This window comes from Vanessa cardui, chromosome 29 (genome assembly GCF_905220365.1).
Source record: "Vanessa cardui chromosome 29, ilVanCard2.1, whole genome shotgun sequence".
Taxonomy (NCBI): domain Eukaryota; kingdom Metazoa; phylum Arthropoda; class Insecta; order Lepidoptera; family Nymphalidae; genus Vanessa; species Vanessa cardui.
In genome coordinates, this window is record NC_061151.1 from 6,321,916 (window position 1) to 6,466,094 (window position 144,179).

Genomic DNA, 144,179 nt, shown 5'->3' on the forward strand with positions numbered 1-144,179 from the left:
AGTTAGCAATGTCATTTTGACATACATTTTGGCGCGCAAAAATCTTTTGACAATAAATTGCAATAATATATTAAATTTTAAGATTCGTTTAAGGCGGGAATTCGAAACATACACCCAAACGAGTTCCAGTATAACTAATATAATTATTAAATTAATATAATTTATACTTACATCTTAAGATATCTCGAGAACTTGGAACAAAGATAATTAAAACAATTTTTTAATATTATTACGATGTTTAGTTGGCCGAGCTCGTCCAACCACAGATAAAAAAACACGTATTTTAAAATTTCACATCCTTGTCAATATTCTCGAGACATCTTAATAATAAAAAAATATATATAAATTACATTAATTGTAATAAAATATTTATACTTATATATGACTTGCAAATTAAGTGTATACATGTGAAATTCCCGCCTTATATATTAATAATAAGTGCGTTAAGCGAACCATTCTGCCATTCGACGTTAGTCATTAGTTCCAAGATAGAAAACGACGAGCAATATATTATCATCATCCCATTGAGGCATATCAGTAAACACATAAAAAATCCAGTGCAATCTGAGGGATCAGCTGTTAGCGAAACTGGTTTAAACCGGTTCGATTTGGTGTATACTGTATTTAAATCATTGTAACCGGTTAAAATCGGTTTAATTTGGATTGTGTTTTGTTTGGATATAAGCAAATAGATTATCTGTCGTTGCGACTCGCTTTCTGATGTGTGTATGTACGTTATAGACACGAATATTAACTGACTCAGTTTCACTTATGTCATATATATAAACACATTACGAGGCCGTGACGTGGCACATAATATATTGTTATATACTGGCGGAGACTTAAGTCTACTCCTTGGTCATAAGGAACAGGTCTCACTAAACTTGTCGAGAAGTCTTCGATAGCGAAACTGGATTAGTTAATAAAATAATGTAAATAACTCCAACACCTACCATAGGATAAATTTTGTGCTTGCATTGCAAAAACGTCCCGCAAACGGTCTGCCGTCATCCATTTACAGTTAATTTAGGTTAGTTAAGATATTAAATAAATCGTTAATTATGATCTGCAGTAAATATTTAATGAAGTTAATTTAAAAAAAAAAACTTATAATGTTATGGAATATAAAAAGTGTAAAAGAGATACAAACACGAGCTCAGCTGTCCGCTTTAGTCCAAGCGAGATGAATCCAGTTCAATCCGGTTTTTACTTTTTAAACTACGTTGCAAACAGTTGTGATGAACATATATTATATTTATGATAGAAAACGGGTTAATTTTAAACATAGACAATACAGAGTTCCACAGACTAAACAACGATATACCCTAAATGAGACAATGAATATTAATATATAAAATACAAATTCACATAACATAAAACAAATATTGAGATGTGACTTTGTTTTGAGGACTGATTTTTTCCTACGAAATACGATTTTTAATATTAACCAATGGGCGATCACAGATTAATTAAGACGAAAAAAAAAAACAATGAAACGAAAAAGTCAGTCCTATATTATTTTTATCCAAGAATTTTTATGGAATACAAACATATTCTCTCCATATTACAAAATTCAATGGATCTTTTTTTTATTTAGTATAGCAACCCCGTTATCGATTTAAAAAAAAGCAATATTTGTCTCTTTTTCTTTAAATAAAAAGCTTCAATTCTAGTGTTATATTTCTTAATATTTACAGATGCGTGATTAAAATATAAATTCATATAGTATTATCATGGTCAGTGTTGCCAGGCTTTGTAACGTCAGAATCAATACTTGACGAATTCAAGAAATCCTCGACGTTGACTGTACAAAGTTGCATCGAAAATAACACAACATATTCTATTAATAACGAGATAAATCTAAAAATCGTTTGTACTTGGGATTTTCTTTTAATTTTATAACCCAATAGATATACTTTACTAGATAAAAATCTTCATTAATTTCTTTCCTATCAAAAAATCCAACGTCGAAGATTCAAAACCTGACAACACGTAGACGGTGTTACCATCTTAAAATAATAAAAGCTTTTCAGTATTGCCATTCTTTGCTAAACTAATATCAGAATGACGTATCAATAACAGAGCGGAAAATAAGCAATTTTTTCTTTTAATAATTAAAGATTTATAATTTTCGAACAATCTCACCAAAATAAAAACATACAGTTTAATTACATACATTACATTTACAAAATTGCTTACATTCGACTCCTAAGACATACATACACCTAATATAATTAGTAATTACACATTGAATATACAATTGATAGAAATTACCTACTTTATCGGTTTACAAAAAAAAAATATTTATTTTCAATCTTTTTTACACATCAAGAAATTTATACTTTTCGTTTGTCATTCAATAATTATGTAAAATTTCTCGTTTCCTTAACAAAAACAAACCGCGAAATCTAGTCAACGTAAAGAGATAATCTTTGATTCCACAATAGCAGTCATCCGATATTGAACTTTAAAATCAATCGCATAGAGTACAAATCAGCACGTACCTAATATCTACAATTTATACAAGACCGTAAGAAGAATGTCGCTAAAATAATTCATTTATACAAATATATAACTGGCGGAGCGGGTCGGTCGGCCGAGCGCGTACAGTCGCCGACGCCTCGCGAGCGCTGCGCTTGACACTGTGAGTGCAGCGCGACGCGACTCGGCTCGCATCGGCGACAGTCGCACAGCCGATCGCAGCCGAACGGAGCGCGCCGTCCCAAACCATCGATATTCATTTCTCATGCGAATATGATCTTTGCACAAACGCAATAACGTGTAATATCATATGACCTAATATATTCGTCAATTCGACGCGTCGCTTTACACACTCGCTGTCTCGGGTCGAGCTGACGCGAGAGTCTACAGCGACGGATAGCGTCGAGTGGCGCGATAGGGAGCTGTCTCTATTGGTTGTGTGAATCTAAGTCGTGTCGCACTACAATTCCCTATAGAATAAGAAATAAATTCAACTCCCGTCAGTCCAACAGTCAACTCCAGCACTCGACCGACCCGCCCAGCCCCGTGGCGCGTAACACACCCCGGGCGAACATCAACACAAATGCTGGACCAGCTGCCCGCAGACGTCCGTCTTCGTCAGCTCGAAGTCCGCCGCCTTACCTCGCTGCAAGATCTCTATCGTCGACCTGGACTCCAGCTGCTTGATGTGATGCAGGACCTTCGCTTCGGGGAGGGGTTGTATGGGCTTCGCGACGATGAGGGTCGTGTTCTTGAGCGCCCTCGCGAGGCTCTTGAGGAACTTGTACCACTGCCTCTCGTTGGCGGTCGCTTCGGGCGTGTTCACGAGGACGATGGCGCGCTCCATCAGCGCGCAGACGCAGCTCAGGGTCAGCTGGAAGTCAAATAATACGTTTGAAATTGCTGTTTTAGTGATAAGGTCGCCTCTTGTCCATCTTTATTAATCGTATCTAAATGATTAATTTATTGGTTTATAAGATTTAATTTTGATTTAAAACATAATTCGAGATAATTTATCAAGATGATCAAGGTTAACAAATCAACTCCATATTTACTAATATTATAAATTCAAAATTGAGTCTGTATATAGCAAGTATATGTTTGTTAAATTTTACGTTTTATAATTAAACGTTTTATATTAAATATCATAGAAATTTGCATAAACGTTTTCAAGTCACGTGACAGATTAAAAAAAAAAACAGATTAAAAAAGCATTGCATTTTTATTTATGGACACTTTATTTTTTGCATTGTCAAATAGCCTATAAAAAATAATGAAAATCTGTATGGACATTGTCAAGGACACATAAGGCATAACTAACAAATGACATTAGTTATATATAATTCTTGAATATCATATAGGAAACGTTAGATCATCGGGCAAACTTACAGAAGTAGTCAACACGTGGGGGGTCCTCGCCGGGTCCAAGGCTTCGGAGAGGAAGCTGCATGATTCTATAACCGCAGACCAGCCTGATGTGCTCTGAATGTAGCTGTGGATGATAATGGTCTATATTTTATGTCAATATCCTTTGAAACACTTATGGAAGTACTGTTTCTACTGCACTGGCTCAGCAAACACAGTGAGGCTACGTATTGCGAGCGGGTCGGGTGCGTACCGGCGGTAGTGGTGCGCGAGCGCGGCCAGGCCGCCGTCGTCGCGGCGCGCGGCGGGCGCCAGCGCGCGCAGCACGCGCGCCCACAGCGGCCGCAGCCGGCGGCGCCTGCAACGCCGACGCGCCCGACGGTAAGCACTGTCCTCCGCGGTGTCGAGTGGCGCGTCGGCTGTGCGCCGGCTTACATGGGTACGCCACTCCCCCCGAGTCGCTGTAGAAAGACATTCATTACTTTTCAATGCTGTCTCGTGATGGCGTTTGTGGTACCATCGTTACTTCTCATTACACAACAGCTGCTTTAGCTACTTACATTGGGGTCAGAGTCAGGTACGTTATGTTGTCCAATATTTATTATTACATTATTCAAAATACTATACTATGTGTGTTATATCTTGTTAATCATAATTATTATCAATATCATTTACTTTATTTATTTATTTTATATTTGTGTGTATCTTATTCGTGTATGTATATATAGTTGTTATGTATGTATGTATATTTATTGTGTATTTATATTGCTTTGTTGTGATTTATTTTGCACTAGCCCGTTGAGTTTACAAGCTTCTTGCTTTAGGGTCGTCTGGTAGAGATCACTGTTCAGTGATAAGACCGCCCTTTGCACGCTTTGTATGTTAGTGTTAAGTTTGCTTCTTGCTGTATCTGTGTGATTTTCTTTGATTGTATTATGTGTGCAATAAAGTTATTTATTATTATTATTATTAAAATACTCTAATATTCCACTCAACTTTGTTCGCTTTATGTTAAATCCTCAGTTTCGATAAGAGCCAAAAACTAAACACCATTGTGACCATACTTACGATTCAAGCTCAAAGTTGTTTAGTTGTCTTTATATCTGTTACAAAAGTAATTTCTGAATTCGAATATTAAAACCAGCTCATTTTATACCGAGCTAGGCCATCTCTTGAGCTGAGATGGTCTGATGGCCCAGTGGTTGGAACGCGTGCGTCTTAACCGATGATTTCTGGTTCAAGCCCACGCAAGCACCACTATACTATATGTATGTGCTTAATCTGCTCGCCTATGGAACTCTCTTCCAGACAATATTATCCACAATAATGTTACAATAAGATCGTTTAAAGTCAGAGTTAAGCAAGCTATTATAACGTTGTATCGTTCCCTGATTCGTAGTGTTTTCGAATATGCATCACCAGTTTGGAGTCCAAGTTACAAAATTTATAAAAGTCGCATTGAAAAAATTCAACAGGGTTTTACAAGATTTTTAGCATGTAAAGACAGGCGCTGTCCATATCGAGCAGACTATGTGACACGTTTAAAATACTTTAAGCTAGATACATTGGAGAAACGACGGTCTCTGAACGATTTAATGTTTTTACACAAGCTCATTCACAACTCCATAGACTCTCCAAGGCTACTTTCTCAAATAAATTTATATGTTCCGAAAACCATTCCTCGGTATCCAATTAAAAGCACCTTCGCCATTCCTAGATATCGCACAAATGTTGGAAAATTTTCGCCATTAATTCGTTGTATGAGATCCTACAATTAACTTGACTCCCATGTCATCGACATATACGAACTAAGTAGTGATAGTTTTAAGAAAAATTTAAATACTGTTTTAGTTAGTAATTAATATTTAAAAATATTAGTGTTATTGGTAAGTCAAATAATTATAATATCCTTTTTGTTATCAAAGATTGTTTGTTATCCTATTGTATTGATATTTTTTTTTGTTTAAAGTTTATTCTCACAGATTTTATTAAATGTTTGAGTGTAGTGTTTAGTCACCTTTGTTAACATGTAAGTTGTAAAATGTGAAATCTAAATACCTGTAATGGTGTATCACACTGTACAAGTTTTCTTTTGTTGTTTTCCTAAATATGATTTGTGAATATGCCGATGGTATTTCTAAAGCAATAAATAAATAAATAAACACTTTCTTTCCACTTAAGTTTAATTTATTTTATATGTATGTATACATATATATATATTTTTTGTATCTATATAAGTTGAATGTATTTATTTGTATTTAGTGTGTAATATATTCATTTATCGTTAAGTCTATTTCAATATTATAATATAAAATAATTGATATTGTACCTACACCGTAAATATGTATTACAAATAATCTCCACTAGATTCAGGGTTTCTGGAAGAGATCTCTTGTTAGAGATAAGTTATCCCTTTGTACACATTTTTCATTTACATAATTTTCTGTATACTATGTTGGTACATAAATAAATAAATAATTCAAGTCGTGCTCGGCAGTGAAGGAAAACATCATGACGAAACCTGCATGTGTGTAATTTCATCAAATTCTGCCACATGTGCATTCCACTAACCAGCTTTGGAACAGCGAGGTGGAATATGTTCCATACCCTTTCCTTAATGGAAGAGGAGTCCTTAGCCTGGAAATGGGAAATTTACAGGCTGTTACTACATTTTACACTGAAACTTTCTACCTTTTGATAAATCATGAGCTCTCTATCCTAAAGCATCCTGTTCTGACAGGTTTTCAAATATTCACTTCAATCAGGGTACCAGGCGCAATAAAACACATATATACTATAAACAAATTGCATTTTAATTATTTTACTGATAAAAAAAAAAACTAAAAACTACCAATAGATAGTAAAAAAATTAACTCCACCAGCGATTAAACGAAACACGTTTTAAAAATAAATGTTGTGATAACAAATGATCGTATAACTAACAATTTACAATGCCAACAACTTATCTGCAGCGAAAACTGAGACGCCATCTTGAAATGTCACTCCGTCAAGCACTTGTCTTTCGTATTTATAGTTTAAATTATTTATTTTGGCAACAATTTCAAATGTTATGCATTGTTCATAGCAACACTAAATTCGATCCAGATAAGTTTCTTGGCTTCTAACTGAATTGGCAGTTGATTTTATAAACTTCAACGTTTGAAGATTTCCGCGCGTTAAGTTAGCAATGTCATTTTGACATACATTTTGGCGCGCAAAAATCTTCTGACAATAAATTGCAATAATATATTAAATTTTAAGATTCGTTTAAGACGGGAATTCGAAACATACACCCAAACGAGTTCCAGTATTACTAATATAATTATTAAATTAATATAATTTATACTTACATCTTAAGATATCTCGAGAACTTGGAACAAAGATAATTAAAACAATTTTTTAATATTATTATGACGTTTAGTTGGGCGAGCTTGTCCAACCACAGATATAAAAGACACGTATTTTAAAATTTGACATCCTCGTCAATATTCTCGAGACATCATAATAATAAAAAATGTATATAAATTACATTAATTGTAATAAAATATTTATACTTTATATAGACTTGGAAATTAAGTGTATACATGTGAAATTCCCGCCTTATATATTAATAATAAGTGCGTTAAGCGGACAATCCTGCCATTCGACGTTAGTCATTAGTTCCGAGATAGAAAACGACGAGCAATATATTATCATCATCCCATTGAGGCATATCAGTAAACACATAAAAAATCCAGTGCTATGAGGGATCAGCTGTTAGCGAAATTGGTTTGAACCGGTTCGATTTGGTATAAGCTAAATACAAATCATTGTAACCGGTTAAAATCGGTTTAATTTGGATCGTTTTTTGTTTGGATATAAGCAAATAGATTATCTGTCGTTGCGACACGCTCTCTGATGTGTGTATGTACGTTATAGACACGAATATTAACTGACTCAGTTTCACTTATGTCATATATATAAACACATTACGAGGCCGTGACGTGGCACATAATATATTGTTATATACTGGCGGAGACTTAAGTCTACTCCTTGGTCATAAGGAACAGGTCTCACTAAACTTGTCGAGAAGTCTTTGATAGTGAAACTGGATTAGTTAATAAAATAATATAAACAACGCCAATACCTACTAAAGGATAGAATTTTGTGCTTGCATTGCAAAAAAGCCCGCAAAAGGTCTGACGTCATTCATTTACAGTTAATTTAGGTTAGTTAAGATATTAAATAAATCTGCAGTAAATATTTAATGAAGTTAATTTAAAAAAAAAGACTTATAATGTTACGGAATATAAAAAATGTGTAAAAGACATACAAACACGAGCTCAGCTGCTGTCCGCTACAGTCCAAGCGAGATGAATCCAGTTCAAGCCGGTTATTACTTTTTAAACTACGTTGCAAACAGTTGTGATGAACATATATTATATTTATGATAGAAAACGGGTTAATTTTAAACATAGACAATACAGAGTTCCACAGACTAAACAACGATATACCCTAAATGAGACAATGAATATTAATATATAAAATACAAATTCACATAACATAAAACAAATATTGAGATGTGACTTTGTTTTGAGGACTGATTTTTTCCTACGAAATACGATTTTTAATATTAACCAATGGGCGATCACAGATTAATTAAGACGAAAAAAAAACAACAATGAAACGAAAAAGTCAGTCCTATATTATTTTTATCCAAGAATTTTTATGGAATACAAACATATTCTCTCCATATTACAAAATTCAATGGATCTTTTTTTTTATTTAGTATAGCAACCCCGTTATCGATTTAAAAAAAAGCAATATTTGTCTCTTTTTCTTTAAATAAAAAGCTTCAATTCTAGTGTTATATTTCTTAATATTTACAGATGCGTGATTAAAATATAAATTCATATAGTATTATCAATGTCAGTGTTGCCAGGCTTTGTAACGTCAGAATCAATACTTGACGAATTCAAGAAATCCTCGACGTTGACTGTACAAAGTTGCATCGAAAATAACACAACATATTCTATTAATAACGAGATAAATCTAAGAATCGTTTGTACTTGGGATTTTCTTTTTAATTTTATAACCCAATAGATATACTTTACTAGATAAAAATCTTCATTAATTTCTTTCCTATCAAAAAAAATCCAACGTCGAAGATTCAAAACCTGACAACACACAGACGGTGTTACCATCTTAAAATAATAAAAGCTTTTCAGTATTGCCATTCTTTGCTAAACTAATATCAGAATGACGTATCAATAACAGAGCGGAAAATAAGCAATTTTTTTTGTTTAATAATTAAAGATTTACAATTTCCGAACAATCTCACCAAAATAAAAACATACAGTTTAATTACATACATTACATTTACAAAATTGCTTACATTCGACTCCTAAGACATACATACACCTAATATAATTAGTAATTACACATTGAATATACAATTGATAGAAATTACCTACTTTATCGGTTTACAAAAAAAAAAAAAATTACAATTTATTTTTAATCTTTTTTACACATCAAGAAATTTATACTTTTCGTTTCTCATTCAATAATTATGTAAAATTTCTCAACAGCGAAATCTAGTCAACGTAAAGAGATAATCTTTGATTCCACAATAGCAGTCATCCGATATTGAACTTTAAAATCAATCGCATAGAGTACAAATCAGCACGTACCTAATATCTACAATTTATACAAGACCGTAAGAAGAATATCGCTAAAATAATTCATTTATACAAATATATAACTGGCGGAGCGGGTCGGTCGGCCGAGCGCGTACAGTCGCCGACGCCTCGCGAGCGCTGCGCTTGACACTGTGAGTGCAGCGCGACGCGACTCGGCTCGCATCGGCGACAGTCGCACAGCCGATCGCAGCCGAACGGAGCGCGCCGTCCCAAACCATCGATATTCATTTCTCATGCGAATATGATCTTTACACAAACGCAATAACTCGTAATATCGTATGACCTAATATATTCGTCAATTCGACGCGTCGCTTTACACGCGCTCGCTGTCTCGGGTCGAGCTGACGCGAGAGTCTACAGCGACGGATAGCGTCGAGTGGCGCGATAGGGAGCTGTCTCTATTGGTTGTGTGAATCTAAGTCGTGTCGCACTACAATTCCCTATAGAATAAGAAATAAATTCAACTCCCGTCAGTCCAACAGTCAACTCCAGCACTCGACCGACCCGCCCAGCCCCGTGGCGCGTAACACACCCCGGGCGAACATCAACACAAATGCTGGACCAGCTGCCCGCAGACGTCCGTCTTCGTCAGCTCGAAGTCCGCCGCCTTACCTCGCTGCAAGATCTCTATCGTCGACCTGGACTCCAGCTGCTTGATGTGATGCAGGACCTTCGCTTCGGGGAGGGGTTGTATGGGCTTCGCGACGATGAGGGTCGTGTTCTTGAGCGCCCTCGCGAGGCTCTTGAGGAACTTGTACCACTGCCTCTCGTTGGCGGTCGCTTCGGGCGTGTTCACGAGGACGATGGCGCGCTCCATCAGCGCGCAGACGCAGCTTAGGGTCAGCTGGAAGTCAAATAATATGTTTGGAATTGCTGTTTTAGTGATAAGGTCGCCTCTTGTCCATCTTTATTAATCGTATCTGAATGATTAATTTAATTTATATTTATCAAGATGATCAAGGTCAACAAATCCACTCCATATTTACTAATATTATAAATTCAAAATTGAGTCTGTATATAGGAAATATATGTTTGTTAACTTTTACGTTTTATATTAAATATCATAGAAATCTGCATAAACGTTTTCAAGTCACGTGACAAATTAAAATAAAACAGATTAAAAAAGCATTGCATTTTTATTTATGTGTACTTTATTTTTCGCGTTGTCAAATAGGCTATTAAAAATAATAAAAATCTGCATAGACATTGTCAAGGACACATAAGGCATAAGTAACAGATGACATTAGTTATATATAATTCTTGAATATATCAGCATTAGACGGGATAGAGATCTACAACTGGACAATGTCATATAGGGAATGTTAGATCATCGGGCAAACTTACAGAAGTAGTCAACACATGGGGGGTCCTCGCCGGGTCCAAGGCTTCGGAGAGGAAGCTGCATGACTCTATAACCGCAGACCAGCCTGATGTGCTCTGAATGTAGCTGTGGACGATAATGGTCTATATATTATGTCAATATCACTTGAAACACTTATGGAAGTACTGTTTCTACTGCACTGGCTCAGCAAACACAGTGAGGCTACGTATTGCGAGCGGGTCGGGTGCGTACCGGCGGTAGTGGTGCGCGAGCGCGGCCAGGCCGCCGTCGTCGCGGCGCGCGGCGGGCGCCAGCGCGCGCAGCACGCGCGCCCACAGCGGCCGCAGCCGGCGGCGCCTGCAACGCCGACGCGCCCGACGGTAAGCACTGTCCTCCGCGGTGTCGAGTGGCGCGTCGGCTGTGCGCCGGCTTACATGGGTACGCCACTCCCCCCGAGTCGCTGTAGAAAGACATTCATTACTTTTCAATGCTGTCTCGTGATGGCGTTTGGGGTACCATCATTACTTCTCATTACACAACAGGTGCTTTAGCTACTTACATTGCGGTCAGAGTCAGGTATGTTATGTTGTCCAATATTTATTATTACATTATAGAAAATACTTTCATATTCCACTCAACTTTCGACGGGTCCCAAGAACAAAATCTTATGGAAAAATAAGACAAAATCGACTTTATTGTTAATTATTAACCTGTATAACATTACACACACACACACACATTTACACGGTAGTGTGTTTGATTGTTTGGTTTGATTGAATGATCAAAAAACCTTCGAAATTTATTCATCAAACGAAATTATTCATAAACATAGTTTTACAAAACTTTAAGCCATCACACTGTAAAGTAGGAATTTCGCAGATACGATTTTGTTCTTGGGACCCGTCGCTTTGTTCGCTTTATGTTAAATCCTTAGTTTCGATAAGAACTAAAAACTAAACACCATTATGACCGTTTTACAATCAAAGCGGCTTTTTCGCGAATCATTAATGAATACCACAGATTACACGGATACACTAGAGCTAATTAAGGATTACAATGTAGAGCCTCGTTACTTCAAGCTCAAAGTTGTTTAGTTGTCTTTATATCTGTTACAAAAGTAATGTCTGAATTCGAATATTAAAACCAACTCATTTTATACCGAGCTAGGCCATCTCTTGAGCTGAGATGGTCTGATGGCCCAGTGGTTAGAACGCGTGCATCTTAACCGATGATTTCGGGTTCAAGCCAACGCAAGCACCAGTATACTATATGTATGTGCTTAATCCGCTCGCCTATAGAACTCTCTTCCAGACAATATTTTCCACAATAATGTTACAATAAGACCGTTTAAAATCAGAGTTAAGCAAGCTATTATAACGTTGTATCGTTCCCTGATTCGTAGTGTTTTAGAATATGCATCACCAGTTTGGAGTCCAAGTTACAAAATTTATAAAAGTCGCATTGAAAAAATTCAACAGGGTTTTACAAGATTTTTAGCATGTAAAGACAGGCGCTGTCCATATCGAGCAGACTATGTGACACGTTTAAATACTTTAAGCTAGATACATTGGAGAAACGACGGTCTCTGAACGATTTAATGTTTTTACACAAGCTCATTCACAACTCCATAGACTCTCCAAGGCTACTTTCTCAAATAAATTTATATGTTCCGAAAACCATTCCTCGGTATCCAATTAAAAGCACCTTCGCCATTCCTAGATATCGCACAAATGTTGGAAAATTTTCGACATTAATTCGTTGTATGAGATCCTACAATGAACTCGACTCCCATGTCATCGACATATACGAACTAAATAGTGATAGTTTTAAGAAAAATTTAAATACTGTTTTAGTTAGTAATTAATATTTAATATTTAAAAATATTAGTGTTATTGGTAAGTCAAATAATTATAATATCCTTTTTGTTATCAAAGATTGTTTGTTATCCTATTGTATTGATATTTTTTTTTTGTTTAAAGTTTATTCTCACAGATTTTATTTAATGTTTGAGTGTAGTGTTTAGTTACCTTTGTTAACATGTAAGTTGTAAAATGTAAAATGTAAATACCAGTAATGGTGTATCACACTGTACAAGTTTTCTTTTGTTGTTTTTCCTAAATATGATTTGTGAATATGCCGATGGTATTTCTAAAGCAATAAATAAATAAATAAACACTTTCTTTCCACTTAAGTTTAATTTATTTGATATGTATGTATACATATATATATTTTTTTTGTATCTATATAAGTTGAATGTATTTATTTGTATTTAGTGTGTAATATATTCATTTATCGTTAAGTCTATTTCAATTTTATAATATAAAATAATTGATATTGTACCTACATCATAAATATGTATTACAAATAATCTCCACTAGATTCAGGGTTTCTGGAAGAGATCTCTTGTTAGAGATAAGTTATCCCTTTGTACACATTTTTCATTAACATAATTTTCTGTATACTCAGTTGGTACATAAATAAATAAATAATTCATGTCGTGCGTCGTGTACATCATGACGAAACCTGCATGTGTGTAATTTCATCGAAATTCTGCTATAATATAAATATAAATAATGTATTCCACTAACCAGCTTTGGAACAGCGAGGTGGAATATGTTCCATACCCTTTCCTTAATGGAAGAGGAGTCCTTAGCCTATAAATGGGAAATTTACAGGCTGTTACTACATTTTACACTGACACTTTCTAACATTTGATAAATCATGAGCTCTCTATCCTAAAGCAATGTGTTCTGACAGGTTTTCAAATATTCACTTCAATCAGGGTATCAGACGCAATAAAACACATATATACTATAAACAAATTGCATTTTAATTATTTTACTGATAAAAAAAAACTAAAAACTACCAATAGATAGTAAAAAAATTAACTCCACCAGCGATTAAACGAAACACGTTTTAAAAATAAATGTTGTGATAACAAATGATCGTATAACTAACAATTTACAATGCCAACAACTTATCTGCAGCGAAAATTGAGACGCCATCTTGAAATGCCACTCCGTCAAGCACTTGTCTTTCGTATTTATAGTTTAAATTATTTATTTTGGCAACAATTTCAAATGTTATGCATTGTTCATAGCAACACTAAATTCGATCCAGATAAGTTTCTTGGCTTCTAACTGAATTGGCAGTTGATCTTATAAACTTCAACGTTTAAGATTTCCGCGCGTTAAGTTAGCAATGTCATTTTGACATACATTTTGGCGCGCAAAAATCTTTTGACAATAAATTGCAATAATATATTAAACTTTAAGATTCGTTTAAGACGGGAATTCGAAACATACACCCAAACGAGTTCCAGTATTATTAATATAATTATTAAATTAATATAATTTATACTTACATCTTAAGATATCTCGAGAATTTGGACCAAAGATAATTAAAACAATTTTTTAACATTATTATGACGTTTAGTTGGGCGAGCTCGTCCAACCACAGATAAATAAGACACGTATCTTAAAATTTGACATCCTTGTCAATATTCTCGAGATATCTTAATAATAAAAAAAATATATAAATTACATTAATTGTAATAAAATATTTATACTTATATATAATTGCAAATTTAAATTATACATGTGAAATTCCCGCCTTATATATTAATAATAAGTGCGTTAAGCGAACAAATCTGCCATTCGACGTTAGTCATTAGTTCCGAGATAGAAAACGACGAGCAATATATTATCATCATCCCATTGAGGCATATCAGTAAACACATAAAAAATCCAGTGCAATCTGAGGGATCAGCTGTTAGCGAAACTGGTTTGAACCGGTTCGATTTGGTATAAACTGCATATAAATCATTGTAACCGCTTAAAGTCGGTCTAATTTTGATCGTTTTTTGTTTGGATATAAGCAAATAGATTATATATATAGATCTGTCGTTGCGACACGCTTTCTGATGTGTGTATGTACGTTATAGACACGAATATTAACTGACTCAGTTTCACTTATGTCATATATATAAACACATTACGCTCCCGTGACGTGGCACATAATATACTGTTATATACTGGCGGAGACTTGAAGTCTACTCCTTGGTCATAGGGAACAGGTCTCACTAAACTTGTCGAGAAGTCTTCGATAGTGAAACTGGTTTAGTTAATAGGATAAATGTTGTGCTTGCATTGCAAAAAAGCCCCGCAAAAGGTCTGACGTCATTAATTTACAGTTAATTTAGGTTAGTTAAGATATTAAATAAATCTGCAGTAAATATTTAATGAAGTTAATTTAAAAAAAATGACTTATAATGTTATGGAATATAAAAAATGTGTAAAAGACATACAAACACGAGCTCAGCTGTCCGCGTTAGTCCGAGCGAGATGAATCCAGTTCAATCCGGTTTTTACTTTTTAAACTACGTTGCAAACAGTTGAGATGAACATATATTATATTTATGATAGAAAACGGGTTAATTTTAAACATAGACAATACAGAGTTCCACAGATTAAACAACGATATACCCTAAATGAGACAATGAATATTAATATATAAAATACAAATTCACATAACATAAAACAAATATTGAGATGTGACTTTGTTTTGAGGACTGATTTTTTCCTACGAAATACGATTTTTAATATTAACCAATGGGCGATCACAGATTAATTAAGACGAAAAAAAAAACAATGAAACGAAAAAGTCAGTCCTATATTATTTTTATCCAAGAATTTTTATGGAATACAAACATATTCTCTCCATATTACAAAATTCAATGGATCTTTTTTTTATTTAGTATAGCAACCCCGTTATCGATTTAAAAAAAAAAGCAATATTTGTCTCTTTTTCTTTAAATAAAAAGCTTCAATTCTAATGTTATATTTCTTAATATTTACAGATGCGTGATTAAAATATAAATTCATATAGTATTATCATGGTCAGTGTTGCCAGGCTTTGTAACGTCAGAATCAATACTTGACGAATTCAAGAAATCCTCGACGTTGACTGTACAAAGTTGCATCGAAAATAACACAACATATTCTATTAATAACGAGATAAATCTAAAAATCGTTTGTACTTGGGATTTTCTTTTTAATTTTATAACCCAATAGATATACTTTACTAGATAAAAATCTTCATTAATTTTTTTCCTATCAAAATAATCCAACGTCGAAGATCCAAAACCTGACAACACACAGACGGTGTTACCATCTTAAAATAATAAAAGCTTTTCAGTATTGCCATTCTTTGCTAAACTAATATCAGAATGACGTATCAATAACAGAGCGGAAAATAAGCAATTTTTTTTGTTTAATAATTAAAGATTTACAATTTTCGAACAATCTCACCAAAATAAAAACATACAGTTTAATTACATACATTACATTTACAAAATTGCTTACATTCGACTCCTAAGACATACATACACCTAATATAATTAGTAATTACACATTGAATATACAATTGATAGAAATTACCTACTTTATCGGTTTACAAAAAAAAAATCTTTTTTACACATCAAGAAATTTATACTTTTCGTTTCTCATTCAATAATTATGTCAAATTTCTCGTTTCCTTACCAAAAAAACAAACAGCGAAATCTAGTCAACGTAAAGAGATAATCTTTGATTCCACAATAGCAGTCATCCGATATTGAACTTTAAAATCAATCGCATAGAGTACAAATCAGCACGTACCTAATATCTACAATTTATACAAGACCGTAAGAAGAGTATCGCTAAAATAATTCATTTATACAAATATATAACTGGCGGAGCGGGTCGGTCGGCCGAGCGCGTACAGTCGCCGACGCCTCGCGAGCGCTGCGCTTGACACTGTGAGTGCAGCGCGACGCGACTCGGCTCGCATCGGCGACAGTCGCACAGCCGATCGCAGCCGAACTGAGCGCGCCGTCCCAAACCATCGATACTCATTTCTCATGCGAATATGATCTTTGCACAAACGCAATAACTAATATATTCGTCAATTCGACGCGTCGCTTTACACGCACTCGCTGTCTCGGGTCGAGCTGACGCGAGAGTCTATAGCGACGAATAGCGTCGAGTGGCGCGATAGGGAGCTGTCTCTATTGGTTGTGTGAATCTAAGTCGTGTCGCACTACAATTCCCTATAGAATAAGAAATAAATTCAACTCCCGTCAGTCCAACAGTCAACTCAGGCACTCGACCGTGCGCGCGTAACACACCCCGGGCAAACATCAACACAAATGCTGGACCAGCTGCCCGCAGACGTCCGTCTTCGTCAGCTCGAAGTCCGCCGCCTTACCTCGCTGCAAGATCTCTATCGTCGACCTGGATTCCAGCTGCTTGATGTGATGCAGGACCTTCGCTTCGGGGAGGGGTTGTATGGGCTTCGCGACGATGAGGGTCGTGTTCTTGAGCGCCCTCGCGAGGCTCTTGAGGAACTTGTACCACTGCCTCTCGTTGGCGGTCGCTTCGGGCGTGTTCACGAGCACGATGGCGCGCTCCATCAGTGCGCAGACGCAGCTCAGGGTCAGCTGGAAGTAAAAAAATACAAAATAATTCGAGATAATTGATACATTTGTGTAAAAGATCAAGGTCAAGAAATCAACGCCATCCTTACTAATACAGAATGGAGTATGTATTTGCTTGCAGACTATTTGACTGGTTTTTAAAATCCATTTTATATAGAGAGGTTGAGGAACTCAATTAAAGTGGATTTTTATAATTCTAGTACACATTTGCTGAAAAATATCATATTAAAATTCAATATTTAAATAGCGCGCGAAAACGGTACTTTGACAATATGGCTCCGCAATGGGATCGGTGATGTCATTTGCCGCTATTGTAATCTGTGGCACATATGATCCACATACAGTAGGCAAACTTGGTTAACGAGCAAGTGACGTCATCATAAACAGGAGCATTTTCTGTCACGCGACAAATTAAAAATTACACACACACACATTATTTTTCGCATTGTCAAATAGCCTATTAAAAATAATAAAAATCTGCATGGACATTGTCAAGGACACATAAGGCATAAGTAACAGATGACATTAGATATATATAATTCTTGAATATCGTATAGGAAATGTTAGATCATCGGGCAAACTTACAGAAGTAGTCAACACGTGAGGGGTCCTCGCCGGGTCCAAGGCTTCGGAGAGGAAGCTGCATGACTCTATAACCGCAGACCAGCCTGATGTGCTCTGAATGTAGCTGTGGACGATAATGGTCTATATTTTATGTCAATATCATTAAAAACACTTATGGAAGTACTGTTTCTACTGCACTGGCTCAGCAAACACAGTGAGGCTACGTATTGCGAGCGGGTCGGGTGCGTACCGGCGGTAGTGGTGCGCGAGCGCGGCCAGGCCGCCGTCGTCGCGGCGCGCGGCGGGCGCCAGCGCGCGCAGCACGCGCGCCCACAGCGGCCGCAGCCGGCGGCGCCTGCAACGCCGACGCGCCCGACGGTAAGCACTGTCCTCCGCGGTGTCGAGTGGCGCGTCGGCTGTGCGCCGGCTTACATGGGTACGCCACTCCCCCCGAGTCGCTGTAGAAAGACATTCATTACTTTTCAATGCTGTCTCGTGATGGCGTTTGTGGTACCATCGTTACTTCTCATTACACAACAGCTGCTTTAGCTACTTACATTGGGGTCAGAGTCAGGTACGTTATGTTGTCCAATATTTATTATTACATTATTCAAAATACTATACTATGTGTGTTATATCTTGTTAATCATAATTATTATCAATATCATTTACTTTATTTATTTATTTTATATTTGTGTGTATCTTATTCTTGTATGTATATATAGTTGTTATGTATGTATGTATATTTATTGTGTATTTATATTGCTTTGTTGTGATTTATTTTGCACTAGCCCGTTGAGTTTACAAGCTTCTTGCTTTAGGGTCGTCTGGTAGAGATCACTGTTCAGTGATAAGACCGCCCTTTGCACGCTTTGTATGTTAGTGTTAAGTTTGCTTCTTGCTGTATCTGTGTGATTTTCTTTGATTGTATTATGTGTGCAATAAAGTTATTTATTATTATTATTATTAAAATACTCTAATATTCCACTCAACTTTGTTCGCTTTATGTTAAATCCTCAGTTTCGATAAGAGCCAAAAACTAAACACCATTGTGACCATACTTACGATTCAAGCTCAAAGTTGTTTAGTTGTCTTTATATCTGTTACAAAAGTAATTTCTGAATTCGAATATTAAAACCAGCTCATTTTATACCGAGCTAGGCCATCTCTTGAGCTGAGATGGTCTGATGGCCCAGTGGTTGGAACGCGTGCGTCTTAACCGATGATTTCTGGTTCAAGCCCACGCAAGCACCACTATACTATATGTATGTGCTTAATCTGCTCGCCTATGGAACTCTCTTCCAGACAATATTATCCACAATAATGTTACAATAAGATCGTTTAAAGTCAGAGTTAAGCAAGCTATTATAACGTTGTATCGTTCCCTGATTCGTAGTGTTTTCGAATATGCATCACCAGTTTGGAGTCCAAGTTACAAAATTTATAAAAGTCGCATTGAAAAAATTCAACAGGGTTTTACAAGATTTTTAGCATGTAAAGACAGGCGCTGTCCATATCGAGCAGACTATGTGACACGTTTAAAATACTTTAAGCTAGATACATTGGAGAAACGACGGTCTCTGAACGATTTAATGTTTTTACACAAGCTCATTCACAACTCCATAGACTCTCCAAGGCTACTTTCTCAAATAAATTTATATGTTCCGAAAACCATTCCTCGGTATCCAATTAAAAGCACCTTCGCCATTCCTAGATATCGCACAAATGTTGGAAAATTTTCGCCATTAATTCGTTGTATGAGATCCTACAATTAACTTGACTCCCATGTCATCGACATATACGAACTAAGTAGTGATAGTTTTAAGAAAAATTTAAATACTGTTTTAGTTAGTAATTAATATTTAAAAATATTAGTGTTATTGGTAAGTCAAATAATTATAATATCCTTTTTGTTATCAAAGATTGTTTGTTATCCTATTGTATTGATATTTTTTTTTGTTTAAAGTTTATTCTCACAGATTTTATTAAATGTTTGAGTGTAGTGTTTAGTCACCTTTGTTAACATGTAAGTTGTAAAATGTGAAATCTAAATACCTGTAATGGTGTATCACACTGTACAAGTTTTCTTTTGTTGTTTTCCTAAATATGATTTGTGAATATGCCGATGGTATTTCTAAAGCAATAAATAAATAAATAAACACTTTCTTTCCACTTAAGTTTAATTTATTTTATATGTATGTATACATATATATATATTTTTGTATCTATATAAGTTGAATGTATTTATTTGTATTTAGTGTGTAATATATTCATTTATCGTTAAGTCTATTTCAATATTATAATATAAAATAATTGATATTGTACCTACACCGTAAATATGTATTACAAATAATCTCCACTAGATTCAGGGTTTCTGGAAGAGATCTCTTGTTAGAGATAAGTTATCCCTTTGTACACATTTTTCATTTACATAATTTTCTGTATACTATGTTGGTACATAAATAAATAAATAATTCAAGTCGTGCTCGGCAGTGAAGGAAAACATCATGACGAAACCTGCATGTGTGTAATTTCATCAAATTCTGCCACATGTGCATTCCACTAACCAGCTTTGGAACAGCGAGGTGGAATATGTTCCATACCCTTTCCTTAATGGAAGAGGAGTCCTTAGCCTGGAAATGGGAAATTTACAGGCTGTTACTACATTTTACACTGAAACTTTCTACCTTTTGATAAATCATGAGCTCTCTATCCTAAAGCATCCTGTTCTGACAGGTTTTCAAATATTCACTTCAATCAGGGTACCAGGCGCAATAAAACACATATATACTATAAACAAATTGCATTTTAATTATTTTACTGATAAAAAAAAAAACTAAAAACTACCAATAGATAGTAAAAAAATTAACTCCACCAGCGATTAAACGAAACACGTTTTAAAAATAAATGTTGTGATAACAAATGATCGTATAACTAACAATTTACAATGCCAACAACTTATCTGCAGCGAAAACTGAGACGCCATCTTGAAATGTCACTCCGTCAAGCACTTGTCTTTCGTATTTATAGTTTAAATTATTTATTTTGGCAACAATTTCAAATGTTATGCATTGTTCATAGCAACACTAAATTCGATCCAGATAAGTTTCTTGGCTTCTAACTGAATTGGCAGTTGATTTTATAAACTTCAACGTTTGAAGATTTCCGCGCGTTAAGTTAGCAATGTCATTTTGACATACATTTTGGCGCGCAAAAATCTTCTGACAATAAATTGCAATAATATATTAAATTTTAAGATTCGTTTAAGACGGGAATTCGAAACATACACCCAAACGAGTTCCAGTATTACTAATATAATTATTAAATTAATATAATTTATACTTACATCTTAAGATATCTCGAGAACTTGGAACAAAGATAATTAAAACAATTTTTTAATATTATTATGACGTTTAGTTGGGCGAGCTTGTCCAACCACAGATATAAAAGACACGTATTTTAAAATTTGACATCCTCGTCAATATTCTCGAGACATCTTAATAATAAAAAATGTATATAAATTACATTAATTGTAATAAAATATTTATACTTTATATAGACTTGGAAATTAAGTGTATACATGTGAAATTCCCGCCTTATATATTAATAATAAGTGCGTTAAGCGGACAATCCTGCCATTCGACGTTAGTCATTAGTTCCGAGATAGAAAACGACGAGCAATATATTATCATCATCCCATTGAGGCATATCAGTAAACACATAAAAAATCCAGTGCTATGAGGGATCAGCTGTTAGCGAAATTGGTTTGAACCGGTTCGATTTGGTATAAGCTAAATACAAATCATTGTAACCGGTTAAAATCGGTTTAATTTGGATCGTTTTTTGTTTGGATATAAGCAAATAGATTATCTGTCGTTGCGACACGCTCTCTGATGTGTGTATGTACGTTATAGACACGAATATTAACTGACTCAGTTTCACTTATGTCATATATATAAACACATTACGAGGCCGTGACGTGGCACATAATATATTGTTATATACTGGCGGAGACTTAAGTCTACTCCTTGGTCATAAGGAACAGGTCTCACTAAACTTGTCGAGAAGTCTTTGATAGTGAAACTGGATTAGTTAATAAAATAATATAAACAACGCCAATACCTACTAAAGGATAGAATTTTGTGCTTGCATTGCAAAAAAGCCCGCAAAAGGTCTGACGTCATTCATTTACAGTTAATTTAGGTTAGTTAAGATATTAAATAAATCTGCAGTAAATATTTAATGAAGTTAATTTAAAAAAAAAGACTTATAATGTTACGGAATATAAAAAATGTGTAAAAGACATACAAACACGAGCTCAGCTGCTGTCCGCTACAGTCCAAGCGAGATGAATCCAGTTCAAGCCGGTTATTACTTTTTAAACTACGTTGCAAACAGTTGTGATGAACATATATTATATTTATGATAGAAAACGGGTTAATTTTAAACATAGACAATACAGAGTTCCACAGACTAAACAACGATATACCCTAAATGAGACAATGAATATTAATATATAAAATACAAATTCACATAACATAAAACAAATATTGAGATGTGACTTTGTTTTGAGGACTGATTTTTTCCTACGAAATACGATTTTTAATATTAACCAATGGGCGATCACAGATTAATTAAGACGAAAATAAAACAATAATGAAACGAAAAAGTCAGTCCTATATTATTTTTATCCAAGAATTTTTATGGAATACAAACATATTCTCTCCATATTACAAAATTCAATGGATCTTTTTTTTTATTTAGTATAGCAACCCCGTTATCGATTTAAAAAAAAAGCAATATTTGTCTCTTTTTCTTTAAATAAAAAGCTTCAATTCTAGTGTTATATTTCTTAATATTTACAGATGCGTGATTAAAATATAAATTCATATAGTATTATCATGGTCAGTGTTGACAGGCTTTGTAACGTCAGAATCAATACTTGACGAATTCAAGAAATCCTCGACGTTGACTGTACAAAGTTGCATCGAAAATAACACAACATATTCTATTAATAACGAGATAAATCTAAAAATCGTTTGTACTTGGGATTTTCTTTTTAATTTTATAACCCAATAGATATACTTTACTAGATAAAAATCTTCATTAATTTCTTTCCTATCAAAATAATCCAACGTCGAAGATTCAAAACCTGACAACACACAGACGGTGTAACCATCTTAAAATAATAAAAGCTTTTCAGTTTTGCCATTCTTTGCTAAACTAATATCAGAATGACGTATCAATAACAGAGCGGAAAATAAGCAATTTTTTTTTTTATTAATTAAAGATTTACAATTTTCGAACAATCTCACCAAAATAAAAACATACAGTTTAATTACATACATTACATTTACAAAATTGCTTACATTCGACTCCTAAGACATACATACACCTAATATAATTAGTAATTACACATTGAATATACAATTGATAGAAATTACCTACTTTATCGGTTTACAAAAAAAAAAAAATTACAATTTATTTTTAATCTTTTTTACACATCAAGAAATTTATACTTTTCGTTTCTCATTCAATAATTATGTAAAATTTCTCAACAGCGAAATCTAGTCAACGTAAAGAGATAATCTTTGATTCCACAATAGCAGTCATCCGATATTGAACTTTAAAATCAATCGCATAGAGTACAAATCAGCACGTACCTAATATCTACAATTTATACAAGACCGTAAGAAGAATATCGCTAAAATAATTCATTTATACAAATATATAACTGGCGGAGCGGGTCGGTCGGCCGAGCGCGTACAGTCGCCGACGCCTCGCGAGCGCTGCGCTTGACACTGTGAGTGCAGCGCGACGCGACTCGGCTCGCATCGGCGACAGTCGCACAGCCGATCGCAGCCGAACGGAGCGCGCCGTCCCAAACCATCGATATTCATTTCTCATGCGAATATGATCTTTACACAAACGCAATAACTCGTAATATCGTATGACCTAATATATTCGTCAATTCGACGCGTCGCTTTACACGCGCTCGCTGTCTCGGGTCGAGCTGACGCGAGAGTCTACAGCGACGGATAGCGTCGAGTGGCGCGATAGGGAGCTGTCTCTATTGGTTGTGTGAATCTAAGTCGTGTCGCACTACAATTCCCTATAGAATAAGAAATAAATTCAACTCCCGTCAGTCCAACAGTCAACTCCAGCACTCGACCGACCCGCCCAGCCCCGTGGCGCGTAACACACCCCGGGCGAACATCAACACAAATGCTGGACCAGCTGCCCGCAGACGTCCGTCTTCGTCAGCTCGAAGTCCGCCGCCTTACCTCGCTGCAAGATCTCTATCGTCGACCTGGACTCCAGCTGCTTGATGTGATGCAGGACCTTCGCTTCGGGGAGGGGTTGTATGGGCTTCGCGACGATGAGGGTCGTGTTCTTGAGCGCCCTCGCGAGGCTCTTGAGGAACTTGTACCACTGCCTCTCGTTGGCGGTCGCTTCGGGCGTGTTCACGAGGACGATGGCGCGCTCCATCAGCGCGCAGACGCAGCTTAGGGTCAGCTGGAAGTCAAATAATATGTTTGGAATTGCTGTTTTAGTGATAAGGTCGCCTCTTGTCCATCTTTATTAATCGTATCTGAATGATTAATTTAATTTATATTTATCAAGATGATCAAGGTCAACAAATCCACTCCATATTTACTAATATTATAAATTCAAAATTGAGTCTGTATATAGGAAATATATGTTTGTTAACTTTTACGTTTTATATTAAATATCATAGAAATCTGCATAAACGTTTTCAAGTCACGTGACAAATTAAAATAAAACAGATTAAAAAAGCATTGCATTTTTATTTATGTGTACTTTATTTTTCGCGTTGTCAAATAGGCTATTAAAAATAATAAAAATCTGCATAGACATTGTCAAGGACACATAAGGCATAAGTAACAGATGACATTAGTTATATATAATTCTTGAATATATCAGCATTAGACGGGATAGAGATCTACAACTGGACAATGTCATATAGGGAATGTTAGATCATCGGGCAAACTTACAGAAGTAGTCAACACATGGGGGGTCCTCGCCGGGTCCAAGGCTTCGGAGAGGAAGCTGCATGACTCTATAACCGCAGACCAGCCTGATGTGCTCTGAATGTAGCTGTGGACGATAATGGTCTATATATTATGTCAATATCACTTGAAACACTTATGGAAGTACTGTTTCTACTGCACTGGCTCAGCAAACACAGTGAGGCTACGTATTGCGAGCGGGTCGGGTGCGTACCGGCGGTAGTGGTGCGCGAGCGCGGCCAGGCCGCCGTCGTCGCGGCGCGCGGCGGGCGCCAGCGCGCGCAGCACGCGCGCCCACAGCGGCCGCAGCCGGCGGCGCCTGCAACGCCGACGCGCCCGACGGTAAGCACTGTCCTCCGCGGTGTCGAGTGGCGCGTCGGCTGTGCGCCGGCTTACATGGGTACGCCACTCCCCCCGAGTCGCTGTAGAAAGACATTCATTACTTTTCAATGCTGTCTCGTGATGGCGTTTGGGGTACCATCATTACTTCTCATTACACAACAGGTGCTTTAGCTACTTACATTGCGGTCAGAGTCAGGTATGTTATGTTGTCCAATATTTATTATTACATTATAGAAAATACTTTCATATTCCACTCAACTTTCGACGGGTCCCAAGAACAAAATCTTATGGAAAAATAAGACAAAATCGACTTTATTGTTAATTATTAACCTGTATAACATTACACACACACACACACATTTACACGGTAGTGTGTTTGATTGTTTGGTTTGATTGAATGATCAAAAAACCTTCGAAATTTATTCATCAAACGAAATTATTCATAAACATAGTTTTACAAAACTTTAAGCCATCACACTGTAAAGTAGGAATTTCGCAGATACGATTTTGTTCTTGGGACCCGTCGCTTTGTTCGCTTTATGTTAAATCCTTAGTTTCGATAAGAACTAAAAACTAAACACCATTATGACCGTTTTACAATCAAAGCGGCTTTTTCGCGAATCATTAATGAATACCACAGATTACACGGATACACTAGAGCTAATTAAGGATTACAATGTAGAGCCTCGTTACTTCAAGCTCAAAGTTGTTTAGTTGTCTTTATATCTGTTACAAAAGTAATGTCTGAATTCGAATATTAAAACCAACTCATTTTATACCGAGCTAGGCCATCTCTTGAGCTGAGATGGTCTGATGGCCCAGTGGTTAGAACGCGTGCATCTTAACCGATGATTTCGGGTTCAAGCCAACGCAAGCACCAGTATACTATATGTATGTGCTTAATCCGCTCGCCTATAGAACTCTCTTCCAGACAATATTTTCCACAATAATGTTACAATAAGACCGTTTAAAATCAGAGTTAAGCAAGCTATTATAACGTTGTATCGTTCCCTGATTCGTAGTGTTTTAGAATATGCATCACCAGTTTGGAGTCCAAGTTACAAAATTTATAAAAGTCGCATTGAAAAAATTCAACAGGGTTTTACAAGATTTTTAGCATGTAAAGACAGGCGCTGTCCATATCGAGCAGACTATGTGACACGTTTAAATACTTTAAGCTAGATACATTGGAGAAACGACGGTCTCTGAACGATTTAATGTTTTTACACAAGCTCATTCACAACTCCATAGACTCTCCAAGGCTACTTTCTCAAATAAATTTATATGTTCCGAAAACCATTCCTCGGTATCCAATTAAAAGCACCTTCGCCATTCCTAGATATCGCACAAATGTTGGAAAATTTTCGACATTAATTCGTTGTATGAGATCCTACAATGAACTCGACTCCCATGTCATCGACATATACGAACTAAGTAGTGATAGTTTTAAGAAAAATTTAAATACTGTTTTAGTTAGTAATTAATATTTAATATTTAAAAATATTAGTGTTATTGGTAAGTCAAATAATTATAATATCCTTTTTGTTATCAAAGATTGTTTGTTATCCTATTGTATTGATATTTTTTTTTTGTTTAAAGTTTATTCTCACAGATTTTATTTAATGTTTGAGTGTAGTGTTTAGTTACCTTTGTTAACATGTAAGTTGTAAAATGTAAAATGTAAATACCAGTAATGGTGTATCACACTGTACAAGTTTTCTTTTGTTGTTTTTCCTAAATATGATTTGTGAATATGCCGATGGTATTTCTAAAGCAATAAATAAATAAATAAACACTTTCTTTCCACTTAAGTTTAATTTATTTGATATGTATGTATACATATATATATTTTTTTTGTATCTATATAAGTTGAATGTATTTATTTGTATTTAGTGTGTAATATATTCATTTATCGTTAAGTCTATTTCAATTTTATAATATAAAATAATTGATATTGTACCTACATCATAAATATGTATTACAAATAATCTCCACTAGATTCAGGGTTTCTGGAAGAGATCTCTTGTTAGAGATAAGTTATCCCTTTGTACACATTTTTCATTAACATAATTTTCTGTATACTCAGTTGGTACATAAATAAATAAATAATTCATGTCGTGCGTCGTGTACATCATGACGAAACCTGCATGTGTGTAATTTCATCGAAATTCTGCTATAATATAAATATAAATAATGTATTCCACTAACCAGCTTTGGAACAGCGAGGTGGAATATGTTCCATACCCTTTCCTTAATGGAAGAGGAGTCCTTAGCCTATAAATGGGAAATTTACAGGCTGTTACTACATTTTACACTGACACTTTCTAACATTTGATAAATCATGAGCTCTCTATCCTAAAGCAATGTGTTCTGACAGGTTTTCAAATATTCACTTCAATCAGGGTATCAGACGCAATAAAACACATATATACTATAAACAAATTGCATTTTAATTATTTTACTGATAAAAAAAAACTAAAAACTACCAATAGATAGTAAAAAAATTAACTCCACCAGCGATTAAACGAAACACGTTTTAAAAATAAATGTTGTGATAACAAATGATCGTATAACTAACAATTTACAATGCCAACAACTTATCTGCAGCGAAAATTGAGACGCCATCTTGAAATGCCACTCCGTCAAGCACTTGTCTTTCGTATTTATAGTTTAAATTATTTATTTTGGCAACAATTTCAAATGTTATGCATTGTTCATAGCAACACTAAATTCGATCCAGATAAGTTTCTTGGCTTCTAACTGAATTGGCAGTTGATCTTATAAACTTCAACGTTTAAGATTTCCGCGCGTTAAGTTAGCAATGTCATTTTGACATACATTTTGGCGCGCAAAAATCTTTTGACAATAAATTGCAATAATATATTAAACTTTAAGATTCGTTTAAGACGGGAATTCGAAACATACACCCAAACGAGTTCCAGTATTATTAATATAATTATTAAATTAATATAATTTATACTTACATCTTAAGATATCTCGAGAATTTGGACCAAAGATAATTAAAACAATTTTTTAACATTATTATGACGTTTAGTTGGGCGAGCTCGTCCAACCACAGATAAATAAGACACGTATCTTAAAATTTGACATCCTTGTCAATATTCTCGAGATATCTTAATAATAAAAAAAATATATAAATTACATTAATTGTAATAAAATATTTATACTTATATATAATTGCAAATTTAAATTATACATGTGAAATTCCCGCCTTATATATTAATAATAAGTGCGTTAAGCGAACAAATCTGCCATTCGACGTTAGTCATTAGTTCCGAGATAGAAAACGACGAGCAATATATTATCATCATCCCATTGAGGCATATCAGTAAACACATAAAAAATCCAGTGCAATCTGAGGGATCAGCTGTTAGCGAAACTGGTTTGAACCGGTTCGATTTGGTATAAACTGCATATAAATCATTGTAACCGCTTAAAGTCGGTCTAATTTTGATCGTTTTTTGTTTGGATATAAGCAAATAGATTATATATATAGATCTGTCGTTGCGACACGCTTTCTGATGTGTGTATGTACGTTATAGACACGAATATTAACTGACTCAGTTTCACTTATGTCATATATATAAACACATTACGAGGCCGTGACGTGGCACATAATATATTGTTATATACTGGCGGAGACTTAAAGTCTACTCCTTGGTCATAAGGAACAGGTCTCACTAAACTTGTCGAGAAGTCTTTGATAGTGAAACTGGATTAGTTAATAAAATAATATAAACAACGCCAATACCTACTAAAGGATAGAATTTTGTGCTTGCATTGCAAAAACGTCTCGCAAAAGGTCTGACGTCATTCATTTACAGCTAATTTAGGTTAGTTAATATATTAAATAAATCGTTAATTATGATCTGCAGTAAATATTTAATGAAGTTAATTTAAAAAAAATGACTTATAATGTTATGGAATATAAAAAATGTGTAAAAGACATACAAACACGAGCTCAGCTGTCCGCTTTAGTCCAAGCGAGATGAATCCAGTTCAATCCGGTTTTTACTTGTTAAACTACGTTGCAAACAGTTGAGATGAACATATATTATATTTATGATAGGAAACGGGTTAATTTTAAACATAGACAATACAGAGTTCCACAGATTAAACAACGATATACCCTAAATGAGACAATGAATATTAATATATAAAATACAAATTCACATAACATAAAACAAATATTGAGATGTGACTTTGTTTTGAGGACTGATTTTTTCCTACGAAATACGATTTTTAATATTAACCAATGGGCGATCACAGATTAATTAAGACGAAAAAAAAACAACAATGAAACGAAAAAGTCAGTCCTATATTATTTTTATCCAAGAATTTTTATGGAATACAAACATATTCTCTCCATATTACAAAATTCAATGGATCTTTTTTTTTATTTAGTATAGCAACCCCGTTATCGATTTAAAAAAAAGCAATATTTGTCTCTTTTTCTTTAAATAAAAAGCTTCAATTCTAGTGTTATATTTCTTAATATTTACAGATGCGTGATTAAAATATAAATTCATATAGTATTATCAATGTCAGTGTTGCCAGGCTTTGTAACGTCAGAATCAATACTTGACGAATTCAAGAAATCCTCGACGTTGACTGTACAAAGTTGCATCGAAAATAACACAACATATTCTATTAATAACGAGATAAATCTAAGAATCGTTTGTACTTGGGATTTTCTTTTTAATTTTATAACCCAATAGATATACTTTACTAGATAAAAATCTTCATTAATTTCTTTCCTATCAAAAAAAATCCAACGTCGAAGATTCAAAACCTGACAACACACAGACGGTGTTACCATCTTAAAATAATAAAAGCTTTTCAGTATTGCCATTCTTTGCTAAACTAATATCAGAATGACGTATCAATAACAGAGCGGAAAATAAGCAATTTTTTTTGTTTAATAATTAAAGATTTACAATTTCCGAACAATCTCACCAAAATAAAAACATACAGTTTAATTACATACATTACATTTACAAAATTGCTTACATTCGACTCCTAAGACATACATACACCTAATATAATTAGTAATTACACATTGAATATACAATTGATAGAAATTACCTACTTTATCGGTTTACAAAAAAAAAAAAAATTACAATTTATTTTTAATCTTTTTTACACATCAAGAAATTTATACTTTTCGTTTCTCATTCAATAATTATGTAAAATTTCTCAACAGCGAAATCTAGTCAACGTAAAGAGATAATCTTTGATTCCACAATAGCAGTCATCCGATATTGAACTTTAAAATCAATCGCATAGAGTACAAATCAGCACGTACCTAATATCTACAATTTATACAAGACCGTAAGAAGAATATCGCTAGAATAATTCATTTATACAAATATATAACTGGCGGAGCGGGTCGGTCGGCCGAGCGCGTACAGTCGCCGACGCCTCGCGAGCGCTGCGCTTGACACTGTGAGTGCAGCGCGACGCGACTCGGCTCGCATCGGCGACAGTCGCACAGCCGATCGCAGCCGAACTGAGCGCGCCGTCCCAAACCATCGACATTCATTTCTCATGCGAATATGATCTTTACACAAACGCAATAACTCGTAATATCGTATGACCTAATATATTCGTCAATTCGACGCGTCGCTTTACACGCGCTCGCTGTCTCGGGTCGAGCTGACGCGAGAGTCTATAGCGACGAATGGCGTCGAGTGGCGCGATAGGGAGCTGTCTCTATTGGTTGTGTGAATCTAAGTCGTGTCGCACTACAATTCCCTATAGAATAAGAAATTAGTCCAACAGTCAACTCCAGCACTCGACCAACCCGACCCGCCCGTGCGCGCGTAACACGCCCTGGGCAAACATCAACACAAATGCTGGACCAGCTGCCCGCAGACGTCCGTCTTCGTCAGCTCGAAGTCCGCCGCCTTACCTCGCTGCAAGATCTCTATCGTCGACCTGGACTCCAGCTGCTTGATGTGATGCAGGACCTTCGCTTCGGGGAGGGGTTGTATGGGCTTCGCGACGATGAGGGTCGTGTTCTTGAGCGCCCTCGCGAGGCTCTTGAGGAACTTGTACCACTGCCTCTCGTTGGCGGTCGCTTCGGGCGTGTTCACGAGGACGATGGCGCGCTCCATCAGCGCGCAGACGCAGCTCAGGGTCAGCTGGAAGTCAAATAATATGTTTGAAAGTGCTGTTTTAGTGATAAGGTCGCCTCTTGTCCATCTTTATTAATCGTATCTAAATGATTAATTTATTGGTTTATAATAATGAGTACTTAAGATTTAATTTGGAGTTAAAACATAATTCGAGATAATTTATATTTATCAAGATGATCAAGGTCAACAAATCAACTCCATCTTTACTATCATTACAAATTCAAAATTGAGTCTGTATATAGCAAATATGTTTGTTAACTTTTACGTTTTATATTAAACAATTAAACATCATAGAAATCTGCATAGACGTTTTCAAGTCACGTGACAGATTAAAAAAAAAACAGATTATAAAAGCATTGCATTTTTAGTTATGGACACTTTATTTTTTGCATTGTCAAATAGCCTATTAAAAATAATAAAAATCTGCATGGACATTGTCAAGGACACATAAGGCATAAGTAACAGATGACATTAGATATATATAATTCTTGAATATCATATAGGAAATGTTAGATCAGCGGGCAAACTTACAGAAGTAGTCAACACATGGGGGGTCCTCGCTGGGTCCAGGGCTTCGGAGAGGAAGCTGCATGACTCTATAACCGCAGACCAGCCTGATGTGCTCTGAATGTAGCTGTGGACGATAATGGTCTATATTTTATGTCAATAAAACACTTATGGAAGTACTGTTTCTACTGCACTGGCTCAGCAAACACAGTGAGGCTACGTATTGCGAGCGGGTCGGGTGCGTACCGGCGGTAGTGGTGCGCGAGCGCGGCCAGGCCGCCGTCGTCGCGGCGCGCGGCGGGCGCCAGCGCGCGCAGCACGCGCGCCCACAGCGGCCGCAGGCGCGCGTGCGCCGCCGGCGCGCGCCGCAGGAAGCGCGCCAGTAACGCCTGGAATACATACAACACACGTTACGGTAAGTACACGACCCTGTCCGATCCGTAGGCGTCCTAAGCACGTCCTACACGATCCCGTCGACAGACTCACTGCCGACAACACTACCCAGATAGGTACAGACACACACCGACCCCGCCGGTCGAGGTCCCTATTTACCGACACGTCGGCGCCTAGGCGTACGACGTTGAATGCACACGTCATTCCTCCCTGGAGTCGACGACGGCGTCCTAAGCCGAGGTCCGGCCTCATAGGAGGCACCCTTAGGATGCGCGTATTCTGAGCCCTTCAGTGGGCTCCCATCACTAGGCCTGAGCATATAGCTCGCCTACCCCACCCGGTGACGCTGTAGAGGCCAATAGGGCCAACAGCAATACACATTTCGAAAAAAAAAAAAAAGTAAGTACACGTTAGCTAATAGTACTATCCTTGACGACTTCCGTTCGCGACTAGGTACACCAGTTTTCATGGGTGAGCCACCTGATGGTAAGTGGTCACCATCATCCATAGACACTGACACTGTAAGATATATTAACTATTCCTTACATCATCAATGTGCCACCAACCTTGGGTACTAAGATATTGTGTCCCTTGTGCATGTAGTTACACTGACTCACTCACCCTTCAAACCGGAACACAACAATACTGAATACTGTTATTTGGCGGTAGAATAACTGATAAGTGGTGGTGCTAACCTAACCTAACCTAACCTACCCAAGGTTAGGTTAGGTTAGGTTAGCATTATAGTTAGGACGGGCTTGCACAGAGCCCTACCACCAAGTAATATATACAACAATACTATGTTGCCTTGTGGTGGTGTTTGTAGTACCGTCTGTTCTTCTGATTTCTCACAACCAGGAATATATGTGATATTGTCCAATATTTATTACTGAGTCCCTGTCAGTGACGCCAAACTCAGCTGACTAAACCCAGTAGAAAATCTTGGCTTTACACTTACCCTGCCTTTCCTGACAGTCAGCATCTGAGGCAGTCGATCACTATGCAGGAGACCAGAAAACATCTTGTTCAGTAATTCATCCTTGTCCTCGTCTAGGAGATTCTTGATCGGTGCTGGCTTCTGACATAACGCCAGGTTAACTACCTATAACAATATATTATGTAAACATCTTTACTAATATCATAAATACTAAAATGGTATAGTAAGACACAACTTAGATGACATCGGCAAAGTGCTCTATCAAATTTTCAATATTCATTTCTTATGCGAATATAATATGTACACAAACATAATATCTTGATCATTACGATCTAATATATTCGTCAATTTGCGCGAGAATCTATAGCGACGAATAGCGTCGAATGGGGAGCTGTTTCTATTGGTTGTGAATCTGCAATAATCGGTTTTATTGAATTTGCCGACGCTACATCTAAGTTGTGCCGTACTGTATACAAAAAAAATTTGGGAATTCAAATTTTTTTTTAATGCATTCCATTTTTAAACAATTACAATCGAAAGACGTTCCACCTACCTGTCGCTTGTCAATACACTCGTTTTTAGGGCTCTCCTGTTTTGGTCTCCTTTGTACGGACTCTATGTTCTTGAGGAATAGATTAGAATCTTCCTCTTGTTCAATCTCCGCTTCCTTCTGGGCCAGTTCAAGCTGTTTCTGTTTCTCTTCTCTTTCCTGAAATAACTTTATACGTTAATATGAGCTAAGATGGCCCAGTGGTTAAAATGCGTCTTTCTTTACTGATGATCGCGGGTTCAAAGCCAGGCAAACACCAGTGAATATTCATGTGCTTAATTTGTGTTTAATTCATCTCATGCTCGGCGATGAAGGAAAGCATCATGAGCACATGCAAATGTTCCAAACCTTCTTCTCAAAGGCATAAGAAGGTCTAGGACCAACGGTGGGAAATTTACTGTTGTTGTTGTTAATATGTGATCATTTAATACTATAAGATATGCATTGCATATGTAATAAAGGTAAATATAGTCGACAGTAATGGCTGATAGAGTAAAGATATATAAATAAGTTTGACCTTGAAATGGCGTCATATCATTGGTCGAGAAAGAAACCGTTGACACGCCCGTTTATCACGGATTTGTGTAACAATGACGTTTTTAAAGGCGACGAATTGATTGAATACTAAATTGTTTATTCCGAGTCGAGATGACTGGAGTTAGAACGAGTGCATCTTAACGAATAATTGAAACACAAAGAAACACCACTGTTTTCATCTGCTTAATTCGTCCAGCTTTAGAACTGCGTGGTTATTTTTTTTTTATGGTATACGTTGACGGACGAGCATATGGGCCACCTGATGGTAAGTGCTCACCATCACCCATAGACAATGACGCTGTAAGATTAACTATTCCTTAAACCGTCAATGCACCACCAGCCTTGGGAACTAAGATTTTATGTCCCTTGTGCCTGTAGTTACACTGGCTCACTCAGCCTTCAAACCGGAACACAACAATACTGAGTACTGTTGTTTGACGGTTGAATAATTGATGAGTGGGTGGTACCTACCCAGAAGGGCTTGCACAAAGCCCTACCAAGTTACTTGGTGCCCGTTTATTCAACCATGCTCCAAAGCTCCTCATAAGGGAGAGGAGGCCTCGGGAGGTTACTTCAACTTACTTTCAATATCAGCGCGTTGGATATGGCCAGTGGATCGTTGAGTTCTTCAAGTCTTAGCAGTATGAGATATAACGCTTCTATATCCAGTAAGAGTTGTTTCGTTCTGCGGACTTCGCGTGGCACCTGAAAAGAATGAATGAATGAATGAATCATTCAACATTTGATATATATATATATATATCAAATGTTTGGGGATAATCTATAGTAATATTAAAAATACTCTGTCTGTAATGCTGTCAATTAAACCGCTGAACCGTATTTGGCCCAGTGGGTAGAACGCGTGCATCTTTATGCATGATTGCGGGTTCAAACTCAGGCAAGCACCGCTGATTCATGTGCTTAATTTGTCTTTATAATTCATCTCGTACTCGGCGGTGAAGGAAAACATCGTGAGGAAACCTGCATGTGACAAATTTCATAGAAATTCTGCCACATGTGTATTCCACCAACCCGCATTGGAACAGCATATTGGAATATGTTCCAAACCTTCTCCTCTAAGGGAGAGGAGGCCTTTAGCCCAGCAGTGGGAATTTACAGGCTGTTGTTGTTGTTGTTATGAAGAAACTTTGAAATCCAAAATTGGAAATCTTAAACCATAGGGAAACAGTGGGTGCCAACAGCTTTTTCTATTGGACGCGTAAATACCCACCTAAAACTACCATAAAGCCTTACTAGTTACAAAGAACACTATTACGTAGTTATCCACCAAACAAAAGCTGGATCAGGGTTTAAATAGGCTCTGTACTACCACCGCAGAACCTTTTCCGACCTCCGTGGTCGAGTGGTGTGTACACCGGTTTTCATGGGTACGCCACTCCGAGGTTCCGGGTTCGATTCCCGGCCGAGTCGATGTAGATTATTATTATTTTTCTATGTTGTCTTGGGTCTGGGTGTTAGTGGTACCGTCGTTACTTCTGATTTCCATAACACAAGTGCTTCAGCTACTTACATTGGGATCAGAGTAATGTATGTGATGTTGTCTCATATTTATTTATTATTTATTTTCACCAAGAATCTGCCATGACTTATTAGAGTAGGAAAGTAGTGACAAATATACCTCAGCAGGATTCGTGGTGCTCGCCACACTCGGAGCCCGGGACTGTCTCCCGGAGGCCGGCTCAGCGACGACTTCCACGTCGATTATCTTCCTGGGAGCCGTCACACTACCACACTGAAATATAAATTTGTTGCCATTTAAAAAAAATATATACGTATATAGTTACTCTACCGCCAAATAACAGTACTTATGTATAATGTCTAAGTCTGTCTGTCTGTCTATCTTATCTCTAAGTTCCATGTGATGTTTCTTTTTTTTTTAGTATAAGGGCTTTTTAGTTTTTGTTCTTATAATTTCATTTATTTATTTTCGTGTGCGCGCATGTCTTTATGTTTACCCAATAGTCAGGGGCCATCTGAAAATCAGTGTTGTGCATTACCACAGCCTATACTGACCCCTTGCTACCTACAGTGTGTTCTTTAATTTATTTTTCCTGTATAAGATTATATTATTTTGCTACACACATGCATAGATATGTATGTGTGTAGCAAAATAAATGGTTTACTCAGTAATGTTGTGTTCCGGTCTGAAGGGTGAGTGAGCCAGTGTAACTACAGGCACAAGGGACGTAATATCTTAGTTCCCAAGGTTGGTGGCGCATTGACGATGTAAGGAATAGTTAATATTTCTTACAGCGTCATTGTCTATGGGTGATGGTGACCACTTACCATCAGGTGGCCCATATGCTCGTCCGCCAATCTATACCATAAATATATATATATATATATATTATACAATTTTTACCCATTATAGTGACTATAAAAGTAATGCTCCCATACAAAAAAAGGACGAGACATACGAACCACACATATTTTCAAAACGGTTCTAGATTTTAGTTACTTGCTATACTAGTAGGTACCACCCACTCATCAGATATTCAACCGCCAAACAACAGTACTTTTATTGTTGTGTTCCGGTTTGAAGGGCGAATAAACCAGTGTAACTACATACACAAGGGACATAACATCTTAGCTCCTTTGGTGCATTAGCGATGCAATGAATTGTTAATATTGCTCACAGCGCCATTGTCTATGGGCGATGGTGACCACTAACACTAACTTCTTCCGATTGTAGCACGAACATTATAAATTTGCCGCTCTGAAGTGACAACGGTGATCTCAACTGAGGATATGTTATATATATAGCGAGCGGGTTAGTGGTTCATTAGTGATGCAAGGAATGGTTAATATTGCTCACAGCGCCATTGTCTATGGGCGGTGGTGACCACTAACACTAACTTCTTCCGATCGTAGCACGAACATTATAAATTTGCCGCTCTGAAGTGACAACGGTGATCTAAATGAGGAAATGTGGCAATATGGAGCGAGCACAGAGCCACAGAGGGCAACGTTGATCTCAAGTGAGGAAATTTGGCAATAACGGGTGTGCAGTGAGGCAGGCTACCTGCAGCTTGCCGAGCGAATTCTCGAACTGCGTGGGCACGTAGGCGCGCGGCGCGTCGTCGCCCGTTGAGTTGTGGCGGTGAGAGTTGTGGCGCTCGCGCGGACGCAGATCGCTCTCCTGCTTCACCGCTGCACACACACACACAAACACACACATATAAACATACACATAAAACAACAACAACAACAACAGCCTGTAAAATCCCACTGCTGGGCTAAAGGCCTCCTCTCCCTTTGAAGAGGTTTGGAACATATTCCACCACGCTGTCCCAATGCGGGTTAGTGGAATACACATGTGGCGGAATTTCTATGAAATTTGTCACATGCAGGTTTCCTCACGATGTTTTCCTTCACCGCTGAGCACGAGATGTAAATTATAAAGACAAATTAAGCACATGAAACAGAGGTGCTCGCCTGGGTTTGAACTCGCAATCATCGGTTAAGATGCACGCGTTCTAACCACTGGGCCATCTCGACTCACACATACACATACATTTAGATTACTTGAATGAGACATTTCTTTATAATGTCGAAACGAGCTCCATCAAATACAAATACAAAAATTGACAAATAGGCGTTTTTAATAACTGAACTGATCGTATTTGCCGCAATTACGTCACACCATGGCGGTGTTTTAGGTCACGTGACATGTAGATTAAAAATTACGACTTTCTAACTTAGTATGATAAAGTAATAATGTGATTTTATGACTCAAAATCAAAGTTTTATCAACGAATGTACCCTATTTAGTGAAGCTACCACCGGTTCGGAAAGTAGATTCTACCGATAAGAATACAGTAGTTACTCTTTTTCAACATTTAAAAAATACAGTCATGATAGTCAATACAATTATTTAAATTAATATATCCTGCTTGGAAGTCAACAGGTATTAACTCCACGCTTTATCATCTATAAAAAACTTGTATCGAATAACATGCCTTTTTTACCAATGTATTTTTTACAAACGATTTAAATTTACGAAACGGAAAAGTTAAAAATGTCTGCGGAATTTTATTTTCTTTCATTATTATTCAATTTATTACGTGATCCAACAATTTAGAATTGCGGAATTGTATATATAAATCTAAGATTTGTTTGATTTGATTTTGATTTGTCAGGTCTAAGGGTTGTCCATTAATCACTTGATCTTTTTTTAGCATTTTTAACCCCCCCTCCCCCATTGGTGATAGTGAGGTTTAAGACCACCCCCCCTCCCCCTTCTCAACATCACGTATATTTTTACTACCTACAACGAATCCTAAAATTTTCTGAATATTATCTTAATTTAAATACAGGTATAAACTATAATCTTATTTTATTCTGAAATTAAGGACCATATTTGTTTAAAAGTCGCGCATTAGACGAAAAAATAAATACACGAGATATCTTACTACATTCTTGTGTTATTTTCGTGATTTTTATCAAACCCCACCCCCCCTATCAAGCCTCACGTGATAAATGGACAACCCCTTATCTGACCATTAGTTCAATACTTTATGAATAGAAGTTTCACTTCACTTACACTTGAATAGAAATAGAGTACAAAGGAAACCTTACCTCCACTGTAGAAGGGATGATTCTGTTGATTGGCTTTGTGTGCTTCTTTCACACCCTCCTTTTCTTTGTTAGCCTGCCTCTCTAAGAAGACCTGGAAAAATAAATATATATATATAGATCCCGCTGAGTTTCTGAGGTGTTAAATTCCGAACCGGTGGTAGATTTTTGACTATCAAGAAAGTGTAATTCTCATCTGATTGGTTTGTCAAATTAGACCAGCTTCTGCGACTGGCTTTCCACGAGTTAGAGGCCCAGCGGTTAGAACGCGTGCATTTTAACCGATGATTGTGGGTTCAAACTCAGACAGCACCGCTGATTCGAGTACTTAATTTGTCTTTATAATTCATCTCGTACTCAGCGGTGAAGGAAAACATCGTGAGGAAACCTGCATGTGTCTAATTTCATCGAAATTCTGCCACATGTGCATTCCACCAACCCGCATTGGAACAGCGTGGTGGAATATGTTCCAAACCCTCTCCTTAATGGAAGAGGAGGCCTTATCTCAGCAGTGGGAAATGTACAGGTTGTTACTTTACTTTACTTTTATATAGATCCCGCTGAGTTTCTGAGGTGTTAAATTCCGAACCGGTGGTAGATTTTTGACTATCAATAAGAAAGTGTAAACACTTCTATTTTGCGTCATGAGGCCAGCGTATTAAAGATAAAATACGACCTCCATGGTCGAGAGGTGTGTACACCGGTTTTCATGGGTACGCCACTCCGAGGTCCCGGGTTCGATTCCCGGCCGAGTCGATGTAGATACCATTAGTTTTCTATGTTGTCTTGGGTTTGGGTGTTTATGGTACCGTCGTTACTTCTGATTTCCATAACACAAGTGTTTAAGCTACTTACATTGGGATCAGAGTATTGTATGTGGTGTTGTCTCACATGTAAAAAAAAAATTTTTTGACTTGGCTATTCTTTAAAGAACTTACCGTATAGTAAAAGTCGTGTATATAGGGTGTTCCTGTGTTCAATTGCAACATCTGTATATTAATGAGCCACTGCTTCTCTCTCTGCGTCATGAGGCCAGCGTAGTCATCTGTATCGCTTGCACTATCATCGCTGTTTGAATGTCTGAAAGAGACAAATATATGTTAGATAGCTACTTTGCACAAGATGGATAACTTTCTGAATCTATCAATCTGTTTTGGCTGTGAGTTCAATCAACCAACAATTTTATAAGTATACATTACTGATACTGAATATACTACAAAGTTTTTTTTATGGTATAGGTTGGCGGACGACCATATGGGCCAACTGATGGTAAGTGGTCACCATCACCCATAGATAATGAAGCTGTAAGAAATATTAACTATTCTTTACTTCGTCAATGCACCACCAACTTGGGAACTGAGATGTTATGTCCCTTGTGCCTGTAGTTACACTGGCTCACTCACCCTTCAAACCGGAACGCAACAATACTGAGTACTGTTATTTGGCGGTAGAATAAGTGATGAGAGGGTGGCAGTGTTTCTTTATTATATTATTCATGCATGCAATCCGTTGTGTAGTTTTAAAGGTTTAAGTATACTATTGAGATATAGGGACAGAGAAAGCGACTTTGTTTTATACTATGTAGAGATTCAGCTATCTGACCAACATTCCTCCAAATGAAATAATATTATTATTTATGAATAAAGAGATGTCTTGGGTCCACAATCAATGCTCGACACACCGGGTGTAATCTCAACTATCCACACCCAAACAACCACAAAAGTGTCACATACACACATAGGAATAACATATATGAAAAAACATACTAACCTATTTGCATTACTAAATGTACCATTCTGTCGATTGAACACCATATTATGATTATTCATGGCCTGGTTATTGAACATATTCCTGTTATTCAACATGGGATGATGGCTCGCATTGTGGTAACTATTGTTGAACTGGAGCATCGGATGAGTATTCTGTATAATTTGCACCATATTCTGCGAGGTTAGGTTCTTTGAGTTATTATAAACCCGACTCTTCAGCTTTGGTTGATTCTGTACAACATTCTGAACGCTTTGAACCGACTTCTGAATTTTGCTCTGTGGGGATTGTGTTATTTGATTGGGCGGCTTGATCGGTTGGTTCAATTGTTGCTTATTCATTTGATTCATGACCATGTTGGACTGTGTTATTGTCTGGTCGTTTTTTGGAATTGAAGGTCCCTGTAACATGTTTCATAATTAATTAAAAATGTAATTATATAAAGCTATTAAACTCTTATTGAGCCTAGATGGCCCAGTGGTTAGAACGCGTGCATCTTAACCGATGATTGTGGGTTCAAACCCAGACAAGAACCACTGATTGTTTATATGCTTAGTTTGTGTTTATAATTCACCTCGTGCTCGGTGGTGAAGGAAAACATCGTGAGGAAACCTGCATGTCTCTAATTTCATCGAAATTCTGCCACATATGCATTCCACCAACCCGCATTAGAACAGCGTGGTGGAATATGTTCCAAATCCTCTCCATAACAGAAGAGGAGGTCTTATCCCAGCAATAGGAAATTTACAGGCTGTTACTTTACTTTTTTACTTTTTACTTAAACTCTTATTAATGAGACATAAGCATCTTTTTATCAACATTTATAACACAAATAAGAGATATATCTAATATTGATAAAGAATAAATTACTAAAATTCAAAATTAAATATGCTTCAGCATATTTACTATGACAGATTTTTTCTTTATATTATAACAATGATAATCATTTAAATATTCGCTACCCTATCAGTTAAAATAATAAAATAGTAGTATAGATTATTAATAATCATAAATAACACACACTCTCTCTCTCTTCTGTTATACAATAAATAGTTTAATTTACTATGCATAAAAGAGAATATTAAAAGTTTCAATTGAAAGTTTTACTTACACGAAAATTAGGATTGAATTGATTCATACTAGGGCTAAAATTTTGTCTTGGCATGCCAATACCAGGAGGGGGCGCCATCATCCTAGGTTGCCCCATCATGTGGGGAAACTGATTCATACCGAATTGATTACCGTTCGGTATCATTTGATTTTGTCCCATCTGGTTCATATTTTGCCCCATTTGATTCATGTTCTGTCCCATTTTATTCATATTTTGACCCATCGGATTCATATTTTGACCCATTTGGTTCATATTTTGCCCCATCTGATTCATATTGGGGGGCATCTGGTTTTGCACCATCTGGTTCATATTTTGACCTATCTGATTCATGCCTGGACCCATCTGATTGGGCATCATTTGATTGTTTTGGTGATGGACGTTCATGTTTTGCATCTGATTCATCATACCTTGTCCCATTTGGTTATTTTGAAACTGATTCATTTGATTTGAATTCTGCATGAACTGGTTCACACTATGCCCCATTTGGTTCATATTTTGTCCCATCTGATTCATATTTTGTCCAAGAGGATTCATGTTTTGACCAAGCTGGTTTACGTTGTGCCCCATTTGGTTCATATTTTGTCCCATTTGATTCATGTTTGGAGTCATGTGATTCATCATCTGGTTTTGATTCATTTGAGAATTTTGCCCGATTATTTTATTCAAGGGTTGGTTCATTTGGTTCATATTATGAGCCATAGATTGCTGTGGGGCAAATGGTAGTGGTACTGGTGCCTGAAGTCCTGGCGGCCTTTGAAGGATAACTGGAGGAAATCTTGGCTACAAAGAGGAAAATACCACATTAAAATCTTAAATGTAGATATTTATTTAATTCACATCATCTATCGCAGAGAAATCCCCCAGGGCTCCACGGGAGACATGACGGAGGGTCTACGTAGGCGTGAATAAAAAATGGGGGTCCATAAGATGTTAATGGGGATCCACGAAAATTTATCTGCTTTTGATAGTAAAGAGCAAAAATGTAAGCATAGTTATATTACCTTATTAATTTTTCTTGTAATTCTATTCCTTTAATAATTAAGTGTTAGAAAATGTACTATTTTCCGTTTTTATTTTACCTATCGGAATATAGAGACAAAACTCAGAAGCGACACAATTTTAATTTTTTGACGACTTTATGAAAATGGTAGAAATGTAGCAGCAGGGGTCCACCGAAACCAATAAAATTTTGAAAGTGGTGACGAGAAAATTAAGTTTGGGAACTACTGTTCTATCCTTTATTGGACGTCTATATTTCGTACAAACCTGAAAGTAGTTCTGTGAGTAGTTTTGCGGCGCTTGATTTTGGCGCAACTGTCTCTCCAACTCCTCCACCGTGCAGACATTTTTAAGCGTTGGAACTGGCTGCGAAATTCATAATAACTATTAGCAATATTCATTTAGGTAACGAGTCTTTTCAGTAACATTCGAAATTTGGAAATTTTGTAAGATACAAAGATGTATGTGTGAAAGATGATATAGCTGGAAAGAATCTTACTTATAAGATACATTTTTTTTTATGCTATTGATTGGCGGACGAGCATATAGGCCACCTGATGGTTAGTCGTCACCACCGCCCATAGACAATGGCGCTGTAAGAAACATTAAACATTCCTTACATCGCCAATACACCACCAATCTTAGCAACTAAGATGTTATGTCCCTTGTGCCTGTAGCTACACTGGCTTACTCACCAATACCAAGTACTGTTGATTGGCGGTAGAATATCTGATGAGTGGGTAGTACCTACACTTGGCTTGCACAAAGCCCTACCAACAAGCACATGACATAAGAATGAGAAGTATGGAAGGAGAAGACAAGCTACGCCGATCCCAAAGGGATATGGGATGGGATAAGGGCAGAGGGATAAAGATGATGACAAGAAAGGAATCTTTGGTAATGTACCCAAAATACTAGAAGATAAATCAAGTACAAGACCAAACGCCCTGATGAGCTTTTACGTTTGATTATAACTGAAAACATCTTAAGGGAATGACCTAGTAATTTCTTAGGAACCTAGGTCTTAAAAGTACGTACCGTTGGCGCCGGGAAAGAAAGGTCATGTCGCCACACGCTCGAGCCGAGGCTTCGAGTCTGCGGCGCATCCGTTTCGTCCAAAACTAGCTGAGACAGGGATGCTTCTGTAATATAAAATCAACAAAATATTAACAAAATGCTTTCATGTTACAAATATCGAAAAATCATTATAGTACGACACAACTTAGATGTAGCGTCGGCGAAATTCGTAAAACCTATCACATCCGAATCGAGTACGCTATCCCAAACTATCAATATTTATTTCTCATGTGAATATGATCTTTACACAAACGCAGTAACTTGTAATATTATATGACCTAATATATTCGTCAATTTGGTACGTAGATTTACATGCAGTTGTTTTCTCGGGTTGAAATGACGCGCGAATCTATAGCGACGAATAGCGTCGAATGGCGCGATAGGGAGCTATTTCTATTGGTCGTGTAAATCATTTCATTGCATTTTCCGATGCTACATCTAATTTGTGTCATACTATACATAATTCATAACATAGTATTGTTATATGAAAAAAATAAAGGGCTTTGTCGCCGTATGTTTTGTTATTGATGGTCATATTTAAGCCGGTTGATCAAATGAGCCCCTTGTAGTCACCAACGCATCAACTTCCGCGCTGTAACTTATAATGCCACTAACCTTAAGATTCAAGACTGTTACTCTCTCATCCTTAAAATCAGAACAAAACAATACGTAAGTACTGCCAGTGGCGTAAATAGGGCGGTGCCACCGGTGCCCAGGCACAGGGCGTAGACTCTCGGGGGCGCAATAATAGACAGACTGCGCAGGGCTATTGTTTTTTCGTTTTGCTCTTGTTAAGATTCCGCTGAGCCCCTGGTACTCGATTCCAATACAAAAGTACTTACATGCTAGTATCATCAAAAACATACATCGCGCTCATTTTTTTGGCAGCGCACGAGCGTATTTGTGTTTAGTGTTTATCGTTAATGGACAACGCATTTGCAGTAGTGAACCTGCGTTTAAGTTTTAGTGAGTGAGACAGTAAAATAGGCAAAGGGTCTGCTTAAATTGGGCACAGTTATAGAAGCTCGCACAGGGCGCAGAAAAGGCTATTTACGGCACTGAGTAAGGCAGTATAGCGGCAGACTAAGTAGGCGATATGGTACCTGACCTACCCACCTCGAGTAAGTTCCTATCGCCAAGTATGATTTACCATAATTTTTGTAAATTGGAGATATCCTTTCGGACATTTACACTTCCATATTCCTGTTCTTCAAAGATTATAAAAGAATCTTAAAAACACAGGTCTGGCTGTCCTGACTGACAATTAAAATTCGATATGTTTCTTAAGTTCACAATCCCAATTTATTTTCAAAATGTAAATTTACGATTTGTTTTCTATCGCCCTCAATACCATTGACTTTTTCCCGTTATTAGTATGATTATGAACTAGGTGATATTTCTGTCAGTTACTAGATTATTTTTGCAACCGAAAATGTAGTGACGAGTATACGTATTACGGACGTTAATTGTATACATATAATTATAAGATTTATTACTGTAAGATAAAGACAATTTGGGCTAAATTTGCCTCCCTAAGCTCCAGGATACTTGACTGACTACCACCGCCCATGGACATCTGCAACACAAGGGGACTCGCAGGTGCGTTGCCGGCCTTTAAGAAAGGAGTAGAAGTTAGAAGGAGGTTTAGAAAAACCGCCGGCATCCCTGCTCAAGTGGTGTATGTCCTGAGCATGGATACCCAGAGAGGGATTCTCCACCGCTGCCGCTGATGGTACCCTCCTGGGGTAATTTAACCATATTCTGCGCAACCATCAAGTTTTGGAGGGGGGGATTGGGCCTCCGGACCTCTCACTTACCAGACGAAACGCGGTAGCATAGCTACCACTTTACGGCCGATTTTAAGTGAGAGAGTGGTACTACCCCGGGCGTGCCGGCCCATTCGGCTGTAACCTATTGGTAAATCCGCCACTGATATGGACAGACAGCGGTAAGCGACTCTGTTTTATACTATGTGATGATGATAATCATGAAGGGATCTTACCGAGTCGCGAATCAGCCTCGTCGAGAGCCGCATTCCTCCGACTGCTTTCAAGTTGCTCAGCCAAATGTTCGTGTTCAACTTCCCAATCGAATTCTTCCGCTGAAACAGATGCTGTTTTTACAACCCATGATATTCTAATAAACAGATATGTTATGTATGAAGTGTGCCGCACCGGGGACCGTTTATTTTAGTTTATTTTTACATATCGTTAAAAGTAAAAAGGATAGCTTGATAAAAACAATAAGTAAAAGGGATAACTAGATGTTTTAATTACGCAAAACGTATTACTACGTAATTATGATGTATTATAGCGTATTACTACGTAAAACAACTAAAGGCAAACGTCCCAATTAGGAAGTTTTCTAATCTTCACATTTGCGTGTTAATAACATATCTGTTTACTACAACATCATTGTTACAACCTATACAATCTATACTTGTTAGAATTAATACAGTATTTAAAAAAAGTACAATTCCTTTATCAAGTCTTAAGCTCTTAGTACCTTTTGATGCTGTATATGAAATCATTGCGACGTAATGTGATTTTCAATCGGTAAAGCATATTATCGACCTTACTGATCACACGAAAATAGATCTTAAGATACGAACCTTTTCGTATCCCTACTTTACTTGCAAAAGATTATCTCTTATCAAAAGATCTTAAAAGCACGGAAACTTTATATATAAAGTAAAAAGCAAAGTAACTGCTGGGCTAAGGCCTCCTCTTCCATTAAGTGGAGAGTTTGGAACATATTCCACCACGCTGTTCTAATATGGTGGAATGCAAATGTGTTAGAATTTCGATGAAATTAGACACTTGCAGGATTCCTCACGATGTTTTCCTTCACCGCCGAGCACCAGATGAATTGTAAACACAAATTAAGCACATATATATGGTTGGGTGCTTGCCTGGGTTTGAACCCGCAATCATCGGTTAAGATGGACGCGTTCTAACCACTGGGCCATCTCAGCTCTTCAGAGATCAGATCATTAAGATAGTTTAAGAAAACATTATTAAATAAAAAACAAACGTTTCTATACATTTTCCAAGAAAGCTTGGAAAAGTTTACTATTACTGGTTGACTGTCAGACAGGATATATTCATTGTATTTAACTGATATAACTTTATATAAGTTTGAACCATTATATATAACTTTCCGAACTGTTATGTTGTAAAACACTATAATAAATATGAGACAATATTACATATATTACTCTGATCCCAGTGTAAGTAGCTAAAGCACTTGTGTTATGGAAAATCAGAAGTAACGATGGCACGACAAACACCCAGACCCAAGACCACATAGAAAACTAATGAATTTTCTACATCGACTCGGCTGAGAATCGAACCCAGAACCACGGAGGTCGTCAGATATACTTTTACAATTAACATAAATATCGTAAAAAGGGCCTATCCATAGCAAACGTTAGTTTTGACGTCATTTTGACTTAACTATCACGTTATTAATTATTTTGTGTGAACGTGTTATTATATTGAAAATAAAAGTGATTTACTATTAGGTAAAAAAATTGTGTTTAAATTTTAATCACCACGAACAATGACCTTGATTTACAATTATTATGTTTTCTATTTCAAAGATCAATTTCGTTATTAGAGAATACTTAAATAATCTGCAAAGTTTCATCCTGTTATTACTTCAGAACATCAATTTTAAGATTAATTAAACAACTTTGCTTAAACATTTTGAAGAATCATTAGCGCCTTGAGAAAATTTGATGATTAATCCAAAGCTTTTGATAATGAGTTACAAATTTTGTTATGTAAAATAACAGCTATAACAAAGATCCTAACGTTTTATTAATCATTCCGATACTATAATCCATATTATAATATTAAAGATAATATTTTAATAAAGTGTGAAACAGGTGTCTGTACTGAAGCCAACACTTACTTAGGGTGTCCCACAAGGGAGCATTATTGGTCATGTTTTTTTTAATAACTTTGATAAGTAGATCGGTCAGGAGATATCATGAATTAATGGTTTTTTATTTTATTTTTCGTAATATTTTAAGGATACTATGATAACATACAATGATGCCTCAGTGGCTAAAACAAGTTGAAGTATGAAACAGAAACAAGCACCATTCAATTTCTATGAGCTTAATTTGTATTTATAATTCATCTCAAGCTCAATGAAGCAAAACATTGTAAGGTAACTTGCATATCTACTATAACACATTGTAACAGCCTGCGGGCAAAGTTCCCATTCTCTTTACAATAACTGGCATTAGCCAAGAGATGGGAAATAAATGACACAATGATTTATTTATGTCTCCAACATATCCTACACAGATAATATTCAAATTCACTGAACAGACATCAAATTAAAATGACAATGCCGGTATCTCTATAGAACTTTGCCCCCACCAATAATAGCTGTTTACACAAAGAGCATACTTAATATTTTATTATTGTTACTTGCTGATAAAAACATTTTTCTTAAAGCCAATAAATAATTAATCATTTATTTTTAAATAAATAAACACCTGTACAATTTATAAAATTAAAAACATATGCTCAGAACTGACATCAAATTAATCGACCAATTAAAATGTATGTATGCATTTGTCAGTAATCCCATGTGAACACTTGAAGCATTATATTAAAAGATTTATTATATCTATCTTTAAGAGCAAGAAATTAAATAATTATTCTGTTCCAGCCATCTTATACTATTTAAAATTTTTTTGTAATGCTTTATTGAGTAATATTTCTTATAAATCAAACTTATTGATATGTTACGAAACATTTGATTTCATTTCATTCATTGTAATATATTGTTGTATTGATAATTATTTATGAGATATATATATACATTGTTTCACAACCAATAACCATTTGCTTTAAATTTTCAACTAATTCTCTTTCTATATCTGAAACACAACTATACTTATATCAATGATGGTAATCTCTCACTTCACAATCAATTGCATTTAAAACGGTAGAAATGAGTAATTAATCAGTTTCTTTCAAGTAGATTCTACTGATAAGAACTGGGAATACTAATAGTGGTAGCTTTAGATTTTATTCAATACCGTAAACATAATCCAAGTGCTTTTATAAACCAGAATAAAGAATTTTCATTTATATCCACAAAAATATGACATATTTTCAACATAATAGATATGTTTATCGTTTCTCTTAATCGTTGATTACGTTAAACGTAAGAGATCAAAATAGTACTTACAGTCTTGTCCAAAGGTCTCATTATTGAGTGCGTCATACTCTTCCTCTGATGGTTCTCCTCCACCTTCGTCGTCATTTAAGTTCTGAAAAAAACATTTTATATCACTCTCACTGTCACATCTAACATATATACTCGCATATATCTCAATAGCGATATGTATAAGACATATGGTGTATACATAATATATAAAATATTAATTATATCACTAGCACGGAAAGTCCTTGGGCAGGGCACTTTCAACTCAATTCAGTTAGTAGTATAAAATACAATTCCAAGATTTCACCCACACAAAAACTTTAAGCTTAGAGATTAAAACATATCAAACCCATACAATGCTGAGTTTTGTGTCTTATTGTACTCTGCGGTAATAATAATGACGAAACCTGTATTTTATAGATATTAACCACACATATTAATCACTGTCGTAAAAAAAAGCTCCAATATTAGCAATGCATTTACGACTTATAAACTAAAATCAACTGTGTTTAGTTAATACAAATCTATCACCTTCTAACTTCACTAATTTGACATTTGAGAGAAAAAGACAACAACCAGAATAATTAATTAACATTTATAGATGAATCATTTATGTATAAAAATTTATTTCAGTAAGAAAGTGAAAGTAAACACAAATACAGGTCAAAATGTAAGAAAGGTATTTATCTTGTTTACCATTCTTATTTGTATTTTGATTCTGTGTCAATTATTTTGCCAAAAACGAGCTCGATTAATAATTGTCATAAATATAGGGTTGTAAGGTGTTTTATGAACTCAACGGTTTTGTTTGAAAAGTAAGGTTATATCAAAGTCAGTATAATTGTATTTATCATTTCTAAGTCGTGTTTAAATACACTTGAACACTGTAAATAGATTATTTGATTAAATTATTAAATATTTATAATATTTATTGAACTGAATTGTATTTTGATATTGTTTCAGAAAAACTTGATATATTTATATTTGAACATATTTTATTTAAATATGGACGTTTATTTGTTACACTGTGCATATTTCTTAATTATTTATGTTCTTACTGACAAAATAATAAAATAAGGCCATTAAATATTCATATTGGTTGACAAAATACATCAGATGGATATAATTCAGAAAGAAATTACGTGGAAACGATGATATCAGACCAACAATGAGTAATTCAGTGAAAAACGACAGATTTAGAAACACAATCTTCGTACACTATTGACAACATTGTATACGGAAAACCTAAAATGTTGAAAGCGCATAGGGTTGAATTTTACTTTAATTTCCACTTTATAAGAAAATCTTAATGAAAAAATACACATCAATATGTAGTTTTACGTTGAATATACGTGTATATTAAGCAATTTTTGAGTTAAAACATGAGAAAACTTGCAGAAATGACTACAATGATGAACTGTATTGGCACGCTGGCGCTCTACTTTCAGGAGCGAATAGGAACTTAGTAAATACCGTTTAGCTTGTTGTAATGTATAGAAACTTTTTGTTACTTACCGATACCGAAGTATCGAACCCGAAAAAAGAATCTGCCATTGGATTTTTTCATATATCATGGGCAGAAATGACATGACTTGTCACGCTACTGTGTCGCAACGGCGCTGGCGCCATGTCGGTTGGCAGTTCGGTTACACGCATGGGATAAAATTTCAAGTTAAAACAAATTAATAAGACCAACAACATTATACGTCATGAAAAACTTTTTTATATTTACAATCAATTTCATTGTCATTGTTTTAGCGTATAATATTAATTAAAGATAAATAAATTTTATACAGTATTACTTCAATTTTATATATATTCATTTCTATTACAGGCAAAATAAGTAAACAGCATGTATTCCGTATTACCGTCATTGATTTTAACTACCTATGGTATAAGTTAAGAATCTTTCTACTTAAAATAAAATACAAACGGATTTATTCTTTTATCTTTGAATTGAAATTCCAACAAATATTTATAAATAATTTAATTGGTAATTCCACAATCAACGATAACAATTAACTTCTTCCTGCTTTGTGTTTCGGAGTTTTAACATTAAAGATGAGGCGGAAGTTTAAAGAGCCCCAGACATTGTCACATTCTACCATTGATTCCATGCTTCTAAGAACTTACATAGGAAAACAAAAATTTAGAATTACTTGACTTAAACAAGTTGTAAAGAAATTACATTAATTCCTTTGTATATTCAAATGATATCTAGACATGGTCACTACACTGTTTATAATTCTTTAATATACAATAATATAGGTTGATAAAATTATGTTTTAAAAAGACGTCCTACGGCGACTTCATAAAGAAAAAACATCTTTGTGAAACAGCTGATATTTAGTATCATTTTATCTGTGGCCACCTTTCTGTCTCTGGAATTTGGACTTTGACTTTGACAATGTATAAAAGACGAAAAATTCAAAACAGTTTGAACTTCAATATAGGTTGTTTTCGCTTGCGTTAGCTTTGGTTGACACACGTGTTAGTGAGATATCTGTGTTTTTATATTAATTCTGTGTAACTTTTTTATGAATTTTCAGTGCAAATAGTTTAATTTTATGGTTTCTGGGTTTTACTAACATAATTCGGTTTCGGTAAGTGTTATTTTTCTTTTGATTATAGTTATAGTATATTAGTTAAGTTACAGTAGTTAGTTTATAATGGATGTCGATCCACCTCCCGAACCTCCTGATCCCGGGGGTTCAGAATGTCAGACTGATCCTCCAACATCCTCTTCTCGCAAACGCTCCGGCGATAAGTCTTCTTGCTCTCCTGATTCCTCTTCAAAGAAAACAGTTATCCACCCTTCTACCGCTAGTGCCTCTATCCAGAATGTTTATGTTAATCCTTCCTTTATTGATGGCCCAAAAAGTTACACGGATGACGACAAAGGTCCCTTCATTGTCCATGTCTCTCGGGAAGTAGCTGATCCAGCTGCAGGTAACTCTATTAGAGCCATTAAATTCGGACAATTTCTGCATAAACACAAGATTGGCTCTATTATGAATGATGGTGTTAAGAATGTTGGTAGGAACAAAATAGAAATACAGTTTACTTCAGCACAAGCTGCAAATAGTTTCCTAAAAAACCCACTTCTAGCACTCTGTAAATATGCTGCTAACTTACCCACATATAATATTACCAGAATGGGTCTAATAAAAGGCATCCCGGTAGACTGGTCTATGGAGGATCTAATTGAATCAATTGAGCTTCCTCATGGATGTGGGGAAGTAATAAAATTGAGGCGTCTTAACCGGAAGACTATTAACGAAGGAGTTGTGTCTTGGGTACCAACTCAATCGGTAGTCATAACTTTTAAAGGTCAAATCCTTCCTAGCAAAATATATTCATTTCATACATCCCTTCCCGTTGAAATATACAATCTCCCCACAATAATATGTTTAAACTGTTGTCGTTATGGCCACGTTCGGACTCAGTGTAGATCTACTCCCAGGTGCTTTAAATGTTCTCAATCTCATACGGGTGATTCGTGTGAGGTTATTAAAGATAATTCTACATGTTTACATTGTTCTGGCAAACACTTTGCCACAGATAAGGATTGCCCTGAGTATTCTCGTCAGCAATCGATTAAAATTGTAATGGCACAAGATAATGTCTCATACATGGAAGCTGCCTCTCGCTTCCCTAATGTCCGCAGATCCTATGCTGAGGTAGCAAAAGAGTTGTTCTCTGTTCCTGCATACGTCCCACCCATCCCTGGTCCTTCGAGGTCCACCCCTAGTCCTACTAAATCTTACAGACAAACCGTTGTCCGCTCTCCCTCCCCTAGACTTCCTCAAGGAAAGGGGTATGATAAACACGCCCATCAGGCCATAGTTGCCAATTGCGCCTCCTCCTCTCCTAATGGTTGCGCTCTAAACGTTCCTCAGCCTTCCCCACCTAATAATAATCCTAATTTATTGGAATTACTCACCAAAATCCTCCTAAATATCCTCAGTACATGTAATGATGTCCCATTACCGTCCAACGTTGCCAATGATTTATCCCAGCTATTTACAATCCTTAATAATGGCCCCAATCAGATTCCTTCAATGGAACTGTCAAAGCGTCCGTCGTAAGAAACCTGAACTCCTCTCACTTATTAATTCATTTAAACCTGTCATTATTGCCATCTCTGAGACATGGCTGATTCCCGGCTCTCGTTTTCGGGTACCGGGTTTCTCCTGTTTGAGGGATGACAGAAATGATGGGTATGCAGGTTGTGCCATCTTGATCAGGCACTCCATTCCCTTCTCCCAAATTTCCTTACCTCCTTTTAGCCAGCAAATCAATGCTGTAGCTATCAAAGCCTTCAACATCTCCTTTTTATCTATCTACATTCCTCATCCTAACCCTTCACTTGTTCCTGAATTACACTCCATTTTTTCTTCCCTCCCAAGCCCTGTTCTTGTTATGGGGGATTTTAATGCCCACCATACATTATGGGGTTCCTATTTCTGTGATGGATTTGCCCCCTTGTTGGTGGACATTGTTGATGATGTAAACTTTTGCATTCTCAATGATGGTTCGCCGACTCGTAGGGTTTATCCTAATCAGAATCCTAATTCTGCTATTGATTTATCCATAGCATCCCCATCCCTTTCCTCGCAAATATCTTGGAATATCCTTCCATCTACGTTTGGGAGTGATCATTTCCCTATCCTTCTTTCATTAAACAACAGATCCATTGCTCCATCCAAATCCTCCCCTCTCCTTAAATATAAACTTAAAAATGCTAACTGGTTAGCATACTCTAACTCTGTTGATGTCATGTTAAGCTCTCTCCCTGATTTTGTGAACGGTGAAAATGCTCTTGCTTACTACGAGCTTTTTCTTAATATTATTAAATCCTCTGCTGATTCCCATTTCCCACAAAAAAATCTTAATAAAAAAATTTGCATCTCTCCGCCTTGGTGGGATGAAGAGTGTAATTCCTTGGTCCAACAGAGATCTGAAGCCGAAGAGTCATATAATGTATCTATGACTTCACAAAATTTTATCAAATATCAGCATATAGATGCCAAAATTAAAAAACTATTTTCCAGAAAGAAAAAACAGGGATGGACCAATTTCTGTGAATCCCTTAGTCCTCGGTCTCCCCCTCAAACAGTTTGGAGAAATCTTAAGAGATTTCGCCGCTCCCTCGATTCTGATAACCCAAACGCCTATAATCCATCCGTATGGCTTAATGATTTTACTACCAAACTTGCTCCCCCCTTTGTTCCATGTCGAGATAGTTTTATAAATTTTACTCAATCATCTACCTCAGATGATATGGATAGTCCGTTTACTATCTCAGAGCTACACACAGCTCTGAACGGACTGAAGGACTCGTCACCAGGGGAAGATGGCGTGCCCTACTCCTTTATAATAAACCTCAGTGATAAAGCTAAATGCGTCTATCTGAATATAATTAATGCTTTTTTCTCAACAGGAATCGTCCCGGAATCTTGGAAGTCCCAAATTATTATCCCCATACTAAAACCGGGAAAAAGCCCTTTGGACCCCAATTCTTATAGACCCATTGCTTTATCGTCTACACTAGTGAAAGTTACTGAACATCTCCTAAAAAACCGTTTGGAATGGATAATGGAAAGCAGAAATATTCTCTCGCCCTCTCAATTTGGCTTTCGAAAGGGTTTGAGCACTCTTGATAGTCTCAGCATTCTTACGACAGACATTCGAATAGCCTTCTCTAACGGAGAGTACCTTGTGGGTGTTTTTCTAGATATTACTTCTGCATATGATAATGTTCTTCTTCCGGTACTCAGGCAAAAATTGCAACAGCTGAGTATCCCTCCGAGGATTACTCATTTCATATGTAATCTGCTTTTTTGCAGATCAATTTCTGTTAAATACCAAAATTGTATTCTTCCCCCCAGGATTGTCTGGAAAGGTCTCCCGCAAGGTTCAGTCCTTAGCCCTCTGCTTTATAGCATTTATACCCATGATCTCGAATTGTCTGTGAATAATTTCTGTAACATACTTCAATATGCTGATGACATCGTTTTATATTTTAAATCTACATCTGTTGAAAATTTAACTTTGCGATTAAACTCTGCTTTACATTATCTTGACCTATGGCTCTTTGACCATGGCCTGTCTTTGTCTATTGATAAGACTCAGGCAGTTGTGTTCACTAGGAAAAGACAAATTCCTGTCTTCGACTTGTTTTGTGGGGATCAACGCATCAACTTTGCCAACAAGACGAAATTTCTAGGCATTATTCTCGACAACAAACTGAATGGAATTTGTCACTCTGAGCATGTTATTAAAAAATGTGAAAAGGGTATTAACGTCCTTAGAGCAGTCTCAGGAGTCTGGTGGGGAGCTCACCCCTATTCTCTTAAACTACTGTACAATGCAATAGTTCGTAGTCATTTAGACTACGGACTATTTGTCTTAGAACCACTTAGTAAATCCGTTTCTGAAAAACTTAATAAAATTCAATACAAATGCCTCAGAATAATCCTAGGAGCTATGAAAACTACTCCCACTAACGCTCTGCAGGTTGAATGTGTTGATCCTCCGCTTCAACTGAGAAGACAATTTTTATGCGACCGTTTTGTAGTAAAATCTTTACAGTTATCTTCTCATCCTCTTTGGTCCCGTCTAAGCGAACTGTCCCAACTCTGCGTTCGCTCTAGAAGTCCATCCTTATTATTAGACAGTTTTTTAAAATTTACTACACTCCCACATCCTATCTTAAGATTCCAGTCAAATCCTCTTTTTTCCACTCCATTTAGATCTCTAGTCTATAATCCGTCAATCATTACAGATCTTGGTCTTATTAAAGGGGCCCCTGATACAAACTCAAAATTTCAAAGATTTCTTCATCAAAATTGGTCAAATCATTTACTTATATTTACTGATGCCTCTAAACTATCCCCTGAAAGCTGCGTCGGCTCAGCCTGTTGGATCCCCAAATTCAAAATTGTCCTTCAATTTAAATCCCCTCCTGAATCATCCATCTTTACCGGTGAAGCGATTGCAATTTTAGAAGCCATCGTTTTTGTCCACTCCCATGACCTCAGACACACGATAATTTTGACAGACTCTTTGAGTTGTCTGTTGGCAATTAAGGAAAATCCGTTTCGTAGTAAACGAAAGTTTTTCATCATCCTTAAGATCAGGGAAGCATTGTTTTCTTGTCATCAAAAAGGGCTAGATTTATCGCTTGTCTGGATACCAAGCCATTCTGGTATTCCCGACAACGATGCAGCAGATTCATTTGCTAAATCTGCTATATCAACTGGCTCTCTTGATCATTTTAAAAACTCAACACAGGACTTGTGTGCTCTACCGAAAATTCATCTTGTTAAATCCTGGAACTCTGTTTGGGAAGTTTCATCAAAATCTAAAGGTAGATTTTACGCAAGTCTACAACCAGTTATTCCGAGGCGACCTTGGTTTTCTCATCACAGGCAAACTAAACGTTGGGTCACCACAACTATCTGCCGTTTACGCCTTGGACATGCATGTACGCCCGTTCATCTTTGTAAAATTAGAGTTAGAGATCACTCTTTGTGTGAATGTGGCCTTGACGAAGGTTCCTTATCCCATATACTGTTTTCTTGCCCCAATCTCCTCCACCCCGTATATGACGTTCTCCCTCCCAAAGTTCCTCGCCCTATTAATGTTGAATGTTTGTTAATGTGTGTGTTTAGTCCACTTTGTAAATTTTTATGTAAATATATTGAGCGTAATAAAATTAAGTTGTAAATATTTTTGTGATCGTTCTTATTTGATGTCTTAATAATATTGTAATATGTTTATCTAATTATTTATATATTGTATTGTTTTAGGTTATGGGTTAACAGAGAGTCTACTACTATTGTGCCCTTAAAATTAATTTAAGCCTGCAATCTCGACCGCACCGTTCAATCTCCATCGTGTCTTCTCCATCGCACGTGACATTGGCGAAATAATCTGTGCTCTCTTGGCACAAATAAAAGCCATATATAAAAAAAAAAAAAAAAAAAAAAAAAACTTCAATATATAAAGAATAAATATCGAAGAATATTGTCTGTTTTGTTGAGTTATGGAAATTGATGCACTGTATTTCAAATATTTATTTATAAGCATTTACTCAGCTGTCATTAATTTAAAAATATTATTTACTAATAAGTGCTAACTCAGTTTTTTATCGGAACTTTACTTATCACGGTAAGTTTCAGTTCAATGAACTTAATATGTTAAATTAAAAATACAATTTCTGACTGTTTGTTAATGTATCTTATCCTATCTTCTTTATCTTGCCTGTTTGGCTTAGATATAAAGTCGCAAGACCTCAGTCAATGGATTCAAAAATGAGTGGTTTTTCTATCAAATAAATCTGGCTTTTCTCGTTAATTGGCTGATCACCCTTGAGTTTTGCCGAAGTAAGAAACATCAGGACAACATCATCTTATCCCAGAAAATAATATATATTTATAAAATATGAATTTCTAAGACTAAGTTCAAATTCTTAAAATAATCAGTGTGCTTATATGGGACAAGAAATTCTCAAGGGATTAATACAGAATGTTAAGGCACATAAATAAGTTATTTGTTCACTCTTTTGCAGAAAATTTCGAATATTGTGTGGCATTTTTATAATTCTTCAAAATATAAATTTAAATTCTTTAACTTTTAAGTGGCAATTTTTCTGTTATCATTCAATTTGTTTTACTTTAGTTTGTGTCTCATAAGTAAACCAATCTTATGAATTACAATATACTTCCTGTTTTTGGTGGCCATCTACATGTTCTTTTTTTTTTGGGGAAGTTGGCTATGGTAGTCACTATTCTTCCTAATATTATGTCAGCACTTATAACTTTGATTAAAATAAAAGTGCTTGTAATTAGAATCAAATTTTAGTATCATTCTCCTTAACCTATATAGAGAATATTCATGTTTATTTTTTGTCAATATAAATCCTTTTATTATTTAAATTATACATTTACATTGAGATTAATCAGGATTTCCAAAATAAAGTTTTTTTATAAGGACCTTTCATAGCAACTGTTTAACCATCTGGCATAGTGATCTACTTCTAGTGCCTCTTATTATTTCATCTAAAAAATGTTTTTTATCTAATTTTGAATGAAGAAATAAATGCAATGACTTTTGTACTCCGATTATCCAAATTAATTAGGACCTATGTCAATTTGGATAATTTATATCTTTTTTTTTTATAGTATATGTTAGCCGACGAGCATATGGGCCACCTGATGGTAAGTGGTCACCAACATCCATAGACAATGATGCTATAAGAAATATTAACTGTTCCTTATAATGCCAATGCACCATCAACATTGCTATGTCCCTTGTGCCTGTAGTTACACGGGCTCACTCACCCTTCAAACCAGAACACAACAATACTGCATACTGTTCTTTAGCAGTAGAATATCTGATGAGTGGGTGATACCTACCAAAGCGGGCTTCCACAAAGCCCTACCACCAAGTAACATATATAGTTTGATAATAAATACATAGAATAAACGTTTAATTAACACAGTTTTATTATAACTCTCACTTGAATATGTCGATGAGAGTAAGTTTGCACCCCTATCAAGCCTTAACAAAAATAAAATGTATAAAAATTACTTAGTTTAAATATTTTATATATTGATAATTGGCGGTTGGATTCATCAGCGTTCTACTGTATAACGAAAGTAGGATTGTGAATCAATCATTACAAATTTCATCAATATTGCTTCACTAGCTTAGCTGTGGAAACGTAACAAGTGAATATGTTTTTGTATTTACAATATAAGTATAGATAATTTACATTACACTTATCGGAATAAATTTAACAGTATAATTAGTTGAAAATATTTATGTATTCACATGTTATCGTTATAGGGAAAATTTGTATTGAAATATTTGGGGTCAGTTTTATACAATGACTGTTTAATTTGAATTTTTACCTAAAGTGTTCGAATTGTTTAACCCAGTGTGTTGTTTCTAATTTATATAAAAACTTTTTTATTATTATTACAGTTATTAACTAACTATTTACCATGTTTTTTAGTTTTATCTGTTGGAGCTCGATATTTCGACATTATCTACGAATGTCTTGTTCACAAGACTGAAGTTTGCGGGTACTAGTAATTGTAGTAATAAAAATAACCATGTTAATTTAAAATCTTTGTTATTATTGTTTATGTGGGCACACTAGGACTTCACGAGCAAATAAAAGTTTATATACATACTATATATACTCAAGTAACAAACAGTAAAATATTAACAGCCTGTTAATTATCCATTACTGAAAGAAAAAAAGAAAGAACACTTTTATTTGGGACAAAATGACAATTAGGTACAAAATAAAAAGTAAAAATAATAATAATAAATAAATAACATAACTACTAATAACTTAACATTTACACAAATTTACTGGACGCATTCTCTCTATTTGAGGAGATAATTTGGAGCATATTCCACCCTACTCCAATAATTAGAAATTAGACACATGCAGGTTTCCTCACGATGTTTTCCTACACAGCATGAGATGAATTAAGTACATGAAAATACAGTTGTGCTTCTCTGGGCTTGAACTCGCGATCATCGGTTACGATGCACGCGTTCTAACCATTGAGTCATCTCGGCTCAAAAAAGCAGCACAAGTTTAAACAAGTTTGATATCTCACTCAATAGCGGATTGTAAATTCAGGACGAGTAATTAATAATTATTAATTAACGATTAAAACAATTAACTGACGTATATTTGGCGGAAATTTAAAATGAGTCTATGGTATTTGTATACGGTGTTATGACATTTCATTCAATATCATAATTTATATCACATTATTATTTGCATATTATGGGGCTATTGAATTTACTTTATTATATACAATTATTATTGTAATTAATTAATGAATAATTTGTAAAACTGTAATTAATATTATTTTATATGGCATAGCATTTAATACTGGCATGTAACACTATTTCTTATTTTAAATATGATTGAGGTGTCATTAGAAAATAATTGGACGATAGCGGGGCATTGTAACAAAAGATAGAGAGATTGGAGCATCATTGTAGAACGATAATATTATTTTTGCCATCCCGAATTACTGAAATTACACTAGTTAATGTGTTTTCATGGTTCGGTTTTGGTCAATTTTTTTATTCCGCATGGGGTCTCGTACTATAGTGAGAACCGGATGCGATCTATTAGTATTGTTAAACAGAGTTACCTGAGTAAGATGGACTTAATTAAGATTGTTTAGTGACGTCATTTAAACAATGGTTAGTTTTTTATTAAAGCAGGAAAATGCTTTATTATCTCATTTTTGACGCCAAAAAGTAATATTGTTTTGGAATAGTCTGAGTCTTTGAAATTAATTTTAAAACTCATTTGCAAACAGTATCATTTGGCTGACGATATATATGTATATGTGACGTTTTCTGTGCAATTGTTGGAAGTCAAGATAAATCAAAATCTTTATTTAAATACTAGCGACCTGCCCCGGATTCGCTAGGGTACAAAGCTGATACTAAATGTATTACAGGATTTGTTTATTTACGACATCAAATTAGAAACTTATAGAATTATCAGTGTTTATTTACTATATTGTCCAAGTATTGTATACAAAAACCGTCCTCTCGAATCACTCTATCTGTTAAAAAAAACCGCATCAAAATCTGTTGCGTAGTTTTAAAGATTTAAGCATAAATATGGGTATTATATTAAGCATAATGTATATATATAGGGACAGAGAAAGCGACTTTGTTTTATACTATGTAAAAGTAGTAGTAAAACAATTTTGAATCGTCATGGTAGTGTTAAATAAAATGCAAATCTTCCAGCAGGTAGATTCTACTAAGAAGAACCGGCAAGACAATCAGAAGTTACTCTTTTTTCACCATTTTAATTATTGAGTATGTCAGTGAAGTACAATTGTTTTTTTATATCCTGCCTAGAAGTCTGCGCTTTTTCTATCTTTAATATCATCTCGTGTTGGATAGTATGTCTTATTCACTCTATATATCACATTAACAACATGTTTTAATATGTCATAAGTGGGTATAGTAAAATATATATTCTGATAAATGATAGTGGGTATATTATAATAAATATTGACATAAGTGTATTTCGATTCTCTAAAAAAGTCCCAAGGTCAAGATTTTGTCCAGCAGTAAGACCTTTTTCTCATATGGTCACATGAAATTGCAACTACCCACGAGAAATTTATAGAAAATAAATAAATATCTGTAACACAAATCCGACGACCTCCGTGGTCGAGTGGTGTGTACACCGGTTTTCATGACTCCAAGGTCCCGGGTTAAATTTCCAAGAGTCCATGTAATCTACATGGACTCTTGGGAATTCATTAGTTTTCTATGATGCCTTGGGTGTGGGTGTTTGTGGTACTGTCGTTACTTCTGATTTTCCATAACAGGGATCAGAGTAATGTATGTGATTTTACCTTCTCGAGTCGTGAATTAAAAAAAGTACCCAATGTCCTTCCGAGAGTCAAACTCTCAAAACAGTCAGAATTGTCTCGATATCAAATTTCATCTAAATCGCTTCAACGGTTTAAGCGTGAAGAGGTTATAGTCAGCGTTATTTTCACATTTATAATATTAGCACAGATCCCTATTCCAATGAAAGTAGGAAAAAAGATAAACAAACCTTGACTTACATAATTCATGCGATTTGCTAATAACTCAGCTATATTGTGCACTACTAAGAGTTTATCATTAATACATCATTATTTATAATACAACACTACACATCACTGTATCATCCTCCTGCCCTTATCACAATATTATTTGGGGTCGGCGCAGCATGTTTTCTCCTTCCATACTTCTCTGTCAGACGTCATCTCACAGGTAACATTATTTCTAACCATATCTTCTTTCCCACTATCCATCCATCGTTTCCTTGGTCGTCCTCTATCTCTATATCCGTCCACATCCATGCTCAAGGCTTTTCTCATAATATGTCCCTCAACACTACACATCACTTATTTCCACTTTAATGTTATTCCCAAAAATCCGATAACGTTCAAAATTCAAATCGCCATTTTATCGCAAATCCATAGTGAATATCATAGATTAATCAAGCTCTCGACCAATGAAATCGCGTGATTTTACTGTCAAATGTTTTATTTATCTCTTTTTCTGTAATTTCTGGAGCTGACTCTAGATATACTGTTCGTATTCTTGGGTCTTGTGTATAATATTACGTGCGTTTAAGTTACTTGTGCCTGCATGATATTCCACCAACACGCATTGAAACAGCGTACTGGAATATGTTCCAAACCTTCTCCTCAAGAGGAGGCCTTAGCCTAGCAGTGGGAAATTTACAAGCTGTTACTTTACTTTACTACATGATTTTATCTTCTGCTAGAATCGCTTGTGGATTATGACAGTTGGACTTGTATTTTTATTTATATTGTATTACAGCGATTAATTTTTTGACACTTACCTTATCAATTTTGTATATCTACTATGTTTTGGTAATTTACATGGTGGTAGGGCTTTGCACAAGCCCGTCTGGGTAGGTACCACCCACTTATCAGTTATTCTATCGCCAAACAACAGTGCTCAGTATTGTTATGTTCCGATTTGAAGGGCGAGTGTGCCAGTGTAACTACAGGCACTAGGGACATAACGTCTTAGTTCCCAAGGTTGGTGGCGCAGTGACGATGTAAGCAGTAGTTAATATTTCTTACAGCCTCATTGTCTATGGGTGATGGTGACCACTTACCATCAAGTATTCCATAAAAAAAAATTCTTTGTTCTAGATGCCCCAAGTCAAAGTTCCTCAGGGTGTACTTAAAGGCAAGATTTGCACTACTTATAATGGCAAGAAGTTTTACAGTTTCGAAGGTATACCATACGCGAAACCTCCTGTTGGTGATCTTCGCTTCAAGGTATAGTGTTGATAAATTTTTACCAATTATATCAATTTGTATGTTTTAGCATTAAAAATTTTCCATATTATTCCAAAATGTTAGCAATAAGCGAAGCTGTTATTTGTCAATTTCCAGGACCCACAAGAGCACGATGGCTGGTCAGGTATATGGGACGCCACTAAACCGGGCAATAAATGCCCCCAAGTCAACCCAATGGGTAAAGGAACTATGGAAGGCTGTGAAGACTGTCTGTACTTAAACATTTACACACCAATGCTGCCAACCGACGAAATAAAAAAGCTTCCTGTGATATTTTTCATTCATGGCGGCAGATTGACAGTGGGCTACGGCGATTACTATAGACCGGATTATTTCATTCATAACGATATTATATTAGTAACGATCAATTATAGATTGAGTATATTCGGCTTTTTGTGCCTCGAAACACCAGAAGTTCCGGGTAACGCCGGCCTGAAAGATACAGTCATGGCTTTGAAATGGGTTAAGAACAATATAAAAAACTTTAACGGCGACGATGATAATATTACTGTCTTCGGCGAAAGCGCGGGAGCGGCTATCGGTACGTCGTATTTGACGTGCAAAATGGCGGATGGCTTGTTTAGTAAAGTGATATGTCAGTCTGGTACATCGATATCTGATTTGTATATTATAGGCGATGATCCGATACACAGAGCTAGTGTGGTTGCGTCGTTTTTAGGACGAAATACAAGAGACAAGAGCGAACTCTATGATCTCTTCGCAAACGCATCTGCTGAGGATTTAGTTTTCGCCTCACTATCTGCAAAACTGACCGAACATCCGGCCGTTCTAAGCGCATTCATTTTACCGGTGATAGAGAAGGAGTTCGATGGTGTTGTCAGATTCTTCGAAGAACCGCCGCTAGTATCGATACGAGAGAATCGATTGAAAAAATTACCCGTTTTGGTAACGGTGCATTCTCATGAAGGTGCGTTATTTGTGGAGAAGGACGAATTCGGAAATGTGATATATGTTGACAATTTCGAATATTTCATCCCATCATTCCTGTCTCTAGGAATGGATACGCCGAACGCCAGAAGATTCGCGAGTAAATTACGTCAATATTACATGAAAGGTAAACACGCTGATCACACGACAAAAGATGAATACTTACATCTCGTAAGCGATCATTACTTCCTTCGAGATATAATGTTATTCGTCGAATTGCTCTGTAGTTCCCAAGATGTATTCCTGTGTAGATTTGGCTACTTCGGTAATATGAATATTAGGGCTATGAAAAGCTTAGGCGTTAAGGGCGCGACACACGGCGATCTCATACAGTATATATTCTATCGAGAAAGTAAAGTGAAGTCGGCGTCGGAAAAGGATTTGCTGATTGCCCAAAATCTCGTCGATGCGTGGTGTAATTTTGCGAAAACTGGGTAAGTTTGTTATTTTGATATTTATTGGCATAATCATTGATTTTGGACTTGTTGTCACGAATGTCAGGGTTTGGATCTCTATCCATCCTCGGAGGTATGAAATTACACTCAGGAAATAATCTTCTCTGATTTATTCCAAAGTAATGAGCTGAGATGTCCCAGTGATTAGAACGCGTGCATCTTAACCGATGATTTCGGCTTCAAACCCAGGCAAGCACCACTATATTTATAATTCATCTCGTGCTTGACTTTGAAGGAAAATATCGTTAGGAATCCTGCATGTATCTACTTGCATTAAAATTCTGCCACATCTGTATTCCACCAACCCGTATTGGAACAGCGTGGTGGAATATGTTTCCTTAATCAGAGAGCCTTAGCCCAGCAGTGGGAAATTTACAGGCTGTTACTTTACTTTTTACTTACTTATTTATTCCAAACTGAGGCGGTCTGATCGCTCCGACAGCTCACAAGCCTGTCCACACCGGCGGGCGCTCGGCCTTTTATAACAAAAATGAATGGCACTATTAACTCAGTATAACACCTCTTTGTGGACGCTATAAACTATTTCAAAATAATTTGACATCTCAGAATTCACTTAAGTATTATTTTATTAATGAAACAGTTTTTAATAATGAAAAATGATTAGCATTTCTGGACATGTGTTCTCACACTGACAGATTTTTAGCACATTTGTCAATAGCTATGTTGTTTTCTCTTAAAATTTTCTTTTTATTGTCTTGAGGGTAGTCGATTTTTTTAGCACCAATATAACGATCTTAAATCTTCTCTTTCCAGGAAACCAACATTCAAAAACCTGAGCTTAGACTGGCAACCCTACGATACAGATAAAAAAATATGTCTTAATATCGAAGATGATATAAAAGTCGAAACATTCCCCGCGTTCGATCGAGTTAAGTTTTGGTTCGATTTAACAAAAGGGAGGTCGAAACTGTAATTTTTTAAAAACATTAATAATGTTCTAAATGTGTTCACTTAACGCTTATTCTAATGGAGAAAAGACCATAGACAATATTGACCTTGAATTGAGACGATGTCATTGGTCGATATTTAAATAGTCTATGGTATTTAATTTCGTAAATAAATAGTGTCTCAAATATCAATAGAGTTGTTATCGTAGCTTTTGGTTGTGGATATAAGTAGATGGATGAAGTGTTATTTTATAAACTAGTTGTGCCCGCGACCTTGTACGCGTTTGAACTTAACCAAAAATAAAATGTAGCCTAAGATACTCCTTATTATATCAGTTATCTACCAGTGAAAGTCCCGTCAAAATCGGTCCAGCTGTTCCAGAGATTAGCCGGAACAAACAGACAAAAAAAAATACAGACGAATTGATAACCTCCTCCTTTTTGAAGTCGGTTGAAAATTGTAAAAAATGGTATTTTGGTATATGTACCGTGTGTACATACAAATGCATTGAGTAAAAAAAGGGCTATTTTAATATTACAAACAGACACTCCAATTTTATTATATAATATATATTCAATACCATTTGTAGTGTATAATATAGCAAAGCTTTTACCAAATCGTGTGGAATATTGAATCCTAAAGATAAAATTTATTCCGTCTCACTTTGAAATCTTTAAAAATGCTTAAGATATTATTAGTTAAATATTGCTGTCTTTTTCTTTTATTTTACTCCTTCTGACATTAAAATGAATTGAAATTTTATTTTAAAGCAATTAGTGCGAGTATGCTTATATGGTTTATGTAATTGTCGTATGTTTATTTTTTGTGTTGACGTTACGCTTTTTATTGTGACCTAATGACCGTTTTGTGTTCAGTGCAATTAATTAATTAATAAAGTCATGTCTTCGTTTTTATTTATACAATATAGCTCAGGAATAATTTAGCTTTCTATAAGTAAAAAAAATTGTTCATTAATTCCCTTTACATGCAAAACAAATTTTATCTCTGTATATTTTTGTATATTTATTTTTTATTACATTTTAACAATTGAACACATATCGTTTAATTGTTAAAATGTAATAAAAAATTCGGGGAAGAATTTTGGGTTAATTGTTAAAATTAAACAAATACTATCCGTATTTGTTGTTAAAGAGGATTTTCTAATTTATATATATACATACAGTTTAACATAAATTGACGTATAATCAAATGACACATGTATAATGTACAGTCAGAGTAAGAAAACCTTCGTCAGTTTTCAAATTAATTCCTTTATCGAGTCTTAAACTCTTAGTACCTTTCGAATCTAAACCTCGAATCATTGCGACGCAATATGTCATTCTCGATCGGTAAAGCAGATTATCGCTCATACTGAGCACACGAAAATAGATCTTATGGTGACGAACCTTTTCTTACCCCGACTGTACATTAGTAGGAGTTTTTCGTAATAAATACGTTATAACTGGTGAGTCAGTGGAACATTAAAAATGTGTTGCATAAAGCTTTACTATCATTTTCATACACAACAGACACATTGTTTATATGCATTTTTAATGTCGTTTAAGTTTTTTGTAATGGTAGCAGAACAAGTAATAGAATTGTTACATATAATGCTCTTTATATCGTGTTACAATATTGTAAAGATATAAAAAGCTCAATATATATATATTGTTGGAATAAACAAGCAACATCAGCGTCAAGTCACACAAATTCACTTTTACAATTGTAATGGTAGCAGAACAAATCAAGCGTTTGCATAGTGTAAACTCTATATAACGACACTGAAGGGACTGTGCATTTTATGGCGTTATAGAGAGTGGTCGTTAAATGAAGAGAAGAAAATTCAGAATTCGAAAAAAAGTTTATTTTAGTCTATTGTTAGTACTTATTTGAACGCTATTGCGTATACTCTGTTATTTTTGTCTGACGCCTTTTGCTGCACCAGTAATTTTGTTGTATATTTTTAATTATTTTATTTATATCTGATATAAAGGAAGTAATTTTCCAATAATTTAGCTGCTTTCAGAACTTCTTTAACGCTCGGTGGAGGCTCAAGCTCATCCGTCTTATCTTCTTCATCTCTTTGTTCTTGAACCTCATTTCTCACTGAATCCAAAATTTCTATGTCTGTGAGTGAAGCCGTTCTAAGCAGGCAGTTGTCTACTTCGCTGTATGTTTAAAAATTTACCGTATTTCCTGCCATGTTGACTTGCTGAATCCACTCATTTAAAGGAAGGTCGTCGTCGCTATCAAACTCAAGTTCTGTTTCCACCTCATCAATCGTAGAATACATATGATAACGTTGTAATCCATGATTCCTACTTATTAGGCATGGTCACAGTCTACACGTGCAAGCAATCCCAATTTGTAAACAAATGAACGAATTTCTTAGAAAGTTCCTAATGCGTGGTGCCGACATTCGAGTTTATTGAGGGCTAGAATAATAAAGCGACAATAGAACGTACACAGATGCACAATTTTTTTTTTTTAATTTTAGCAATTTCAAATTGCTAAAATTAAAAAAAGGTACTTTTTATTTCTCAATTGTTGTCGTTATTGAGAGTGGGTGTGATGCTATGTAGAGTGTCTCATTGTATAGAATACAAGCTAAACCAACTAAAACCAATTGATTTCGACGCTTTAGAGAGTTTGCCGTTAAATCGAGTGACGTTACATGGAGTTTACACTGTATTTATATATTTTTCTATGATTATTGATAATGTTTATTAATATAATATATATCGCCTTTATATAAGTCGTTTAGTGGATGTTTAGTTTAACAGTGATTTCTGTTTTGTTATCTTTTATATCAAATCAAATCAATTTTATTCAAGTAAACTTCACAATGAAGCGTTTTTGAATCATCAACAATTAAATACTACCACCGTTTCGGAATTTGTTTAAAATTTTTTGAGGAAGAAAACTCTGTTTAACTAATTGCCGCTAAATAATTTTAATATATATGGATTTACACACATTAAGGTGCACACTTAGTGTAGTCGTTTTACGCACTATAAACTATCTTATAAGTTAGTTGGGTAGCTCTTAATAACGCACGCCGATATTATTATTATGTGGAGTAATATGGTGAGTGAACAACATAGCTGAACAATATTTGATGGTGTTCCAAGCGAGGTAAAGTAGGTAGTTTACTAATGTTCCCTTTTACTCCCAGTAAAAGGGAACATTAGTAAAATAAGAGTATAATTTGTTTACCAGAATTTATTCCAAAAATGTAACAAGTTCAGAGAGTTATAAGATTGTTAGATAAATACTGTTTTTTATTTTATTTAATAAAGTTTATTTTTAAATTATTTTGAGTTTCTTTCATACTCTTATTATATATCAATAAACTCAACCTAAACGCCTAGCTACACCTATGGCCATGTTACAGAATTCCTTGGTGGCAGGGGTTTATGCAAGTCCGTCTGGGTAGGTACCACCCACTCATCAGTTATTTTACCGCCAAATAACAGTACTCATTATTGTTGTGTTCCGGTTTGAAGGGTGAGTGAGCCAGTGTAACTACAGGCATAAGGGACATAGAATCTTAGTTCTAAGGTTGGTGGTACATTGACGATGAAAGGAAGAGTTAATATTTCTTACAGCGTCATTGTCTATGGGCGCTGGTGACCACTTACCATCAGGTGGCCCATATGCTCGTCCGCCAACCTATACCATAAAAAATAAATATAATAATTCTAATGTAAAGCTAGTGTAATTTCAGTAGTTCAGGATGGCCAAAATAATCTCTCTATCCTTTGTTACAATGGCCCGCTATTGTCCAATTGTTTTCTATTGACAGCTCAATCATATTTATAATAAGAAATATTGTTCCATGCCAGTATTAAATGCTATGCCATATAAAATAATATTAATGACAGTTTTACAAATTATTGATCAATTAATTACAATAATAATTGTATATAATAAAGTAAATTCAATATATTCAATCCCTGCTATATTAATAATATGCAATAATAATGTGATACAAATTGTGATATTGAATCAAATGTCATAACACCGTATTGAAGGCTAAGGTAACTCTCGTAAAATTAGTCTAAGCATACCCGATTGTCGTAACTTCGCATCATTAGTAAAGCGGATGAAATATCGATGTTGTAGTCGAACTTCAAATGTCACCGTCTTTATTTAGCTTAACATTGTACGGTTGTAAGATAAAGATGAAACGATGTGATATCGAAATCTCATCAACAACAGCAGCAGCCTGTAAACTTACCATAGCTGAGCTAACTCCTGCTCTCCCTTTAAGAATATTCGAAAAATATTCCCCACCCTTTTTCAATGCAGTTTGACAGAATTTCTATGAAATTAGACACATGCAAGTTTCTTCACGATGTTTTCCTTCACCGCCGAGCACGAGATGAATTATAAACACAAATTAAGCACATGAAAATGATGTGATGCTTGCCTGGGTTTGAACCATCTCGGCTCATATATCTCATCACTAGCGTTTGTTTCTCTTTCACACAGATACTCATAGTTTTAGAATTAATAACTTTATATGGATTCGTAAACTGCTTTGTTACGCGTTACGTAACGCATTACGGCACTAGGTTGCCATTCTCTAAGCCTTTTAACGTAAGTTAATAGGTTTAAGTTACCAGCACAATTAGTCCATACTTAACGCAATGTGGCGGTATTATTCAAATAAAACAAAAACTCTGACAAGATTTATTTATTCATATTATATAAAAAATACGCAATCTGTATTATGCGCAATAATAAAATGGAAATTATAACTAGAATCATTATTGGCACTGGTTATCTACATTAATTTTAATTTACAAATCGATAAATTATTTGACGAAAAAAAAAAATTTCAAGTGACTAATTTTTTTTTTTATTTCTAGTGCGAATTTTCGTGCGTAATTATTACTTACAATGGTATGATACAAACAGGTTTCGTCTTAACAGTTAAGGTAATAGGATTCACAATTCCATTCATTTAAACATTTACTTATTTTTATTTTATTAAGAGCTCCACTTGCGTTTTAGCGCGTAAATTAATGTCACTTTGACTTTGACACTCTGTGTTGCCAGTTAAAAAATAAATATTTTCGATGAACATTATTCGAAATAAATATTATAATTATGTAGTAAATTTAATATCAAATAATTTTCTTATCACACAGCGCCATCACGCAATCGGAGCAGTAACTTTACATTCATGATATATTTAAATGAAAGTAAATATTATTCAATAAAAAATAAATGAAAATGCAATACAGCCTACGGAATGGCGAAGCAGAATCTATTTGACAAATAACTAAGAATAAAAATGACATAATATCGTCTCGTTTCCACGCGTTTCTATTTTGTATTCGCATCTCGCTCGCACGTAATCGCTAAAAGTTTATTTAATTATCAGGGTCTTCCATATTTTTCAAGTTATTTCCATTAAAATATAGTTCCCATCGACTTTAATACAGATTAAAAATATCTTATGATTGTGATATAATTCTTTATTTTTCCATTGTAATATTATATTACATAATGGATTACTTTTTTTTAACCAACTAATAGGACAAGACCGGTGATACATAATATTAGGAACTTTAACATGTAACATAACTGTTAATATAAATAAAATGGTACCACTTTTGAGACTGACCACGCTACCACCGAGTTCACGAATGACTGTAAGTCCCTGATAATTACAGACATAACCAACAATTATTCTGAATAAATATATTATTTTAAAGATATCGTATATAATGCCAAATTAAATTTAGCTTAAAACTAATAATATATAGGTTTAAAGTAAACTTTTTTTTTATTAATTTGAATGTTACATCTTGATACGATTTATATATATTTTTACAATTGAAGAATTTGTAACAAAACCTTTTTATTTTTGTTAAATATATATAATACAGTCAGATTAAATGAACTAAATATTTAATATCTTAAAAATAACTCCTTAAAATATTTGACTAAGTTACTTTAATGTGCTTTTTTTTTAATTACTATAAATGCAATGGAATGTAATCTGTCAAATGTATTAAAAAGTTTCCCGCCAAAAAAATAATTAGCTTTTTTTATAAATATAGTGAAATACAATTAAAAAAATAAAGAAAAAAAATAATATTTCGTTTTAAAAGGCACTTGAAATCACACAATGAAATTAATATCACTTATGCAAATTGTAAATAATATGAAAAATAAAATTGTAAGATACACTTTTTATATTAGCATGAATGTGACTGATATTATAAAAAAATAATTGTTTTTTTTTTTCATATCTTTGACCAAAGGAACATATGTTACAGCCAGAACCATAAATCAAAATTATTTTTAAATAAAATTACTGCCAAAAGTACTTCTGATCAATTACATGTTAGTTTTTTTTTAATTTCTGTCATAATCATCATTGTATGTGTATAAGTGTTGTGTTGTTTCTTGTCGATAGTATATTTAAGCTAATTCCGTCAGTCAAAAGTATTTTTGACCAACAGTTCTGAAAATAACATATATATCTGTTTGACAATAATCTGGAATACTAAATCATTGAGCTGAATATAAAAAACAAAACAATTTAATAAGCTTTAAATTTATAGTCTGCTGCACATTTGTCGAGCAAGAGAAAACTACCATTGCTGTATTTAAGTACAAACAAAATACGTTAACATTATAACAAATAAAAAATATTTTTGACTAACTTTTTTTTTCCATTAGCCCTCCGTGTTGCCAGTGTTCTGAACTCACGATTATAAATTACATTTTAGAAATATAAATTGCAAAATTAGAAACATAGTTTTGAAATTTCTGCTCAGCACTTTAGCCTACATATTATCCCAAATAATATATATATACATATACATATCTATACTTGTTCATTAGCCTGTGTTGTGCAGAATCCAACCCACAGAAGTACTAAATTTATAAAAGTTTTGAATACTTAAATTTAAACAGATAATATTACAAAAGAAAAAAAAATGCTTCACATGTATAATTTATTGTCACCATAAAAGTATTTCATCTCTTTCGAATCTAATGAGTTTTTAGTAGATCTGTGGGTTTAGTTAAATCTGCATAATGTAAATGTAAAAAATCAATATTGTTATGTCTTTTTTCTTTTAAATAGTTTCCATTGATACTTATAAGAATAAATAATTTCCCAATTAAAAATAAATGCAAATCCAAATTCAGATTTTTCTGGAATGTTCAAGAATGACCAATTAATGTCATAGTTTTTACAAATTGTCAAGAAAACATAGATTAATTGTAGCTAACATTTGAATACATAAATAAACATTATCTATTCAGAAATAATGGACTTTAAAACTGTATATGTGAATATAAGAAAATCTATTTCGATAAAAAATATAATAACTATTTCTTAAACGTACGAATAAAATATGAAGGAATCGAGTTAAATATAAAAAAAAAATTGTGGCAAAATTAGACAGAATACATATACCAGTGAAGTTTGTCTTCACTTCTTGCCTCCAAGCGATTCGAAGAAGTTCACAAATTTGTTGACTCCAATGTTCTTGGGTAAATCGTCTTCTGGGGGATCGTTGGCTCTGATGACATCTTTCGGATTCACGTTATTACTCGGCACCATTTTGATTTCATTCGACGGCCTAGGTTTCTTCTCTGTATTACCATTGAATTTGATCTCTTCGACGCCATTCTGAGGCGTTTCGAATTTCTGTTGAATCTCAACGATATTTATACCAAAGTCTTCTGGTTGTTCGACTATTTGAACCTCTGTTGGTTCTACTTCTTCCTGTACGATATTGTCCGGTGTGTGTGTGTCCACTACATTGTCCGGTACTGCGATTTCTTCAGTAGGAACATCGACTGTATTATTTTGATGTACAGCTTCATTATCGTCGACTATTAAACCTTTTATTTCTTCATTACCCTCAACGGTCTCTTGCACGTTAACTAATAATTGTGTCTCTGTTGTTTCAACATTGTTAACGATAGTTGAAGTCGTTATAATCGTCTCTTCAACGATCACTGGAGCCGTTGAAAATTCTAGTTTCTCGCTGATTGGAACAATACTCTCATTTGTTGTGGGATGATCCCAGATTTTGTAGTATTTACCGTATAATTCGTCCCAGTATTCCATTTTCTCTTGGTCCGGATTCGTAGCCAATGATAATTCGTTGCCAATATTTAGATAACAGAGATTGTCTTTGGTGACTGGCGACCACGTTACTGGGAGGTAGTGGTTTTCATCTGGCGTGGGGTTACTGAAAATACAAAAAGGAATACTAATTACTATTTATGATTAGACCTGTATCTTATACTAATCACAGGAGATGAAGAGACAAAAAAGAAGACTAAATCAATGTGGTATATTTTGATGTGTTCTTGATTAATCTGTGATATTGATTATTGAAATTAATCTTGTAAAAATAACCAGTTTACCAACACGACAATAACCTACGAAGGTATCCCTTAAAACATTATTATTTTCATGTGTTTCATATAATTAATTAATTAAAGTTAATATTGTTTGAACATTCTGAATTAATAAATAAACCTATAAGCATTTTATATAATATCCCTGTATCTAAATGAAAAAGTAATAAATTTAGCCTGTAAGGCTGTTAATGTCTCCAGGTCTTAATACTCCTCTCTAGAGAAGTTTGGTCGTTATTCCACTATGCGCAGCGTAACGCAGATAGGTGAACATAAATGCGCCAAACTCCTACGCCATATATACAGTTTCGTCACAACGCTACTTAACCACAGCCATAAATTATAATCTCAAGTTAAGCTAATGAAAACTGAAAATTCAGCAAGGCTTCCTAAAGTTTGAACTCGCGACCGTCAGTGTGGATTCACGTATTCTAAAAACTGGACCATATCGACATTATATTTATAAAGAAATCGTATAAACTCACCCGCCCTTAGCGAAGTTTGTCCACAGCCTCAGCAGGCGTTCCCTCATCTTAACATCCTGTGGCTCTACTTCCTTCTCCAAGTCACTCTTGAACAGATACCCCACTTCATCCACATGCCCAGCGCGCTTCAGGTCCAAACTTTTCAGGATGTGCTCGCTCCAGTCCAATTCGCCATTGTAGTTAAATTTGTAGAAATAAATCGGCTTATTTGTGTTGTTCACTAGGTATTTGATGTACCGGTGCATATTTATATTGTATAGACAATCAGATACTAAATGCGCTCTATCTTTTAAGCTCTCGTCGCTTGAAACGTCACCTTTGAAGTATAAAGCCTTAATTTTATCTGCAATAGCTAACGCTTCATCTGAATCCCTCTCAATGTTGAGGTCTTTTGGGATGTACGATTGTAAATCGTCTGTATCGTGAACCAAAGCGACTTCTACAGATGTTGAACCGATCATGACTGGTACATCAGCTACTCGACCAGATGTTAGTACATCTACAAACGGCTCAGTTAGGAAAGCTTCTACACCTGGGAACTCTTTCTCGACGACCGGCGCGAACGGATTCAATGTCTTATCCATCGTACCGACCAAAGGCGCCATCCTCTCGTACGCCTCTACAATATCTTTGACTGGCGTTGTCGATAGAAACTCATGAATTTCATCGATAGCTGACGATTCGCAGCCCAGCTCTTTAGCTAGAGCTATTGCGTTATCTATTGGACTCCTTTGAATCGCCCAAGTGTTCAACGCTGTACCGGATTGTATGATAGCTTTGTTTATCAAATTCTTCGTCAAAGGACTCGCTGTGAGGAGCGTGACCAATGCGCTGCCACAACTTTTGCCGAAGACAGTTAGATTGCCTGAATTACCTCCGAAGCTCTTTATATTCTCTTTAATCCATCGAAGAGCTTGTACGATATCTTTAGCGCCCGCATTTCCAGGTACATCGGGAGTGTTCAGACACAGGAAACCTAGAGGTCCGCATCTATAGTTAATAGTTACAATAACTACATCCTTTTCTACTAAATAATCTGCACCGTATAAGTTACTACTGCTTGATCCCATACGAAATCCACCGCCGTGAATGAAAACCATAACAGGCAGGAATTCTCCGTCCACGCTGGGCGTGTAAACATTTAGGAAGAGACAATTTTCATCTCCCAGGTACTGTTTGTGGAAGAATGGTTCGATTTGAGCGCAGCTGTTCCCTTCTGAAGTGGCCTCGCGTACACCGTCCCATGGCTCTGGTGGCTGTGGGGCCTAGAAGTAAAAATTATTGCAAAATTAAGTATTAAAATATAATAAAAGTAATAAAGTTTTAACAGTGTTAGAAAGCATTAGGGGTGTACCCAGTAGAACATTTTATTATTGTGTAAAATTCAAACTAAAATTAAATAAAGTAAATCCAAACAGGCATAATACGAATCAGAAAAAACATGCCTTCCTAAATAGTCCATGACATTGTACCCTGGTAAGAAGTTGCTACTATCTATTTAAAATAAGCCCGATTTCGTCTACTGACTAAATATAAGGTGGCTAATACCACAGAAAAGTAATGGGATTTCCATTAAAAAATCTTCGTAATGTATTTACGAAGATTTTTTTACGAAAGCACCCAAATTCGATCAAGATCAATGGCATTCCTGAACACTTTTCGATAGTGTTGGATTCATCACATAGTTACGAGAACGAGGAAGTGAAGGGTGCATCAGGGAGGTGTTTCCGTACACCCTTCAGATAAGCCAAAAGGTCAAAAATCAGCCCATACATCATCATCAACTACGCGCTAGCACTTCGGTCATGGGAGTTTAAATTTATTCCTGATATTCGTTTAATTATGTCGTTTCAAATTCGAAGTAATTTTTGATAAAACTTATCAAAATATTATCACAGCTGAAGTGATAGCGAGATAAATAAGATCGATGACGGAGTACTCTCGAGTGGTTAAGTTAGTCACTTTCAAATTCATGAACAAAGTTATTTTAACTACCAAACTCTGTATATCATACTCAATATAACTCCATAGTGTATTATGTAGAGTACATTAGATTTATGAACTTAGTCCTTTAAATATTAATATTATTGAATATAAAGAAACTCGGTGGTCGTTTCGAATTCGTTAGGGAAATTAAGAATTTCATTAGGCAAGATCGCAGTGGCACCGTGGCAGTGGATTCTATCTATGATACCCAGATATTCACTCAATTTTGAATAGAAAATTTTATCAAAAATGATTCATCCATTTAGAGAGAGTTCGGTTTCATACACACATCTAGATACATACGTAAAGATAAGGTCTTGCAAATTTAGATACTTTTTACAAACGAAGCCTTGTATTAAATGCAGCGAATTAATTATTATATATTAATATGAAAAAAACCGGAGGGATAAAACTCTTTTTCAGAGAAGATAATTATGAAACCATTCCATAATTACCGGATGTTAGCTCAAGCTTCCCTTTAAAGCTGAGCACGAAAAGAGGTACAAACACAAATTAAGCATACCAATATTCAGTGTTGCCTGTTAAAAGACATACCCTACAAAATCGAAAAATTAGCAGCATTTCTATATATTGCTAAAAAGTAACAATTTTTTTTGGGCAAATTGTTAAAATGACAGCGTACGTTACATAAGAGATGAGTTACGCCTTCACGGGAGATTATATCGCTTATCTTACTTGTGGCGTTATCTTGTTTGCAGAGATCGAACCATATCTAGCATTTCACACACAATTCTGCAGTTGTTTTTAAACTCTCTTTCAGATTAACTTTATCAAAATAAAATATATTCGTGGAGAAATTTTAAATGTTATAAAACTAAACAGCGAAATCTACATTAAAAACCGGTGGTAGCTTTGGGTTTAATATTGAAATAATTCTATAAACGATGAATAAAAAATGTTTGTGAAAATTCTATTCGAATTATATTTGCCCATTAAATTTGTTATAGTATATGTAACATGATATTAAAAAGATTATTTGTCAGAATGCATAGTTTCAAATGATGACGTCACATATGTGTGTTTGCTGTTGCTTTTGCTTCATATGAAGTTTCATAGAAAACATAACAAGGAAACTGTCAAAAGTATCGTTAAAGAGCTTGTGTGCGCTAAAGGATATTACGTCACTAATGACTTTCTAGTTGACTGCACACCTTGGGAGTGAGATGATCGCCAGGCTGTTTCACATCACGAAAATACGTTTGTTGTTGTATATGTACCATCAAATAAAAAAAAAATAGATCCCGATCCCTTTCACCGGTTCTTCTTTGGTCCGAGGTGTTAAATTCCAAATCGGTAGTATATTTTTAATTACCAATAAGAAAGTGTAAAAACTTCTATTATGAATAGAGATTTTTGACTTTGACTTTGAAATAGTCAAATAGGACGATGTTATGACGATATGTTTCGAGCCAGAGAAATAAAAGCCTCAAATAACAAATCGAGAGTTGAAACTGAAAAAAGTACTCCAACTCTTGAAAGACTTATGTTTCTAATTCCTGGTATTTCTAGAATTTCAATTGCAGAAGCCATTAACGGGCAGTAAGTACAGTAATAACCTGTAAATTTCCCACTGTAGGGCTAAGGTCTCCTCACCCATTAAAGAGAGGGTTTGGAACATATTCCACCACGCACAGTAGTGTAGTGGAGTGCACATATGGCAGAATTTCGATGAAAATAGACAAATGCAGGTTTCGTCATGATGTTTTCCTTCACCGCCGAGAACGACATGAATTATGAACCCAAATTAAGCACATACATATAATGGTGCTTGCCTGGGTTTGAACCCCAAATCATCGGTTAAGATGCACGCGTTCTAACCACTGGGCCATCTATCATTAATGGACACTCTCAATCATCTGAGCCAAATTCAAAATACGATGTATCACTAATAATTATTTCATGCCTCACCTTAAACCTCAATGATCCAATGGGAGGTTTCGCGTATGGGATCCCCTGGAAACTGTAGAAGGCTTTGCCGCTGGGCGAGTTGACGAGCTTCCCCTGCAGTTCTCCCTCTTCCACCCTCACGATCGGTGATTCAGTCATTCTGCCGCCACTGTAAATTGAAATTGTAAAATTTAATTAACATATCAAAGGAGTTCAACAACACCGGACAAAGTCAAAAAGTACCCAATTTACAAAATTTCCCAATAATAAAAAAGAAATTCTCAAATTTTACGGATTATATTTGAAGTTCATAATAGCAAACTGCTTCCGACCATATTGGTTAGATTATTTAGAATTAGGTACAAACAATGATAAAACGTGCAAAAATTTAGCGAAGCCGGAATCCACAGGATCAACTTTGCTGTATACATATTATTATATATCCATACTAATATAATACACGTGAAAGTAACTTTGTCTGTCGCTCTTCCACGACCAAACCACTGAACCGAATATGATGAAGTTTCGTATGAAGCAAACTTAAAGTCCAAGGAAGGATATAGGCACATGATAACGAACCTCCTAAAACGCGAGATAAGCCGCAGGCTACAACTAGTATATCATATAAAAAGAAACAACATATAAGTCCAAAATTACGAAAATCACACTTCAAACAGTAACGCTGTACGAAAAATTTACATTTCCAAATGTCGAATTACATCTAAAGCGATATGCGAAGTAAATACTATAGAGAAGAACTAACAAGAAACTTACTAGCTACTCTTGAAAAGCATTTTAATCACAGCGTTGTTCAATAAACGATTATACATTGATCTTAACTCTCGAACGTTTATTAAGACACTTAGTAACAAATCTAATTGTTTAAAACACAAATTCATTACACGAACATAAATTTGATCAAATATTTGAGTCCAATAAGCCGTTAGATAATAGTCATTTGTTTATCTGTCGACGAAAACCAACAACTGTCCAGTAATCTCTCGAGGCTATTTAAATATTTAACCAATCCGAAATTACGGTAGTTAACGACCACGATTAATAATTTCTAGTAATACTAATGAAATAGGATACGCTCTTGGTAATGCCTAACTGACAGACTTCTAAAATGAAAATATACTTTATTCAAGTAGGCTATTACAAGCACTTTTGAATCGTCATTTAACAAACTACCGACAAAAAAAACAGTTGTTAATCATTTTATAAAATTATGATATATGGTTATGTTAGTTAAATACGATTATATATCCATATCATCAGATTGACAAAAAGTTAAAAAAACGAAAATGTTACTTTCGTATACGTACCGTATACACATATACTCGTACACACATACATATGCATTTGTAAAATGCGGTTATTTTTATATTAAAAACAGTAACTTCAATTTAATTACATGTATAGATAAAAATATGTATACTCAGAAGTTCAATTCATAAATAAATTTAATTGAATTCTTTAATAGATCTTTCAAAAATGGGTTCTTCTTCTGCTTAAGAAGGAACCTCCAAAGCATCTCTCATCAAGAGATTTCTACACAACAACAACAACAGCCTGTAAAATTCCCACTGCCGGAGGCCTTAGACAAATAAATAATTATGAGACAATATCACATACATTACTCTGATCCCAATGTAAGAAGTTAAAGCACTTGTGCTATGGAAAATCAGAAGTAACGACGTTACCACACGCTGTTCCAATGCGGGTTGCTGGAATACACATGTGGCAGAATTTCTATGAAATTAGACACAAGCAGGTTTCCTCGTGATGATTTCCTTCGCCGAGCACGAGATGAATTATAAACACTTGAGAACATGAATATTCAGTGGTGCTCACCCAGGCAAGCCATCATCGGTTAAGATACACGCGCTCTACCCAATGCCTATTGGGTATATCACCGAGTTATTACAGTATCTATTTTATAAAGAATTTCTGTGACAGCATATTATTATTGATAAATATAATAACGATAATTCGCGAAACTAAACTTATCTAAAAAATTTAAACACAATTTTGTCTTATCAATTCGATTAGAAGATATTAAAAATACATTACAATGTATTAATTTGGTTTAATTTCACAAATATTGACTTGTATCGATTGAAATAAAATAGTGTCGTTATCTTTGGGCTACTATGTACATTTTTATTATCTAATTTTATATACGTGGTACTTGGGCCATTGCGCTGATAGACGTTGAACATCAATTAATTTTGAGAATCATTTATTTGGTGATAGGGCTTTGTGCAAAGCCGCCTGGATAGGTACCACCCACTCATCAGATATTCTACAGTCAAACAAGCACTTGGTATTGTTGTGTTCCGATTTGAAGGGTGAGTGAGCCAGTGTAACTACAGGCACAAGTGAGGTTACATCTTAGTTCCCAAGGTTGGTGGTGCATTGGCGATGAAAGGTATGGTTAATGTTTCTTACAGCGTCATTGTCTATGGGTGATGGAGACAACTTACCATCAGGTGGCCCATATGCTCGTCCGCCAACCAATAATATAAAAATAGACTTTATAAAAGATGTTATGTGGAAGCCAGCTGTCATGGTATGGGCTTGTTATGCCCAGTTCTGCCCAGTATTTACGCCAAGTTTCCGACTCCGCAAAGTCAATAAATCTTTCTTGGGGCAAGGTATCCATTTCTATAATAAAATTCCGCAGACATTTTTAACTTTACCGTCTCGTAAATTCAAATCGTTTATAAAAAAATACATTGGTGAAAAAGGCGATACAAGATTTTGTAGATGATAAAAAAGCGTGGAATTAATACCTGTTGACTTCCAGGCAGGATATATTAATTTAAATAATTGTATTTACTAACATGACTGTACTTTTTTTAAATGTTGAAAAAGAGTAACTACTGAGTTTCTTGCCGGTTCTTCTCGGTAGAATCTACTTTCCGAGCCGGTGGTAGCTTCACTTAATTGTTAAATGACGATTCAAAAGTGCTTGTAAAAGCCCACTTGAATAAAGTATATTTTGATTTTATGCGGAGGAATATGTTCCAAACCCTCTCCTTAATGGAAGAGTACCTGTAAATTACCTACTGCTGGGCTATGCCTCATAGCCCAGCAGTGGGTAATTTACAGGCTGTTACTTTACTTTTACTTTTTTTTAAATACAGTCAACAAGTATTAGATCCACGCTTTTTTATCATCTACACTAGATCTAGTAATTTTGTTTAGTATGATATCATTTTAGTTATAACGTATCATCGTTAGTATTATACTACATATTTTTATTATATATTATTTATTATAGATTATGTATAAATTATTTTTAAATAAAAAAGAAAGAGAATAAAAATGTAAGTGTGGGCCACGTATCCCATGAAGACGACAAGAATGAAGACCAGCGAATATCTGCTGATGTTTAGTAAAAAATATAAAACGCCAAAATGTTTAATATATAATGTAAAAAAAGGCACGGGCATCTACGAGCCTGTATAGGTTGTTAACTAAATAAAAAAAAAAAGAAGTATTATATTATGTTATCTACATTAACTGTTCTTTAATTTCTCTTAGTAACCCGAAGAATATAATGATTTACTGAGATAAGTCTATTTACACTTTTAATGTATCCATTTGTTTATTATTCGTCTGATCATTTGTACACAATAAACAATAATACAAAACAAACAGATGAACAGATAAATGCAAACAGTTATTATAAACATATATTTGAATTACTTTATAAAATCAACAATAAATAACACCAATCACAGGACAATGATATACGCATATAATACGACACAACTTAGATGTAGCATCGGTAAATTCAATTAAACCGATTACTGCCGATTCACACAACCAGTAGATAGCTCCCTATCGCGCCACTCGACGCTTTTCGTCGCTATAGATTCTCGCGTCAGTTCAACCCGAGGAAGCACGTGCGTGTAAATTGACGAATATATTAGGTCATATGATATTACGTTTGTGTAAAGATCATATTCACATAAGAAATAAATATTGATAATTTGGGACAGCGTACTCAATTCGGATGTGATCGGTTTTACGAATTTTGCCGATACTACATCTAAGTTGTGTCGTACTATATTATCATAATCAATTCGTAGCCGTGTTTATAGTCAAGGCTTCTTTTGAAAATCTATATCAATGTATATTTGGTACAATGTTTGGTATGATGATAATATACCGGAAAATACTTTCAATAAAGGTAAATTAATCAATAATTCTATATATATACTCGGATTAATATTAATTAGGCCAGCAGAGGATTTATTAAGTACTTAATTGTAAATTCTAACATAATTGTAAAGTTTATTTGAAACTAGCGAACCGATTGAGCGTTTGATGACCCTGTTCAAATTAACAAGCTTTATATAAAAGTAAAGTAAAGTAACAGCCTGTAAATTTCCCACTGCTGCGATAAGGTCTCCTCTTCCGTTAAGGAGAAGGTTTGTTCCAACACGCTGTTCCAATGCGGGTTGGTGGAATACACATGTGGCAGAATTTGGATGAAACTAGACACATGCAGGTTTTCTCACGATGTTTTCCTTCACCGCCGAGCACGAGATGAATTATAAACACAAATTAAGCACGTATATATATAGTGGTGCTTGCTTGGGTTTGAACTCGCAATCATCGGTTGGACGCACGCGTTCTAACCACTGGGCCATCTCAGCTTGTTTAAACTTGCATCGTACAAAAAGTTCATCAAATTCGTTAAAGACGATTAAGATTCTATAGTAATATTTAATTACTATAGAACTAAAGTTATTGCTATTCTTTTAAAAGAATGAGCCAAACTATTTCTTCTTTAATTCCATAGATGCCAATAGTAATCCTTGACATTGACACTGCACCTTGGCCTCTATTGCCAGTGCTCTGCCAACCGTGAAAGCTTTGACGCAACTTGTATCAAGTCTCAATCATCCAACGAGGCGTAACATAACATATTTGCATACTTATATGTACAGCCAGAGTAAGAAAACCTTCGTCAGTTTTCAAATTAATTCCTTTATCAAGTCGTACACTCTTAGTACCTTTCAAATCTAAACATCAAATCATTGCACGCAATGTGTCATTCTCGATCGGTAAAGCAGATTATCGCTCGTAATGAGCACGCGAAAACAGATCTTAAGGTGACAAACCTTTTCTTCCCTAACTGTACATACCAGCTAATACTCGCTTCAATGAGGGAGTTCATACAATAGCTTTGTAAGCTTAACCCAAAGTAACTATGTTAAATTACAAAACAATCGATCCTATAATTTCGGGAATCTCTTGATGACATGATTAATGAGTCAATGGCATTTAGCTTATATTTAAACTACATCTATAAACCTATATTAATATTATAAATGTGAAAGAAACTCTTTCTGTCGACACACAGACAGACATAGAATGAGAAAGAAATCTTTTTTCAACTTAAAAACTTTATATACGGTTTGTTTCACAATTACTCCAAAACAATGAACCGTATTCATCAAACGTCCTAAAATAGAACGTTTTCACAACAAAACTCATTTAACCCGAGCGAAAAGTTATTTTATATAACAAAAAAAAAATCGAAATAATCTCCGTGTAATGAAACGTGTCACAAACACTAAAGAAATCACCAAAACTCTACACAATTGCAAATCTGTATGTACAAAAAATTTTTTGGGATACTCCCAAAATTTTGGAAAAACGTTATCGACGGGAAATTTTTCTTGCATGACTCACCGAAATTTCAGGAGATACAACAAACACACAATCCGCAACAGGCACACACTCGAAACTGAATCGAATCACGAGTCGATACAGCGATAAGATTACCGAGTGTATAAAATTTCGTGGCGCAACCTCCCATTGTTATCGCGTTTGAGTAAATACTTGTATTTTGGGTATTTTCATACTTCATTCTTGGACCGAACGTAAATTATTAAATCACTACATACAAACAAAGTCGCTTACGGCTGTCTGTCTGTGTATGCTAAGATATTTAAAACTATACAACGGATTTTGATGATAGTATAGAACAAAGTCGCTTACCGCTGTTTGTCCCTATGTATGTCTAGATCTTTAAAATTACGCAACGGATTTAGATGCGGTTGTTTTAATAAATAGAATGAATCAAAAGGCATGTAAATATATAAAGTACATGCATGATATAAGAAACACTGTTTATTTTAGTGGTTTCTAACGTGTTGTCGTAAATAAACACGTTTTTTAAGTTTACATTGCAAACGCTATATGAAACCTATGAGATCAAAATAATGTACTACAGTATTGTAGACCTTTAAAGGGTCTTCAAAGAAATCCGCGACGGTATGTGTTTATATCTTACGGATAATCCACAATAAAGTAAAACATGTTTACATAGAAAGGAAGATCATTTATACATACTAGAAATAGAAAGTGACCCAAAATGGAACCTTGTGGAACACCCATTTTTAACGTAGATCCAGAAGACTTTATTCCATTAATGAAAACTTGCTGGATTTAAATTAAATCATTAAATCATTGCGACACAATTTGTCATTCTCGATTATAGATTCGATCGAAAGCAGATTATAGCTCATACTGAGCACACGAATATAGTGGTCACCATCACCCATAGACAATGACGTTGTAAAAAATATAAACTATTTCTTACATCGTCAATGCGCCACCAACCGTGGGAACTAAGATGCTATGTCCCTTGTGTCTGTAGTTACACTGGCTCACTCAGCCTTCAAACCGAAACACAACAATACTGCGTACTGTTGTTTAGCGGTAGAATATCTGATGAGTGGGTGGTACCTATCCAGGCGGGCTTGCACAAAGCCCTACCACCAAGTGTACAAGGTGTAGAAATAATTGAATTTTGTATGGTCTAATGACAAAAAGCTGTAAGGGTTATGTGTAAAGACATTTTGTTTTTTTATTTAGTATCAGCATTACATCCGTACATTCTTATAAATAAAATTTTAACAAAAAGAAAAACCGACTTCAAACAAAACACTATTTTAAAACAAATGAATATGCACGAAAAAGTAATAAAAATAATTGCGTATTCAACATATTTTTTAGAGTCTTCCTAAGTTAAATGAAATGAAAAATATTAGACTACTTAAAAGTCGATTAACGATTATATCATGTAGTTATAGTTATTGGTATATTTGGAGCCGGTGTCAGCCACGGTGCTCTTGCCCCAACAATCAAAAGAAAGAAGCGATACGAGCCCCTTGATTGATCCAGTATATTATTGTGTAAAAGGTAATTTGTAAAAAACATATTTGTCAAAGTATTCTCGTATTGTTTTTTGATAGATATACTGTAGGGTTTTATTGGCTATTATTTATTCACATATCAATTAAATACATATAAATGGGACCCCACGGGAAGCACTACCTTTCAAACAAAAAAAAAATTATCAAAATCGGTCCACCCAGTGAAAAGTTATGAGGTAACAAACAAAAAAAAAAAAAAAAAAAAAAAAAAAAAATACAGACGAATTGATAACCTCCTCCTTTTGGAAGTCGGTTGAAAAGGATACGATTCATTCACATATCAATTAAATACATATTTCGAACACAGACACAAAGGTATACAGGGGCATAACTTCTTAATTTCCTAGGTTGGAAGCGCATTGGTGATGTGCGACCACTAATCATCAGATTATCATTTTAGTAATGTAACTTATTTAAAACTACTAATTTTTTTTTCTGGATATTGTTCTTAATTTGCAAAAGTGTTATATTATACAGCCAAAAAATAAAAAATACATAAAATTGTTCTCACCAGTACGTCATTGTAAACCGCGCCATTGTGGATGTAGAATCAGATTTTTGCTTTTATTAATATATAATCAATTTGCCGCGATAATTGTTAACACAAATGTTTGATTTCCGTTACAATAAGAAAAAACAGTTAGGTTATTCAAAACTTGTGGCTTAAAATCTTTACCTACTCACGTGTCTAACGTGTATACTGTAACTCTTATGTAATTTAAATACAACAATACATTATCCCTTAAACCTTAGCTCAGACCACAAATCTAGCTATTAAAAAAAAATAAACGTCAAAACAAAACGGCGCGAACACTCAAATATCAAAACTACACTTTTTTGAAAATGGAACACAATTCGTAATGGCGTCTTTCTTTAACGAGGTAAGAACTACACTGTCAACGTACTGAGATTATATCATGAAGATTCGAGTTTAATTATCACTGCACCAACCGTGACAAGATGGATGGTGTAAATTAGTCTAAAAATATTATATAGGCTTGATAAATAATAGACGTTTAATAAAAAAACGACCTTATGTCACACAAAATAGAACTCAAATTCGTGCTCAAATATTTAAGATGTGTTTCTATCAGATATCGCTTCGTAAGTGTTTTTATATATATTTAATACTTTGAGTTAAGTAAATAGACGTAAATGATAATTGACGCCACGTGGTCACTATAACTTGCTTCGACTGTAAAAGAAGGATAACCTATATAATTAATGAGCCGATGGCCCAGTGGTAAGAATGCGTGCATCTTAACCGATGATTGCTGTTTCAGACCCAGGCAAGCACCACTATATGTATATACCTCGTGCTCGGAGGTGAAGGAAAACATCGTGAGGAACATGTGTCTAATTTCATCGAAATTCTGCCACATGTGCATTCAACCAACCCGCATTGGAACAGCGTGGTGGAGTATGTTCCAAATCCTCTCCTTAATGGAAGAGGAGGCCTTATCTCAGCAGTGGGAAAATTAGAGGCTGATACTTTACTTTTCGTCATCCTCCTGCCCTTTTCCCAATTTCATTTGGGGTCGGCGCAGCATGTCTTCTCCTTCCATACTTCTCTGTCAGACGTCATCTCACAAGTAACATTCTTTCTAGCCATATCGTCTTTCACACAATCCATCCATCGTTTTCTTGGTCTTTTATTCTACTTTTATTAATAAATAATAATGGCTAATCCATTATCCGTTTCTTCGGTAGTCCTCTACCTCTATATCCATCTACATTCATGCTCTAGATATACTTGGTGGTAGGGCTTAGTGCAAGCCCGTCTGGGTAGGTACAACCCACTCATCAGTTATTCTACCGCCAAATAACAGTACTCAGTATTGTTGTGTTCCGGTTTGTAGGGTGAGTGAGCCAGTGTAACTACAGGCACAAGGGACATAACAACTTAGTTCCCAAAGTTGCACAGTGACGATGTAAGGAATAGTTAATATTTCTTACAGCGTCATTGTCTATGGGTGATGGTGACCAGTTACCACCAGGTGGCCCATCTGCTCGTCCACCAACCTACACCATAAAAAAAATCTTCCATACAACATGGTCCTCGTTCCTCCTCATACGTCCATACCATGAGAGATCCGGATTCAGTGAACAATTTCTAAAAATTAATTTATATAAAGCAATATTGTCTTTCGCGCGGAATAGTATCAGCCATATTTAAATCGTATCATTTTCATTATTAATAAACAACGGCTCCAAATATAACATTAACTATAACTACGTTATATAATCGTAAATCGACTTTTAAGTAGTCTAATATTATTCATTTCATTTTACTTAGAAGGACTCTAAAAATATGCTGAATATATTTATTACTTTTTAGCGAATATTTATTTCTTTTAAAATGGTGTTTTATTTAAAGTCGGTTTTTTTTTGTTAACATTTTTATTTATTAGATATTTATACAAGCCGCTATGTGTTTTCATTTTTAATCTATAATATCGTCGAAAATATTAATTTCAATTGCATGCTGTAAAGGGCCATATTGATCTATATTATATGCAAAATATTTTTAAGGTACTTCATTTGATAAGTAACGCTGTATTGCTTAAAATCGCTTCGTAAAAATAAGCAAAGCAAATAGTTAGTTATATCAAAGCGTCATTAGTAAAGTGCATCCCAGTGTGCAATATTAGTTCTTATTAAAACACCATTAGGGGTTAGTTTACTATGCATCATAACTCACCGTAGGTCGTCTAAGAATTCGTTGACCACGCTTATCATTTCGATATTTCTTACTGAAAACAATAAATAAATTAACAAAAAGTAATACATGTATAATAAATCTTATGTATATCGTATGACGTCATCACCATTTCGCTAAGGTAGGTAGGTACCCACTCGTAAACTCTACCGTCAAACGGGTAGGTATAATTGTGATCCAGTTGGCAGTTATAAGCCAAGATGATCAAGTAAGAACGCGTGCATCTTAACCGATGATTGCGGGTTCAAACTCAGACAAGCACCACTGAATATTAATTTTCTTAATTTGTGTTTATAATTCATCTCGTGCTCGGCGGTGAAGGAAGGACAACATCGTGAGTAAAACTGTATTTGTCTAACTAGCCAACCAACATTGGAGCAGCGTGGTGGAATACGATCCTAACCTCAACGACAGTTGTGTATCGTCCAACGGTTTCGAACCGCGTATAGTACGACACAAGTTAGATGTAGCATCGGGAAATGCAATACAATGAAAATAAAACCGATTACTGCCGATTTACACAACCAATTGAAATAGCTCCCTATCGCGCCATTCGACGCTATTCGTCGCTATAGATTCTCGCGTCAGAGAAAGCAAGTGCATGTAAATCAACGTCTCAAATTGACTAATATATTAGGTCATATGATATTACAAGTTATTACGTTTGTGCAAAGATCGTATTCGCAGGAGAAATAAATATTAATAATTTGGGATAGCATACTCAATTCGGATGTGATCGGTTTTACGAAATTAGCCGATGCGACATCGTAAGTTGTGTTGTACTATACCTAAGCCATAAAAAATACAAGTGTCATATGTGATAAGGAAGGAATAACTTAGATATATCTAAACTATTTTTGACTCAGCAGCTAATCGAAGAAAAGGTGAATCATCTTCAAATCATTCGAAATCCATGATCTCATACTTGGTAATCTTTACATTTGTGTGTTAATAATTTAAGGGTTTCGGTTTGGAGGTAAAACATATGATACGTTTGTGGTACCAGGACAATCTATATTGTATATGTACTAGCGACCCGACCCGTCTTTACACGGGCAGTACTGACACTAGTTTTTTTTTATGACGAGCATATAGGTCAACATCACCCATGGACAATGACGCTGTAAGAAATATTAACTATTCCTTACATCGTCAATGCGCCACCAACCTTGGGAACTAAGATGCTATGTCCCTTGTGCCTGTAGTTAAACTGGCTCACTCAGCCTTTAAACTGGAACACAACAATACTGAGTATTGTTGTTTGGCGGTGGAATATCTGATGAGTGGGTGGTACATACCCAGGCGGGCTTGCACAAAGCCCTACCACCGAGGAAATATACAACAGAGTTTATTTACGACATCCCAGTAGAAACTTCTAAAATTATCAGTGTTTCTTTACTATATTGTCCATGTATGTCCATTCTATATATATCTATATCAAAATACGTTGCATAATTTTAAAGATCTAAGCATACATAGGGACAGACAGCAGTAAGCGACTTTGTTTTATACTATGTATATATAAAACAATTCAATCAAAAATACACGTACCAGTGCAGTGTGATACCACTAGAGGTATTTACAGCACTATGTAGTGATAATCTGTTGTTCTTTAATAGTGATGATAATTAATCTGTCGTTCCGTCAATATATTTCATCTTTTTAAACCTGTAACGTTACTAGCTGTGCCATGCTGTTTCATCAAACTTGGTAGAGCAAGATTGTATTCCAAGGAAAATGAGCAACTGTTTTATGCCTCACAACCTTAAAAATTGAAACCGAGGGTGACAACTAATATAAAAAAAATACTCTTAATAAATTCTGTACAAAATATAGCGATCACAAACTCACTGACCTCACTCGAAATCGCTACAGAGATAAAAATATATAATTTCTCACCATAAACGAAACGCTTAATTATTCCGTTTTCATTCTCACTTTTACAGTTAAAACGTCTCCGCGTCACTTCTCATAAACAGTGAAAGTTGATAATTTCACCAACTTTAATACTATCTCTCGATCTTATTATCGTATAAAGAATATATGTACATTCAGAGTACGAAAACCTTCGTCAGTTTTCAAATTAATTCCTTTATCAAGTCGTACACTCTTCGTACCTTTTGAATTTAAGTAAAGTAAGAGCTTGTACATTTCCCACTGCTGAGATAAGGCCTCCTCTTCCATTAACATATGTTTGGAACATATGTATTCCACCACGCTGTTCCAATGCGGGTGGAATGCACATGTGACAGAATTTCGATGAAATAATACACATGCAGGTTTCCTCACGATGTTTATCTTCACCGCCGAGCACGAGATGAATTATAAACACAAATTAAGCACAAATATATAGTGGGGCTTGCATGGGTTTGAACCCGCAATCATCGTTTAAACGGATACCTTGCCCGAAGAAAGATTTATTGAATTCGACATTTAAAAAATACAAAGTCATATTAGTTATCGCGAACATACAGACAGTTATAATTAGTAGTACTTATTAAACACATCATATGATAATACCCAAAATTAACAGTAACAAAACCACTCCCTGTTAGTGGATCGTTACTCATCGACCCCCAAAGGGGGAAACTAGGTCACGATCCTGACCGAACCCTCCTTTTATCCGTTCACTCATTAACACAATATATCGTGAATTATAAACGACTAGATTTCGCACACGGATTCGCTCGTGTATCAGGGTTTTGGTTGTCACGTGTTAGATAAAAAAAGTAGACTATATTCTTTTTTGGAGTTCAACTTTGCTTCATACCAAATCTCATCAAATTTGATTCATTCGTTTAGGAGATTTTAGTATATTAGTAATCATTACATAGTATATAAGAAAGTCTCTTACCTCTGCCTGTCCCTATGACGGCTTTTAGATCTTTAAAATTACGCAACGGATTTTGATGTGTTTTTTTAATAGATAGAGTGATTCGAGAGGAGGGTTTTTGTATACAATACATGGCCAATATAGTAAAGAAACACTGATAATTTTACAAGTTTCCAATGTGATGTCGTAAATAGACAAGTTCTCTAGTATATTTAGTATCAGCTTTACACCCATTTCGAGTCGAGATGGCCCAGTGGTTAGAACGCGTGCATCTTAACCGATGATTGTGGGTTCAAACCCAGGCAAGCACCGCTGATTCATGTGCTTAATTTGTCTTTATAATTCATTTCGTGCTCAGCGGTGAAGGAAAACATCGTGAGGAAACCTGCATGTGACAAATTTCATAGAAATTCTGCCATATGTGTACTCCACCAACCCGCATTGGACCAGCGTGGTGGAATATGTTTAGGAGGCCTTTTGCCCACCAGTGGGAATTTACAGGCTGTCGTTGTTGTTGTTGTATTGCACCCACGCGTAGCCGGGGCGGGTCGCTAGTTAATAAAAAAAAATGTTGACAGTACTGTATATGTGTAAACAAATTATTGAATAAATATAACATTAGTTTATACAATGCCTTTGATTCGTAAAATAACTGTCATTTTGAATACTAATCGAATACATACTATAGTATAATAGATCATTGTTCCTTTGCCTTGGCGTAAATAAAAAAATATATATGACGAATAGTAACGTCATGATTCCGCGCGATATATTTTTAATTTGTTTTAAAGCAGAGGTACAAATTTGTCATCGGATGACTAACCTTCTTTCATGTATTGTTTTAAGCAGATTATTAAAAGTTATAATACACCATATATAAATATATGTATAGTTGCCACTATTGACGACCTCCGTGGTCGAGTAGTGTGTACAATGGTTTTCATGGGCACGCTATTCCGAAGTCCCGGGTTCGATTCCCGGCCGTGTCGATGTAGAAAAAGTTCATTAGTTTTCTATATTGTCTCGGGTCTGGGTGTTGGTGCCGTCGTTACTTTTGATTTTTCACAACACAAGTGGTTTAGCTACTTACATTGGGATCAGAGTAATGTATGTAATGTTGTCATATATATTCTACATGTCTAAAATAAAAAAATGACAGCTTCAAAAGGGACATCTACCGATGTAGCGACCCATTCAAAATAACACCTGTTATTGGAAAACCCTAGATAATATAGGGTATAAATAATCTAAAAAAAAATAATTGATTTCTGAATTAACCGTCTCATAGCAAATTATCTTCCTTAGACTCTCATTGGCTTAAACACAGGATCCAAAGATTACACCCCAAATGCTTGAAATTGACTAATTTTTAGTCATACCAATATCCAAAATTAATGAACCCTTTGGGCGCACATTTTCCTATCGAATAAAATGCCAAAAACACAGGTTAGGGTTTTTGGGATCAAAAGAATCATTAAACATACACATAGCACCGCCTTCAAAGGGTATAAAAAACCATCCATATACATATAACAAAATTGGTCTGTTTGTAATATTAAAATAGACCTTTTTTATTTAGTGCATATGTATGTATACACGGTACATATACCAAAATAACATTTTTTACAATTTTTGTCCGTCTGTTTGTTCCGGCAAATCTCTGGAACGGCTGGACCGATTTTGTCGGGACTTTCACTGGCAGATAACTGATATAATAAGGATTAACTTAGGCTACAATTTTTTTTTTATTGTTAAATTCAAACGCGTACAATTTCGCGGATACAGCTAGTATATAATACAATGAATTAAAAATATCGAATGTACGGTATATATTAAAATATGTCATCGTTCAAACAAACGACGGTGACCATTGTTTTTGTTTATGGTGTGACAGCCACCCATTGTGATACACAAACAGATATGTTGAATTTAATATTAGATACTTACTGTTTCGGGGTTCCACGAACATATACGGCGCGTATATAAATTATGTTCTTGGTGATGATTAAAAAAAGCAATTCATTATATTGACATACAGGCATTATGTCAAATCAGAATCAAAATATTATATATACTAGTTGATACCCGCGGCTTCGATCGCGTTTTAGGTCGTTGGTTGAATGTATTACGTAAAAATAATTAACTTAAAAAAAAACCGACTTCAAATGCGTGAACACAAAAATAATCGTTCAAATTGGTTCATAATCGGAGTAGATATTGCGTATAAAAATTTCATCCCCAATTTTCCACCCTTGGGGGTGAAATTTTTTCTTCAAATTCGCACGAAACCACCCTTTTTGTAATACCTATTCAACAAAAAAAATAATCGTTCATATTGGTTTATAATCGGCAGGATATTGTGTATAAAAAAAGTTAATTCCCAATTTTCCACCCTTGGGGATTGATTTTTTATTATTAATTTAAATGGAACCACCCTTGAGGTATTACCTATACGCCGAAAAAAGATTTGTTCAAATCGGTTCATAATTGGCGGAGTTATCGCGTAACAAACATAGAAAAAAAAAACATACGGGTCGAATTGAGAACCTCCTCCCTTTTTTTGAAGTCGGTTGAAAAGTAGCCAATGTCCTTACTTGGAGTTGAAGTTTGCATGATACCAGATTTCATGAAACAGACACACAGACATGCACATTTATAATATTAAGTATAGATTGAAGTAGACTCATAAAACACTTTGAATCGTCATCTAACGATTATTCTACCGAGAAGAACCGCCTTATTGTGCATTCAAAATTAAAAAAAAGGGAATTTATGTCATGTAGTACTTAGTATACTACCTGTAGTATACTAATGTATCACTGCTAGGCTATAGACTCCACTCCCTTTGAGGAGATGTTTTGCACCATGTGTCAGAATTAAAAAAAATAATTAAGAAACGCTTGTGTGCAAAAGGTTATTATTAATAAATATGAGACAACATCACATACATTACTCTGATCCCAATGTGAGTAGCTAAAGCACTTGTGTTATGGAAAATCAAAAGTAACGATAACACAAACACCCAGACCCAAGACAACATATAAAACTAATGATAATCTACATCGACTCAGCCGGGAATCGATCCCAGGACCTCGGAGTGGACCATGAAAACCGGTGTACGCACCACTCGACCAAAATCGTCGACAAAAATGCATAATGATTTAGTGATTGATTCAGTACATAACAAAACCTCTCCTCATCCACTAGCATATACTTGTTGTATATATACGTAGGTACATATGTATTTATAATCTGTGTCCGGCCTTACGCTACAGTCTCCTTGCCTCGGTTCCTTATCATCAGAGCGTGACAAACTCATGCATTAAGAATATGTAACAATTTTCAAGGTCACGTATAATCTCACGTTCTCATAAGAACAGACATTAATGTCTTAATTATTTAAACAATGAAATCTAAAAAATTAAAAACTTTCTACGAATGCACTGATTGGCTTAAATTAGCTAGGTTTAATGACTATTGTCCAAGTAAAAGATATCATGATTTAGAGATTTTAAGTGTGATATGGATAACTAGTTGGCGACTGCAGTTACTCTCGGTCGAATATATAGCTTTGTGCAAGCCCATCTGGGTAGGTACCATCCACTCATCAGTTATTCTACCGCCTAATAAGAGTACTTAGTATTGTTGCGTTCCGGTTTGAAGGGTGAGTGGAGCCAGTGTAACTACAGGCATAACATCTTAGTTCCCAAGGTTGGTGGCGCATTGACGATGTAAGGAATAGTTAATATTTCTTACAGCGTCATTGTCTATGGGTGATGGTGACCATCAGGTGGCCCATATGCTCGTCCGGCAATCTATACCAAAGAATACCAGACATTGAAACATTTTAAACCGACTTCAGACATGGGAAAAAGTCCTCAATCCGAGTGTATTTTTCATTTGTTAAACAGACTATGCCACACAAATTTCCTGCTTATTGATCGCAAACAACTCGCTCGGAAAACACCTTAATATACCGAAGAACCCTCTGAAATCCGTATAAGTGTACAATATTAATGCAACGGACATACGGCTTCTTGTCTAATGTCTTCAATTTGTTGTTAATCAATACTTCTTGTGTAGAAAGTGAAGAAACATATCGAATATGACGTCATAGAAGTGGCATTCGTATCAGACTACAACTGCGCCGTTTTATTTCCTTACATAGTACCTACATTTTGTATTTATTTTCTTGTAAAATTGTATTCTTTACTTATATTTTTCTACGTTATCGTTATTTGTAAAATATTGCATAACGCATAATGTTACATTTGTACACCAACTCGGTTAAATTAATGTGTATTTAGTTTTCTTTTTATGTTTTATATGTGTCCCAGCAATCGTATTCCTTCATTCTTGATTTATATTTTAGTAGCTGCGCCCGTAACCTTGTACGCGTTTGAATTTAACAAAATTATATATATTATTGTAGCCTAAGTTACTCCTTATTACATCAGTTATCTACCAGTGAAAGTCCCGTCAAAATAGGTCCAGCCGTTCCAGAGATTAGCCGGCACAAACAGACAGACAGACGAAAATTGTAAAAAGAATGTTATTTTGGTATATGTATCGTGTATACATACATATTCATTGAGTAAAAAGGGCTATTTGAATATTACAAACAGAAACTCCAATTTTATTATATGTATAGATTTACTTATATTTTTAATGTGATATTTGTAAAGAAATAAGTTAATGTCTTGCTGAGCAGGTACCGGGAGACGAAGATCTGGAAATGTTTGTAGCTTGGTGCTAAGCTTGCAGATCATCATAAAGATACATATAAAGTTATATATGAAATTTTAGATGTACTGGTCCCGCGAACAGAACTCCGACATATAGAAGTCTACGAGTACAATTTAAAATAATTTACATCACAAAGAGTGTGAATAAAATCAGGCAATTCTACCCGTGACCACGAACGCTGTAAAGTGCTCGAAACGTCGGTATGTCAAAAATAATTAATATACGCGATTCAAATCCGTTATAGCTAGTTTTATTTCAACAGGCAATAGGAATCATAAAAATCTTACAGCACTAATTCTCTCTTAAGGACTAGGTCATTTTAACACATTGTTGCACATTAACGCAACTCCAAATATTTTCCTCAAGAAGGAAAGACAATTTGCTCAGCATTGGATTGTTTAAATCAGCGGTCGGAAATCTGGTAGGCAAGGTCCACAAGGTGGCAAAATAAAGCACAGGCGGGCCGCAGTCATGATATTAACCTTAGAAGCCCAATGTACCTACGCACAATTAGTGTTAATTAGTCATATTCCATAGAAAAAAGAAAAATTATATTGAAAATTGAAACATTATGTTTATATGTTTGAGCATAGAAAAATAAATAAATGAAAACTACAAACGACCTAAACAGGAAACTGACTTTACACAAATTTTACTGTGATGTCTGAGGTTGTATTTGAGATGCTATTTTTTAATACATTTGTCAACTTTTTTACAAAACAGTTACGGGCCGCAAGGAATATGTCCGCGGGTTGCCGACCACTGGTTTAAATGATTAAATCATTCGTTTATATCTACAACTATAACCAATTTCAATAGTCATGAAAATTTCGGTACCAAAAAAAGTTTTCTACAGAAATTGCCGACCTCGAATAGTGTCTACATCGGTTTTCATGGGTACGCTACTTCGAGGTCCCAGGATCGATGTAGAAAAAGGTCATTAATGTTCTATGTTGTCTTAGGTCTGGATGTTAGTACCGTCGCTACTCCTGATTTTCCATAACACAAGTGCTTAAGCTACTTACATTGGGATCAGAGCAATGTATGTGATGTTGTACAATATTTATTACTCGTAGTGGCCCGCGGTTTCGCTCGCGTTTTTTGTTGTCATGTGTCAGGCAAAAAAGTACCTACGATCTTCTTGGAGTTCTAGATTGCTACATACCAAATTTCATCAGATTCGTTTCAGCGGTTTGGTCGAAAGAGCGACGGACAGACAGAGTTACTTATTATTATAATATAAACAATCTTCTGAGGCTGAGATGGCCCAGTGAGATGGCCCAGTTGTCAAATATTTATTTATTATCATTACTATAAATCCGTGTGTGAAATAACAAAATGGCGCTTAATATTAAAATTCCAACGAGAATTGGACATCCGTTGTATTCGCGCCTCGAACTTGAGAGAGCTGGAATAAATCTCCATATTCTCAGCATCTGTTTGACACTAATACGTAAAGGACGTCCGACACAGACGCTGACTCACGAGAATTTACGCAAGCAATCGCTTAAAAATCATGCGTGTGTAGGGTAACCATTGCGCACACGAGGACATAGGGCCATGGACCAACAAAAAAAAAATTACTTTATTCAGACACTTTTAACATTGCCGTTTCGTTGGTAAAAAAGGCATAGTTATTATTCGATAAAAGATTTTGTACATGATAAAAAAGCGTGGAGTTAATACCTGTTGACTTTCAAGCAGGATATATTAATTTATATACTTGTATTTAACTAAGTTGACTTTGTATTTTTTAAATGTTGAAAGAGAATAACTACTGAGTTTTTTGCCGGTTCTTCTCGGTAGAATCTACTTTCCGAACCGGTGGTAGCTTCACTTACTTGTAAAATGACGATTCAAAAGTGCTTGTAAAAGCCTACTTGAATAAAGTTTATTTTGATTTTGATTTTTTGATTTCGAATAGGCTTTCACGAGCACTTTTGAAACGTCATTCAACAACTATATCAAGTGAAGATACAACCGGTTCGGAATGTAGATTCTATCGAGAATAACCTATTCTTCTAAGTATTCTACCGACAAGAAACTCAGTGGTTTCTCTTTTTCAAAGTTTAAAATTACAGTCATGTTAGTTAAATATATTTATATAAAAACGTATGTTATATCCTGCACTCAACAACAACAGCCTGTAAATTCCCACTGCTGGGCTAAAGGCCTCCTCTCCCTTTCAGGAGAAGGTTTGGAACATATTCCACCACGCTGTTCCAATGCGGATTGGTGGACTATACATGTGGCAGAATTTCTATGAAATTTGTCACATGCAGGTTTCCTCACGATGTTTTCCTTCACCGCTGAGCACGAGATGAATTATAAAGACAAATTAAGCACATGAATCAGCGGTGCTTGCCTGGGTTTGAACCCGCAATCATCGGTTAAGATGCACGCGTTCTAACCACTGGGCCATCTCGACTCATCCTGCACTCGTTATCTAATAATGGATTCCCTCAATTACCCGTTCGAAGAGATTACTATGATACTCGACGTATCTCATCGAAATGAAGGTGCAGCACCTTCATTTTGTGTTTGTTTTATATCTGGCAACACCTCGGAACAGTCCTGTAATTGCAGGTCACCTGGCAACCCTAGCCGGCTGAATCATGTTGCGAACATATTTATTTCGTTGTCATTTCCTTTGTCTACTATAGTTTTTACATTTCGATCCGTGCCTTGAATTAATTTGTGGTTTTTGATACACGGTCGCGCTTTATTCTTCTGCTTGATTCAGAAGATTGATTGTTTTACAATAATAATATTATATATTTAAGCAAACTTGAAATCTAAGAAAGGACATAGGCTTTTTTTGCCTAGCACATGACAACAAAAATCCTTAAGCGCTAGCAAAGCCGCGGGCGACTACTGGTAATAAGTATTGGACAACATCAATACTTGGTGGTAGGGCTTTGTGCAAGCCTGCCTGGGTAGGTACATCCCACTCATCAGATATTCTACCGCTAAACAAAAGTACGAAGTATTGTTGTGTTCCGGTTTGAAGGGTAAGTGAGGCAGTGTAACCTACAGGCACAGGGGACATAACATCTTAGTTCCCAAGTTTTGTGGCGCATTGGCGATGTAAGGAATAGTTAATATTTCTTACAGCGTTATTGTCTATGGGCGATGGTGGCCACTTACCATCAGGTGGCACATATGCTCGACCGCCAACCTATTACATAAAAAAAAACATCACATGCATTACTGTAATCTCAATCTAAGTAGCTAAAGCACTTATAATGTGAAAAATCAGAAGAAACAATACCACAGACACTTAGAGCAAAGATAACATAGAAAACTAATTAACTGTTTCTACATCAACTCGGCCGGGAATCGATCCCGGGACCTCGGACCGTACCCATGTACACACCAATCGACCATGAAGGTCGAGCAATTATAAGATTGTATACCGTTTGGAGGACCTTACTCATATATTAAGCATACAGTGACGCAAACAGCATTGGAATCCAAATTAGTGTAACTCATGGTTGATGTGACCAGTGATTGGAATCATGAATTAAAATTCTAGAAAAATGTGCAAATCATAATATTATTCGTTATCTATACATCAAGTAAAATTGGCGTGTCTGTTTGTCATATTAAATAAACCGGCCAAGAGCGTGTCGGACACGCACATTAAAAATAATTATTTTTAAATAATTTTAAAAACCAATTTTTGGATTATCACTATAGGTACATCTCTCCACCAATTTTCGCGGCAATCGGTGCAGAAACGGCGGAGAACGAGCCAGGACAGACAGACGGACAGACATGATGAAACTATAGTATAGTACGACACAAATTAGATGTAGCATCGGAAAATGCAATGGAATGAAAATAAAACCGATTACTGCCGATTTATACAACCAATAGAAATAGCTCCCTATCGCGCCATTCGACGCTATTCGTCGCTATAGATTCTCGCGTCAGAGAAAACAAGTGCATGTAAATCGAGGTGTCAAATTGACGAATATATTAGGTCATATGATATTACAAGTTATTACGTTTGTGCAAAGATCATATTCGCATGAGAAATAAATATTGATAGTTTGGTATAGCGTACTCAATTCGGATGTGATCGGTTTTTCGAATTTTGCCGATGCTACATCTAAGTTGTGTCGTACTATAACTATATATTTAGGGTTCCTACTAGACTAACCCTAAAAAACCGCTTTTTACTAAATGCATGTGTATGTATCCACGATAAGTACACCGAAATTAATTTTTTTGCAACTTTGAAACTACTATGAAACTGCTCTACCAATTTTGAAAGGATTTTCACTGACGGATAGCTGATGTAACAAGGAGTTAAGCTACTTTTATATCAGAATTAATTGCAAATACAAACGCAGACGAAATCGCGGGCGCAGCTAGTTAGGTAATATAATTCGGTTCATCAATCTCATGCCCTGTATACAAAGGTTGTCTGGAGGAGAACGCTTTTTTATCGATAGGACGGCCTTTACACATCTTTTATTTGTTTTTTTATTAAATACGGTGCCAATCATCACTGGCACTGTCAGCAAAATTATCCTTTGTAGACTAGAATAGGTTTCAAAACAATCTCAACTATACTAACTATTCCTGTTCAGGGATGGAATATCTGAGGAGTATGTGGTACCTGCCTAGACATTCTGTGTCTACCACCTGATCTACCACCAAGTAAAACAGCACAGCATTCCATAATTTTCTTCAACTAGATGTACCCGCGCTGTGGCCTCGATTTCATACGTGTTTGAATTTAACAAAAATTGTTATTGTAGCCTAAGTTACTCCTTATTATATCAACTTTTTGCCAGTGAAAGTCCCGTCATAATCGGTTCAGCCGTTCCAAAGATTAAGCGTAACAAACAGACGGTCAGACAGAAGTTGTAAAAAGATATATTTTTATACATCTACCGTGTATACATACATAGACCATTTAAAGTTGTAATTTTATTATTATAAACAGACACTTTAATTTTATTATATTTAATTTTTAATAAGATCCAACCATATAGGACCTTATTTATAAATCTGAAGGTATCTTAGTTATGCTTTCTACCTAAGCTACTTAAACCATCATCATAAAGTTGTCACGGGCAAAGAAAAGGACATTGGGTACTTAACATCTACCCCCTCCCTAACTCACGCATGCGCATTCGCGGACGGACTTTAGTAGAGCATATTCCATTCCATTTGTATTCATCTATATTAATATTATAAACGTGAAAGTAACTCTGCCTGTTAATCGCTCTTTCACGACGAAAGGACAGCAACACACCTGCATCACGCCGGTGTTGCAGATGTCCATGGGCGGTAGTGATCACTTTTCATCAAGTGAGCCTCATTTGGCCCCTAAGACGAAACCGCTGAACCGATTTTGATGAAATTTGGTACGAAGCAAACTTAAACTCCAAGGAAGGACAAGGGTAATTTTCTTGCCTAACACATGACAACCGACACACTAAAACACGAGAGAAACCGAGGGCGACTACTGGTAAACTATGATGTAATCGACTGCGTATATACATATGTATATATTTTTAGAACCAGAAGTAGAAAGTAGGTTAACCTCTAAAACAATTCTCTTTAATTTAAAATAACAATCAATCTACTACAATAGAAAAACATTTAGTCTACAACAAAAATAACCATCAATAATCACATTACATCGTAATAATTATATTCGCGATTTTTTTTTACAAAGGGAAGTTGTGTGACTTGACACTGATGTTACTTGTTTATTTCAACAATATATATACATATATAACTCTTCGTCATAACTTCGCGGTGATTTAAGATAATACACTAAACACGGTCCACTTACGATCTCTAGTAATTACACCGGCATTCATTTTGCAGAGCGCAAATTTACATTATACATATTTGCAGAAGACATTACATACATACAAATATTGACGAAAAATAAAAATTAAAAAAGCAATTTCCGTGCTGCCATGAAGGGTATCTCAAACCAATTTTATATGTCTATTATCTATAGTAATATATCTATACATATAAAATAATTGGAGTGTCTGTTTGTAATATTAAAATAGCCCTTTTTTACTCAATGCATATGTATGTATACACGGTACCTATACCAAAATAACATTTTTTACAATTTTTGTCTGTCTGTTTATTCCGGCGAATCTCTGTAACGGCTGGACCGATTTTGACGGAACTTTCACTGGTAAGTAAGTGATATAATAAGGAGTGAATTAGGCTACAATTTTTTTTTGTTAAATTCAAACGCGTATAATGTTGCGGGCACAGCCAATTATAAATATGAAAGAATCTCTCTCTGTCTGTTCCCCTACCAAACCAACGAACTGAATTTGATGAATTTTGGTATGAAGCAAATTTGAACGTAAGGACACTGTCTAACACATTACAATCAAACCCCTTAAAGCGAGAAAAGCCGTGGGTGAACAATAGTATTTAAATAATTTTACTTCAAAACATTCCTGATCTAACCCCTAAGGGAGACTTAACTACCGACCTGAATCCCTTCTTCGAGAGTACACTACAGCAACTAACAGATTTTATAGTAATTAACAGTATTTTATTAAAAAAGTAACAGCCTGTAAATTTCCCACTGCTGGGCTAATGGCCTCCTCTCCCATTAAGGAGAGGGCTTGGAACATATTCCACCACGCTGTTCCAATGCGGGTTGATGGAATACACATGTGGCAGAATTTCTATGAAATTTGTCACATACAGGTTTCCTCACGATGTTTTCCTTCACCGCTGAGCACGAGATGAATTATAAAGCCAAATTAAGCACATGAATCAGCGGTGCTTGCCTGGATTTAAACCCGCAATCATCGGTTAAGATACACGCATTGTAACCACTGGGCCATCTCGACTCTCCTAACCCTTAAGGGAGACTTAATTACCGATCTGAATCCCTCCTTAGAGAGTATACAACAACAACTAACAGATGTTAGTATTTTATTAAAAATATGAGAAAAAAATCTAAGAAATTTTGCGACTTTCAATATTATAAACTAATATAATACTTTTATAGTCATGAAATAGTATCAAAACTAGTCCGAGTCATTGACACTACACAGATCTGTTCAGTCACGAAGGCGTCACCTCTCCACTTTAATCGGCTATTACTAATAAATATAATTTAACTTAATCATAACACAGTATAAAACAAAGTCGCTTACCGCTGTCTGTCCCTGTGTATTGCTTAAATCTTTCAAATTACGTAACGGATTTGGATGCGGTTATTTTTAATAGATAGAGTGATTCGAGAGGAAGGTTTTCGTATATATTGCATGGACAAAACTAATGTAATATCAAAAATAAACAAATACAGTAGCATATTTAGTATCAGCAGGGAAAGTTGATAGTATAGGTTATAATATAGGTATATATTAACAATCATTAACTAGGTTTTTACCGGATTAGATCTTCCTTTGAATCGTTTTTACCTTAAGGGTTCAGAAATGCGGAGGATCCGAAAATATGGTCAGCAAAAGGTAAATAAATAATTTTTATTTTTCATAAAAAAACTATCTTAATTTAACCTAAGTTTCGCAATTCCACATATATACCCCCTTAGGGATACAAAAGGAATTCCATCAATAAAAAAATTTATTATTTACCTAATTCTAATGTTGAAGACATCTGAAAAATATATGCCTACAGGAGCTTTACTAGAGTGTGCCCCGTAAACCAATGGCTATTTATATACAAACGCTTTACCCCCTAGTCTCTCCCTGGGAAAACGGAACGGGTAACTGGCAATTATATAGAAACACAGCAGACAGTAAATGAGAAAAAAAAACAGGTTTCAAAAACAATACTTATCGGTATAAAATAAGTGAGCGTAATTATAGTTGCTTTTAATTGTGCCGTGTGATAAGTTATCAGAGAGAAGTTGACGCTGGCATACAACTCTCAAGGTTTCACTTTTTATTGTTCTCATCAACGACTATTTTGTCGCGGATTGGGGATTTCGTGTAACAGTAACAGTAACAGCCTGTAAATTTCCCACTGCTGGGTTAACGCCTCCTCTCCTTCTGGGAGAAGGTTTGGAACATTTCCACGCTGTTCTAATGCGGGTTAAATTAGATACATGCAAGTTTCCTCACGATGATTTCCTTCACCGCCGAGCACGAGATGAATTACAAACACAAATGAAGGATATATATAGTGTTTCTTGCCTGGTTTTGAAAACGAAATCATCGGTTAAGATGCACGCGTTCTAACCACTGGACCATCTCAGCTTTAATGTGGGATTTCGTGACTTGTGCTTAATTAGATCGGTCCTTACCTTGGATTGGAACTAAGACGAAAATGGAAAAAAGAATAATGGGTGGTAGAACTTTGAACCTACCCGTCTAAGCAGATACATTGTATATTAGTTGTCGACCGCGTTTTACAAAAGAAGTAGTATCTCCTTCCTTGCAGTTTAAATTTGATCATAGAACATATCATCAAATTTTTTTAATAATATGATTGATAGTGACAGACACACAGAGTTACTTTCACATTTATTATATTAGTATATTATAAATGTGGCTTTTTGCAAGCCCGTCTGGGTAGATACCACCCACTCACCAGTTATTCTACCGCGAAATAACAGTACTCAGTATTGTTGTGTTCCGGTTTGAAGGGTGAGTGAGCCAGTGTAACCACAGGCACAAGGGACATAACATCTTAGTTCCCAAGGTTCGTTGCACATTGACGATGTAAGGAATAGTTAATATTTCTTACAGCTTCATTGTCTATGGGTGATGGTGACCACTTACCATGTAGGCCATATGCTCGTCCGCCAAGTTATACAATAAATAAAAAAAAAGATATAGCACCAATGAACAGCAACGGGAAAGGGAGCAATTTAACTACTGCAGGCACAAGGGATTTAGCAACTAGGATTATGGAGGTGTTTTAGACGTAAGGGGATAAAGTGTAGCGTGATATGATGGATATTTTCAGAGTTATAATTGATATAAGTTTTAGGTAACTTTTATAAAACAACAATAATTTTAGTGAAGAAAACGTTCATCATACTTAAAAGAACAAATCTAGATACTCGCCAAATAGATACTCCTATGACGCAACATCTAATATGTTCAAATCTACCATTTTATGTGTAACCTACATGACATAATACATTGCGCATTACCGAACCCTGGCATGTATCCAGGTGCAAGGCTACACGGTGATAGTATTAAACCTCCTTTGGGGGGCAACTACATTTGTCAGGTTATGCAATGAACTGGTGCAGTGGAAAATCTGCCTTCGACCTTGGTAGTTGTGTTCGATTCTCGCTTGAAATTTATGTGTTCTAGATTTTAATATTAAGACATTATATTGGCTATTAATTCGAACCCCGGCTTTACAAGTTTGCAAAACTGGTACTAAATATACTGCAATGTCTTGCTATCAAATCACTCTATCTATTAAAAGAAACCGCATCAAAATCCATTGCGTAATTTTAAAGATCTAAGCATACGACTCCACAAAGTCAATCTTTCTTGGGGCAAGGTATCCGTTTCTATAATAAAATTCCGCAGACATTTTTAACTTTGCCGTCTCGGAAAAGTCGTTTAAAAGGCGTCTTATTCGATACAAGATTTTGTAGATGATAAAAAGGCGTGGAATTAATACCTTTCGACTTCCAGGCAGGATATATTAATTTAATTAATTGTATTTAACTAACATGACTGTATTTTTTTAAATGTTGAAAAAGAGTAACTACTGATATTCTTGCAGGTTCTTCTCGGTAGAATCTACTTTCCGAGCCGGTGGTAGCTTCACTTAATTGTTGAATGACGATTCAAAAGTGCTTGTAAAATCCCACTTGAATAAAGTTGATTTTGATATATATTGTTATAGGAATACAGAGGAAGCGACTCTGTTTTATACTATGTAGTCCTTAAAACAGTAGATTCACTGCTGTTATTTTCGGTTGTCACAATGTGAAATATCGAATAAAAGTCGATCTTGCTCGATCAAGTATTTAATATATTTACTGAACTTCCAATTACAAGGACGATGGCTTAAAAAAAAAGTTGTTTTACTGCACTGCACAATGAATGGAAGTTTTATTGAACAGTTGTCCAACATACTTTACAGTCGGGGTAAGAAAAGGTTCGTCACCTTAAGATCTATTTTCGTGTGCTCAGTGTGAGCGATAATCTGCTTTACCGATCGAGAATGACATATTGCGTGCAATGATTTGACGTATAGATTCAAAAGGTACTAAGAGTTTAAGACTTGATAAGGGAATTAATTTGAGAACTGACGAAGGTTTTCTTACTCTGACTGTACATTATTAACATGATCTGGTTTTATGTGGTTTAGTTAAGAGAACAAGATAAGTGTTCTTAAAATCCAAAAATGGTGGCGAATCTGGACTGGATGAGGAAACTTAGAATTTTCTAGATGATAAGTAATAACAAACAATAATTCTGAAAATAGCCTTTAGAGAAGAGAGTCTTCGTTTATTAATATTTATTAATAAATCTAATCAAATAACATTAAATGGATTATAAATACAAGAAAACTACTTTGGATTCGCCTGTATACAAACTTATTTTACAACAAATTCGGAAAATCCCCAGCGAGAAGAAACGGCAAGAAATTCGCAACACGAATAGCGTAATAACTAGAACTATCACTACATATTATAAAACAAAGCCCCCGGCTGCGTCTGATTGTATGTATGTTCCCGATAAACTCCAAAACTCCTACACGGATTTCCATGTTTTCACGAATGGATAGAGGGTAATAATTATTGTTTCTTAATAAATTCAGAAATAATCAATGGTAAACACAGTAAACAGTAGTATTTTTAAGATTCTAAAATACTTAGGGAATGAAAGGATAGCCTCCAGGACGATTAAAAAAATCTTATGTAAGTTAAAATAGGGGTGGCAATAATACTGACCAGTAAATTTTCTCTAAAGTACCAACCAGACTGATGTCAGTTGGCGTACCACAGGGAAGCATTCTATCGCCTATCTTTTTACTTATCTTTGTGAATGAATCAAACAAAATCGTCTATTCCAACTACGCATTACCGAGATACTCTGTTTTTTCTCTAGATCAAGCTCTTATCAATCAAGCTCAAATACCTTTATTCAATATGGAAGCATTACACTTACTTATTAATGGTCAAATTAAACACTACCACCGGTTCGTAAAAGGACACACAGACCTGAGAAGAATCAGCGAAAGAAAATCAGCGGGTCAATATAAGAAGCCTGGGAAGGATCAAACTGATTCATTTAGTATCCTGACCGAATTATATCGATTAACTACCCTCGTATATTTATGACGTCATTGCTGTAACAGTACTTATCATAAATTAAAAAAAATAGTCTCGAAAAAGGTCACGACACATACCATTAATTCAAATTTGCGTCATCATCAAAAATTATAAGTTAATTCGTTTTCTCTCTTATCCAATAATCTGACATGTCATCGAGATGAAAATGTAAACAGCTTGACTACCTTTCTTTTAGTTTCTATAAATAACTTTCATAACAATATTTGCTAGTAACAGCCTGTACATTTCCCACTGCTGCGATAAGGCCTCGTCTTCCATTAAGGATAGGGTTTGGTTGGTGGAATGCACACGTGGCAGAATTTCGATGAAATTAAACACATGCAGATTTCCTCACGATGTTTTCCTTCACCGGCGAGCACGAGATGAATTGTGCGCTCAATAATACATATCGACGAAGACGTTTATTAATAATATGAAAGTGAGTTTCTTTCATCTTCCCACGCTCCAATGCGTCAATTGATCGCCATGAAATACATGCATACTTTTAAAAAAAAAGCCAAGACGGACATACGCCACTTATAACACACTAGCGACCCGCCCCGGCTTCACACGGGTGCAATACTGATACTCTTTTTTTATGGTATAGTTTGGCGGACGAGCATATGGGCCACCTGATGGTAAGTGGTCACCATCACCCATAGACAATGACGCTGTAAGAAATATATTAACTATTCCTTACATCGTCAATGTACCACCGACCTTGGGAACTAAGATGTTATGTCCCTTGTGCCTGTGGTTACACTGGCTCACTCACCCTTCAAACCGGAACACAACAATACTGAGTACTGTTATTTGGCGGTAGAATAACTGGTGAGTGGGTGGTAATACCCAGACGGGCTTGCACAAAGCCCTACCACCAAGAAATATACTCGATATACTACAGAATTTGTTTACTTACGACATCACATTACAAACTTCCAGTAAAATTACCAGTGTTTCTTTACTATATTGTCTATGTATTATATACAAAACCCTTCCTCTGGAATCACTCTATGTATTTAAAAAAAACCGCATCAGAATCTGTTGCGTATTTTTAAAGAGTTAAGCGTACAAAGGGACATAGGCACTTAAAAAAACGACTTTCTTTTATCCTATGTAGTGATGATTGAATAATATTATTACAGATTATATACACAAGTCATTAATTTGATCATGATGCACTTGTAAACTGCCTAATAAATTAAAAATACCTGCTTGCTTGATTTTAAGAATTATTGTTTTTTTTTTTTTTATTAAAAGGTATAGAACTATTCGCACATAAGATTTTTTTATATTTTTACCTTTTATTTATATATATTTTTCGACATGTTTAACATTTCTCTTTATTAACATCAACTTATTTACACAAAAATCTTAATATATCATATACCTAAACCTTCCTAATGAATTCCTGAGTCTACTAGTGAAAACCGCATGAAAATCCGTTTAGTAGTTTTGGTGTTTGTCGCGAACATACCGGCGAACATACAGACAGACAGACAGACTGACGCGGCCGGGTACTTTGTTTTATAATATGTAGTGATTGTATCTACTATCGTACTCTTAGACAAAAGCGTCGTATATATATCATTAATTTCATCATAATCCGTTCCCTTTGACATTCAACAAACTTTCGTATTTATTAAATAACCAAATAACACACCGGCTGAATGAAATCGTGATAAATTGTTTCGACAAAAGTTTTAAATTAAAAAAAAAAAATCACATCTCGGACTGAACATATTTGATACATTTACATCGAAAGTAAAATAAAGTGAAAGTAAAAGTCGTCAACTCAAACACCGACCGCATTTATAAACATAAAATATTAAATAAACTCGATATAATTGAAAGATACGTTTCTAGAAACAACTTAACACAAATTCGTAATGTGCATGTCATATCTTCGAGACATAAAATAAATACTTTTTACTCGAAAGGACTGTTTAAAATCGTCAATGACGTCAGCGAATTACGTCATTATATTTATTGGGACTTGGTGTTGTTTTATTTTAGTAATTTTAATATTAAACAGCTACTACGTAAGGTTTAAAAAAGAAACAGTAAAATTAAACTTAAATGCGTGTAAATAATAAATTCAATTATGAATATATTAATTTATAATATATTCTTTTTTTACCTTTTTATATTGTAATTTAATTTACCCTTATAAATATTTAACAGTTGTAATTAGAATTTTACTAAAGAATTATAATTAAATGTTGCTAATTATTAGAGACATCTCAATGTTTAATTGTTCCAATAGGAAAATAAGCGGAAATGTATGCTATAATTTTGATATTAAAATTCAATAAATAAGGATAATTATAACTGTATACTACGTGTCCTGTAAAGTACAGCAAAATAGATATTTTCTTAAATACAAAAACAATGATGGTCAAAAGTATTTTTTTATGTCAAAAAAATACGTAAATACCCGCTATAATTACTTACCTATAAATAAAATCTAGTCCATATTTGTTTATATTTTTTATCTTGAAATATAACATTACGAATTGTAAACCATTCCTTAAAAATATTATTGACAGGAACATAGCTTTTATAAATTACGATTATGCTTTGTCAGCAAGAAATTACAGATTTTTAGTTAAATACTATGAATGCGAAACATGGTGAACTACATTAAAAAGTTAAAAAACAAAAGCCATAGCAAACCTGTTTGCAAAAATCTCACGATTTCGCGGGGCCGGCTCCGGCGAAGCAACTTTTTTATTTTTTTTTTCACAACACACAAATAACGACACAAGTAACGAAATTTAGGAACTAAAAATTTATTACATTGGCGTAATATAATACTGCACTCACCTGGTTGCTATTCAATGACACAATTAAGCCGTAATTTAATTCACAGAGGTTTGAAAATGCAATTCTGTAGCGCACTCGTGACCCAGCGGGCATTAGCACTCGCAATGCAGCCAACGTGACGTAGTGACGTAACCGATTTTATTTATTCAATTGCCCAATTGGTACATCGCATCAGTGTTGCTAAATGAAAATATTATTTAATTATCAATCGTCAATCAAAATTAATTAATTTGCTTTACAATTAAAACAGAAAATCTATTAGAAACTATATTTGAAAATATATGTAGGAAATGAGTACTCTTAATTTTCTTAGAAAATAAAAATTGTTAGTCATTTGTTTTCGAAGTCGTGTTTATGAACGCATCGCAAACAAATTGAACAGTTTAAAATTGAATTAGAGCAGCTTTCAACCGTCAACCGTTTTACTTTTGAATTGAAAAATAAACGAAAGCGTCTCGGCTGTTATTATTGAATTTAACTAATTGTATTCATGTTTGAATAAGTGTTTTCTTCAGCAATTCGTCTTTTATGTAAGTATACTTTATATTTAATGTTAAATTATTGTTTTGTGATTGTATATTGTTTAAAAACTACATAATTGAAATACTTAATGTTTACATTTTATTATTTAGTACATTGTGCTGTAGTTTTTAATTATTACAAGTTCATATAAGCTGTTGGTCGAGTAGAAATAATAATGAAAATTGTTCCAACTAGATTTATGAAAGTTCATTCTCAAACATACTGTTTCTTAGCCTTATAAAGTGTGTTTTATAACATACACATACTTTAACTTAGCTTCAAAATATAATTTAAGATAGCGAACAATTTATCCGACTGATTGCATTATATATTCGATTTTTAAATGCCCAAAAAATATTTAAGAAAAAAAATGTCTTAGTTCAAACTGGTGTATTAAAAGTTATAATTTAAATTACATCCACACTTAATAACAATAAAATGCATATTATCATGTTGCTTACATAAGTTTAACTCGACATAATATTTAAGAGTAATGTACCCAACTTGATTCATTGAATTATTGGAAACACTGGGCTTAGCGATCACAACTGTATGATCAAAAGATTCAGTAATTTTTATCCTTGGATGACGAAACCTTTCCAAAGCATCTTGGCATAAATTGATTACCTGATATATATATGTTTCCTCAATAAATTTTTGCTTCACAGTTTCCCATGACATCAGTCGTCAATATACAGTAATTATTACTTTACTAATCTATCATGTTCTCTTTAACTTTAGATGTCTGATAGAGGTTTTATATAACGACTATTCATATATACTTATGTCATTTTATATAAATTTAACTATAGGCACAAGGGACATTTCTTAGTTCCCAAGGTTGCTAGCGCATTGAAAATGTAAGATATAATTAATATATGTTACAGCGTCATTGGTTATGGGAGATGGTGACTACTTACCATCAGGTGGCCCAAATACTCGTCCGTGAACCTATACAATAAAAAATATAAATTTGTTTAATTAATAGATGTTATTTATTTTTCAGGATAAAAATGGCATCAGTGGAAGAACGTCTCAATAAGCTCAGGGAAGACCGGCTTGCCAGAGAAAAAGCTAGGATTGAAAAGGTATTTAATTTTTTTGATTTATGGTATAATTAGGTACTACCACCTGATGGTAAGTTACCATACTATATACACCAATACTGTAAGGAAGATACACCATTCCTTACATCGCTATGCATCTCCAATATTGGATACTAAGATGTTATACCCCTTGAGCCTGTAGTTCTCACAGATTTCCTCACTTTTAAACTAGAACACAACTATACTAAGTACAGCTGTATAGTGGTAGAATATCTTGCATGGGTTTGCATAAAGCATAAATATTTACAGTGAAATATAATCAAATGCAACTAGATACTGTTATAATTTTTTTTTATATAAATGTTAAGGAAGCTTTATTTACATATCTTGGTAAATATCAGCATACTTATCAATCTCTTCAAGCCAGTCAATAAATAATATTTATTAACATAGGAATTGATAACATTAAGTGCTTAAATATATACAATTTTTTTTTTGTCTGCTTTATCATCTGTGATCAGTCGGGCTATCAGCAAATGTGTTGTGCTGTACTGTGTCTGAAGAGAACTGGTCCACTGACCATATCTCCTTTTTTTTTACTCATTATGGTGCTTCATCAAGTTCCACAATATGCTCTTTTTAGCCTTTTTGGGTATCAGACAGTGAATTTGGGTGCTGACTTACGTTGGCTTTGTATGTAGCAGCCGTACCATTTTATTTCGTCTTAAACGGTACTTATGGACATTTCATTGAGTAGTTCCTCTATTTTGATGCACCAGGGTGCATTATAACTTTAAGGTTGCGTTTTGAGCTCTTTGGATTATTAAGGGGAATGCATATATACAAATATGAATTATAAATAGTTACTGGATAAATCTTGACCGCACGGAATGGTTGCAAGAATGGTATCACCATATCCTCGTTGTATCGCAGTAATATTTATAATAATAATATATAAACAAAAATGTTAATGTACTTATAATTAAATACATGGAGTTTTGTTAAGATTGCTTGTTGATTTGAAGAATACACATGATCAATATTTAAGCTTTTTTAAGGACCAACTTGAGAGCAGTGGCGGATTTACAATGATGCCGCTAGTAGGCTATTCAATTTTTGCCGCTCCTACTGACTATTGAAATTCAACATGTTAGTTTAGTTCACAATCATGTTGATTACATTTATTCTGAAATTGCAACTTTATGATTTGTGTTCTATCGTCCTCATAACATCGGCTTTTTCCCGTTATTAGTATGAATATAATCTAGGTAAAAAGCATATTATTCAATTCAAGATTTTATAGATGATAAAAAAGCGTGGAGCTAATATCTGTTGACTTCCACGCAGGATATATTAATTTAAAAAAATTGTATTTAACTAACATGACTTTTTAAATGTTAAAAAAGACTAACTACTGATTTTCTTGCCGGTTCTTCTCGGTAGAATCTAATCCGAACCGGTGGTAGCTTCACTTGGTTGTAAAATGACGATTCAAAAGTGCTTGTAAAAGCCTACTTGAATAAAAATTATTTTGATTTGATTTGGTGATATGATATGATTTTTTTTTATTTCTGTAAGATGATAACTAATTTGGGCTAAATTTACTGCCCCTCTAAATTATCCGCTCTAGGCTCCAGCCTACTTAGCCTATTGGTAAATCCGCCACTGCTTGAGAGGTACAATCAACATTATATCTCATTATTTTGTCTGGTTAAAAAGTATTGTATGGGTTTGAATATTTTAGCTAGTGTAATGACAGATACGGGATATATTATGTAAAATCCCATGATTGTCTTAGTTCTATCGCTTAAAACCAATGGTCGAAGGTACCATCAGGTGGAACAAATGTGTGGCTTACTGTATAGTATACTATGATTACTTTACTTTTTTTTAAATTCTTATTTTCTACCAGCTATTTTGTACGCGTTTGAATTTAACAAAAAAAAAATATTAGCCTAAGTTACTCCTTATTATATCAGTTATCTGCCAGTGAAAGTCCCTTCAAAATCGGTCCAGCCTTTCCAGAGATTAGCTGGAACAAATAAACAGACCAACAAAAATTGTAAAAATGTTATATTGGTATAGGTACCCTGTATACATACATATGCATTGCGTAAAAGGGGGCTATTTTAATATTTCAAACAGATACTCCAATTTTATGATATGTATAGACAAGGGGTCTCTTAATAAATTTTACATTTGAATTTTGCAAAATAATGAATTTGTATTTTGTTTCAGTTGCGGGAACTCAACTTGAAGAAATATGGAAAAAATGATATGCAACTGCCGAAAAACTCTTCGACTGTATCCCTTCCCGTCAAATCTAAGTCTGACACAAGTTGCGTTGCGAAAAATAATGTTAATTATGTTAAAAATAATATACAATCCAGTGGGCTGAAGAGGCCAACTTCAATACCAACTTTGAAAAAGATTCCACCAAAAGAATCGAATAATAACGGCAAAAATGTCCAAAGCAACAATACCAAACTGTACAATAAAATTTCTAATCAAGTAAATACAAACACCAGAAGAGATAAATTGACAAATGTATCGAAAATAGATACAAAATGTCCTAAAACAGTAAACACGAATGGCAAAGATTCAGTAAAACCATTGAAGGAAATAACTCCGGAAGTAAATATAAAACGCTTTAACGATACTTGTGATAAAAACCCAAAAATAACAATAACAGAACCAGGTTATACCAGCAAAAGTGTTAACAATAAAGTGAATCCCAAAAACGATATAAAATCTCGTAAAAGTTTAGCGGCCGTGTCGAAAATCGACAGTAAAACCAGAAACTTTGATAAGAGAAAAAGCGTACAACCCAATCAGATGGCGAACAACAATGGCAAGAGAGAATCAGTCTTTGATAGACTTTACAAACCAAAAATGGCCGCACCAAAGGAAACCATAGATAATGCCCTTAAATTACGAACAGATCCTAACTATTTGAAGAAAGTTATAAATGATTCTAGATTAATAATGAACAAGAGGCACACTGTCTTCGAAGTTAAACCCACCATGCCAGTACGAAGATCGATATCAGCGGTACATTTGAAGAAAATAAGCAGGAAGGAACTGGGCAACTGCTTCCACAAGTGGGCATCCATCGGAGAAAAGATAGATAAAGTGCATCTCAAAGATGTAAACGAAGACGATTGTATTGTTAAAGGGGAAAAAGTTGTGTCAGCCGTTAAAAGCGAACGGAAAAAGGTTAAATTTCAAACCCCCATCCCTTACAACTTCAATACACCAAAGACGGATGAACTGCAATCCAAATTGAGGAATTGGTTAAAGAAACGAGGGAAAGCCATCGATTCGTACCACCATTTGCAATGTTTCGGCTTGCATAATCTATCGAGGGACATACGACCTCTGAATATAGATGCCCCAAGGTTCGAGGAGTTTGATGACGATGATAAGGAGAATGTGGCGCTGGATCATGACAGTGATAATGATTCGTATTTAGAAAACATGAACAATAAAAACGGTGAACTAAACGAAGGGAAGAATGAGATTGGTTTTCCGACTGAGAACTGGCGAAGAGCGAGCTACGTCAGCGATAGTATTGACTGTAACGAGAGCTATGAAACGACATTGACGTCCGGGGATGTTATGCATCACGTTGATGAATTGCTTTTGGGTGCTTTGAATGATTTGACGGAATTATTGAGGGAGGTGAGTTGATTTGAAACATTGTTAATTGTTAAGAGGAATAACTAAAGAAGGGACAAGATATACGTATTCCATGCTATCTGTTAATAGTAGTTTGTTTAGTACTAACAGTTCTTTTTATTTATGTATTGTAAAGTTACGCCATCGACCTATTACTAAACACTTAAAAATAATATTTAATTTAGGTACCATTCAAGGTGATACATCTTTATAGGTGTAAACAACATTGATGTTCTTGATTAATAGGTTAATATATTTTTATTTAGAATACAATACTATTCCGTTTAATTACTTATATGCACCAAATTTGATTCCAGAGTTCCCATAAATCTTTTGTTGTCGTTCAAAACGACATTTTTTTGCAAATCTATAATGAATATCATAGGTTTTAATCAAGCTTTCGACCAATGTCCTCTTGTGGTTGATACAGACTAATTATGTAATTTCCGTAACTTCAGGTATAAGAAATGTTTCTATAGACATAAATTTTTTATTTAATTCTTTGTATTTTATTGTTTCTAGCTACCTAGTTTTTATTCATCAACTTGATAGGTTGTAAAATGGGGCTAATTAAATAATAATGAAATCTTTTGTACTATAGTGATGTATGTACAATAAAGATTATTTCAAAATCAAAATATACTTTATTCAAGTTTTTACAAGCACTTTTGAATCGTCATTTAACAATTAAGTGAAGCTACCACCGGTTCGGAAAGGAGATACTGAGAAGAACCGGCAAGAAACTCAGTAGTTACTCTTTTTCAACATTTAAAAAATTTCTTAAGGGGTTATATACAGTTCGAAGGCTTTAAAAAGACGGATTTTCAAGAATTTTTTTCGCGCAGACTATTCAATTTATTAATTTGAAAATTGGTGTACATATTATAATAACCTTATAATATATTAACATATTTTTTATTTGTAAAAATAAACATCGCGAATGTTGCTATCGCCGATCTCCTAGAGCTTTGCAAAAAAAACCAATTTTGCGGTGATCACGATATTTCTGGACCGGATTATCTGAAATGAAAAAAACCAAATAAATTTCGTTAATATAATACATTATCTAGTATTTAAATGAATACATAATAATTGACAATGATGGCCAGGGCTTCGACTGGGAGCAGTGCGCGCGCTGGTTGCGCGCCATCCGCGACCGCTTCCCGTCGGCGCCCGACAGCGCTCCCTACTGGGAGTGCCGCGCAGCGCTGGAGGAGCGCCGCGGGGACTTGCCCGCCTCCGTGCAGTGCTGGGAGCAGGCCATCGCCAAGGGCACCGAGGTGAGCCTTGCATACCCTTGCATACATTGTAAGTAAAGTAAAGTAACAGCCTGTAAATTTCCCACAGCTGAGATAAGGCCTCCCCTTCCATTAAGGAGAGGGTTTGGAACGTATTCCACCATGCTGTTCCAATGCGGGTTGGTGGAATGCACATGTGGCAGAATTTCGATGAAATTAGACACATGCAGGTTTCCTCACGATGTTTTCCTTCACCGCTGAGCATGAGATGAATTATAAAAACAATTAAGCACATATATATAGTGGTGCTTGCCTGGGTTTGAACCCGCAATCATCGGTTAAGATGCACGCGTTCTAACCACTGGGCTATCTCAGCTCGCATACATTGTACATTGTCATATTTATTTTTCCACAGTGAGGCCGGATTTTGCAAATAATAATATTCCTCCTATATAAAAAAGTCTTATTAGGGCTAAGGGCATTCTTAAGGTAAAATAGATCAGGAGAGAAAGTCCAGCGGTTATGACGAAGCAGTGATATCTGTAACTGATCTTGTGATTAACGCGATGACCACTAGGGTTTACATGGTAGAAGGACCTCAACATTAATCCTCTGTTCTATGTGGAACACACAAATTCATATGTTATGTTACCTCTAGTCCATAAGATTTTATACGCCGGTTTTCATGGGTACGCCACTCTGAGGTCGTGGGTTCGATTCCCAGCCGAGTCGGTGTAGAAAAAGTTCATTAGTTTTCTATATTGTCTTGGGTCTGGGTGTTTGTGGTATCGTCGTTACTTCTGATTGTCCGTAACACAAGTGCTTTAGCTACTTCAGGATCAGAGTAATGTATGCGATGTTGTTCAATTTTGTTTTATATTCCAACCGAAATAATAATGTCCTCAATTCTTTCTTACAGCAGTCTGTGGTCGAAGCGAATCTAGACCAGCTTCTGGACAAATTCATGCAGCTCAAGATAAGTCCGAGTTCGGGGCGGCGTCAGGTCGATCCTAAACTGGTGGACGTGAAGAATATCTTTAAGAGTACGATCATACGTTTCGCTGTTCAGCAGGCTAAGTTGTGAGTCATTTTTTTTTTATATTTATAACAAGCTGTGCCCATAACCTTGTATACTTTTGAATATAACAAAAAAATATTATTGTAGCCTAAGTTACTCCCTATTATATCAGTTATCTGCCAGTGAAAGTCCCGCCAAAATCGGTCCAGCCGTTTCACAGATAGCTGGAACATACAGACAGACAGACAGATAGACTGATAAAAGTTGTAAAAGAGAGGAAAATCTTAAGTATTGCCAAGTCCTAAACAAAAGCTAGTTCCATTTTTGTTTAATTGAATCTGAACCTTTTTTACCCACTTATTGCCTCAAATAGCTACCCACATTCAGCAGGTATCAACTTACTTTACTTTTTTAATTTACTTATTGATGGTTAAATGAAATTAAAAATGTAATTATGTATGAATAAATTTATTTAAATAGTTAAATTTGTCCTGCGTAATTAGTTGGTTGGTGTCTGTTCTACTTACTTGCATCATTAAACATCGCCATTAATAATTTTTCTAAAACAGTATATTTATTGGACAAATCTATTTCAGATGTGTAAAAATATTATATAAAATAATTCAGTGCCTCGGAGAACAATGTAGCAAACTCATCTGTGCATGTGAGAGTATCATATTTAATAATTATTAATTAGTTTTATTTATTTGACAGTATTTGTTTTGTTATTATGGTAGTTAGTCTGTCTGACACAAAAATATGAAGTGGGACGGGGCACATCTTCAAAATCCAATTCATTTATTTATTGTAAATTGTATTTTATAAGGTTGGTGTTTAAAATCATTATAACAATTATCCAGCATATTATGACATGTTTATAGAAGTAAGCAATAGATTGTTATGTCTTTTTTTAATAGATATAGTAATTCAAGACGTTAGTTTATGTGTATATTACATGCACAATATAGAAAAAAAGATAATTTTAGAGGTTTCTAATGTGATGTCGTAAATAAACACTTTTTTTGCGCTACATTGTTTGGTATATCTCGATATATACCAAAATAATGTACACCTTAAAAAGGTCTACAAAACATCCGTCATGACAATCTCTTAGGAATAACCCATAAAAGTAAAAAAAGTAAAATAACAGTCTGTAAATTTCCCACGGCTGGAATAAGGCCTCCTCTTCCATTAAGGAGAGTATTTGAACATATTCCACCACGCTCTTCCAATGCGGGTTGGTGGAATGCACATGTGGCAGAATTTCGATGAAATTAGACACATGCAGGTTTCCTCACGATGTTTTCTATTAACACAAAATAAGCACATATATATGTATATGCTGGTGGTGCTTGCCTGGGCTTGAACCCGCAATCATCGGTTAAGCTGCACGCGTTCTAACCACTGGGCCATCTCAGCTCAATAAACCATAGTAACCATTATTAACCCTTTACTTCTTACGACAACATTATGATATTATTTTTGTTAAATTGATACGGAATTAGTTAGAGCCAGTGGCGTAGCTATCGTAAGGCAGGTGCAGTGCACTAGGGCCGGAGTTCAGGGGGCCCTCTTAACTATACCTTAAGCTTCTGAAGCTAGATTACCACGACTCTGTGCACAAGATTTCTTATTTGGTATCTATAACTTTAAAAGGGTGATTATTAGTTACAGAGGGATGGGTAAGAGGAGGTGAGGGCCTGATTCTTCTTCTATGCACAGGGGCCCTTCCTCCGGAAGTCAGACAACCGCTTACAAAAGGCGCTATTTTTAAATTATTTTGTAAATGAAATTTATAAATCTTCGCTGAAATTCAAAATGCCATCATTTAAAATCTCGTTGATTCAACATTTTAATTTCAAAATTGTTTATCTGAGTTACTCCTCTGGTTGTAACAGACTAAACATATATTTATTTATAATACAATTCCACTTGGCTCGATAATAAATCCGCCAAAATGAGAATCGATCAAAACGCCATTTTTTCACGAACTCATGAAATCAAAGATCTCAATCAACCAATGACGTCATATCAATTTAAGGTCACAAATGTTTATTTACCTCATCCTGCCACGCTACATGCATAAGTAATATTTTTCAAATCAATTTATGCTTTATTCTAATATACTTATAAAAACCTACTGGAATAAAGCATAATTTGATTATACTTTTAAATCGTCATTTAACAATGAAGCTACCACCGGTTTCGGAAAGCAAGTTCTACCGAGAAAAACCGCCAAAAAATTCAGTAGTTGCACTTTTTCAACATTTAAAAATACAATCATGATAGTTAAATACAGTTATATATATATATGTAATATATCCTTTCTGGATTTCAACAAGTATTGACTGCAATCCTTTGAGATTTTATTGTTAAATAAATTGAAAAAAGTTCATGAAGATTTTAATGCTATTATTATTATTCCAGGCGTCAATCTAACGAGCCGCCGAAGTACACCGTGACGCCGGTTCGGCGCAGTTCGAGGCTGAGTTCACATTGGCGCCAAACGCCGTTACGGGTGTGCACAACGATACACCAAGCTTCGGAATTTGGAGCTGACTTCAAACCGAATAAGGCCTTAGCGAAGACCCCTTAGTAGACTACTCAAGGTATACCGGACTGTCTATGGTTGTAACTAGACCTCTAAGGCTCTGTCTGAACGCCAAATACAAGGTTATAGGATGATAGAAATATTGATGCCTATCTACCAAAACTGTAGATTATTATTGTTAATCTATGTACAGTCCGGATGAGAAAAGGTTCGTTACCTTAAGATCTATTTTCGTGTGCTCAGTACGAGCGATATAATGACATATTGCGTGCAAGTTTAAGACTCGACAAAGGAATTAATTTGAAATCTGACGAAGGTTTTCTTACTCTGACTGTATATATGTGAGTTGTATTATTTCACAATAACTTTTAAATGCCTGTAATATTGGATACTTGGACAGGCTATAAACTCATTCACACATTCTAGGAAGAGACGTTTTTATTTTTTTAAATATAAATTGTATTATTTATTTAATCAAAAAGGAATAATGTTATAGAAAAAACTCTTTCTTGTGTTGTATTTTTTTTTCGAATCATCTATTAATAGTCTTTTTTTCTCAGCGCTGTCTCTATTAGCTTATTGTATTTTTGAGTTGAGGCTTAAAACATTTGTTTTAATGAGATCATGTATTAATATAATATATGTACATATAATGTATAGTTGTAGAATTCATTGTATTTTCCTGTTAACATGTTCATTGACCATGTGGTTCTTGTTTGACCTCTTCTGACCCTCCCCTCTTAGAATAATTGAACTAGGCTTTATTGGCCATCTGTCATCTTTAGGTTAGAACGTATTTTATTCCATTAAACTCATAAGACTGTTTTTTTTTTTTCATTTCTATTAAACACTAAACGAGTATGTGTGTTTATTGTTTAATTCTGTTTATGTACTTTGTCATCGAAAGTCATTTCGGAATGACTAGTGGTTTAGATGTCTTGTCAGTTGCTTTTAGACTTCTAATTTTGTGTGACGGAGACCAATGATACCATTTCAAAAATAAAAACTACCATCTGCAATTTTACTTTTTTATGGTTTAAATATTTTATAAAGAACGGCTTTATTATTTTTATAATATATTTAAACCATTATCAAAGTTCCTTTTTTATGTTTAAAATGGTGAAGAAAACACATGTAAATAAAAATTTTAATGTTATTTTTAGTTTGTAATATTTGGCTGGGACAATTTTTACGACTGGTATTATTCGTAATACCAAATTATACATCTATTATTAATGTATGGTTGACTTTTATTATACTGATTATGTTAATTGTAAAAATCTAATGATATCTTTATATTGTAATTCTTAATATATGCTTTGTAAAAAGATTGCGTGTTTTTATTGAAGTTTATCTTCATTTTAATAACAAATATATATTTTATTGTATGTATAGTGAGTGAAGGGATCACTCACTATACATACAATAAAATATATATTTATATCATTTATCGCCAGACTCATCTGATCACATCACATTTAAGTATATTTATTGCAAAATAAGAATATGCATTTAACTTATAGGAAATTAAGATATTTTATACTTTTTTAAAAATATTTTAGTGAAGACGAATTCTAAAAGAAAAATTCAATGCGATAGAAACGTAAAATATATTAAAGTTTTTTCCCCAGCCCAATGGCGTCACGGACATACATAAATTTATTTATTACATTTTAGGGAAACAATAAGATAATCTTATTTATTTGAATATATAAAATTACATATATCAGCTAAGTTTCTACTGGTATATTTATTCTGTTAATTTTATTACTACTAAAATAGTATAGCGTTCGTTCTGGCAACACTGATATTAAATCATAGCGACGTTCATTCATGAATGACAACTATTATTATAGGTTCCAGTTTAAAAAAATAGCAATCCACGGAGGTGCTGTCTGTCACTGTTCAAATAATTCGGATTTTTTACGATTATTTCGTAAAACATTTTCGAGTGTATTTTACGCGAGTTATAAAACAAAAGTTCTTGTTCAGTGTTTGTTTTTAAGTGGTTTCAAACTTATATTCTCCTGCAAACACCTGATATTATAATTACAGTCAACGGTAAGTTCGTATTTGTTAAAATATATTGTATACTTTCACTACAAAAATATACATTGTTTTTAATGCAAAATATATTTAAATATTAAGAAAAGTATAGAAGGACATTCAGGTGAGAAAAAATAGCAACTTTATAGAGAAAATACTAAAGTTTCAAGATATATAACCAACTATTTCTAGTGAGGTCGTTTTATTTAATTAAAATCAACAGGTTTTAAGCTCGTGATATGCACTTTTGATTATTACAACATTGTGCAATGTCGTAAGTTTATGGCATTTTAAATAAATAAGTCTGCTTTCTTGTTTATTACAAACAATATATTAATGTAAGCTGTTAGATATTTTTCTATCGTCTGGTTTTCTGAGAGGAAATGAATGAGTTACTGAGTCATGGCTATTTTTCCATTCAGGAAAAAACGATTAATAACTGTAAGCATGGTACAAAAAACGTACGTTTTCAATTAAAATAGATGATAAATAATTTGTTTTTATTTTTGCACTACGTTAACTATCGTAATATATATAATTAAGTACAAGTAATTAATATGTTAAAACTATCTAAAATCATCAATAATAATAAAAAAAACTTGAAATACGTATTTATATTCGTTTAAAAACAAGTTAATTGTATTTTAAATAAAGTATCAACCAAAAAGGCCCTTTCGAATAGGTCTCAATTTTTACAACCAATTGTATAGCAATGAAATTACTATTTATCTATTATTAAATCTTTATATAATGATCTAATACATCCTTCACGTCTATTGTTTGTTTAATAATAAACTAAATGCAAAAAACGGATTGCAGTGATTGTATTTCATTGTAACAATGCATTGAAAAAAAAACAGGTAAACTGATCGAATGGTCAAAGATTTTTTTACTCTGTGACGTGATATATTGAAATTTGATTGGTATAGTTCGGCATTACTTGTTAATACCTCGTTGGGTTTCTACAAGCTACCGGCTTCGTTAGGGTATATATATAAAAAAATATATTGTATCGCCTTATGTTATATGACGACCTCCATGGTCGTGTAGTGTGTACGCCGGTTTTCATGGGTACGCCACTCTGAGGCTCCGGTTTCGGACGGGTGTGTCGATGTAGAAAATGTTCATTAGTTTTCTATGTTATCTTGGGTCTGGGTGTTTGTGGTGCCGTCGTTACTTCTGATTTTCCATAACACAAGTGCTTTAGTCACTTACATAGGGATCAGAGTAATGTACATATGTGATGTTGTCTCACTTGTAATGTAATACATCACTCAATTCAAAACCTTAATGAATTATAAACTTAAAAGTACTTCGTATTTCACTCTAAGTTGTGAAAATCGTATGATAATCCATCCAGTAGATCACCTTTTATAATTTATGCCGCCAATTGGTGAAAACCGTATGAAAATCTGTTTGGTAGTTTTTGATTTTATCGCGTTCAGACAGTCTGACAATGATGTGGTCTATTAAAACAGGATAACGTCGACTTTATTTTAACATTGAGAGAAAAAAAACCTTAAATAAGACCAAACGAAGAGTTTCCCAAGAAAAGAAAAATCATTTCTAATCGGTTCATAAATCTCGGAGTTATCATGTAACAACTAACAACAACAACAACAGCCTGTAAATTCCCACTGCTGGGCTAAAGGCCTCCTCTCCCTTTCAGGACAAGGCTTGGAACATATTTCACCAAGCTGTTCCAATGCGGGTTGGTGGAATACACATGTGGCAGAATTTCTATGAAATTTGTCACATGCAGGTTTCCTCACGATGTTTTCCTTCACCGCTGAACCGTTTGAACCCGCCATCATCGGTTAAGATGCACGCGTTCTAACCACTGGGCCATCTCGACTCTTAACACCTAACACAATATTACAATTGAAATGACAACCTCTAGTATTGCAAGTCGGTTAAAAATACATTAGAACATTTAATACCTATTTTTCCATACCTACGCGTTGCTAATATTAAAAAAAAAACTTAACTATTATATCTTTATTTATAATACGATACTATTACTAAGTTAACCACTTAACTATTTATATGACCTATAATTTAACTTCCAAAGTTCTGATTATAATTTCGTCGTCGTTCAAAACGCCATTTATTTGTAAATTCATAATGAATGTCATAGATTATTCTAGCCATCTTTTATATTAACAAGTCCCGTTTATTCCCTATCCCTTGGGTGTTCTGAAATATTCTTAAAATAGTTTTCTAGTTGTTGTTATAACCTACTTGCATGCTAAATTTGAAACCCCTAATAATTATAGTTACGGAGATAGAGCTACTTTGATTCGAAAATATAAATCCCATTTATGCCCTATCCCGTGGGAATTTTGTAAAATCCCTTCTTAGTACACCTCTAGGATACCCAAGGTAGGTGAGGTAAGGTGTTCCAAGCCGTGTATACCGTGTACAAGCAGGGCCGTATTTAGGGGCGGGCAACCGGGGCAACTGCCCTGGGGCTTCCACAAGAGAGGGGGCCTCGACGTGAGAGGGGGCCTCCACGTGAGAGGGGGTAACAGTTTTCAGAAAGTTAACAAATACTGAGATATAGTTAAATTATAATAATGTTACTATTTAATATTTTAAAAGTTACCGATACAAATACGAAACAATTCATAGCTTACTGATTGAAATAAAAAAAAAAAACAATTAATTCATAATAATATAATTATTAGGGTGTTTGTGGCCCCGGGGCCTCCACGCCTTTAAATCCGACTCTGATTACAAGTCTCTGGGTCCAGTGGTTTAGGCTGTGCTTTGTCTGTCAGTCACTCAGTAACGGAAGAGTTTTATATACCTATATTGATTGCTTAAGTCGTTTTATGTAACAGTCCTGATGGGACTATAACTGCCCGTTGAAGAACGGCTATGGTCTCACTTTGAAGAGATACAGCCGTAAATACGCAGAAAATTAAAGATTAATCTTGATTGCAATTTTATAAATTTTTACGATTCAACAAAGAATTAATATTAGAGAGCGGTAATTATTACTTGTCGGGTAGAGAACAGTACTGTGGCTGTATTAAAAAAAAAACATGTTAAACTTACAATGAAATGAAATCAAAACCCAACCTGTCATAATGTTTCGAAATTCTTGAAAATCTGTTCAGCGAGGTTTTCCGTGGGTTTTCTAGTGGGTAGCCACTAACAATTAATTGCTTCTCTTCTTGGAAATAGGCTATATTTACAATGTCCCAGTAATTCTTTAAATCTAAAACCAACAATACTAAGTAAGTATAGTAAGCAGTAGAATATGTGATGGGTAGTTGGTAGATAAGGTTTATTTCCGTAATATATATATACCCAGTGGCGGATTTACCAATAGGCTAAGTAGGCTGGAGCCTAAGGCGGCAGATTTAGAGGGGCGGCAAATTTAGCCCAAATTTGTTAGTATCTCACAGAAATTAAAAAAAACATATAGTTATATGTACACACATTACGTCCGTAATCCGTATCTCGTCACTACATAGCGGGTTGGAAAAATAATCTAGTAACTGACAGAAATATCGCCTAGTTTATAATCATACTTATAACGGGAAAAAACCGATGTAATGAGGACGATAGAACACAAATCATAAATGTTGCAAAAAATAAGTAGGAGCGGCAAAAATTGAACAGCCTACTAGCGTACTAGCGGCAGATTTGTAAATCCGCCACTGTATAGACCCTAATTTAAAAGTAAAATAAAAAAGAAGTAAGGTGTAACAGCCTGTAAATTTCCCACTGTCCCTGATAAGGCCTCCTCTTCCATTAAGGAGAGAGATTGGAACATTTTCCGCCACGCTGTTCGGGTTAGTGGAATGCACATATGGCAGAATTTTTATGAAATTAGTCACATGCAGGTTTCCTAACGATGTATTCCGAGCACGAGATGAATTACAATCACAAATTAAGCACATATATATAGTGGTGCTTGCCTGGATTTGAACCCGCAATCCTCGGTTAAGATGCACGCGTTATAACCACAGGGCCATCTCAGCTCGTAAACGTAAAAATAATTGTTTAAATCACGCTGTTATTGTTGAGATATAAGTGCATTTAAATAAACCGTTCATTGTTATATACTATTAATAGCTTTGTCCACGACTTCGTGCGTATTTGAATTTAACAAAAAGGTTATTGTTGTAGCCTAAGTACTCCTTATTAGGTACATCCTCTGCCAGTGAAAGTCCCCTGAAAATCGGTCCACCCAACTTACAGACATAATAGGCTATTTGACAATGCGAAAAATAAATTGTGAATTATTGTAATCTTGTAAACCTTGCTTTTCTACTATGTGTACCACAGATTAAAATACAGCATAGTGACGTCACCGATCCCATTGAAGCGCCATATTGTCGAAGTAGCGTTTTCGCGCGTTATTTAAATATGGACTTTTTAATATGATATTTTTCGGCAAATATATACTAGAAATAAAAAAAAACAACTTTTACTGAATTTTTTTTTTTTTTTTTTTTTTATTATTCTTTATTGCACAAAAACAAGTACAAAGGGCGGACTTAACGCTATAACAGCATTTTCTGCCAGCCAACCCAGAATAGTGTAGGAGAGTAGTCAGTAGGGTGTGCACAGAAGTAAAAGAAAATTTTAAAATATATACATAGCAATAGATGCTTGTAATAATAATAAATATATATATTAATAATACAATACATTGCGATGTTATACATAAATATACATATACATAATATACATAAATATACACAAACAGATACATAATATATAAGTACATAATTATTTAACATATATACATAAATATATATATATACATATATATATATGAATCCAATTATGATAAAAATATTGATGAAAATACATCACACAGTGTTGACAGACGACAGATAAAATTGTTTTACTTGGCGCTTGAAGGAATCGCGCGATGGAGCTCTACGAATATAATCAGGCAAAGTGTTCCAAAGCCGGGCTGCAACTAGAGAGAAAGAGTTGGAAACAAAGCCAGATTTATGGGAAGGTATGAAAAGGGTAAGAAATTGAGAGGATCGTAGGGGCTTATTATGAGTAGAGGAAAGAAGAGAAAATTTAGAGGATAAGTAAGTGGGAGCATTAGGGTCAGTAAGAATAGAGTAGAGAAGACATAGAAGCCGAGTATATCTACGTTCTCGTATAGGAAGCCAGTGTAACTGTTTCCTAAAACGAGAAACGTGGTCGAATTTGTGTAAGCTAAAGATAAACCGAATGCCAGAGTTAAGGAGACGATTAAGTTTATGTAGGTGTTCTTCCGACAGATCTAGATAACAGGAGTCACCGTAATCAAGAATTGGGACCAAGAGGGTAGTAACAAGCTGGATTTTAGTTTCCATAGGCAAAAAGTTTTTTAAACGCATCATGGAATGCATAGTGGCGTAAAACCTACGAGAAACTTCTTTAACATGTTCCCCCCAACTGAGTTTACTGTCAATGATAATGCCGAGGTCTTTAACACTGCTGCTGAACTCTATTGGTATATTATTATATCGTAGGTTGGGCAGAGTCAGAACATCTAATTTAGCTAACTGTCTCCCGCTGCCTATAATGATGGCTTGACACTTGGATGGATTGACAGTGATACCATATTTAGCGGACCAAAGAGAAATGCGGTGGAGATTGTCATTTAGGGAGTTAATGGCCGCGGCAAGATCATTGACAGTAGAGTGTTCGTAGAGCTGCAAGTCATCGGCATACAGGTGGTAGTGCGAAGTTAAAATTTTAGTGATGGCGTTTATAAAAACAGAAAATAACAGAGGAGATAATATGCCGCCTTGAGGAACGCCGGCACTCACTTCGCACCAATCAGATTGTAGCTGACCAATGCGTGTGGATTGCCGGCGCCCTCGAAGATAAGAAGAAAACCATTCAACGGTAGAGTCTGACAAGTTAGCATGGGAAAGAAATGCAAGAAGGAGGTCATGGTCTACTGCATTGAAAGCATTGCTAAAGTCAATTAGCACGAGCACTGTGAGTTGCTGGTTTTCCATGGCGATACGAATATCGTCCGTGACCTTTAACAATGCTGTTGTTGTGCTGTGACCTGGGCGAAAGCCCGATTGGAGTGGATTGAATAAGTCGCATTTATGAAGGTAGCAAGAGATTTGTTGGTGTGCAATGGACTCCAGGATTTTGGATAAAAAGGGGAGAATTGTTATAGGACGAAAATGAGAAGGCAGCGAAGGATTTGATATTTTAGGGAGTGGGAGAACAAAAGCCTTGCGCCACATCTCAGGAAATGTACTCGTGGTAAAGGAGAAGTTGACGATATGAGTTATGGAGGGAATTAGAAAATTAAGGATGAGGGTAATCATAATTCGACTTACTCCATCGCAACCAACCGCCTTAGATTTGATCGAAAGAATGGTTTTCTTAACATCATTCTCCGTTATAGGAGAAAAGCTGAAAGGTGGGGAAGTGATTCTAGGCAAGCCGTGTATTTCAGAAAGCGTTGAAAGTTTAGTTTGCAAGTCGAGGACTGGAGGTGAAGAGAAGTGAAGATTGAGATTGTTTAAATCGAATTGAGATTGATCAGGGAAAGCTTGAGACTTGCCAATACCGAGGGTATTTAAAAATTTTAAAGCTTCCTCGGGAGAAGATTCACGTATTTTGTCAAAGATATATCGGCGTTTGAGCTTCCTACACAACTGATTGCAGCGATTCCTTGCAGCTTTATAAGCTGACCAGTTGAGAGCGCAACGGTCCCTCTTATACTTACGGAAGGCTTTATCCCTCTTGGCTCTCGCTTTTCTTAAATCGTCATTAAACCAAAGGTTTGAAAAATTTTTTATTTTAACAAGGCGTAGAGGCGAGTGTCGGTCGAATAATTCAATCAATTTAGAGCACAGAAAATGCAACTTCTCGTCAATTGACGACAACACCTCTATCTGCGTCCAAGGAATAAGAGTGGCATCGTCCAATAGCCTGTCGAGATCTAGATGACAATAGCTTCGCAGCAGCAGCATCTTGGGTTTGGGCTTAGGAGGTCTGAATTTAAAGGAAGCGAATATTAGATCGTGGTGGGAGAATTCAGGCGCTGAAAACTGACCAAATTTAGAGACCAAGTCACCTTTGGACGTTATAATTAAGTCTAAGAGACTATCGGGTCCGTCAATTGGGTGGTGTGTTGCAGCGAGCGGTAAAACCTGGAGGTTAAAGGAGTCTAGTATAAATCTGAGCTTTGACGACCGATAATTACTCTTGATCAGACAAGTGTTGATATCCCCCATTACAATAAGATTAGTGTACTTAGGCATCAGATTCTCGAAGAGGGACTCAAGAGAAGAAAAATAATTGATATTGGGGGGACAATAGACCACTCCAAGGGCTATTTTGGTGCCTACATCTATCTCGATGAATAAATATTCAGAAGATGCGTTATACTGGGAAGTAGATTGACAAATAAGTTTGTAAGGGATGTGACTTTTTAAATATATTGCAACACCCCCACCAGTTTTTCCGGTTCGATCATTCCTGATTAAGATATAATTAGGTATAGAAAAAGAAGTAGAATGAAGAGAAGGTTTTAACCAGGTCTCGGAAATAAAAACAGCATGAATGGATGCCTGGTTAAATGTAGAATAGAGATCGGAAAAATGACTTGGAACACTTTGCGCATTGATGTGACAAATATTTAAATTCTTACGAAAATGTGAGAATTCATTAGACAGTAAATCTCCTAGTAATTGAAAATTTTCATCAGTACTGAGAAAAGAAATGTCGTCATCATCATCTCTTGCAGAATAAAATGATTCGGAGCTTGAATTCATAATGCATATACGAAAAAAAATATAATATACTAAATAAAATATATATTTATACAATAATATATTTATATATAACAAATATATTTTAATATAATTATACGAAATCCAAGAATTAAAAAATCTAAAATAATTCAAGTAAATTGACTAGACTAATCATACACATTCTGCTGGCTCACAACAATTCACTTAAAATACGCAACTAAAAAGAAATACTAAAATACATAAGCAAAAAAAAAAAAAAATACAATGCATGTTAAGGTCGAGAAGCCATGTAAGTAAGTGAATTACAAAAAAAGTTTGCTCATCCCAAAAAACACAAAAGTTAAAATGGGTTACTAATAATAATAGTTGATTAATAATGATACAAAGAAACAGATGTAAATAAAACTTTGTAAATAAAAAATTTCGTAATAAAGGTAAAAGTAGATATTAAAAAGAAAAAAAAATAATAATCTATCAAGCACATGAAAGTTAAAATACAATCGTTTACCATAATGACATGACTATATAAAAAAAAAAAAGTGATTTTATCCATTTAAATGTAGCTAACGAATACAGGTTGAGAAACATGTATATAATATAAAATAAAAAAAATGTAGAAAGAAACACTTCTAATAAAGTTCGTTATCTATATCTATAGAGTAAGTGCGGCACATTTGGAATACATGTTAGTTTTTTGCGAATATCTTTAAAAAGAAACAGTATAGTTCGACCAAAAATGTGTTAAATAATTTTTAATTTTCTAGATATCGATCTATTCCATATTACCTGCAGTATCTCAAATATATCGACCTTCCTTTATATATTAGACATAAAAAAAAAGTGTGCCAAAACACAATCATCCAAGTCACTAGCGATTGACTATATCTAATAGTCTTCAAAACGCGCCTCAGGTGTCAACTTGTCAAGTGTCAACAGTATGGAATTGATAAACAAATATACCCACTATTAACATGTAACTTGGATAAAAAATAAAAAATATTGTAATTGCTACGGGTACACTAATAATTAAAAGAAAAGAAAATATAGAATCATAATTACCCACAAGAAATGACAATTGTGGGACAACATCAATATCATTGTGATGGTAAAAAAACAATTAAGTAAGTGAACTGTAACTTAAGATAAGCATTGTGTAGATTTTAAATAAATTTCACACATGCATATTAATCGCAAATAATACGAACTATTATCGAAAGAATAGAGGGACTTCAGTATGTACTATGGGATGATTATAAGTAAAATAAATGAAAGTAAAACCAAAACAAGATATAGAATACATAGGATAACAACATACTATTGCTTCTTGACCAAATTTCGTCGCGTAAGTGGCCTTTTGCTGGCGTCAGGAAGAGCTGCAGGGCTGACTCGAGGCAGCACAGAGCTGGCAGGCTTGTCAACGGACTGTGTTGAAGGCGATGGACAGGGGAACATCTTCAGGCATTCATCGAAATCTTCCTGAGTTGTGACACGCCTGCGTTCGTTATTTGGCAATTTGATATATATGTATCCATTAAGGGTCCAGGTGTTAGTTATGCCAAATCTTTTTCTAGCTTTTGTGAAGAGAGATTGACGAACCTTAGTTAAGAATTCACTCAGCACAACTGGAGACGATTTCAATTTCTTTTTATTACTCCAAATGAGACTTTTAACTTTTAAGTCATTAAATCGAACAACAATAGGTCGAGGAGCCTTCTCAGACTTGCTTCCTATACGATGGCAGTACTGGATCACACCTGGCTGAATATCAGGGATGCCCATCAACACTTGAATTGTTCCAAGGACAGTTGAAACCAAGTTCTCACCTTCAGCCTCCTGAATACCACCGAACAGCAGAGCATTTCTTCTAGAAGTGTTGTCGATGTCATCAATTTGTGAAGATAAATTAGTGACAAGTGTCCTTAGGAGGTCCAGGATGTTCCACACTGAGGCCTTAAACTCTTTAAACTCACTTGCAAGTTTATCAAGACTGTTCCTATTACCTTCAGTGCTACTTGTGGATTTCAGCTGTTTTTCGAATTCTGCCATCCTATTACCAAGCGATTCTGCTATGTTTTTATGAACTTCCAGTATATCTTCCACTCTTGCCATTGTATTCAAATATAAATAATGTTTTATTTGTGATGTGTCAAAAATTCCTTGGGAAAGTTTGTAGAGCCAACAGGTAAATGTAATTATTATGCAATTAAAGACATAAGAGCCACAATAACTTATGTAAAGTAGCCTATATATGTCACTTATGTAAAATTTTACTTTTTTAAACTGTTAAAATAGATTTTAAACAAAAAAATAAAGAAAATTTTGGAGAGTGATTTTTTAACAGTGTGCACTTTTTGACACCTACCGCCAAAAAAAAAAAAAAAAGTTTTTTTTTTTTTTTTTTGGCGGTAGAGAAGAATTTTCGTTATCCTCTACTAAATAACATAAAATGGATTTTAAAAACCAGTCAAATAGCCTATTGGAAAACATATGCATTTAGTATAGGACGCTTATTAACACGAACAAACATACACTCTATTTTTATTATATGTATATAGATAGATAAGAGATCGTGATTGACGCTATCGTGGTAATTGATTTTGAACAAATGACTCACGTAATTTCTAACGTATCAAATAAAATGTTTTTTATTCCAGTAAACTTTACAATGAAGCATTTATGTATCGTCTATATTTCAACTCCTATAAAGCCTTATGCGAGAAGAAACAGTAAGAAACTCGCATGGTATTACTTTTCAAATGTACCAGATTTAAACTAATATTCACAATGACTGTTCTTAGTCCTTTGATGGAACAACAACAACAACAGCAGCAGAAGGATCGGAACATATTCTACCACGCTGTTCCAATGTCGGTTCGTGGAATACACATGTGGCAGAATTTCGCTGTAATTTGACACAGGTTTCCTCACGATGTTTTTATTCACCGCTGAACACGAGATGAGTTATAAAGACAAATTAAACATATGAATATTTAGTGACGCCTGGGTTTGAACTCGCAATCATCGCTAACCATTGGGCCATCTCGACTCAGTACGTAAAGCCTTCAGCGAAAAGGCACAGTGAGAAACTCGCATAGTATCTAGTAGCTTTTCAAAAGCACCAGATTAACAGTGATCTTAGTATTTGTAATTATTGTTCTTAATTCCTCCTATGAAACTCCAGTGTCAATCTAAGCATATAAATCCAATTTCAATTGAAGTAGGAATAAATAAACGTGAGATTCACGTATTTCATGTGATTTGCTAATAACTCAGCTAAATTGTGGATTTGCGGAAAATTAATCTTAAACGATTCGTTTAAAACAATTCGTCTAAAAAAAAACAAATCGACTAGAAAAATTGCTCATCCCTATTACACTTCAGTCTCGCGACTCTGCTGTCTTCATCGATCTTATTGAAAATTATATCTTAATCTATAATTTTATTGAATATTAGTTGAATTATTAAAGTTATTAATTTCGGGATATTTACCATGTTTTTTATTTTTGTTCGGTGGAGCTCGATATTTCGACATTGTCTACGAATGTCTTGTTCATGAGACTAGAGAGAAAGATAAAAAACATGGTAAATATCCCGAAATTAATAACTTTAATAATAAAAATAACCATGTTAATTTAAAATCTTATATTAGTTGAATTCTTTTAGACGATTTGTTTTAGACAAATTGTTATTGGTCGAATTGTTTTTAGACGAATTGTTTTAATCGAATTTTCCGTATACGATATTGTGCACTGCGAAGAGCACTTGTGTACAATTACTTCAAATTACTTTTTTGTTTTATTTACTATCGAAACTCTTGGCCCTTGGAGTAGTGGTGCAAAAAGCTTCATCAAAAGTATAACACCTCGCCTCATTGCCTCCACTGGTGACAGGAGGGCTGGTTCGTTTGCCCAGAGGATCGGAATTGCGATTCAACGGGGAAATGCTGCTAGCATTCTTGCCACCATTGCACGCGGTCAAGATTTATACAGTGACTAGTTTTAGTTCATATTTGTATATTTAAGCATTTGGTGCTATTAATATTATAAGAGTTTATGATTGATATATCTTTATTCCTAACACTTAATAAGTTATTTCCATAACTCCGATAACAGTTTCGTCTACATTCAAAGACTAATTTTTCGCAAATCCATAATGAATATCATGTATTTATCAAGCTCTATCAATATGGAGTTAATTTGCTACATAATGTTGTTTATTTCGCTGTTTTTCTCGTTTGAAAGAATTAGATTTATCTATTTTTATTTTTAGTGTGTTGATATCATATATTACTGTTTCGTACTGTGTCTATCTCAGTTATGATGACACCGCGATTTTTGATTTATATTAAAAAAAAGTGTGCTGAAATGTGCCCGGTATGTGCTATGATGTTTTATTTATTTAAACCTGCACAAGACAGCACATGTCGAGGACATTACGGCACAACAACAACCTGTAAATTCCCACTGCTGGGCTAAAGGCCTCCTCTTCCATTAAGGAGAGGGCTTGGAACATATTCCACCACGCTGTTCCAATGCGTCTAAATGGAATACATATGTGGCACAATTTCTATGAAATTAGACACATGCAGGTTTCCTCACGATGTTTTGCTTCACTGCCGAGCACGAGATGAATTATAAAGACAAATCATTGGTTCAACCTACAATCATCGGTTAAGATGCACGCATTCTTAACACTGGGCCATCTCGGCTCATTTTTCTTTAAAATTTTCACGTAATTATGTCCTTGTTATATTGTTTTGTTCGCGTTGTCATTCGTCACGGTTATGACGTAATCGTTTATCTTTTTGAAACGCTGTAATGAACTAACATAACTGTAACATTACTGGACAAAGGCATTTTACTGTTAACAAGCGACTCGCCCCGGCTTCACACGGGTGCAACTCTGATACTAAATATACTACAGAATATGTTTATTAACGACTAGCGGTCGCCCGCGGCTTCGCCCGCGTAGATAACGGTTCATAATCAGTCTTCTAATATCCCTACTGCTGAGGCACGGTCACATTTGAAGAATTACTGCAACCGGCGTTTGGATCTATTGTGATAAACCTCAAATTCGTGATCACAACACCTCAGCCAGACCAACATCACCCACGAATCTGATGAGGTTCTTAGGGTCGGAGGCCATTTTGCCCTCTAAGGACCGGAGTTAGAACATTTTATAGTTCTATCTTTAATAGTTATCATACGCAAAAATAAATAAAATAAAATAAAAAATAAAAATCATCTTTTTTGGTAGATTTTTTCCTTTTTTGTCCGAAAAACCCAAAATATATTACGGAACCCTATTTTTTTTTTAAAATAAAATTTAACCTATGTTATGCGGGATTAATTTAGCTTTCGAATGGTGAAAGAATTTTTAAAATCGGTCCAGTAGTTTTTGAGCCTATTCATTACAACCAAACAAAGTTTTCCTCTTTATAATATTAGTGTAGACATCACATTACAAACTTGTAAAATTATCAGTGTTTCTTTACCATATTGTCCGTTTATTATATACAATAACCTTCCTCTTAAATCGCTCGATCTATTAAAATAAACCGCATCAAAATCCGTTGCGCAATTTTAAAGATCTAAGCATACATATGGAAAGACAATGATTCAACTTTGTTTTATACTGTGTGATGATATATCTGTCCAAGGCGTCTTCAAATAACATTTGCTGTGTTTGTTCCGAGGTCTTTGTTAAGTTTGATGTTTCAGTTTCATTTAAACCTTTTTATTCTTTGTTTTAAACATATTATAATCTATTGTTCTGACAACAGCAGCTGTGTTCCAGTTACATTGACATAAAGATCGCGATTTGCATCCTTCCTCTTCTATTCGCTGGGAAATATCGGTTCTCTCTGTCTAAAAATTATCAAATATTCTTATGAAAAAATAATATAATTATAATCTATTAGCCGTCAATGATGTTGTAGTAAACAGATATGTTATTACCGCGCAAAAAGTGAAGACTAGAAAACGTCCTAATTGGGACGTTTGCCTTTAGTCGTTTTACGTAGTAATACGTTATAATACATCATAATTACGTAGTTATACGTTTTGCGTAATTAAAACATCTAGTTATCCCTTTCACTTATTGTTTTTATCAAGCTATCCTTTTTACTTTTAACGATATGTAAAATAAACGGTCCCCGGCGCGGCACACTTTTTTCTGTTGTTTAGTATGGGTATAACATATCTGTTTATTAGAATATCATTGCGGCCCGTCCCGGCTTCGCACGGATAAATATCAGTTTTTTTTATTTCACTTTTTTTATTATACTTTTTCGGTGCTATTTTTCCGACATGTTATGCAACATATTTACACAAAAACCTATTAAAATTATATACCTAATCCTTCCTTATGAATCCCACTGTGTATTAGTGAAAACCGCATCAAAATCTGTTCAGTAGGTTTGGAGTTTATCGCGAACATTCAGACAGACAGACCCGGCCGGAGGATTTTATAATATATAGTGTTACAACAACAAACAACAACAGCCTGTAAATTCCCACTGCTGGGCTAAAAGCCTCCTCTCCCTAGAGGAGAACATTTGGAACATATTCCACTACGCTGTTCCAATGCGGGTTGATGGAATGCACATGTGGCAGAATTTCGATGAAATTAGACACAGTAGGTTTCCTCACGATGTTTTCCTTCACCGCCGAGCAATTATAAACACAAATTAAGAACATATATATAGTGGTGCTTGCCTGGTTTTGAACCCGCAATCATCGGTTAAGATGCACACGTTCTAACCAATGGGCCATCTCAGCTCAGACATTCCTTTTGATACGTCAAACTTCATTTCGTAGGAGAATCAAGTTTGGAATTTATCATTACTGATGTTTACAATTAGATGATGGGGTATCCCCAAGTACACTACTGGTAAAGTATGGTTACTGTGGTTGTAGTTTAAATAATAAGATAAATAAAAAATTACCTCACAGTAAAAAGTGCTTTACTTATTACCTATTACCTTAACCCAGCAGTGGGAAATTTACAGAAATTCAAAATGTCATCTCGTTACACCCAAGTTTAGGCAGTGTATTGTTGTATATTTTAAATTTGTAACAAGTTGATATTTGAGAATATTGGTTGAGCTGTGCAACAAAGGCAGATACCTACTGAGTTGTTTTTTTTATTTGCTCGTTCGTGCAATGTCAACGACCGTTAGGGTGACAATAGTCGATGATAATTGTAGGACAGTCCGTAACAGGTTATTGTCCGAAACTTAGACACAGTTGAACGATAATTATGAATCACATCATGTGCATACTACATGACAATTAACAATACTCTTTAGCAAATGAATGTCATGGTATGTATTATGAGGAGGAATGAGGGCCATATTGTAAGGATTCAGCATGGATGTGGATGGATATAGAGGAAGGGTACGATCAATGAAACGATGAATGGATTGTGTTAAAGATGATATGGCTGGACGATATATTATATGCAGTATGAAGATATGCTGCGCCGACCCCAAATAAAATTGGGATAAAGGCAGCAGGAAGATAGGATGATATGATACATCAGAATCACCTCTAAAAGGCGAGTGAAGCTGAAGGCAACCACAAATAATATAACAATGCAATTGAACCACCAATTGGAAGAAGGGAATAAACGCCACTTATCGACATATTCACCTTTATATACTCTTACATTCTTTAGACGTAGCGCTAAATATTATACATTTAAGGCAGGTATGTCGGTGAATAAATCAGGGTTGATATTTTCTTAATAATCATTGATGTCCTATAAGTTAATAAGTTGAAAGCAAAAAGTTGTGAAGTTTCTTTTTATTATCTCCGTTCCTATGTTTTGGATTCATTCCCTTCTTCCAATTGGTGGTTCAATTATAATTAGAGCTCATGAATTTCATTTCGCCGTGTGGTGTCACTAAGCCACCGTCAACACAACCGGTACTAGAAGCCAATTAATGTGTCCTTTAATTATCTCAGCAATCAATTGTCAAGCGAAACGACTAAATGTACAATAATCAATCGAAATGGCGTGTCTTGTTACACAAAAAAAGTTAATTATGCAAAAACTTGCCAGACAGTTATTAAATAATAAATTTAGTTTTAATTGTCTGTTTTAATTATGAGATAGAGAATTCTCGGTTCAACGAGGGTCGCGTGAGGTGAAAGGTCGTTGGAATATGAATTTTGTTATAATAATATTGTAATTAGTTATGAACCGAGATGAATCAGTGGTTAGAACGTTCATCTTAATTGATGATTGCGGATTCAAACCCAGGACCACTGAATTATCTTGTTCTTAATTTGTGTTTATAATACATCTCTTGCTCGGCGGTGAATGAAAACATCACGAGGAAACCTGTGTGTTGACTAATTTCATCGAAATTCTGTTAGAACAGCTTGGTGAAATATATTCCAAAACTAATGTTGTCTTAAATTTTCGCGATTATTACACATTGAAATAAAACTAGTTATAACGGATTTGAATCGTGTATATTAATTATTTTTAACATCCCGACGTTTCGAGCACTTTACAGCGTTCGTGGTCACGGGTAGACCAAATATTCCAAACCTTCTCTTCAAAGGAAGAGTCCTTAGCCCAGTCGTGATAAATATACAGGCTGTTAATGTAAAATGTACAATTATAATTTGTTTGTATGTAGGGTTAGGTTATAGGTTTGTATGTAGGGTTAGATTATAATTTCAAAAATGTTTTCCTTGGTATAGCTACACCCCGATTACTATAGTACTTTAGATTATTTATATTTATACAATTGCGCCAGTCAAATCGTGGTTAATAAGTAATTTATGTAAATACATTTAATAAAATTGGAGTGTCTGTTTGTAATATTAAAATAGCCCTTTTTTACTCAATTCTGTCTATCTGTCTGTTTGTTCCGGCTAATCTCTGGAACTGCTGCACCGATTTTGACGGGACTTTCACTGGCAGATAATTTATATAACTAGGAGTAAATTAGGCTACAATATATTTTTTTGTTGAATTCAAACGCGAACAGGGTCGCGGGCACAGCTGGTTATGTAACAATTTTGAACGTTGCTTCATCACCAATTAGATCAAAGTCCGTAAATGCTACGTTACAAAGGTAAAGTTTACATCCGGATCTCCAGTTACCTGTGGATATTTTAGTTTAATTAAATGAACGCATTTGACTGCTTTGGAGACCAGCTCGATTCTAAACACAATTGGCCATTATGATTTTTTTAGGAAATAAAAAAAACTCCTGCAGTAAAATATACTTAGTTTAAACTAGCGAACCGCCCCGGCTTCGTACGGCTCAATGATATGGCTTTTTTATGGTATAGGTTGGCGGAGGAGCATATGGGCCACCTGATGGTAAGTGGTCACCATCACCCATAGACAATGACGCTGTAAGATATATTAACTATTCCTTACATCGTCAATGTGCCACCAACCTGAGAACTAAGATTTTATGTCCGTTGTGCCTGTAGTTACACTGGGTCACTCACAAACTGCTGGCTGTTAACATTATGTGATATGACATCACAGTAGAAACTTCTATGTTTTATATATAAGAACCTTCCACTCTAATCACTCTATCTATTAAAAAAATCGCATCGAAATCCGTAGCGTAGTTTTGAAGATTTACATAGGGATATAGGGATAGAGAAAGCGACTTTCTTTTATAATATTTAGTGATAATTATTAAAATGATTAAAGGATGTAATTGAATTCAACCAGCATATATGTTATCGAGGTTTAAAGTCCGGAGAATATCTCTATCGGATATGAATAATTAACCGCAGAACAATAAAACAACGTAATGTGTAATTGCAAAGTACACATCTTTTAGACGGAAGACATACTCATGAATATATCTAAATTGTACTGAAATTGAACACTTAGATATCTCTCGATCATAAGGAGAGAGAGTTGGTTCATTCTGCTTGGTCTTATTTTTTCTTTTTTTCTTTATTTTCTTGCTGGAAAAACGTGTTACGCGCTTCCCCCACGTGATGGAAAGTGGGGGGGGGGTGTGTGACTCATTGTAATTATTGTAAAAGGGTTATTTACTAACGAAAGTTGAAAATAATACTTTATTTATTCAAAAAATCATAAATAAAAATGCAAATGTTTGTCACGTGACACAAAACGCTTCTGATTGGCCGGGATTATGATGAAGTCACTTGCTTGTTAATCTTGCTTGTCTACTATATGTACCGCAGATTAAAATACAGGCAAGTGACATCACTTACCCCATTGTAGCGCCAAATTGTCCGAGTAGCGTTTTCGCGCGCTATTTAAATGTGGAATTTTTTATATGATAATTTTCTGCAAATATGTACTAGAAATTATAAAAAATCTATTTGTACTGGGTTCCTTAATCCTTAGTAAACAATATAGAATTGATTTTAAAGACCTGTCAAATGGTCTATTGCATAAATCAAAGCTTTTCTTATCTGTTCGCTGTTGCGATTGTAATCAAGTTCGGTACACTTGAAATGTGATTTGACCTTGAAAATATCAATTACTTATACGAGACATTTCAGGTAAGTCGAATGTTAAATGACTCGTACCAAGGTCACTGCTAAGTATATATTTCAAGGTTAACCGCTTTTTCACCTTTTTTGACATTAATAAAAATGTATTAAGAATTTTATTTGATACTACCTAAGCCCGAGACCTTATACGCGTTTGAATTAAAGGAAAAAGAAATATTATTGTTGCTTAAGTTACTATCTATTATGTCAGTTATCTGCCAGTGAAAGTCCCGTCAAAATCGGTCCAGCCGTTCCGGAGATTAGCCGGAACAAATAGACTGACAAAAATTGTAAAAAAATGTTATTTTGGTATATGTACCGTGTATACATACATATGCGTTGAGTAAAAAAGGGTTATTTTAACATTACAAACAGACACTCCAATTTTATTATATGTATAGATTCCTCAAATGTTAATATGCGTGGATACCCTATTTGGTTATTATGATTTGGTGACTTTTTATTTTATAAAAAACAAGCAAAACCAGGCTGATGTCTGTGTTTTTGTATGATGTAGGTAAGGACAAAATCAAAATATACTTTATTCAAGTAGGCTTTTACAAGCACTTTTGAATCGTCATATACCTAACAACTATTTTAAGTGAATCTACCAAGGTCGGAATGTAGATTCTACCGAGAAGAACCGGCAAGAAACTCAGTAGTTACTCTTTTTTTACAAAAAAAAAACAATGTGTGGCTACTGAAGTGTGTGTGTGTGGCTACGGTGGTAGCTTCACTTAATTGTAAAATGACGATTCGAAAGTGCTTGTAAAAGCCTACTTGAATAGAGTTTATTTTGATTTGATTTGAAAAATACTCGTAAAATTCAATTTGAATAAAGTATATTCAGATCAATTCCATGACAGAAGTAGTGAGTACAGTTCTCGTAAAAGCCTACTTGATAGTTGGTAGTTAAGACGAAATGTCCCGACTTTTCTAGGGCGATCGTTACTTGGCTTTCGATTTTCACTCGCGTGACCTTTTTTTGATTCCGCGAAGCTATCTATGTGTACAATAAGGGTGTGTTAGTTGAGCCGAGGTTCAGTGGTTAGAACGCGTGCATCTTAATCGATGATTCTGGGTTGAAACCCAGGCAAGTACCACTGATTGTTCATGAGCTTATAATTGATTTTGAAGGTAAACACCGCGAGGAAATCTACAAGTGCCTTATAACAATCCACCCAGCTACTGGAGTAGCGTTTTGGAATATGTTACTAACCTTCTCTGCAATAGGAGAGGAGGCTTTAGCCCAGCTGTGTTAAAATTTAAAGGCTGTTACTATCCAAGGTTGGCGGATCATTGGGTCCAGTGATGGTATATTGGTGACCATTAACAATCACGTGGGCCATTAGCCAGTCCAATATATGTTATATGTAAATATATTTTATAGGATAGACCGTGAAAACATTATACAGAGACCCCACCTGCGTTGCCTAGAGACTAAATTCTATATTTAGACTTTCATGGTTAACGTGTCTACGTAATTTCGTTCCTAATAATAGTATTTTTGCGTGTATCAGAATGACAATACAACACGAAAGATCATCTTCAAATTTCCGGAATTTTGGTATTTGTCGAGTATAATCTGACTAAATCCATGACCTTTGATTATATCATTGATAAAAAAGTAACAGCCTGTAAATTACCCACTGCTGGGCTAAGGCCTCCTCTCCCATTAAGGAGAGGTTTTGGAACATATTCCACCACGCTGTTCCAATGCGGGTTGGTGGAATGCACATGTGTGAATTTCGACGAAATTAGACACATGCAGGTTTCCTCACGATGTTTTCCTTCACCGCCGAGCATGAGATGAATTATACACACAAATTAAGCACATATATATAGTGGTGTTCTAACCACTGGGCCATCTCAGCGCTTGGCCATCGCAGCTCTTCATAAATACATATGTCAATTTATAAATTTTAATTTGGAATTCCTAACCAAAGAGGAGATATTAGAAAGTAGTCAGTATGACAAAACGCGATTTAAATATGCAAGGACATAATATCTCTCAGTGGTAGAATTTCCTAAATTCCTCCCTTACACAGTGTCACATATTAAAACGATCCTACTCACCATACTACATGGCCCTAATTTAAATAACTACTCTCGGCGATGATCAATCAGTCAGTCGGGATATGTTAATATATATATATATATATATATATATATATATATATATATATATATAGCGGTTTTCACCCGCACCCGCGGCGGGTGCGGGTGAAAACCGCTCCGTGAGTTCTTAGCCTTAGCCTTAGTAGTAGTAGTAGTAGTAGTATTTAGTTCAGTCAGCGTTTCATTTCAACATATCCAAAATTTAAGAAAGTTGCTTTCAGTGGGATTAAATTGTGATTAAATTTCGTCAGCAAAGATCGTCGAGGCGTCGCCGGCGCATCTAACACACAATTGAATGGGAATCCAAGCGATGTTTGTTCACATGTATTTTGATTGCCTTTAATCAATGTTCATTGAGAACTAAGGAGTTTAACGAGCAATGTTGACAAATACGTATTAATCGTAGAATTGTTCTTATTAAATAAGTCTTTTTTGATACACTAGTGGTCGCCTGCGTCTTCGCTCGCGTTTTCAGTGGTACGTTGTCGTATGTTAGGCAAAATAAGTAGAATATCCTTCCTTTCAAAAAATCAAAATCAAAATAAACTTTATTCAAGTAAGCTTTTACAAGCACTTTTGAATCGTCATTTAACAATTAAGCGAAGCTACGCTAGTTCGGAAAGTAGATTCCACCGAAAAGAACATGCAAGAAACAGAGTAGTTTCTCTTTTTCAACATTTAAAAAATACAATCATATTAGTTAAATACCGTCTGTCTGTCTGTGTGTCTGTCTGTCTGTGGCATCATAGCTCCCAAACGAATGAACCGATTTCAATTTAGTTTTTTTTGTATTATAGGTGTTTTATGGGCGAGTGTTCTTAGACATGTTTGATGTAAATCGGTTTAGCCGTTTAAAAGTTATGGGGAGTTAAAGTGGGGAAGAAAAACCGAATTCGCATTCGCTTTGAGGGACCGCTCCTAATTAATTAGTGTCACATGCTTACCTATCTCTAGATACTTATTCAAATAGGTACTTTAGGATTAATTTTCTTTCATTATTTTTTACTTTTTAAAAGTAGCTTATGTTTTTGTGGCGGGGGGTTCTGAAATTTTTAATTTATTATCATCTATCCTTGGTTGGAGTTAGCTGCATAGCAATTTTCATCCAATTGTTACTCATCCATTCTTTATGAATGATGGTAATATATCTATATTAATATTGTAAATGTGAAAGTCAATCTGTCTGTAGCTTTTTCGCTACCAAACCATTGAACCAAATTTGATCACATTTATTATGAAGTAAACTTGAACTGTAAAGAAAAGTAGAGCTGAGATTGCCCCGTGGTTAGAACGTGTGCATCTTAACCGATGATATCGAGTTCAAAACCAGGCAAGCACCACTATGCTCGGCGGTGAATGAAAACATCCTGAGGAAACCTGCACGTGTCTAATTTCATAGAAATTCTGCCACATGTGCATTCCACCAACCCGCACTGGAACAGAGTGGTGGAATATGTTCCGAACCCCCTATTTAATAGGAGAGGAGGCCTTAACCCAGCAGTGGGAAATTTACGGGCTGTTACTACTTACTTACTTTAAACTTGAACTCCAAGGCAACATAGGCTAACTTGTTTTTCCCCAGCACATGACAATCAATTCCCTAAAGGAGATCGAAGCCGGTAACAGCTAGTTGGTTAAAATTCATCTCCAGCTCAGCAGCAAGGGTTATAATAGTGAACTGCATGTGTCTAAATTCAATGTAATGCTACATGTGTCAATATCCATTGGAGCATCTCCAAACTTTCTCCTCCAAAGAAGATCAGTATGTGTACGTTTGTAGATTGTAACTTTACTCATATAAGGACCGACGTGATTAGTATTTTGCACGTGATCGGGAAAAAGAAAAACGATGCATAAAGAACAACTAGATAGGCAGAAAAACACACGTACAACTATTTGTTTTAATCGACTATTTCCAGCCAGTGCCGGCGTTAGAGGGTCTGACACCTTGGGCAAGCATATTTTGGCGCCCACTCGATAAACGGTCATGTAAAGGGT

At 35.1% G+C, this 144,179-nt stretch overlaps 8 protein-coding genes across 10 annotated transcripts; 2 read left to right on the plus strand and 6 right to left on the minus strand.

Moving 5' to 3' along the window:
• Nucleotides 1-2,299: 2,299 nt before the first annotated feature.
• On the minus strand, nucleotides 2,300-7,336 carry LOC124541829. The gene is made up of 4 exons (XM_047119738.1): nucleotides 6,418-7,336; nucleotides 4,100-4,307; nucleotides 3,871-3,973; nucleotides 2,300-3,355 (listed from the first exon to the last, which is right to left on the minus strand). Exons 1-4 carry the CDS (start codon nucleotides 6,449-6,451, stop codon nucleotides 3,056-3,058), a joined length of 645 nt encoding a protein of 214 aa, XP_046975694.1. The 5' UTR covers nucleotides 6,452-7,336; the 3' UTR covers nucleotides 2,300-3,055.
• A 300-nt stretch (nucleotides 7,337-7,636) lies between these two features.
• Nucleotides 7,637-13,482, minus strand: LOC124541831. Its single transcript, XM_047119740.1, has 4 exons — nucleotides 13,434-13,482; nucleotides 11,098-11,305; nucleotides 10,869-10,971; nucleotides 7,637-10,368 (listed from the first exon to the last, which is right to left on the minus strand). The coding sequence occupies exons 1-4, from the start codon at nucleotides 13,465-13,467 to the stop codon at nucleotides 10,069-10,071; spliced, it is 645 nt and encodes a 214-aa protein (XP_046975696.1). The 5' UTR covers nucleotides 13,468-13,482; the 3' UTR covers nucleotides 7,637-10,068.
• A 1,494-nt stretch (nucleotides 13,483-14,976) lies between these two features.
• On the minus strand, nucleotides 14,977-21,639 carry LOC124541832. The gene is made up of 4 exons (XM_047119741.1): nucleotides 20,452-21,639; nucleotides 18,135-18,342; nucleotides 17,906-18,008; nucleotides 14,977-17,323 (listed from the first exon to the last, which is right to left on the minus strand). Exons 1-4 carry the CDS (start codon nucleotides 20,483-20,485, stop codon nucleotides 17,024-17,026), a joined length of 645 nt encoding a protein of 214 aa, XP_046975697.1. The 5' UTR covers nucleotides 20,486-21,639; the 3' UTR covers nucleotides 14,977-17,023.
• Nucleotides 21,640-23,845: 2,206 nt separating this feature from the next.
• On the minus strand, nucleotides 23,846-50,745 carry LOC124541834. Its single transcript, XM_047119742.1, has 18 exons — nucleotides 50,592-50,745; nucleotides 49,101-49,182; nucleotides 45,892-45,990; nucleotides 43,851-43,954; nucleotides 43,080-43,178; nucleotides 41,814-42,593; nucleotides 40,706-41,103; nucleotides 39,874-40,015; nucleotides 38,934-39,029; nucleotides 37,383-37,502; nucleotides 35,979-36,092; nucleotides 34,922-35,044; nucleotides 33,806-33,961; nucleotides 33,274-33,417; nucleotides 32,169-32,311; nucleotides 31,947-32,049; nucleotides 31,064-31,421; nucleotides 23,846-24,042 (listed from the first exon to the last, which is right to left on the minus strand). Exons 1-17 carry the CDS (start codon nucleotides 50,628-50,630, stop codon nucleotides 31,122-31,124), a joined length of 3,042 nt encoding a protein of 1,013 aa, XP_046975698.1. The 5' UTR covers nucleotides 50,631-50,745; the 3' UTR covers nucleotides 23,846-24,042; nucleotides 31,064-31,121.
• LOC124541830 lies at nucleotides 24,036-27,514 on the minus strand. Its single transcript, XM_047119739.1, has 4 exons — nucleotides 27,466-27,514; nucleotides 25,130-25,337; nucleotides 24,901-25,003; nucleotides 24,036-24,400 (listed from the first exon to the last, which is right to left on the minus strand). Exons 1-4 carry the CDS (start codon nucleotides 27,497-27,499, stop codon nucleotides 24,101-24,103), a joined length of 645 nt encoding a protein of 214 aa, XP_046975695.1. The 5' UTR covers nucleotides 27,500-27,514; the 3' UTR covers nucleotides 24,036-24,100.
• A 6,336-nt stretch (nucleotides 50,746-57,081) lies between the features above and the next one.
• On the plus strand, nucleotides 57,082-65,525 carry LOC124541922 (esterase FE4-like). Its single transcript, XM_047119853.1, has 4 exons — nucleotides 57,082-57,251; nucleotides 62,825-62,953; nucleotides 63,071-64,356; nucleotides 65,152-65,525. The coding sequence occupies exons 2-4, from the start codon at nucleotides 62,825-62,827 to the stop codon at nucleotides 65,309-65,311; spliced, it is 1,575 nt and encodes a 524-aa protein (XP_046975809.1). The 5' UTR covers nucleotides 57,082-57,251; the 3' UTR covers nucleotides 65,312-65,525.
• A 4,445-nt stretch (nucleotides 65,526-69,970) lies between these two features.
• Nucleotides 69,971-109,835, minus strand: LOC124541883 (juvenile hormone esterase-like). 3 transcript variants are annotated; one of them, XM_047119793.1, is made up of 4 exons: nucleotides 109,709-109,835; nucleotides 78,087-78,234; nucleotides 74,172-75,436; nucleotides 69,971-73,514 (listed from the first exon to the last, which is right to left on the minus strand). In XM_047119793.1, the coding sequence occupies exons 2-4, from the start codon at nucleotides 78,222-78,224 to the stop codon at nucleotides 72,746-72,748; spliced, it is 2,172 nt and encodes a 723-aa protein (XP_046975749.1). In that variant the 5' UTR covers nucleotides 78,225-78,234; nucleotides 109,709-109,835; the 3' UTR covers nucleotides 69,971-72,745. The 3 variants fall into 3 exon arrangements, with proteins under 3 accessions (XP_046975749.1, XP_046975747.1, XP_046975748.1); XM_047119791.1 differs by lacking the exon at nucleotides 109,709-109,835 and adding an exon at nucleotides 88,008-88,049; XM_047119792.1 differs by lacking the exon at nucleotides 109,709-109,835 and adding an exon at nucleotides 83,778-83,883.
• Nucleotides 109,836-110,112: 277 nt separating this feature from the next.
• LOC124542039 lies at nucleotides 110,113-119,937 on the plus strand. The gene is made up of 6 exons (XM_047119994.1): nucleotides 110,113-110,238; nucleotides 111,237-111,318; nucleotides 113,515-114,957; nucleotides 116,064-116,234; nucleotides 117,112-117,272; nucleotides 119,638-119,937. Coding segments are annotated over exons 1-6 (2,028 nt in total). The 5' UTR covers nucleotides 110,113-110,236; the 3' UTR covers nucleotides 119,807-119,937.
• The last annotated feature ends 24,242 nt before the right edge of the window (nucleotides 119,938-144,179 follow it).

What these genes read in the sequence shown, in the direction of transcription:
- LOC124541829 (XM_047119738.1), bottom strand. Translation starts at nt 6,451, where the DNA reads ATGGAACATATTCCACCTCGCTGTTCCAAAGCTG. An exon ending in ACCTCGCTGTTCCAAAGCTG is followed by an intron (nt 4,308 to 6,417) that starts GTTAGTGGAATG and finishes GTCTTTCTACAG; the next exon opens with CGACTCGGGGGGAGTGGCGT. An exon ending in CTCGCGCACCACTACCGCCG is followed by an intron (nt 3,974 to 4,099) that starts GTACGCACCCGA and finishes TATCATCCACAG; the next exon opens with CTACATTCAGAGCACATCAG.
- LOC124541831 (XM_047119740.1), bottom strand. Translation starts at nt 13,467, where the DNA reads ATGGAACATATTCCACCTCGCTGTTCCAAAGCTG. An exon ending in ACCTCGCTGTTCCAAAGCTG is followed by an intron (nt 11,306 to 13,433) that starts GTTAGTGGAATA and finishes GTCTTTCTACAG; the next exon opens with CGACTCGGGGGGAGTGGCGT. An exon ending in CCCATGTGTTGACTACTTCT is followed by an intron (nt 10,369 to 10,868) that starts GTAAGTTTGCCC and finishes TTTGACTTCCAG; the next exon opens with CTGACCCTAAGCTGCGTCTG.
- LOC124541832 (XM_047119741.1), bottom strand. Translation starts at nt 20,485, where the DNA reads ATGGAACATATTCCACCTCGCTGTTCCAAAGCTG. An exon ending in ACCTCGCTGTTCCAAAGCTG is followed by an intron (nt 18,343 to 20,451) that starts GTTAGTGGAATG and finishes GTCTTTCTACAG; the next exon opens with CGACTCGGGGGGAGTGGCGT. An exon ending in CTCACGTGTTGACTACTTCT is followed by an intron (nt 17,324 to 17,905) that starts GTAAGTTTGCCC and finishes TTTTACTTCCAG; the next exon opens with CTGACCCTGAGCTGCGTCTG.
- LOC124541830 (XM_047119739.1), bottom strand. Translation starts at nt 27,499, where the DNA reads ATGGAACATATTCCACCTCGCTGTTCCAAAGCTG. An exon ending in ACCTCGCTGTTCCAAAGCTG is followed by an intron (nt 25,338 to 27,465) that starts GTTAGTGGAATA and finishes GTCTTTCTACAG; the next exon opens with CGACTCGGGGGGAGTGGCGT. An exon ending in CTCGCGCACCACTACCGCCG is followed by an intron (nt 25,004 to 25,129) that starts GTACGCACCCGA and finishes TATCGTCCACAG; the next exon opens with CTACATTCAGAGCACATCAG.
- LOC124541834 (XM_047119742.1), bottom strand. Translation starts at nt 50,630, where the DNA reads ATGGCAGATTCTTTTTTCGGGTTCGATACTTCGGTATCG. An exon ending in ACTCACAGAACTACTTTCAG is followed by an intron (nt 42,594 to 43,079) that starts GTTTGTACGAAA and finishes TCCTCTTTGTAG; the next exon opens with CCAAGATTTCCTCCAGTTAT. An exon ending in CCAACGCGCTGATATTGAAA is followed by an intron (nt 33,962 to 34,921) that starts GTAAGTTGAAGT and finishes AAGTTATTTCAG; the next exon opens with GAAAGAGAAGAGAAACAGAA.
- LOC124541922 (XM_047119853.1), top strand. Translation starts at nt 62,825, where the DNA reads ATGCCCCAAGTCAAAGTTCCTCAGGGTGTACTTAAAGGCAAGATTTGC. An exon ending in TTGGTGATCTTCGCTTCAAG is followed by an intron (nt 62,954 to 63,070) that starts GTATAGTGTTGA and finishes GTCAATTTCCAG; the next exon opens with GACCCACAAGAGCACGATGG. An exon ending in TGTAATTTTGCGAAAACTGG is followed by an intron (nt 64,357 to 65,151) that starts GTAAGTTTGTTA and finishes TTCTCTTTCCAG; the next exon opens with GAAACCAACATTCAAAAACC.
- LOC124541883 (XM_047119791.1), bottom strand. Translation starts at nt 88,045, where the DNA reads ATGATAAGCGTGGTCAACGAATTCTTAGACGACCTACG. An exon ending in GAATTCTTAGACGACCTACG is followed by an intron (nt 78,235 to 88,007) that starts GTGAGTTATGAT and finishes TTCAATTTACAG; the next exon opens with TGGCGGCAGAATGACTGAAT. An exon ending in ACAAACTTCGCTAAGGGCGG is followed by an intron (nt 73,515 to 74,171) that starts GTGAGTTTATAC and finishes TTGTATTTTCAG; the next exon opens with TAACCCCACGCCAGATGAAA.
- LOC124542039 (XM_047119994.1), top strand. An exon ending in TGACGGAATTATTGAGGGAG is followed by an intron (nt 114,958 to 116,063) that starts GTGAGTTGATTT and finishes AATGATGGCCAG; the next exon opens with GGCTTCGACTGGGAGCAGTG. An exon ending in GCTGTTCAGCAGGCTAAGTT is followed by an intron (nt 117,273 to 119,637) that starts GTGAGTCATTTT and finishes TTATTATTCCAG; the next exon opens with GCGTCAATCTAACGAGCCGC.